Below are 140,889 nucleotides of genomic sequence, written 5' to 3' on the forward strand. Positions count from 1 at the left end.
GGCCTGAGAACCCAGAGACGCCGGATTGCCCAGAGAAGACGGAGAACCCGGAGAGCCCGGAGAAGCCGGAGAGCCCGGAGAAGCCGGAGAGCCCGGAGAGCCCAGAGAAGCCAAAGTGGCAGCTCTTAGATCTGGAGGAAAAGGAGTCGTCGGATCACGAGGGGCCTCAAACGCTACACGGGTCCTGCAGCTCGGCTCAGATCGCCCAGCTAACTTCGGAGCCCGGCAAGCAGCTGCTCCTGGTGCTGTGCCATGCATCGGCGCTGGGCACGCAGCTGCCGCGGTTACAGCTGCTCCTGCAGCAGGTGCGCGTCCAGGACCGTCGCCCGCCCGCCGCCATCGTCGGGATCCTGGTGCAGCCGCGGCCGGATGAGGAAGCAGAGGCGCGCCTCTGTCTGGAGAACCTGCTCTGCAGCGTCTTCGCTTCAGAGAACCCAGAGGTCGAGGTGCACACAGCAGTGTTCTGTCCCAGCCGACCCCAGGGTGCCCTGCAGGTCCATCGCGCTACCAGCCAAGGGCACATGGTCCCCCTAGTGGATCGCCAGACCCAGACGGATGGTGAGGGGCTCGAGGGTGGAGACTGGGACTATTGTTCCCCTGAGAAGTGGGCAAATCCCTGACCTCACTGCTCTGGGTTGACACCTCTAGAAGTTTGGGGTACAATTTGAATGGGTAATAAACCGGCGTCCTTTTCCCAAGATGTGCGGGCTGGAACAATTTGAAAGTGTTCAAGTTAACCCAGAGGGTAAACTCTTCTCCCCATCTTCCCTGCCCACATCTTTTATAACGTCCTGATGGGGTGTGTAGGACCTACAGGAGCCTACCCCTCCTCTCCAAATGCACTGACAGGTGCCCTTCTCAGGTTCTTTAGTGGACTATCTCCTATTACTCCTCCAGGGGATAAAAATGTCAATGAAAACAGCCTATTGTGAGCCAGTCACCATGTAAAGAAGGGCCTTCATCTGCAGGCTTCACAGCAGCCCTCTAAGGTTGGGACTTAAGGAAGAGTTAACTGGTTTAACACTGCAATTTTGCTCAAAGCCCCTAATGCCCTCCTTATGGCCCTGGGGACTAGTTTGTGGCCTAGGGTCCTTGACCAGTTGATTCTTTTATTTTTTTAAGATTATTTATTTATTTATTTATTATGTATACAACATTCTGCCTCCATATATATCTGCACACCAGAAGAGGGCACCAGATCTGATAACAGATGGTTGTGAGCCACCATGTGGTTGCTGGGAATTGAACTAGGGAAAGAGCATTCAGTGCTCTTAACCCCTGAGCTATCTCTCCAGCCCGACCAGTTGATTCTTAACATGAGCTTCCAGCACTTCCTGTTTCCAGAAGCCCCTTTCAGGGACAGCATAGAGATCAGTGTTCTGAGGCAGGAACCTCGATGCCCCATTACAGGGGCTCTGCCCACCCTTCAGCTAGTGACCAAGCTCCTCCTCTTTAGACCACTCTCCCACATGACATGCAAGGATGAAGGATTGCTCGATGCCAGGTTCAGCAAGAGAGGCTAGCTTCAGGATAATGACGAGATACTCCTTCTAATGTCCAGAGCGCACTGAAAGACCAGAGCCCCAGTGACAGTAGATGGGGCAGGGTAAGATCACTCTCAAGACCTTGCAACCTCACTGCCTATCCCCCAACTTTTTAAACTTGTTCTTTTCCTAAATAACCCCTAGCATGGCTGTGTTTCACATGGATTGTTTCACACAGTCAATTGTGACTCTCACAGGGGACTGCAGAAATCCTAGTCCATCTTTGGCACAGCCTCTTAATAGGGAAAGTTCCCCAACTCTGCCTAGAGCTGTTCTATTCCTTTCACTCTCTTTCAATTCAGACAGCTTGCATAAAACCTGCTGGCTTTCCTTGCCCAGATCTAGGGCGTGGGGAATGAAAACGTAAGACAAAGCTTGAACAAGGCAAGCCCACTATGACTGCCTTGTAGAGGAGTGGCTCTCCGCAGGGAACTCTGGTGAAGACTTCTCCCAGCTTCCAAACCACGTGTTTTCTTCTTAATGGTAGAAACACTCCTCAGTCTGGATCCTGTCATCTATCCCCCTGTGCCCTGTGCCCTCTCTTTGGGTGAAATGGGAGTAGCTATTTCGTGGCTATTAGGACATTCTACCCATACATGTCCCTGTCCCCACCTGACAGTTGTTTCAACCAGGAACACTGCTACCAACTCCTCAAAGCTCTGGGGATATTTAGTTACATCTAGAGATGCTTTTAGTTACCATGATGGGGTGCTGGCTAGTCAAGGCCAGAGAGGCTGCAGAGCTTCCTATGACACACAGCACAGCCTCCCCCAGGAGACATCATCTATCAGGGCTGATTGAGATACTGGCTTAAACCAGGTTAAGCTCCTCCATCAGTGTCTTTCAATGACTAAAAAGGCAATTTAGCCAAGATGAGCACTATTCAGACTTTCAGTCTCTCTGATTCGGATGGCATCCCTCAGTTGGTCCACTGTCTTTGCCCTCAGGAAACTACCAGTTTCTTGTAGGTTCACCTGCCGACTCAACCCCCTTAGTCCAAATAAACCAAACATGCCCCAGTGTCACTGATCCGAGCTTTAAACTTGCTCTTCTTCATACTTTTCTTCAATCTTCCCATGCAAGGAACTTTATTTTCTTTCAATTCATTAATTTCAAAGCCTGTATAATCTGATTCCCTACTTCCTGCTGGAGTCACAAAGAAAAAGAACTCTTAATTGGAATTTAGTCCTGAGTGTGCTGACAATCAGCTGGGGGTGAGGAGGTATTTATGTATGTAATTTAACTTCTCTGAACCTCAGTATCCTTTTCAGCAGAATAATAATTAGTAGTAGTAATATAATTGGTAGTCTTTGCTGACTCTAGAAGCCTGGAAATAGACCCTCTCTCTCATTTCACTGTTGACAATTGGTCTGGCCTTTGTGTGGGGCTGCTATGGGACATTTTTGGCTTGCTAGTTCTCTCCTGACTTTGCGTTGTGTCCTCCTTTTACCCAAACAGCTGTGGGACTTCGGGTAGGGCAAGTCACTTATCTACACAGCTTACCTAGATCATGGAGGAAGTTCTGTCTCTTGCTGGGAGCACTTTTTTCTGTTGCAGTGTGTGACATTTAGGCTGTATTTTCAAAATTCCTTTCACTCTTCCATCCTAAAATGAAAATCACATTGTTGATTTTTTAAGGAAGATTCATAGTCTATTTGACCCAACCAGTGTCTTGGGAGGTAGTAAGTCAGTTTCACCAATGTAATGAATTTGAGAAATTAGTCTGTTTCTGAGAGCTGGCTTAAGGTAGAATTGTTGGTCAAATTCAAGGGTTCATATAAAAGTTCAGACACACACAGGAACACGGTCCCCGCCCATGGGGGGGGGGCATTTCAGACGTAACAGAGGCAGTGGGCGTAGGAGGTAAAATGCTGAAAGAAGCCAAATCTTCAGGAAAGTTCCCTAAAACTTACTAAATATATGGCGACCATAGATGTTTGTGTTTGGGGATAGACATGTGGAAACCAGTAACAGAGCTGAGAGTCCCATCCAGGATATCTTCGAATAAAAGATAGCTCACACGGACCCAGGAACACGCAGTGGAAAGGTGCCTGAAACGGGTGCTCTGGTCACAGAATCAAGGGGATCCAGTTGTCACAGGCCCAGAGACTGGCTTAATCAGGCCCTGAAGGAATAGGGCAGCTGCTGCCCCCTGTCTGTTCCAGCAGGAAGCCCTGGAAGAGGAAAGATGCTCCAGCAAAGACGGTGCCAGAGCCCTAGCCATGGGATCCACCCTGGCTTTTGTGACCTCACAGGAGGTATGGATGACTCTTGTCTGTGGGACCTTGCTGTAGTCAAAGACCAGAGCCAAACCCCATAAGCGAGACCGCCTCCCTAGGGAGGGAGCCAGGAAATTCACAGCTCCATGTAGCTCCACGGTGTTAGTCAAGAAGGACCACCATGAAGAAGGTCAAAAAGAAAAAGTCTGATTCCAGGCGCCGCAGGGAGTCCATTTCGCCGCAGGCTAGTTCGGACTCCTCCCAGCGGCAAAGCTCAGAAACCCCATCATGTCCAGAGCCTATCTCGCCGCCGCAGCCACAGTCGTACCAGGAGTCCACCCCATCACAGCAAGTTAACCCTCAGGTTATACCGCAACATCATACAGCCCACGTTCTCCCAGTAGCGGATCATCGCGTCTCAACTCCATGCCTGGTGCTACCTTTAAAGCCTGACCACAAAGCATCCTCTCCATGCAGGAAACCAGGTGGGCAGGCTTCCTGGTTAAGCAGGACCCTTGTTGATAGGGTCCCAGAGCCACCAGAAGCGGGTTCTTGTATGATGATGGTGTACGATTAATGTGTTACCTGGAGCCTGGGTTTTGTCATTCCATACATCTCAGGTCTTATTGGAAACAGCCATGAATTCATAGTAACATTTAACTTGGCTGTATGGTGAGAATCTAGCATTAGGAGTCATTTAGCAACTGTTTAGAAATTAAAAGCAAATACGTTCTAGAAGAAGTGAGGCAGTCATATGCCTTATGACTATTTTTTTCTAATCTGGCTGTTCTCAAGAGAGGCCTGACCATTCCAAAGAAGATAGACCAGACCAGGGTGATGGGGGTGGGGGGTGGCTGTGTGACAGTTTTTGAGAGAACTGGGCCTTTCGGTTTGTCAGGTGGAAGATGGGAGGAGAGTTGTGTTTTTGTTTTTGTTTTTGTTTTTGTTTTTGTTTTTGTTTTTGTTTTTTTCCTCCATTTTGTCCCAAGAGGTCTGACCTTGGGCCCACAGAGATGATAGTCGAAATTCAGGATTCGCCGCTAAATTCTAACTTCAGATAAACTACAGAAAATGTTACAATTGTTAGTATATGTGCTCCAGATAAGCATCCTGTATTTCTGTTCTCTACGTTGTCAACCTTTCCCACAGAAGACACTAGAAAAGGATCTGCTCAATGCCTAAAACAAACAACAAAAATAACACCATGTAGCCATCAGCTCTGTCTAAAATTAAATAGCTGTCTGTCAAAAAGTGATCCCCATCTTCTTGGACAGCCAATGAGAGGTAAAACTTTGAACAATAATAATTTGGGAAATGGGATGCTTCAGACTGCTAAGGACAATGGAAATAGCCAACCAAACTGATCACTGGCCATTCTTTCGGTACCTAGCACTCAAGCTCAACCATCTAAGTTAATCTTCTTATCTGACAGTACTACAGGGGAGGTACTGTCCATTTTATTGATGAGGAAACCAGGGTTCGAACTAGCCAACACACCCCAGAGCAGCCATTGGTACTGTTGAAAGGGGGTCTTCGGTCTATTCTGATTCCTGAATCCTTGTCCTTAACCAAAGAAGACCTTCCAATTCCAAGAAGCCAACTAGTCTCTCAAGGAGGAGGACATCTTTCTCTGACCTTCCCTTGAGCCAAGACCAGGTGCTTTGTATGTGTCCTTGAGCAGTCCACACACTCAGCCACAGCAATCCTAGGACAGTCTGAGTAGAAAACAAAGGACACAACAAATGAGAGCTCTAAATCCAAGGAATTGCCAGGATACTGTTGCCTCTGTGACTAAGCACAAGCCTGTCCTTGACATGTGGTGGTTGTGTATAATGTGAATATCAACCATGGAGACCAACATTTCTGAATGATAGCCTCCAAACAAACTGGCCTGTACCAGATCTTTTAAGTCTTGATGTGGTTGCTTAGAAGACAGTGGGGCATTGAAGGGGCAAAGCAAGATATGTTCCTGGACCACTGTGTTTTTTAACTTTCTCACCACTGTGACCTAATGTCTTAATTAACTGAAAGAGGATGAATTATTCACACTGGCTCACAGTTTTAAGACTATCTATGCATCATGGCAAGAAGCAGCCAGGAAGTGGAGAAAGGGAATACAGGAAGGACAATTGTAGCCTGCAAAGACATAGCCCTAGTATGTCTTCCTGCTAGGCTCCATCTCCTACCTTTTACCAATGCTCAATAATGCCACATGGAGAATCCAGGAAAGGGATTAACCCATTCCTTAGATCAGAACTTCCACGGATCTAATTTTTCTTCAGAAACACCTTAATAGATGCAGCCAGAGATGTTCTTTACAGATTATCTTGGCATTTTCTAATCCAGTTGAGTTGAAATTCACCATCACCTTCATTGACATTATAGTGGACACCTCTTGTTGCTTCTCAAGGAATCTTCCCCATCTGAGGAAGAGCAGGAAGGAAAGTTGGAAATAGGGGCTGAAGACTCATAAATATATAATGTCGCTTTCTAAAACCAAGCCTTCTTAATGCAAAATATTATGGCTCAAATCAATACTAGTGAACATCCTAATAGCACTTCATAATAACTAAAAGCTGGAAACAACCTAATGTCCTCTAAATGAGGAATGGATAAGCTAAATGTGGTATAAATTAATCAGAATACAATGAAACACTACTTGTCAAGAAAAACGGCATCATTCATTGAGGATAGCTACAACACAGATGAACTTTAAAAATATTAGTCTGATTGAAGAAGCTAATCCCCTCAAGAGTTAACATAAATGATTTCATTTGAAAAATGCCCAGAATAGTCTATTGCCAGGGATAGGAAAGAGGGAAATGAGGGTGTCTGATGATGGGGTACAGTTTCTTCATCAGGAGATGAAAGTGTCCCAAAGCTATAGTTGTGATGGTCACACAACTTCACAAACATACTAAAGCTACCTAGCACACTAATAGTAAATGTTAGGACTTTGAGAATTATATCTCAATTTCAATTTTTTAAGCTGAAAAAAAAGTGCTGTTTGTGGAATCCTTGCTTCCCCTGTTCCAAAAAAAAAAAAAAAAAAAAAAAAAAAAAAAAAAATTCACGTGTTCTGTAGATAGTCTAAGCAGGAAGTGTACGGAGCATGCAAGTTGACAAACCAGCTTTCTGACACTTAGGACTGGAGCCCTTGTCAAACCCAGCCAGAATTATCAAAAAAAGGCTTGCCCAGAAACAAAGGATACCATCTCTTGGTTCTGCTAAGTCAGGTCCCAGAAGAACACAGAAATGATAGTATTAGGGAGCTGGTTCTGAGAACTGAAACTGGGATGTTTGTCTTTGGGATGAACTGGTACTCACTACATACATGGAACGTGGCAGCAGCCTCTCATGGGTATCGCCATCACCTACTTGCTTCACTTCCTACCAGTTCTGCAGGAAGGATTTCCACTGACTTAAAAAGTTAAAGCTCTTGCTGGGCAGTGTTGGTGCACACCTTTAATCCCAGCACTCTGGAGTCAAAGGCAGGATTTCTGAGGCCAGTTCTGTCTCTACAGAGCGAGTTCTGAGACAGTCATGACTACATAGAGAAACCCTGTCTTGAAAAAAAAAAAAAAAAGGTTAGGGATCTTGAGCTGAGGTCCACTTCTGTAATGTACTTGATATATTCTTGGAGCCTCGAATCCCTTGTCTGAAAAATGAAGCCAGCAGCATTCTGTGTCACAGGATTGCTGTCACAGTCAGATGTGGATAATGACAGGAAGCACTCTGCAAGTCACCTTTTCATTGCTGTAATTCTTCCCAAGTAACACCAGTCTAGAACCAACCTATCCTTCCAAGCAGCTAGTCCCTGCTTGTGTTCAAGAAGGGGTGGCGCCACAGGAAAGCTGCCTTCTTGTCTTTCACTCTTACATCTTTGACAGTGTCTTTAAAAAGCCTAAGGTTTCCTTTGCTAACACGGACGCTGCTGCGGGTTACTTCTAGAATTGTCCTCAAGACTGTGTCCCACCCCCAGGAGCCAGGTGCAGCCCTGATCTCTCTCGTTCTCTGTCCAGCAGTGCCTCTGACCTATGTGGCTCCAGGCTCCTGCTCCTGTGCGGCCTGCCCCGGCAGCTCCACTTGCTGGCGACGTCTAGGGCTGTGCCACAGCCGAATCTTCGATGTTCTTCTGCCTCGGGACTGGCAAGGCGCGCCAGGGAGAGGATTCCCAAACCTTCTCACCTTCTACAGGTTCCGCAGCAAGTGGGAGGGTTAAAGCCTTGAGGGTATAGTTTCCAGGGCCAGGCTCTGTCCTCAGACCTTGTTAGCAATTGTGTATAATAAATTTCTCCAAAACCCACAGGTCTTTCCAAAGGAAAGCCTTCCCTTCTAAATAACCAATTCTGTTTTGGAGGGCAGGCTCTTGTGGAACCTTTTCTCTTTTCCACCAAAGCCCTCAATTCTGGCAGCACCCTCTCCCCAGCCCATTATAAACTCCAGGCATCTGGAAGCTTTGTGATTAAACATTGGTTGTCCATTCACTTCCTTTTTTAAAAAATTCATGTCATGCACAGAGAGCATCTACTTACTAAACTATGTGAATTATCCCTGGAACTCACTGATAAGCCTGATCATAACTTATAGGCCCCTTCTGCTAATACTAGCAAAACCTGCCCCATTCAGAGTATCCCATTTGTTATCATGAGTATCTACAAGGGCCATATGTTCCATACTGGTCTGTTATTGGCAGCCCCCTTCTCCATTATAGCATCACCCAATCTTTGCCCTCCTGTTCCTCTTCCACAAAGACACCAGAAGAAATGTCATATAGCCACTGTCGCTCGTGCAACGCCCCTATCCATGTTAAGAACGGATTGAAGATGTCCTCGTACTTGCAGGGCTTCTGGGTTATATGTTGGGGCTAGGAGAGGGCCCTTTACAAATGAGCAGCCCCACTGTACTCAAAGACCTCACAAAAACCCATGGAAGAGGTCCTCCCACTTGGGGGTCTCATAGCCTACATCAGGAGGGTGGCCCACTATCCCATCCTTCTCCTCTCCTGATCCTTTCCAGCTCCCTCTCTTGCAAAGAGAATGAAACACACACACACACACACACACACACACACACACACACACACACACACACATGCACACACACATCAATGCACGCTCACACACGCGCGCGCGGGCACACACACGCACACAGATACAGGGCTGCTCTGGGGAACAGAACATGCCTGGAGTCAGAGATACCATCTAGTCAATCCCTTCCTGGAAGAGCCTGCCCACCACTCACCCACACAATGTGCTCATTCATCTGCTGCCAGGTGGTGCTGTTGGTTGCCATGGGTGAAAAATCAAAGCCTGCTCTGGTAGGATGCTAGGTACTGTGAGGGACCCTAAACAAGATCTTCACCTTCCAACATGTTCAGCCGGGGAAGCTAGCTAAGATGCATGCAGATAGAAACCTCTACACAAATCAGGTAGTGCTGGGTACAGGAGGGCTTCTGGAAGTTTCAGACTAAGGCAGCATGTCAGGGGCTACAGCATTGTGTGCCCAGTGTATGAGCCAACTCCAAAAGCATCCTAGGGTCCTCTGCAGCTTAAGATGAAGAGGAAGGGTGTTTTAAGCTGTTGGAAAAACCAAACCAAGGTTCAGACTTAGGAAAGCAAGGGAAAGAGAGGTATGGATCCCATGGCCAGGGCAAGATGCGTGGTTTTTACTAATTTTCCCATGGGAGCCCCTGCTTCCAAAATCTTTACCTTCTCAGAGGATTTAAAATAGACATTCATGTTGTACAAGAATCCCTACTTTAGTCAGCTTTCTATCAAACTGGATACTGTGTTTTCTGAATGCCTTCCTTGCATTTACTACTACACTCACTTGCTGCCCCAGTCTTTGTAGTGGCTGTAACTAATATGTAATTTTCTGATATCTAAAAATCTCTGAAATGCCTCAGAGAGCTGTTGTGAAGCTTAAGGAGGATATTGAGTGGGAGGTGTCTGGTACGTGGCCTGGCACATCATGGTCTGGACCACCCTGGTACCCTGGTAACCCTCTCGGCATTGGGCCTAGGCCAACCCACCCTCCCAGGGGTCTTGTTGGAAACTTTGTTGTAAAGGGTGGGGGCATCCATTAGGGTACCCTTTCCTTTCTGTAGGAGGAAGATCAGGAGAGGACCCCCCTGTAAGTACCACTGTCTCCTTCCAGTACACAGACACTAAACCTTTCTCCCCAAACCCCCCTCTCTGCTTTGCTTTGTAGAAAGCCTTCAAGGAAACACTGCACTCCCCGTAACTCACGTGCTTCAGGCTCTCGGAACTGTTGCTGTGGCTCTGGGGGCCCTGGGAGCTGCCTACTTCATCGCTGAATCCTTGTGAACTGGACCCCAGGCCCCGGTCCAGCAGGTAGGAGGCTCGCTTTGTCCCTCTCTAGATAGCGATATCTCAAGGCGAACAAGGCCTTCAGCCTGTCAGGGAAAGCTCATGATCCAGGCGACTCATTCCTGCCTCAAGATGGGCTGTCATGGCTCTCTCGGGCCTCTCTGGAGACCTTTTATCAGAAACATCATGACAAAGCCCCTTCCTCTTCACTTGCACCCCTGACTTGCTATGGCTTCCCTAGTCCCAGATGGGAAAAAGTAGGATGGGTGGGGTAGAGGTTGCTCACTTCTGAGAAAGCTGGGTGCCCTTCCCAGCATCTCCAGCACGACCTCTCCTTGGTGGCTTAGCTCCCCTGGTGTACCCCCAACTCCAGTGACTGTTTCCACTCACACCTGTGTCCTCCAGCCTGTTCCACTTGGTTCTTTGGAATGTGTGTGATCTCTCTCACTCCTCACTCATATTGAACCATCTCTGCATGAGGATGTCTTCAATCACCACTCCTGTTTCACCTGAGCCCCCCTGGGCCCCAGAAGCAGAGCCGGAAACAAGGACTGGGTGCACCCAATACCTCAAGGAAGTACCCTCAGGAGAAAGCAGGGGTGGGTGGGAAGGCAAGAACAAGACAGGAAGGTCTCCACCTGGATCTGTGGAGTCCCAGAATGTTATTTGTACAACAGAGGCACTCCCTCAAGAGACACGGGTTTCCCCCTCCGTGTCCCTGTGTCACTCAATCAATATGTGACTATATGGGTGTAGGGAGGAAATTTGGGTCTTGGTGGAGAAAGCAATTCCTTAGGCTGAGGGCCAGTCACTGGAGGAAGGGGTAGCTCTTGGTCATCATTAGCCAAAATCTACCATTCAAAGAGACAATGCACCAACTGAGACGGGAACTGAAGGGGGTGACAGCCAAGAGCACCCATAGTCATCCCAACAGCTAGGTCTCGTTCAGTGGATGCTTAAAAGGTGATGGATGAGATAGGGAGTGAGAGCCAGGAGACACTGCAGCTGCCCCGTAGCCCTCTGTCTTCCATGGGGGTGGACAGGTGATGACTATAGTCAAGCACAGGGCTGAGAATCAATGCTTAAAATATAGAACCATCCAAATCCTGCAAATGACTCCCGTAAGAGTGCAGCTTCTTTGCTGGAGCTCCTGATGTCTATTCAAGGATCATCCAAGGGATAGAATTAAACAACCCTGACCTCCAGGAAACACCGAAGCACACAGGAGCCTTGACTTCCCTCTTCTCAGACTTGCTGGGGGTGAGGAGGCATTTGTAGGAGCTAGCTGGTGGCCTTGGGTCTTGTTGTCATAGCAGCATGGTGCCTGAGAAGACTCTGGCTTTGGAATTAACTGACACTCTCTAGACTGTGTGCCACTTGGACTCGTTGTTAGAGGCATGTTCTTAACGTCTCTGTCAATGTCATCTCTAGTGGAAAGTAACAGCTCTCTCCGAAGGCAAGGGTCATGAGGATTCAAAGACATTCACAGGGCCACCACCCAGCGTGGGGTAGACAAGTGGCACTAGCCACATGAAGGGTGCAAGAATTTCATCTATGAGATTCCTACAGCATCGCCGACTACTTGGAAGTATGGATTCTACAAGCATGCAGGCTTAGAGTTAGATGTCCCTTTGGCATCCAGTGCCTGGAGCCTAAGGAAGCTTCTGACATCACGTTCTCTTCCCATTAAGTGGAGATAATGCCAGCAGAACTCTCTTGTTGGGAAGATTGAATTTTAAAAACTGCTGATGGAGAGATGTCTCAGTCAATGAAGCACTTGCCTAGCAAGCATGAGGACCTGAGTTCAGATCCCCAGCACCGATGTAAAAAGCCTGACCTAGCAGTGTAACCCCAATGCTGGAGAGGCAGAAGCGGGAGGATTCTTGGGGCTCTCTGGACAGCCAGGCTAGCCAAATGGTGATCTCCAGGTTCAGTGAGAGACTACACCTCATCTCAAAAGTAAGGTGGGGAGCAATTGAGGACGACACAACATATTGGCATCTGGCTTCCATACATATGTGTGTCAATCAGTATACACATGCAGAGACAGACAAGGGGTGTTGAGAGAGGGAGGGGGAAGGAGAGGGAAGAGAGGAATGAAAGAAAGAAGACAGAAAGAAAGGAGAGGAGGAGGAAGAGGGAAGAACAAAGAGGAGAATAAAGGGAATTTGAATTCTAAGATAATTTACCTTTTTACCAAAAGCATTTAGCTGTTGAACCCTCACAGGTAAGACTGTCAAAGTGGAAAGTTGTTGCGATAGGTGACAAGGGGTTGATTAAGCTAATAGTTCTGTCATTTACTTATTGTTTATTTTTCATTACAGATCCAGTTTCCATCGAAGGATCTCACTTGTCACCAAAATAGAGAGAGAAAAATACCTTCTCTTTTCTTCGTTTCATTTTATTTTATTATATTTGAGACAAGGACTTGCTATGTAACCCAGACTAACCTTAAACTCATAATCCTCCTACCAGAGCCTGCAGAATGCTAGGGTTTGCAGCTGAGTGAAGCCCCCACCCCAAAGAAATCTGTCTTCAGTGTGCTTTACTCAGAAATGTAAAAGTTGACCCCAGCACACAGTCAGGGAGGTAAAGTGCCTTTAGCATGTTTTTAGCTGGAGTAGGAACCTACCAATCCTGGTCTTGGCCTCTCCCCAGGTGGAGTCCCACTGGCACACAGTCAACAATGAAGCTTTCACTTGCCTGGCTCTAAAAGCAAGAATAGCAAGGCTCAATTCAATATCTAATTTAACTAGTCAGTCACAATTCAGGTCAGTTAGTAGGGGCAGGAGGCGTAAGCTAACAAAAAGCCTGTGTTCTGGGAGGCAAGGGCCCTGAACCCTGGGAGGAAATGGCCCCTCTTGGCATCACTTGTGATGGGGTCCTGACCTGCTTGCACCCCGTGGCTACTTGTGGCCAGTGCTGGGTGGACTTTTCCTTCCAACTCTTAAACATTTCGGTAGAATCTTAGCATTCTGTTATGATAAATCTTTCCGCCAAAAGCCGCCGGAGCCCTACCGCCACGTGGGCCGCTTTTCACCAGCCGTCTGAGTTCTGCCCAGCTAGTTAGGGCCCCAATTAATGCACAGAGATTTATATTAGGTACAAATGCTGCTTGGCCAATGACTAGGATTCTCATTTGTTGGCTCAGTCTTAATTATCATAAATCTATATATTTTATAAGACTCATCTTATCAGACGCCTTCCATTGGCGTCCTCGTCCCCGGATCACATGGTGACTCTGGAGGAAGAGAGGGCCCACTTCCTTCTTCCCTTGTTTATGTATGAGTCTCCCTGCTATGTTATTTTCTGCTTGGATCATCACTTCCCAGAATCCTCCTTGACTCCTAGTCACACCTAACTTGCTGCCTCACTGGCCAAACAGTACTTTATTCAACAATCAATAATATGAACATACACAGAAGTACATTCCCCATCACTTAGTCTACAGAAATCCCAGCAAAAACGCCCAGAAGAGGCAGGTATTACAAGGAAGGGAGATGAGCAACACTGGGTACAGTGGCCTCTGCAGGCAGCTGGAGCCAGACTCTGTTGGTACCACCATGAAGATGACAATACACACCAACCCAGTAATCCCACCCCAGAGAAAACTAAGTCACTGTTGTCTACCATTGGTGGAGGCCAACTGGGAGAGAGATGGCTGTACTTCTGTCCCCCTCCAGAGAAGGAAACCTGTAGACAGAGGAGAGCAGATGTCAGAGAAAGCTGTGCCCAAGTATTATCGGGCAGCTAAGGGTGGGCTAAGAACCTGCTGTTTTTCTAAGAGTTGGCCAAGGAGGAATCTAGCCAGTCTGCCCCTGATGAGGCAGAGGACTGATCTTTCTGTAGCAGTAGATGAGAATTGGGTGGGATAGGTCAGGCTAGTCAGTTACTAGGATCCCCAGAACCCTAGAATCTTTGAGGTGATTCCAGCAAACACCACTAGATGAGGGAAATGTTCAGGAAACAGAGGTGGTCAACAATGGGGTTCCTTCCCTGAGCCTATAAAGCCTTCTCTGAAATGTCGGGCAATTGAAGAATGCATAGCAAGGGACACAGGAGGGTCAGGTGTCTGCCCTGTGGTGCAGTTTGAGATGAAGAAGCCCACCGATACCAGAGATCCAGTGGCCACTGCTACTGCAAGGCCTGACTCCTATAACAGAAGATGAACTCCTTCCCCTGGTATAATAACTAGACTCTCTTTTGTTGTAAATAACAACCTGACAAAACTAGACCCTGGTTAAACACAGTCCTCTGCCCAGCACACAGGCTTATGCAGCCATACTTGGAGCCGCTCACCCACACAAGCCAGACACATTGCATTTGCTTTCTCGCTCTTTCGTCTTTTTGATCTCCCTCAATGTCTCATGTCTCCCAGGCTGGCCATATCTCCCAGGCTGGCCATATCTCCCAGGCTGGCCATATCTCCCAGGCTGCCCATATCTCCCAGGCTGCCCATATCTCCCAGGCTGCCCATATCTCCCAGGCTGCCCATATCTCCCAGGCTGCCCATATCTCCCAGGCTGCCCATATCTCCCAGGTTGGCCATGTCTCCCAGGCTGGCCATATCTCCCAGGCTGGTCATATCTCCCAGGTTGGCCATGTCTCCCAGGCTGGCCATATCTCCCAGGCTGGCCATGTCTCCCAGGCTGGCCATGTCTCCCAGGTTGGCCATGTATCCTAGGCTAGCCATGTATCCCAGGCTGGCCATGTAGCCAAGGCTGTCTCATGTATTCCAAATTCCCTATGTAGGAGGAGACTACATTCCCTGAGGAGTCCTTGGACCAATCCTCCTGCCTTCACCTCACCAGTGCTAGAATTACAGCCATACCCACCATGCACAGTTGATGCAATACTAGAGATCAAACATTCTAGACACTTACTTTAAATACCTGACCACAGACTCCAAGAGGGACTATGAGCCGCTAGGAACCAAGCCTATTGTCCCCAAACCTCCTCCACCTCCTTCCCCTGTCTCTAAGGCACTGCCCACAGCACCTCTCTAATAACTACCCATTACCCTGTCCCTGAGGCATTGACTGATGGGATGATTCGGACAGCATGCCTGTTTTAGGAACCAAAATAAATGGACTCAACCATCATGGGTTCTTTTGTCTGGCTCTTTTTATTCAACACAGTGTTTTGAATTTATATTTCAGTCCTATATGTAGCCATTGTTCTCTTTTTATTCCTAAGGGTGTCACAGTCTATTTCTCCATTCATCTGCTACTGACATAAGGTTATTTTTCAGGTTAGGGTTCATAAATAAAGTTAATATGTTTGTGTGATTTTTTAAATAAAAGTTTCTTTAAATACCTAGGAAAGAAATTGCTGGGTCCTAAGGTTGGGTGTATAACTCATTCAGTGAGAAATTTTCTAAAGTGTTTGTATCATCTGAGCCTCCTCCACCATAACTGTGAGCGTTTGGAGGCTCCACACTGCCTAGCCATTTAATGAACCAGTACATGGTGTTCCATTGGACAACAAAATATTTTTCTACTGACCCATTGTCTAGATCCTTTATTAAGAATAAGTAATTTGGGGCTGGAGATAATGGCTCAGGGGTTAAGAGCACTGACTGTTCTTCCAGAGGTTCTGAGTTCAATTCCTAGCAACCACATGGTGGCTCACAACCATCTTTAATGTGATCTGGTGCCCTCTTCTGGCATGCGCTGTATACATGATAAATAAATCTTTAAAAAAAAAAAATCTTATTTAAAAAAAAAAAAAAGAATAAGCAATTTATTTATTTAGGAGATTTATTATATTTATTAAGGATAAATCTCACAGTTAATAAATGTTTAGCTGTGGGAGTGGCTTTATAGTCAGGATTAACACACTCATATATATGGTATGGAGATGGTGGAAATTCAGAGGAAGTCGAAATGGGTTGATCGTTCTGGGAGCCAGGTGAATAGTGGGTCAAGTTTACTCAGGGGCTCATGGCATAACACCCCAAATATGCCACTCTGCATAAGGATTCTTTTAAGCTGAAAGCCATTGAGAAATAGCTCTTTGACCTCTCTGAAATACCTGAAAACAGCACACTTTCTGCTATTACAATGAGATGACCCCACCCCAGCAAGGGTAAACAGTCTTGTTCCTGGAGACCGCCTACAAGGAAACAAGCCCACACAAAGCTCCATCATCTGCTACTGGTGTCACCACATTTGTGCCCTTCCATAGTTGGCCACCATACATACTCAGGCCTTTTATAACTTCCCTACAAAATTCTCCCTGTTTGTGAAGATGCTCTGTAAGTCTGCCCTTTTATTTCTCTGTACACTCTCATGTGTGCGTGGACTGCCTCATTGATAACTTGTTTTTTTAGCCGGGCATTGGTGGCTCACACCTTTAATCCCAGCACTCAGAGGCAGAGGCAGGCGGATCTCTGTGAGTTCAAGGCCAGCCTGGTCTACAGAGTGAGTTCCAGGACAGGCTCCAAAGCAATACAGAAAAGTCTCAAAAAACCAAAAACAAACAAACAAAAAAAATAACTTGGTTTTTCTCTTGTTAATCTGCCTTTGGTCAGTCTAATTTGGAGAGCACTGCCAACAAACCTAACATGGGTAAATGAAAAAGGATGTTTTCCTGCATATTAGATGTGAATTTTTTTTCATCCCCACCCCCAAGATGTTATATTAAAACCTAAGCCAACTCCCAATATGTCAGTTTTAGAAGGTGGTTCCTTTGGAACAAGATTTGGTCATGAAGGTGGTGTCCTCATAAATGAGTTTAGTACCCTTATTAAAACTAAAGCAAAAGGTCTCAGGGCTGGGGATGTAGCTCAGTTGGTAGTGTTTGCCTAGCATGTGCAAAGCCCTGGATTCAACCATTAACACAACACAGGCCCGATGTTCTGGCACCTGCAATCCCAGCACTCTCTGGGTAGAGGCAGAAGGATTAAAGATTGGGCTGGAGAGATGACTCAGAGATTAAGACCACAGGCTGCTCTTCCAGAGGTTCTGAGTTCAATTCCTAGCAACCCATTTAATAATGAGATTTGGTGCTCTCTTCTGGCCTGCAAGAATACATGCAGACACAATACTGTATACATAATAAATAAATATTCAAGATCATCTAATAATGAGAGCTGGTGCTCTCTTCTGGCCTGCAGGAATACATGAAGACAGAACACTATATACATAAATATTCAAGATCATCTAATAATGAGAGCTGGTGCTCTCTTCTGGCCTGCAGGAATACATGAAGACAGAACACTATATACATAAATATTCAAGATCATCTAATAATGAGATCTGGTGCTCTTTTTTGGCCTGCAAGAATGCATGCAGACACAATACTGTATACATAATAAACAAATATTCAAGATTATCTAATGAGATCTGGTGCTCTCTTCTGGCCTGCAGGGATACATGCAGACAGAACGCTGTATACATAATAAATATTCAAGATCATCCTCCACTGCATAGTAAATTTAAGACCAGCCTGGGCTACAGGAGACCCTGTCTCAAGCCCAGTTATGTCTCCAAAGTTTCTCCTCTGCTCTTGGGCCTCACAACACTGAAGATTTCTAAAAAACCTCTGTGACCTCAGGAGAAAGGGAGACCTCTCCCCACCAGCAAGCAACACTGATGCTGTGATCAATACCTCTCCTCTGGGTCTTTCCAATGCAGTTCTGACACAACATGGAGATAGATCCTACAGGTTGAGGGCTCAGGTCTCAAGACAGCCCCCATCAAGCAGATTTTAGACCCAGCCGTGCTTCTGACCCAGTGGCATAAATCAGAGTTCCCCAATCTCTCTTCGGTTTTGGGTTTGCTAGAATGACTCTAAGGAACCAAGGAAACTTGTTTGTTAGCTTACAGAGATCTAGAGAGGGCAGGGTATGGGGGTGGAGCAAGGAACTCCCCTGTCCTCATGCACCATTCTCTGTGAACAGGTTCTCAACCTGTGGGTCGAGACGCCTTTGGGGGTTCCAATGACCCACAAGGGTCGCATATCAGATGTCCTAAATAGCAAATATTTACACTATGATTCACAACTAGCAAATTTACAGTTATGAAGTAGCAATGAAATAATTTTATGGTTGGGGTCACCACAATATGAGGAACTGTCTTCCACAGCATTAGGAAGGTTGAGAACCACTGGTTCTAGGGGTTAATATCTGATCCTAGAATAAAATCTTCTGCAGTGATGGTTCATGCATGCCAATAACTTTGAAATGCATTCTGGTGACGGGTCTGTCAAAACCGCATATGTGGACTCCCCAGCTCTGTGAGCCCCAAGTGCACACAGTGTACCTGCAACAAGAGCTAGGACACCGGTATGGGACCCTCTGACACTGTCATTGTCCTCCCCTGGGGTCCCTCCAACAGACTGACCACAAACTACAGAGGGATGACCTGTGTCCTGAGGAGAGGAGTCATGAAAAAGGAAAGATACGAGCTAAACACCTCTTCGTTTCTCACAGTGATCTCCAAGGACTGCTGCCTGCCCTGGCTCAAGGACCTACAACGGGCTGCTGTAGTGGGGCCAAAGCCTCAGGTGGATGCTTGAAGTCAGGTGTTAAATGTCTTCCTTCTCCAGGTTATTTCCTCCTCTTGAGAACAAAGATGAGCCGGGAATCAGTCCAAGGCAGCATTCACAAACCCCACAGGTGACTCTAACTAAGGCACAAGGGATGAAAAGGAAACCCTAATGAAGAGGGTGGTGAACGAGTTCAAACTGGAGCGGCGAGGCCGCACCCACCAAGGCGCTTAGCCCTCTGTACAAAGCCTATCCTTGAGCAAGAGGAGACTCAAAGCTGGGAAAAGAAGCCGCCTTGGGCCTTGGCTGCGAGTTTACCTCTCACAGCTTAGCTCCCTGGAAACCTCCAGGGAGAAGTGACTCACACACGCATCCCAGCATCCTCTGCTCTTGGCAAAGGCAGGGTCTGGCCTCCCAGGCCTGGAGCTGTTGGGGGATGCAGTGTGGATGCTTTCTCTTCTTGCCCCCACACTGTTCACAAACACAGAAAGACCTCATTCACAAGCCGGCTATTGAAAGCTTGCTGGAAATGCAAATTGCTCAGAAGTGTATTCTTCTTTCCAAACCCCAACGTTGCATATTCCTGAGGAGAGCTGCTAAGCAGGCCAGGCGTCCGAGGCAGGCGGGAGGCTCCTGAAGAACAAATGTCCGCATTTAAAGGAAGTAGAACTTAGGGCTGGCAGCCAAGCAGGAGGCTCGCCCGTTTAGGGACCTGCAGGTGTCGGGCCTCCTGCTTTTTTGTAGACAGTGCCCCATCCTGACCCCAGCCCTGCCTCTTTTGCTCATTCATTTGGGTACCACATTAAAGAGGCTAGGGACTCAACCCAACAGAGCTGTCGCTCATCCGCAGCTCAAATCTAGAGAACTGGATAGGCCACTAAATGAATGAGCTGATAGCTCCCCTCCACCCCAAGACCACGGCTCTGGCTACAGGCTCCCAGACACTGAAATGACTGACTAGAAGCATAAAGCTGGCTGGGCGTTGGTGGCACACGCCTTTAATCCCAACACTCGGGAGGCAGAGGCAGGAAGATCTCTGTGAGTTCGAGGCCAGCCTGGTCTCCAGAACGAGTGCCAGGATAGGCTCCAAAGCTACACAGAGAAATCCTGTCTCGAAAAACGAAAAAAAAAAAAAAAAAGGAGAAGAAGAAGAAGAAGAAAGCTGGATGACTGTGCTCCCTGCCCTCTTCTGATGCTCCTGACCCAGCCCCCACTCAGTATTCCAGGAAGAAAGCTGGATGACTGTGCTCCCTGCCCTCTTCTGGTGCTCCTGACCCAGCCCCCACTCAGTATTCCAGGATCCCTTCCTCCCCACAGGCTCTCCCCTAGGGTAAAGTTTTCTCTCCTCTCAGGCATCAGATAGGAGTCAATGGGACTGAGATAACTGAAGAGCACAGGCTCCTTCTCTCCTCTCCATATCTCCCCATCCCCCACAACCACTGGGTTAAAATGGGTGGTTTTCTTCTGGATTCTGTAGAATTTCATACCAAAGATTTCTAACCTGCTTTTTCCACTTTCCAAGAGAATCTTTTCACGAAATCTGTTTGTGGGGGAATTTTGGTCTTACTTTGTTTTGTTTTTTGACAAGGTCTCACCTTGTCTAGCCTGGAAGACATTGTGTAGATCAGGATGGCCTCAAACTCACAGTGATCCTCCTGCCTCTGCTTCCTGAGTTTTGGATGTGTACCAACACACCCAGCTTTCTTTGTTTGTATAAGATAAGGTCTTACTATGCAGCCCAGGCTAGCCTAGAACTCATGATCCTCCCGCCTCAGCACCTCCAGTAGTACTGGGATAACAGGTGAATGTCACCAAACCCAGCCAATTTCTCACAGCTGTGTGCTGTTCCAGCATATGCCTGGTTTATAATGGATCAAGTGTAAGCCAGCCAGGCATACATTAGTATCTGGCTCACCACACTACTCAATGAATTCTGTCTATAATGTCAGTTACAGTCACAAATAAAGGAGATGAAACCAGGTCCATCTGCCTTAGACAACAAGGGGAATCTAGTGGTTTGTGTAACTGTATAATCCATAAGTAGCAGGCTTTGAGGAAGGTTTTATCCACGGATTCCTCAGATTCTTGTTGGCCTCAGTGTAGCATCGGGCAATGGGGCAGAAGCATTTGGAATGATAGCTAGCCCTCAAGGGAGAAAGTTCCCTGACTTGTAGATTTTTATAGTTTAGGGAAAGAATCTTATTCCTATTATTCCACCTGGAGGAAGAATTCTGGTTTCTCTGACTCTTTGAGAGGGAGGGGCAAACAGGAATTCTGGTTTCTCTGACTCTTTGGGAGGGAGGGGCAAACAGGAGACCGGCAGAAAGTCAGACACTTGCCTGCTGAGCCTGTCCAACCATCTTTTATTTAGTTAAAGGAGCATACCAAAGCACCATTCTTTGGAGTATTGTTTTCTGAACTCCAACAGTACCTAAGGCTACAACACATCTTTGTCCCTATCCAGAGAGCATGCCAATGAACCTGTCAATCTCCTAGCATCCCAAGCAAAAGTCCTATGGTGCTTTCCTCTACTCTACACAGTCTAGCTGAGGTTCTCCATGCAACTTTTGATGAGTTGGGAAGAAACAAGAACCCAGGACATCTCTCAGCCTCGTGGTTTCTCTCGGCAATGTCTGCAATGGTCAGTCATCTGGTGTCTCTCTCTCTTTTTTTTTTTTTTTTTTTTTTTGGTTTTTGGTTTTTTGAGACAGGGTTTCTCTGTGGCTTTGGAGTGAACTAGCTCTGGTAGACCAGGCTGGTCTCAAACTCACAGAGATCTGCCTGCCTCTGCCTCCCGAGTGCTGGGACTAAAGGTGTGTGCCACTGCCACCCGGCTTTGTGTGTGTGTGTGTGTGTGTGTGTGTGTGTGTGTGTGTGTGTGTGTCTTTATGGGCAGCAGCTGAATTCCAATAGTTTCAACTGGACACACCCCATGGTTCAAATTGGCTTGCCTTATTTTGGCTTATGTCCTGTTGGCCTGAATCCACACAAAACTACATAAGAATTTTAATAACAAGAGGTGTGGCTCTCCCGAGGGCCACCAACTCAATTATCTATCACAATCTGCCTTCTGAATCTCTCCCTGACTCATATCTACTTGTATCCCTGGAACAAAACCTGACTTCCAGAGTATCTTAAAACAGGTTTGAGGTCTAAAGGATCACCATCAAAGTCAGATCGAGGATGAATCAGGTGAAATAGTTCAAGGCCATTACTGGTTGTAGAGATCCATGAACTACTGAGACCGATTGTCTCCCCTGAACACAAAGGAAAAATAGTGGTGGAACAGAGACAGGAAAACTACAGAATTCTCTCACTCAAAAAGGCTGAGTGGGGGGGCCAAGGGGGCTCACTGTAACCATTAGTCCATAGCTGTTTTTAAAAAATTCGAAGTATATTGCACAATTCTTATAAATTCTAGTAATCTCTAGATATCCTACCAAGATTGATCACAACTTAATATTTCTAAGATCGATTACTGACCTAATACTTCACATCATGTGTGTTTGTTGCTTTTTTGTTTTTTTAAGGTAAGAAGGGTTATTTTGGCTCACAGTTGAAGAGTACAGTCCTTCGTGGCAGCAAGAGCCTGAGGCAGCTGGTCATGTTGCATCTGCAATCAGAGAGCATACATACTTGAGTCGAAACAGACAGAACACAGGAAGAAGGTCTGTTTGAGCAATGCTCTTCCCAACTTTAGAGTAGTTGTGTGGGGGATTTCCCTCCCATAGTCTCCCCTTCGTAGTAAACACAGACCCCCCTAAAACCCATTGTCTACCTCTGGTCTTAGGGTAGACTCAACTGTCTCCATAGAGAATGGGCAATTCCCAGAGCTTCTAGCCCCAAACAACCCAGCAGCATCTGGGAAGAAAGAAAATTCCAGAGAGTAACTGAGTGTAAGAGCTGAAGAGAATGGAGACTATGGAAGGCAAGAGGCTGTGAATCGCTGCAGTTACAGTGGAGCTGCAAACATGAGTGAGTGACTGGAGAGTTCTAGAAAGCTGCTGAGTCATCTAGAGGAGCTAAGAGCCCAGAGCCCTAGCAGGCCAAGCTCAGAGATATAACACTCACTGCATGCTGAACACTGGCTTCCGAGCATGCAAGGCTCTAGGCAAACGTGCCCCTGCCTTTGAGAGTTTAAAGTGTAAATCACTGGCTTGTGTTTTGTTCTCCAGGGTTAGAGATGGAAGCCACTGGCTTTGAAAATCTAGTTCAACACATCTGCTGCTCAGGGGTGCAGGGCTACCAAGTTAGGGAGTTTCTTGTCCTGTTTGGGATTTCCATGAGAACACAGCAAGAGAATACAGCACATGAACCCTTGAGGGTTAGACAGCCAAACCATAGCGGGGGCCATCCAAATAAGGAAGGAACAATCCACAGAAGTTTGTAAAGACCATGGTTGCTTCCTGAGCACATTGGACCAGCACTATTTCCCCAGGAAGTTTGGACCATAGAGACCTAGGCTCAACCCCCTACTTGATCAGGCCAACTAGATTTCAAAACAGACCCAAATTGCTGGGCATGGTGATACACACCTTTAATCCCAACACAAAGGAAGCAGAGGTAGGTGGATCTTTGTGAGTTCAAGGCCAACCTGGACTACATAGTGAGTTCCAGGACAGACTGCCAGGGCTACACAGAGAAAGCCTGTTTCGAGAAAAAAAAAAAAAAAAAAAAAAACGAGAGAGACCCAAATCAAGTAGCTTTGAAACCACTATGATACTAATTAACAAATCAAATCAGCTGTACCCATTGCCAGACAGTCCGATAATGACAGATTCCCATGAAGTCACCTTGGGGATGTGGGCAGGACACCAGGGTGGCAAGTGTTGATACACTCTCTGCCATTGCATGCCGAGTGTCTCTCCACATAGGATTGTCCCCTCGAGCTCCCTCAGTCAGTGCAGGCACACATGAGGCCTGTTTGTGCTTCCTCCTGATACTGTTAAGCACTCCCGGACCCATCAAGAACACAGTAGGGGCTTCCTTGTGGCAGGCTCTGTCTCACAGCATTCTGTGTTTTGTTTTTCAAGTCTCAAGTTTTTGTTTTGTTTTATGTGTATAAATGTTTTGCCTGCGTGTATACACTATATGCATGTCTGGTACCTGCAGAGGCCAGAAGGAAGCATCAGATCCCCCTAGAACTGGAGTTATAGACAGTTGTGGGTTGCCATGTGAGACCTGGGAATGAGACCCAAGTCCTCTGAAGAGCAGCCAGTGCTCTTAACCGCAGAGCCGCCTCTCCAGCCCTCCTCCAGGGATTTTAACACACCTTCATCAAGTACAACTGAGATGATTACCTCCGTGAGAATGCCAGCTGGCATGGAGTTACCTTTCCTGTGCCAGACTGAAACCAACCCTTGCCAAGTAGATGAAGAAATGAACTCTTCCAATAGTGGTGCCCTGTCTGGCCATCCAGCAGCCAGAACACAGCCAAGGGCTAGACACTGAGTGTGCCCACAGTCCCTGTCAGAATGTTTTCTGCCTGTACTTTCTTCCTACTGCTCCGCATTCTTTTTCATTCCTGTGTCTTCTGATTTTCACTCCTTAAGAAGTCCCCGGTCTCTCACTCCCACCTACAAGGCCCATGAAACAATAGTCAGGCAAGAAGAGACAGCCCAGAGAGAGAGAGAGAGAGAGAGAGAGAGAGAGAGAGACAGACAGACAGACAGACAGACAGACAGAGAGACAGAAAATGGGTAGTGGAAAAGAAAAAAGCCATGAAAGTAAAAACAGGCAGAAAGAGAGGAAACAATGAAGAAGAAGGAGGCACCAAGCAAAGGGGTCAAAATTTCACTCTCTGGTTTCCAAACTAGCCCTTCCCTGTCACCCTTGATCCCCACTTAAATCCTGCTGAAGTAGACAGGAAGGGCAAATGGTTTCAGAAATCCCAATCTCCGATTACAGCCATTGAACACCAGAAAGAAGAGAGCTCCATTCGGTTTATATTGCTTCCTAGGGTGTGGATGACAAGGAAGAAGAAAGATTCTTGGCATTCTGCCTGGTTTTTGTTTTTAAGGTCTTTGTAATTTCCTGTTAATTTCATACCAGAACCTTTGCTGTGTAAATAGCACAGCTAAAGATAAACTCACTGGCCCTGGACTCCAACCTTTGTTTAACATTCCCTCCTCCATCTGGTCTACCTTGCATCCCACCTCTGGAAAGTTTGGGATTTGTTACCTGGAGATTGAAAGCCCAAGAGGAGAGGAGACAGTTCAGGAGATCCAGCCTTATCAGGAAATGCTCCATGACATATCCATACTCCCTAAAGAGGTGACCTAGAGGGATCAACTGCCTTTCTATTCACCTAACTCACCCTGGCCCGGCCATCCTCTTAGCTTGTGCCCACTTTTGAGGTGGCAGTGACCTTGAAAATCGAGCCCCTTCTGTGTGCACAACCTTGGCTACAGAGGAAGAGGGAGGATAGTAAGCATGCTAAGAAGCTAATATAAAAACAAGAGAAACACCCATATGGCCTCCACCGCAAGGCAAATAAATAAATAAATAAATAAATAAATAAATAAATAAGTAGGAAAGGGGGGTCAGGGTTGAGTTAACACCTTAGGCATGTGCTCTGGTGTCTGGTGGGAATCACTACCTACCTCTAGCCCCGCCCCTATGCATGGCACTGATAGAGCAGGGTACAAGCCAGGAAGGAGGTAAGAAGCCACAACAAAGAGGTCTGGCACTCTCTTCTTGCATGGATTAGGGATTCTAGCTGATGAAAAGAACAGGGACCAGGAGAGATATCCAAAAGGTTGTGCCTTGCTGGCATGACTCTGAAAAGTTTTGAAAAGTGATTTAATCCCTTGTGCTTGCTGTATATCCTAAGTAGGTGTCTATTGCTATGTAAACACCATGACCAAAAGCAACTTGGAAAGAAAATAAGTCATTTCATTTTGCAGATTGCACTCCATCCTCCAGGGGAAGTCAGGGAAGGAACGCAAAGCAGGGGCCTGGAGGCAGGAATTGAAGCAGAGGCCCTGGAGCAGTGCTGATTGCTGGCTGGCTCCTTGTGGCCTGCTCATCTTGCTTTCTTATACCAGTCGCATCTATGACAACGCCCACAGAAAGCTGGGCCCTTCCATATTAATCATTAATCAAGAAAATGCCCCCAGAGACTTGCCTAAAGGCCAATCTGATAGAAACATTTACTTAACTCAAGTTTCTTTTCCCAGATGACCCCAGAGTATGTCTGTTGACGAAAACCTAACCCACACACGCAATTACTTTTCTTGTTGCACTGACAAAAGCAACTGAAGATTAAAAGGTTTGTTTTGGCTCTCGGATTGAGAGCACCATCCACTGTGATAGGGAAAGTGTGGTAGCAAGAAAGGGAACAGCAGGAACGTGAGACAACTGGTCACATTGTCTCCATATTCCAAAAGCAGGAAGTGTGAAATCCAAAGGGAAGTTGTACAGCTGTTCTAATTGTATTCATTAGTTCATTAAGATGTGTAGACTTTGGGTCTGGTTCATTTCTGTGTGTGATTTTTTTGTTGTTGCAAGGTTTGATTTTTATATATATAATAAAGTTTACAAAAGAATTTTTCTTTGAAGGAGAGAGAGATGACGGCCAGCACTCAGCTCACTTTTACTTTTTACTTTTTCACTCTGTATAGGACCCCAGCCAATAGGATGGTGCCACTCAAATCCAGAGTGGGTCTTTTGTCTATTAAATCCCTTTGGAAACACCCTCATAGACATGCCAGTATGTGCCTCCCAGGTTGATTAGTTGACAGTGAATTAATCATTACAAGTCCATTCTTTGTCAATTTTATACCCAAACACATTGCTTTGTTAAATGTTTTTATTTCTTGTGTATGCGCACGCATGCATGTGCGCAAATGCGTGCTAGTGCACATGCACACACACACATCGAGTATAGGTGCAAGCATGTATTGCAGGGGCATACATGGCACCACATGCATTTGGAAGTCAGAAGATAGCTCTCAGGTATCTCCTGCCACCTCATGGGATCTAAAGATCAAACTCAGGTCATTGGGCAAGTAAGGCCTTTACCTACTGAACTACTTTTTCCAATCCAAACACACCATTTTAAAATAATAGCATCCTATCCCCCGGCTGTGTAGACACAATGGGCATCCAGTCCCATTTCAAAAGTCCCCATAGGCCGGGCATTGGTGGCACACGCCTTTAATCCCAGCAACTTGGGAGGCAGAGGCAGGCAGATCTCTGTGAGTTTGAGGCCAGCCTGGACTACAAACCCTGTTTCAAAAAAAAAAAAAAACAAAGAGCCGGGCGTTGGTGGTGCACGCCTTTAATCCCAGCACTTGGGAGGCAGAGGTAGGTGGATCTCTGTGAGTTCGAGACCAGCCTGGTCTACAAGAGCTAGTTCCAGTACAGCCTCCAAAGCCACAGAGAAACCCTGTCTTGAAAAAAAAAAGAAAGAAAGAAAGAAAGAAAGAAAGAAAGGAAAAAGTCCCCATAGTCTTGACAGTTCCAAATTATTCAAAAAATGTAAGCACAAAGCCTCTTCCAAGATTCATAAATCTTAACTATTAGCCCCTGTAAAATAAAAAATACAAATTATACAATTCTAATAATTTAGAACAACAACACAAAATGAACATTCCCACTCCAAAAAGAGAGAAACGGGAGCTTATAGTTGGAAGGTTTGTGTCCTTCCAACAGCTCTCAGTTAAACACACTGAGACTTAATATTACTTATAAATGCTCTGCCAATAGCTTAGGCTTATTACTAACTAGCTCTTACATTTTAAGTTAACCCACATTCCCTACTTATGCTCTGCCGTGTGGTGGTACCTCCTGCTCCCTCTGTATCTGCCAGCTACTCCTCTGACTCCACCCTTCCTCATCCCATCATTCTCAGTCTGGCTCTCCCGCATAACTGTATCCTGTTCAGCTACTGGCCAGTCAGCTTGTTTATTAAACCAATCACAGTGACATATATTTACACAGTGTGAAGGACTATCCTACAGCCTGGGCATAGCAAAGAAAAATCAAGCAACGCTTGAGGGACACCCACTAGGGAAAACAGCATGTTCTTCAGCTCCAGGTCCTGAATACGGGGCTCTTTATGATGTCATCTGGCACCACCTCTCCAGTTCTGCCAACTGCAGACACACAGTCTTTATTAGGCCTGTTCCACTCTATGCTTGAAGCTTTTCTTGGTGGACATCCCATAGTCGTGCATCTCTCCAAAATGGGTTTCCCTTTGCAACTAAGGCTTCACCTTCACAGTTTTATGAAATTTCTGGGTGATCTCTTTGCAGGGAATATGATGCTGCCACTCATTACCTGGTCTCCTATCTATCTGGAACTTTGGTATAAGCCTCTATTATGTAACTCATGCGTTTTTTACATGCCTATAAAACCAACACTATGTGGATGACTATGCCAAGGTCTTGAAGTCATAGTGAAAGGTGGTCTATCCCCGGTCTACCACAGCTCTAGTGCCCCGGGGCTCCTTAGCAACAAGTGGTAGCCAGCCACAGGAGGTTATCTCCAAGCATGGAATCCCTTTAGTTGCATTCTAAGTTCAGTCTCCCTCTTTTCAAATGAATTTGAATTTTCACAAGTTAGAATCTTTCTTTAAAAAGATTTGTTTAGGGGGCTGGAAAGATTGCCCAATGGTTAAGAGCTCTGGCTACTCTTTCAAAGCTCCTGAGTTCAATTCCCAGCAACCACATGGTGGCTCAAAACCATCTATAATGGGATCTGATGTTCTCTTCTGGCATGCAGGCATACATGCAGACAGAGCACCCATACAAAATAATAATAATAATAACAATAATAACAATAATATTTGTTTATGTATAGGGGTGTTTTATCTGCATATATGTCTGTAACCAGAAGAGAGCATTGGATCCCGGGGGACTATAGCTAGGATGTAAGTCACATGTGCATGCTGGGAATCGAACTCAAGACCTCTGGAAGAATCACCAGTGTTCTTAGCTACTGAGACATCTCTTCAGGCCACATTCAGCATCTTTGATAGGTGGGGTCAAGGTACCTTTCCTATCATGTCAGTGTGAACACCAAGGTTTCTTCTTAATCGTACTAAACTCTGACAATTATAGCTACTGCCCCTCCACCCTTCTCATCTGCAGCTTTTAATTCATTCATATTCCTTTCCTCAGTAAATGGCACAGCTTTCTTTTTTTAAAGATATGTATGTATGTATTGATAACTACATGCTAGTCTTCCACCACTGAGACATACCTCCAACCCCCTATTACCTTAATGGAGTGTTTGAGTTTTGTTCTTTTTCAGTACTACCATCAAGCTCTTCAGAGGGAGATGTGATGACTGGAGCTTTGGCTGCCATTTTGGTAGTATGATGAGAGAATAATCACTATTCTAAAAACTGATTCTCCAAAAACCTAACGGAAGAGAGATCTTCTCTATTAGCCACTTCCTGAATACCTCTGCAGTGGTTTGAAAGAAAAAGGCCCCCAAAGGGAGTGGTACTATTAGGAGGTGTGGCCTTGTTGGAGTAGGTGTGGTTTTGTTGGAGGAAGTGTGTCACTGTGGAAGTGGACTTTGAAGTCTCATATACGCTCAAGCCACAGCCAATAAGACAGACCACTTCCTGCCCCTGCAAGTCAAGATGCATTAACTTGCAGCCCCTGCTCCAGCACCATGTCTGCCTGCACGTTGCCATGTCCCACCATAATGACAATGGACTAAACCTCTGAACTGTAAGTGAGCCGCCCCAAATAAATGTTTTCCTTTATGAGAGTTGCCACAGTCATGGTGTCTCTTCACAATTACCAAAACCCTAAGACACCCTCCAAATATTTATAAGACAAGTAACATACTTTCATTGAGTGCATGTCACTGTTACAGTGTGGTATTTACACTGAGGTGAAACTTACTTTCTGTGCCCTAAGCCTTCTTTGTTTTAGACTTTACAGAGAGATAATTCTTGTTTCCAGTGAGTTCATGTTTCTCTGGATGTGAGCTGCTTAGGCTAGCAACAGTTGCACCTAAAAGAGACTAAAGAAGTGATCACCTTGTATCACTTCTGGGAGCTTACGGAATGGAGGCTCAGTTACTGCTGGCCTTATAATGTGGTCCTGGCCACACCCATGTCCACCCTCCTATATCTAGAGAAGTTTGCCTCAGTAATTTCTGAGCACCCTCTCTGGCCACTATTCTTCACACGAGCTGGGTCCTAACGTCCATGCAATAAATGGAGGGCACACAGGGTGTCATCATTGTGTGTTTCTAATCCCTTTCCTGGATAGCACAGCTTTGTTCTGTCTCCAGGTATCACAGTGGATGTAGAGCTAGGAACGGAGTGGGGTGGGCACCTGTGACATGTTCTCTGAACCTAACCCCCTTTATTGCACAGGGTAGAGGGCACGTGGGGTTTCTATTGTTTCTACATTAGTTTGCTGTGGTCCTTATTCACTTACCTCTTGCTCCTGGGGTATGGTTAGAGTTGTGCACTCAGAATGGAGCAGGACCACAGTCAATTTGTCAGCTATACATTATTTTCTTTCCACATCTGAAGCTGTCTGTTGTGTGTTTACTTGTTGATTTTCTCTGAACGCCACCCCCAGCCCTCACCACTTGCCATCTCTGTGGAGGTGAGCTTGTCCATCACAGCTGCTCCCCAGCACAGGGAGCAGCGAAAACTGGGCATGCCCAGTCTGTACAGATGAAATGACTGCATCACAGGCCTGGTGAAGGAATCCCACCTTGAATCCATCTCTAAACATGGGGACTTCCCACCCAGGTCCCAACCTCTGCATTGAACATCACAGCAGCCTTCCAGGAGAATTCAAGAGTCAGTCTGCAAAGGAAGAGTCCTATTAGTGTGAACCAGATTTAAAAAAAAAAAATGCTGCACACCTTTGATCCCAGCATGGGAAGCAAAGGCAGGTGGATCTCTTAATTCAAGGCTGGCCTGGTCTACAAATCGAGTTCCAGGACAGTCAGGGATACACAGAGAAACCCTGCCTTGAAAAACCAAGAAGAATGAGGTTGGGGGAGGAGAAAAAATATGTTGCCTTCCCAAATACTGGCTAAAACAACTATGAGACTTAGGAAAGGGCTGTATCTTGGACACTTTTGACTGCTTCATGCATACAGTAGGTACCTAAGAAAGATTCATTTTATGGACTTGCAAAACCCTTCATGATGCTGAAGCATGGTTATAAAGGGTAGGGAAGAAGGATTTCAAAGAGAGGATTGGGTTATATGGTGAATTAAAATTACATGGTTACTAAAATGTCTTGACACCAACAGCCTTTGGCCAATTACTAGGTAGTGGGTGGAAAGGGAAATAAAGAGGTTAGACACAAGCCACTGAGACTATTTAGACTGACATTAAATAGCATGTAAAAGTCATTTGCACTGGCTCCTCTCCTGTGTACAATAATAACCACATTGCCTGGGGGCGACCTCATTTGCATAGGGCAGGAAAAACATTTCACAGGATGTTCTTTTGGACAAAGCTGCCTGGTCCATGAGAACCATAGGAAATGTGTTCCTGCGTCTAACCTAGTTTTCAGACAGACACACAGAAACGCAGACATTGATACATACACACATACACACCTGCACATGCACCCCAACACCAGAGCATGCCAGCATCCCACATCTAACTCTAAATCAGTGGTTCTCAGCTTTCCCAATGCTGTGACCCTTTAATACAGTTCCTCATGTGGTGACCCCCAACCATAAAATTGTTTTCCTCGATACTTCATAACTGCCGTTTTGCTACTATGATGAATCATAATGTAAATATCTGTGTTTTCCAATGGACTTAGGTGACCCTTGTGAAAGGGTTGTTCAACCCCCAGTGGGGTCTCTACCCACAGATTGAGAACCACTGCTTTAGATTCTGGTCCATGGAGAGCAACAGCCCCACAGGCAGTACCCAGAAGTCAACAAGTACTTGTGGAAATAGTGACCTTTGTCCATTTGAAGGAAGTGTTAGAGGCTGAAAAGGAGAGCTGGGTAGAAGGTGTGATTCTAATTGTCAGTGCAATTTAGAATCACCTGGGAAGCCAGTCTCAATGTATGATTGTCTAGGTCAGGTTGACCTGTGAGCAAGTCTGGGGTTGACCAGGATCATCTTGACTGACTTGAATGATGTAGGGAAACTCAGCCTAAAAGTGGGTGACACCATTCCTTGGTGTGATTTACAAAAGTAGATTGTTCATTTCTCTCTGCTCTTGACTCTGGGTGTGATGGTGGCCAGGCCTCTGGAGCACCTGCCTCTGTCACTTCCCTGCAGCGACCGGCTATGATCAGGAGCTGTGAGCTAAAATAAGCCCTTTCTTTCCTTCCCTAAGTTGTTTGTGGTCAGGGTATTTTTATCACAGCAACAGAAATGAAAATTAGGACGCCATGCTTCGTTCCTCTCTTCTGGTCTCACTCACTCTTCTGCTCCATCTCGGTTGCAAAGCGCGCACCACTGGAAAAGCAGCCCCTAACCCCAAGCCCTGTAGGACTCCTCCAAAATAAACATCAGCTCCAGAAGCTAGGAATAGTGGCACAAGTGTATGATCCCAAACTGAGACTAAAGGAGCTCCAGAGTCTAGGCTAGGATGGTGAGATGGTGTCTCATGGGGGGGCCTCGGGAGCAGATCTGAGACCGGAGAGAGACTGGTTCAATGACCCACTGCATTTACTGCTTTTTCAGAGGACCTGGGTTGAGTTCCCAGCACACCTATGGCTGTTCATAACCATCCATAACTCCAGTTCCAGGGATCAGACGCTGGTACCAGTGCATATGCAAGCAAGCAAAACACTCATACACAATAAATAAATAAATAAATAAATAAATAAATAAATAAATAAATCTGCTCTGGCGTTCAAAACCATCTTCCCTTGAGCCAGTACATTTGTGAGTACACTAAGGTCCACTCACACTTAGCTCCCCAAGAGCCTGCTCAGTACTGGGTATGTACTGGTTATGTACATGTACTGGATATGGGTATATGAATGAATGAATGAATGAATGAATGAATGAATGAATGAATGAATGAATGAATGAATTTCAGTGCGCTGGGACCGGAGCGCGCAGGGCGCAGCCAGTGAGCCAGGGGGTCTGGGAGGCTCGGCCCTCGGGGGCGTGTCCGTAGAGGAGACTGCGGAGCTCTGGCCCCGCGCAGGAGCCGGGCTGCCAGCATGGAGAGCGAGCTGGAGGCGCTGGCCCAGCAACCGGCGAGCCCCGCCGAGCCGCCCTTCCAGGCGCTGGTGGAGGCTGCGGGCGGCCGCGGGCAGGTGCTGCTGGTGGGCGAGCTGTGGGAGCGGGAGCAGAGCCGCGCGCTGCTGCGGGACTTCTCTCGTGCGGTGTTCCCTCCGGAGCCGGAGCCGGAGCTGGAGCCGGGCAAGCAGGGCAAGCAGGGCAAGCAGGGCAAGCAGGGCGGCGCAAAGACCGAGAGCGGGTGCACCGCGGGGGCCACCGGGCTGCATCCGGCTCCGGGGACGAAGGCAGCGCGCGCCATCCGCTCCCCGCTTGTCTTCGTGCTGTGCCGATCCTCGTCGCTGGCCGCCCGGGAGCCGCGGCGCCGCCTGCGGGAGATGCTGCGGGATGTACGCGGCCGGCGGCGGGAGGGCGCCGCGCTGGTCGGGGTCCTGGTGACTGACGGGGGAGCGGAGGACGCGGTGGCGCCGGAACTGCAACTGCTGGAGACGCTGCTGCGCACGGTGTTCGGCCGCCAGGTGGGGGGCCCGGTGCAAGCTGCCGCCTTCCGTCCCGGCTCCCCGGCCTCCAGCCTGGCGGTCCAGGAGGCGGCCTGCAGGGCCCTGCAAGCTGCCGGGCCAGGTCGACCAGGTGAGGCTGGGTCGGGCTGGGTACGGTTGAAGGCGTCTGGGGAAGCCTTCAGTCCCTTTAGACCGCTTGACCCCAAACTCTGTTGTACACCGAGGTAAACTGAGGCCAGGAGCAGAGATGTCCCTAGTACAAGGCCTTTCAGCCTAAGGTGAGCTGGCTCTGGACAAGGAGTTGGGTCGATCAGGCCAGATCCCGACTGCACATGAGATGAGGGACAAGGAGCCGAGGGCACAACTGGTCAGTAAAAGATAGGGTCCGATTGCCCTGAACAAAAATGTAAGAGTTGGAGACTGGAGATAGGGGAAGAAGATGGAAACGTTTCAGGGTACAAAAGTTTGGGTGATGTGAGTGGGAGATGGTGAAGAACTGAGGGGGGTGACTGGAGTTTTAGGGCACGGTGCAGGCATTGTTGTCCCAGGAGTTTTGGGTAAGGGTGAGCAGCGCTGGGAGTCTCGGTGTGGAAGGGCGGAAGGAAGACACAGTTCCTGGCACAGACATGAAATAGACTGCCAGGGACCTGGTGTCGGGAGGGTGCGAGGGACCGCGACCATGGTGACCTCACTGATTCCTGGCTTCACGCCTACGCTTCATGGCCACTGATCTCTGGCTGCCTCTGTCAGGAGTGGTGGGGATCACCTTTTCCTTCCACACTCTCCTAAAGTGTAGAGAGGGGTGTGAGAAGTCACCCAGCTGGGGACTGTTCCATCACAGACGGGTCAGATGTCCCAGCGCAGCAGGTTTTGCAGGAACTCTGCAGTGTAGTGGGATTAAAACATGGACCGTCAGTGAAGCTGGGTCAGACACTGGGAGATCTTTGCACTGCTCAACTCCCTTCCAATTGACTATTTATCATAGGGAGCTTCTGAGTTCGTAAGTGGCTGTGTGGGGCGTTCCGGGCATCTGCTATTGGCCATTAGCCAACCACTTATCAGAGAGACACTATCTGCTTTTCCAAATGTCACACTTGCACCTGCCAGCCTGTCAAATGTAGTTCTCTCAGTGGAGGTTCCCCTAGCCTCCCACCAATTTCTCTTCTTTGGAGGCTGAACAACCTCCAGCATCCTGAAAAGTGAGGGAAATAAGTATCCCATATATTCCTGTTCTGATAATATCGGGACAGTCTATTCTTACCTGGCTTTGAGGGATAAAAAGGAATTCACACAACTTCTCCCCAGACTAATGAGCTAGCACCTAGAAAAGTCACAAAGCCTTCCTTCTCTTAGCTCTCCTTTCCCCGGGGAACGCCTAACTCTGGCCATGGTTTTGTGCACATGGCTGTGACCCAGCCGGGAAAGCCCCCTCTCCTCTTCTTTATGTAGCTCACCCCACCCTTCCATTCAGAGCTGGACCTCTTCCCTCAGGTAGCCCTCTGAAAAACCTGTACACTCACTCCTGTTTGCAAAGTCACTAGTGAAATTTCAGAACCTTTGATCTTTGGCTCTCAGCAATGACCACATGGTTTTGTCACTGTTCTCTTGTGAGTTTAACAACCCCAAGATTCCCATTTCCTAACTCCCTGCCTGGCACCCAAGATGGACAACCAAATCCTTGCTTTGAAATCAACATTGACACTCTGGAAATGGGACCTTAGCAGATGTATCATCCTCTGCCTTCTTTTATAACAAACACTTAGAAAAAAGAAACTTTCTCTAATGAGTCAACATCATGCATTAATTATAACTCCTTGTGTATCAATTTCCTTGCAGCTTTTGCAATAGTTTATGGAAGTCAGGCATACTTTAATCCTAGCACCTAGCAGGCAGAGGCAGACAGATCTCTGTGAGTTTGAGGCTAGCCTGGTCTGTGTAGTGAATTCCAGGCCAGCCAGGGCTGAGAAATGAGACCCTGTCTCAAAAACAAAACAAAACAAAACATTTAATCTATTGGTGTTCAGAAATAGTTTGGAGCAAGGCACAATGGGGCATATCTGTAATCGCAGCATTCAGGAGGTTGAGACAGGAGGATAGAAAGTTCATGGTCAACCTAGGCTACATAGTGAGATCCTGTCTCAAAAATAAATGATTGGGTGGATGCATGAACAAATGAAGACGTGAGGTAGGGAAATGAGGAAAGAAGGGAGAGTTTGGATTAAAACTGAAGGAGAAATGAGTGCTCTCTGGGTATTTACTTTAGTGGTATGCAATTGTGATTGATTTCATGTCATCTTGTTGGAAATGTTTCCCCAGAACGTGCAAATGTCACAGAAATGTATAAGGCTGGAGTGAGATAGCCAGACAGATGAAAGCAGGGCAGTAGAGAGTCAAAACTCCTGGGTTGCTGAAGAACGTCTCTTGGTTTTGAAGCAGGCACTAGCTGACCTCTGCCTTGGGGATTTGGACTCTTTCTAGCAGAAAGTGCCTGGGAGAGACCGGGCCTCCCTGGCCTACTGACTTGCTTTTCCTGGGGTCCTCGGAACCGGAACCAGAGGAAGAACCGAGAAGATGTCACCTCCTCCCAAGGCCCAGCTGGAGGTAAGTACATTGGCTGCCTGGATCCTGAGTGAAAACAGGGGCCTTGGGGACACACTTTCTCCATGCTAAGAATACCAGGAGCACTGGGTGCCTGTCCCTCCAAGTAGGGCTCAGGCTGGGTCAGGCAGAGTTCCTGACCTAAGACTTCTCCAACCTGTTGAAGACATGGAGAGAACTGTAGGACAGGAATTCCACATGCATAGTGGGGGTGGGGGGGTCAGGCCAGTGTCCCCTGAAGAGCCATGAGTATTAAGGAACTAGTGTTGTCTGAGTACTCTGAGCAAAGGTGGCCAGCAGATAACATGTTCAGAAAAGGAAGAGCCCTCAAAGGTCCTCTGGGCTGAGGTGCAGATGGCAATGGAAGTCCTTGAAGTGGAGAGCTGGGCCACGTGGGGGCCTGGATGCTCTTCAGGGACGCAGGGTCTTAGACACAAGCAGAAAGATGGCAGCCTGTGGAAACACAGAGAGAGATTAGAGGCAGATTTCAGCTGGAGGGGCCCACAGTAGCCCCTGGAGGGATATTGGGTGACCTGGACCCACAAAGGCTGTGAGACTAGACAAGAAGACAAACCACTTCGAGTGGTTTCCAGGGTGGAACCATCTTGCTGGTAAATGGAGGTAAGGAAAGAGTAGGAGCCACACAATGAGTGGCGGTGTAAAATAAGCTTTTATTGTGTCCCTTATTTAAAACTGACCATTCCCTGACCTAGGAGCCTTCTTTCACTGCCTAATAACTTGCTACCAACAGTAGCTTAAAAGAGCACACACTGCGCTAGCAGGATGGCTCAGTGGGTAAAGGTGCTTGCCACCTGTGTGTGTGTGTGTGTGTGTGTGTGTGTGTGTGTGTGTGTGTGTGTGTGTGTGTGTGTGATTTTATACAACATCTTTTATTTTAAACAAAACAAGACACCTTTTCGTGATTTTGGGAGATGAACCTACAACCTTACTCTGAGCTACATGCACAACATTTTTTTGCTGTTTTATTTGTCTTGTTTTAAGAATATTCCTTATGTATTCCTCGACAATTTTAGATATGTTGTTTTGTTTTGGAGACAGGGTTTCATATATTATAAGTTGGCTTTGAACTCACAGTGTTTCCAGGTATGATCTTGAACTTCTGATCTGTTTGCCTTCACCTCCCAAGTAATAGGATTCCAGGCAGGCACCGTCGGCAGATGTGGTGCTGGGGACTGAACCTAGGACTTATGTGAGCTAGTCAAGCACTCTACCAACTGAGCTACGTCCCCAGCCCCGTTCCTAATGCAGAGCCCCAGTATACATAGAAACCCTAGGTTGTTTGCCTTGTGCCTCCTCTGGATGCTGACTGAGGAGCAGTTGGTGGGGAAGCCAAGACTCAACCAACATAAGCTGGAAGGAAACTCATTATCTCTCATAAAAATGGTGGCGTTGGCTTTAGAGTTGGTCAGCATCGGCCCAGGAGCTCACAGACCCCATCAAGGACCTGGGGCTTTTCTTTCTCTCCGCTGGCCCTTCGTTTGATCCTTAGACTGGTAATAAGACAGAGGCAGGTGCACAGAGGTCACTCCTAAGTGTGTCCTTGCATAAACACCTAAAAGTGGGCTTGCTGGGTCAAACTAGTGTGCCTTTTTTTTTTTTAATGGCTTTAGACCTGTATTTTTCTTGACTTTTTACATTTCTGATATGTATGTGCCATGGTGTGCATGCAGAGGTCACAGGACAATTTGAGGGAGTTGGTTTCTACTTCCACCATGTGGGTCCTGGGACTCAAACTCAGGTTGTCAAGCTTGGCAGCAAAAACCTTTACCTGCTGAGCCATCCAACCAGCCCTTTGGGGGGGCTTTAAATATAGATCTTGGGCCAACTTCTTCCCTTAAAGTGCTTGGATATTGACTCATGAACTTGATCTTTTCATTCTCGAATGTTCCAGAACACCTCCAGGTCTCAGAGGAGGAGCTTGCACTGACAGCCATATTTCCCAATGGAGACTGTGAAGACCACGGGAGTGGATCTAGAGCCCAGGATGGAGTTGCCCACATGCCACCTGAGCCCTTAGAGGACACAAGATGAAGGCTGGACCCCTGGTCTGACTCTCACCTGCACACTGGGGTCTGGACCTTCTCAGTGAGTCTCTGTCAGTGTTGACCTCAGCAGACGGTGACTGACTGACTGTAAAGATCCCACTTGCTTGGGGGCTGCTGCTTTCACTGTTGCCAGCTAGGCAGCAAGGCCTGTGGGACCTGCTCCACACTTAGTGATTTTTTTCACTCTGTTATCAAGGTGTGGTGATCTTGTCTCTGTGTGCCTTCATTTCTCTGAGCCAAGGAGACATGTCACTCAGTGTCTGGGGCTTCTGTTTCCAAAATGATTGGGGGGGGGGCTACCAGCCCAGTTGCTTTCCATCCAGGGATAGGCTGCACCTCCAGGCAACACTGGAAACTTGTGTGGGGACAATTAGTCGGCATCTGGAAGTGTGTAGGATGGCCCAACCACAAATAATTGGTTTACTCAGAATACCAGTTGTGACTGTTTTGAGAAATGGAAGAGCCAATCCCTTCTCCCTGTGGTACTGTGAAGATATCCCCTTAGGTTTCCTAGGACCTTGGCTCCCAGAACAAGCCAAAATAAAGACCTGACTGTTACCATGAGGAGGCCTGCCAGGCCAGAGCCAAGATGTTTTGTGTGTTGTAGGGCCAGGACCAAAAGCGCCTTGCATTCTGTGAGAAAAAAAAAAAAAAAGGCCTCTGTCTTTCTCGTGTGGACATTGATTACTGTGCCAAATCCTTTGAGGAAAGGTTTGCTGGGAGCTGCCTACAGCACCAAAGAGAGGGAAAGCCAGGGTACTGGGGCGTTCAGCCACCTGACTTGTACTAGATCTCAGGTCCTAGCCCAAATATTCTGGAATCTTCCCTCAGAGTCTTTGAGTCACATAGGGTGGTGATGTTCTCTATGGAGCCTTCCAGGCCATCTATTCATGCAGAGGCAACTGGGAGTCGCCTCTAGTCCCTGCTTTTCCTGGAGAATTCAGTCTTTGGAAGGGGAAGGGCCCTACTGGCCTTCCCTGACATGAGAAGAGCACTCAGAGGGAAGTGGACAGACCCACACATTCATCTGTGATCCACTCTGCAGACACCCAACGATGCTGGGCTTTGCATAGCTCCCTGGGAGGAGCTACAACCCTTGGAGTCCTAACTTCAACTCTTTCTGTGACAGTACCGAGGAAGGGGAGCCTCCCTGCTCTGTGCCTTGATTTCTTGTAATCCACAGCCTGATCCTACTCCCTCTCAGTCTCATGGAGAGAATGTGGTGCAGAGGGATGGCGTCTTCCTGATGAGAGGTGGAAGCAGACATCATCTTAATAATACAAGGATGGGGTGGTGGCGTGAGCCTTTAATCCCAGCACTTGGGAGAATGAGGCAGGCGGATCTCAGTGGTTCAAGGCCAGCCTGGTCTACAAAGTGAGTTCCAGGAAAAACAGGACCCTTACACAAGGAAACCCTGTCTCAGTAAATAAATAAATAAAATAAAATAAAAATTAAAAAGTAATGCAAGGTTGTCCCAAGGGAAATGGTCCCAACTGGAATATTTTATTGAAGTATGAACTAGAGACTGGGTGTAGTTCAGTTAGTGGAGGGAATTATCATTTTGACTTGATTTTGTTTTTAAATGGGGAGAGTGGTATATTGAAGCTGCTATATTTCTGTTATGATGTTGACCTATGCAATCCTATGTAATATTTCAGTGTGAGTTTCATTATTCGATCAAGCAAAGGGATTTGAAATTTAAGTTGGGAATTTGTCTAAGATGGAAGTTACAGGGTTAAAAAATCTTTTGTATTTGCTACCCATGTTTGAAACTTAGGAAATAGCACATTTAAATCAGTAGAGTTTCCTGGCTGAGGGAGGATGTACCTTCCTCCCCTGCCCCCACTTGGAGCCCCATCTGTAGGCAAATGTATGGGACTTCACAAGGGTCCGAAGTAAAGGATATCAAAGATTTATTAGGGGACACTCACAAATGACAGCAAAGTAGAGAGCTGCCGAGTTCTTCCAGGGTGAATGGAAGCAGCAATCGGATCCAAACCACCACACAAGAGAGAGAAGCAGGTGTTAAATAGACTTATTTGTTTGTTTTTACTTTCTACTTATTAGGGAACTCATATATGCCACGGCACATGTATGGAAATCAGGACAACTTGTGGGAGTCAGTTTCTTCTTCCGCCAGGTGGACCTAGGGGATCAAACTTAGGTCATCTGGTTTGGCAGCAAAATACCTTTACCCACTAAGCTATTTTACAGTCTGACAAGTAAATGTGTAAAAGGAGATTCTCTTTTTAATTTAAAGATAGCATGTGCTTGATATACAACAGAGGGTGTGGACATGTATGCACATGTGTGTGTTTAACCAGGGCTAAACCAGGCCTTCACTGGCTTTCAGGCAAACCTTTGTAGGATTTGTGTCATAGCTTCTCTCCTGTTCAAGTGTTTGCCTCCAAAGAGTTCCTGGCTTGTCAAACCAAGTCTTCAGGAAAGCCTGCAAAGGAACCAAATGTGGAGGCCCTGGGCCTGCAATGTCAGTGAGCCCCTCTTTTTCTGCTAGAAGCAAGGACCAAACTTCAGCAGGATGGTAATTACCGCTGACCACTGTACTTTAAAATGCCAATGACAGCCCACCAGTGATGACGCACACCTTTAAGCACTTAGTAGGCAGAGGCAAGTGGATCTCTGAGTTCGAGGCCAAACTGTGAGTTTCAGGACAGCCAGGGCTGCACAGAGAAACCTTGACTCAAAAAAAAAAAAAAAAAAAAATCAAAAAAAAAAAAAAAAAAAAAGAGCCAGTGACAAGGCTTGCTTCACAGGGACAGGTAGCCTGGACTTTGTCCTGTTTGCATGGTAAACAGAGCCTGCCCTGTGTGTGAGTGTAGGAAGCTGGCTTTATTGAGAGCTGCATCAGTACTCTGACCTGTTTTCGTGAGTTAGTGGATCAAGCATTGGGACAGAGGTGGAATTTAGCCAGGATGGCCTGCTGCTTGCACAACCGTGGTCCTGGGGCTAGGGGAGGGTGGTGGTACTGGACCACCAGGAATCTATTGCATCCTCATCCGCCTTCAACCTTGAGCCAGAGTCTTCTGCTAGACTTACTCACAGGGCTGGCAACTGGGAGAAGAGCATGGCCTGTGGGACACCCTGATTCATAGTGTCACAGGAAGTGCACAGGGGTGAGAGTGCGAAGGGAGAACAGGGTGTTGGGGAGGGTCACATCCTGGGGGGTGTGGCTTTGGGAAGGATGAGAACCCTGTCTACTTTCTTCCCTGGACTCTCTAGCCATGACTCCTACCCAAAATGTTTAGCAGGGCATGGAGCACCCTGCTTAGTCCTTGTGACCAAGCCCTGGTTTTGATATCTAGCTGCAAGAACTGTGTCTGTCTCTGTCTTGGTTAAGGTTTTTATTGCTGTAAAGAAACACCATGACCATGGCCACTCTTATAAAGGAAAACATTTAATTGGGGTGCCTTGCTCACAGTTTCAGAGGTTCAGTCCATTATCATCATGACGGGGAGCATGGCGGCGTGCAGGCAGACGTGGTACTGGAGCTGAGAGTCCTACATCCTGCAGGCCACAGGAGCTGACATAGACACTGGGCCTTATCCTGAGCACAGGAAACCTCAAAGACGCTCCCACAGTGACACACTTCCTCCAACAGGGCCACAACCACTCCAGCAAAGCCACACCTCCTAATAGTGTCACTCCCCATGAGATTATGGGGGCCAATTACATTCAAACTACCAGTCTCATGGCCCCAGGTTCCCTCTCTTCATTACCAGTTAAGGGGGGTCTTCAAGTTGAGGGCAGCTTGCATCATTATTCTTATTGCAGGCTAACTTCACTCTGAACTACAATCCCTGTGGACTGGCTGCTCCAGAACCCTAGATGTGGGGACAGCTACTCTCAGCTCCTTGGTCCCCAACAAGAAGTTATCTCCCCTTCAGCCTACCCAGATCCAGACCACAGGGACAGCTCCAGAAAGTAGACAAGACCCTGAAGGACCATGAATTGGAGGGCTTAAGAGACATCTATGGCAAGCACATGTGAAACTTCCGGTTTTCTAGTAGCCACTTGTGGGAGGGGCAAAGAAGCAGGTAAGGTTAATTTTAATCACAGGCCTTCATTCTTTTTATTTTCATTTGTTTGTTTGGGTTTTTTTTGTTTTGTTTTGTTTTTTGAGAGAGTCTCACTGGGTAGCTCTTTCTGGCCTAGAACTTACTACATAGGCCAGGCTGACTTCAAACTCATGGTAGACCCACCTGCCTCTGCCTCCTAAGTACTGAGAATAAAGGCATGGGCCACCACATCCAGCTTAATATACTTTAAAAACACATTTATTAAAGTTCATGTGTATGTGTGTGCGTGTGTGCCTGAGATGCACAGTGTGTGTGCAGTAGCCCATGGAGGTCAGAAGAGATATTGTATCCCTAGGGACTGGCGTTACTGATGGTTGTAAGTTGCCGTGAGGGTGCTGGGAATTGAACCCAGGTCTCCTTCAAGAGCAGTAAGTGCTCTTAACTGCCAAACCATCTTTCCAGCCCTGCATTTTAAACACATCTCCTGTGTCCCAGGCTGTCTTTCAGTTTGTAGTTGAGGATGACCTTGAATGAACTTCTGATCCTCCAAACACTCTAGCGTTGGGATTACAATGTGTGCCGCCACACCTGCGCTCTCTCTCTCTCTCTCTCTCTCTCTCTCTCTCTCTCTCTCTCTCTCTCTCTCTCTCTACACACACACACACACACACACACACACACACACACACACACACAGGCCAGAGAAAGACATGGGTACACCCTTTCTTTATCATTTTCCATCTCATTCCCTTAAGACAGGGTCTTTCATGGAACCTGGGACTCACTAGTTTTCTCCTAGGCTGGTGGACAGCAAGTCCTAATGACTCTCCTATCTCCTTACCCCCTCCCAGGGCGAAGGTAACACATATGTGTGGCTGTGCTTGGATTTTTATGTGGGTACTAGAGATATGAACTCTGGTCATCGTGCTTGGACAGCAAGCTCTCCTACCCACTGAACCATGCCCCTAGCCCCACATGGGATTTCAGGCAATGCTGGGGATCAAACCTAGGGCTTTGCACATGCTAGGCACGCACGCTACTAACAGAACTACACCCCCACCCCATACATACTTTACTAAGACCAAAATTTATTTCAGTTGTAAATGACTAGTAAAGCATTTTTACATTTTTAAAAGCAAAGTCTCACTATTTAACACAAGTTAGCCTTGAACTCGACTGTGTAGCTCAGGCTGGCCTTGGGTTCGTGACGCTCCTGCCTCAGCCTTCCAAGTACTGGCATCACAAGTGTGAGCGGCTTCTTTGTCTCCACTGCATTTTCCATCCTGTTTTGCCAAATCACAGAAGCCGGTGAGAACTTTAGAGCTTAGTTCATGGCCAGCGAGATGGCTCAGCAAGTAAAAGTGACCACTGCCGAGCCTTAGGGCCTGAGGTGGATCCTGGCAATCTACATGGTAGAAAGAGAGAACCTGAGTCTAGAGAGATGACTGAGCAGTGAAGAGCACTTGCTGCCCTCATAGAAGACCCCAATCAGTTCCCAGCATCCACGTGAAGGTTCACAACCATCCATAACTCCAGTCCCAGGGAATCTGATGCCTTCATATGACCTCTTCCAGCACCAGACACATACATACATGCATCCAGGCAAAACACTCTATCTACACATTAAATAAGATAACTATTTAATGTGTGTATTTATTTTTGGAGAGAGAACTGACTCCTGCAAGTTAGCCTCTGGTTTCACATGCACACCACGGCACTGCAAATGCTTGATTTGTATTTAGAATCCATTAAATTTAGTCATAAGAATATTCACATCCTCAAATTGTTCCATCTGTGAAGCTTTTCAGTAACTGAATTGAGTATTTGTTCAATTGGGAAAAAATGCAATGAATCAAAATTAATTTGACATACCAGTTGATTACATTATATTACTTCAATATAAAATTTAATGTCAACTGATTGAAATTAAATGCAATTTACAGTTTAGTCCTGCCGTGGCGTTAGCTCATTTTGAGTGGTCAATGGACGTGTTGCTAATGATAGGTAAGTAGCTTAGAGACGAGCACTCGCCAAACATACACAAGATCCAGGGTTCAGTCTCGAAAACTCAAACAAAAATGCAATGCAGCTGCTTTTGCAGTTCATTATAAGACCCTAATGACTTGTAGAGGGGTTCAAGGTGATTCCTAACCCCTAATTCCTGGAAGGTGTCAGAGGGGCGTGGGCCAGAGAGTAGCTGCCCCACCTGGACATTTCCCTGGGGTGACTCAGTCTACCCATGCCAATTTCAGCCATGGACAGGCATTTGGCCTGAGATCAAGCATCCACACGGAGAGATTCGTGTCATCAGTTGCGGGTCCCATTTCTGCTCCCATCAATAAAAACGTTATCTCTAAAAACATGGCACTGGTTGTCAGTGAAGCCGCCCTAGCAGAGTGACCGAGTTGCCGGTCGCCATTCCGCAGTAGAGACCAGGAGCTGCGGGGTTCAGGTGACGCCCAGACACTGTACCACTCTACAGTGGAGGTGTGCCAGGTCTGCTGCGATTTCAACCTTCTGCCCTGGCTGGGGACCTGGGTCCTGCTCCCTCCCACTCGGAGTACGCTACCTACAAGAGGCATTAAGACCACCAGAGGGCACTGCAAGACCATCCAATACCCTGCCTACCTGCTGCCCAGGCTCGCCCTCCAAACCCTAGACCGGTGAAATGAACCTGGAGTGGGCTGAGATATTTTATGGACCACATAATTTTTTTCTGCAGATTTTTTATTTGAATTAGAAACAAGATTGTTTTACATGACAATCCCAGTTCCCTCTCTCTCCCCTCCTCCCCTACCACCCTTCCCCAACTAAAACCCTATCTATCTGCATATCCTTTCTGCTCCCCCTGGATGGTGAGGCCTTCCATAGGGTGTCATCAGTCTATGGTATCCTTTGGGATAGGGCCTAGGCCCACCCCCGTGTGTCTTGGCTCAGGGAGTATCCCTTTATGTGGAATAGGCTCCCAAAGACCACACCTATGATAGGGATAAGTACTGAACACAGGAGGTCCATGGACCTCATAATTTTCAATCGTTCTTTAAGAACAGAGTGCAGGGGGCTGGAGAGATGGCTCAGCGCTTAAGAGCACTAACTGTTCTTCCAGAGGTCCTGAGTTCAATTCCCGACAACCACATGGTGGCTCACAACCACCTTGAGTGAGATCTGGTGCCCTCTGCTGGCATGCAGGCAGAAGAGTGTATACATAGTAAAAAAAAAAAAAAAAAAAAAAAAAAAAAAAAAAAAAAAAAAAAAAAGAGTGCAACCTGTAGGAATTATTTCTGTCCTTTCACTATGTCCTCAAAAGTAGAGCTCATTTAAATCCTGGAAAGGGCAAGATAGTTCTAAAGCCATAGAGTAAAGCTCTAATTGTGGCAATGCTTCTCCCACAGAGAGCAAACTAGCCACCCAACTAGCCACCCTGCTGTTTTCAAACTCTGTGTGTGTGTGTGTGTGTGTGTGTGTGTGTGTGTGTGTGTGTGTGTGTGTCTGTCTGTCTGTCTGTCTGTCTGTCTGTCTGTCTGTGTTGGGATTGAAACCCAGAGCCTCACCTATGCCAAGCTAGTGCTCTTACCACTGAGCTACACCCTAAGCTCTGAAAAGAATTAGTTGTTAACATATGAAACTCAGGAGCTGGGGCTAGGATGTACAATTAGTTGTCAACATTGTGCTCATTTACTGTGTAAGGAACCATGGGTTCCCTTCCAACACTGCAAAAACAAATAACTAATTATATAAAGTAAGAACATGGCTGCACCAAGGTATGGTTGAAGGGATATGAGGGAGAGTACAGTCAGAGGCATCTGGAAGAGTCAGGAGCAAAGAGAGAAAGTAGTAGACTGAAGATGGCCATCGGGGGTGGGAGGAGTTAGAGAGAAGAGAAAGAGAGGACCCAGAGAAAGAGGCAAGAGAGGGGGTCAAGAGAGCGAATGGCCAAAAAGGCAGAGTTATACAGAAAGGAGAAGCTGGAGGAAAGGAAGCCCATGAGCTGGAGCAGTTTAGGGCAGGAGCCCGGATGAAAGGAGCTAAGAAGAGCCACACATATACAGAGGTAGAAATCAGCCTGGAAGCCAGTATTCACCTTGCTATGCTAATAGGCACCACAGTTAGCCATTTGTCCCGAGTTTCTTTTGGATCTAACACTGATTAAAACTAAATAACTTAAAAATGTTATGATAGCACATGAAATTCTCATTTCTGGCTTTTCTTGGAGAAAGCATCAGCTTCACAATATAAGCCTCATTCTTGCACGGCCTCGCTAGAAGCTCCATAGAAACTGCTCATCAGCATTGGGCCATGCAGCCTTCATTTATCATGGGTGTCTCTACTCCCTAACATAGTATTCTCGTCCCTCCCACTTTATCCTTTGTAGGACCTTGAGCATGCTAAGCAAGCACTTTGCCACAGAGCTGTACTCCTATCATCCAGGCTCTGATTTTCTCCGAAGTACTAGGGACTTAAGTTGGGGGCATCGTGCATGTTACCCAAGGGCTCTATTACTGAACCAGGTAACTGGCCCTTGAGCTAGCATTGTCTTAACAGAGCTTACTTCTGTTCATCTGAAAGATGGGAGGAGAAAGATCACTGACCCAAACCATCACGGCCAAATTAATTAAAGCAAACAATTAATTAAACAAGTTTTTTATTCATGTACACAGGCTGTCTCTCCCTAAGGCAGGGTTCAAGAGGACAGCCATGGATGTGAGGAAGACTCGGCTTTTATAGCTCAGGGGTAGGGGGTCTTCAAATGGAGGATTGGTGGGCAAAAATAGGTGGAGTTACAGGAGCAGAACATAAGCATAGCAAGTTAGTTCCTCCAAAGTAAAGACATGGCTGCAAGGTGGACATAGCAAGGTAGTCATAAGTGGTCATATAATCTTTTGAAACAAAGGTAGGGATGCAAGTTGGTTATAAACAACTTTTCGACACAAAGGCATGTTCGCCATTCCTGGAACAGGCAGTTCAGAACCATTTGTAGTTAAGGTTAGAGGTGGGATAGCCCAATCCTTGAGAAACAGAGGTTTAACCACAAACAGGAATGAACCTAGTTTGTCTTTACTGTAAGATGGCTTCCAATCCTAAAATGGAGGCAGGCTGGTTCTTCAGTTCACTTTTTTGTATTACCTGTTGAGAACACACAAGTGTCTTTATGTTGGGGTACCTCTGTAGAATTGTACCCCGAAGGCTCAATCTTGTTTATCTCTTTAAAAAAAAAAAAAAAAAGATTTTATTTATTTGTTATGTATACAGTCTTCTGCATGCACGCCAGCAGAGGGCACCAGATCTCACTCAAGGTAGCTGTGAGCAACCACGTGTTTACTGGGAATTGAACTCAGGACCTCTGGAAGAGCAGTGCTCTTAACCTCTGAGCCATCTCTCCAGCCCCTTGCTTACTCTTATGCATGCCTGTTTGGTCAGTCTTTTGATTTGAGTCACTGGCCCTTCCAAGGAGTTTGGTTTTAGCAAGCATGGCTTCGGGATACTAAATTATTAAAGAATCACACATACACTCAAGTATGTCACCAATCATTGCAATGCTAAACATTGACTTGTCTCACTGTATTAGGTTGTTTTGAGAAGGCCACAGAAATAGGCTTCAGTCACTGCTATCCAAAGAGCAACTTGGTGGTACAAAGCTAGCAGATTAAGCTAGCAGGGATAAGACCAAATGGTGAAGTGAATAAGACCATGGGTTTGGTCCCCAGCAACTCTCCCCACAGACACATCACTGTTTACTACTAACCTTTGTCAAGATTTTCTCAGCATTGACGATTGAAGTAAATCTGCCGTTGAACTGCTATATGAGAGTGAGTGACCGGCCTGAGAGACGGCTCAGTGGTTAAGAGCACTGTCTGCTCTCCAGAGGACCCAGGTTTGATTCCCAGCACCTACATGGCAGCTCACAACCATCGTTAACTCCAGTTCCAAGGGACCTGATGTTCAACTCTGGCCTCCAAGGGCAGTAGGCATGCATATGGTGCAGGGACACACATACACACACGAACACACACACACAGACACACAGACACAGACACACACACACACACCACACACACACACACACACACACACACACACACACACACACACGCGAAACACAAGAGATTAAGTGAACATCACAGCTGTCACTTCAAAATTCTGAAGATAGATTAGGAACTCATTGCTAGGAGGGGAAGGAACACTGGCTAGGAAGGAGGAAAGAATATATGACATTGTTTCTTCCTTGACATATTTTTCCTATATTATTGTGATATACTTTTGATTTTTTTTTTGAGGCAGGGTCTCTCAACCTAGCACTGGCTGTTCTGGAACTCACTATAGACCAGGCTAGGCTTGAACTTACAGAGGTCCCCCTGCCTCTGCCTTCTGAGTGCTGGAGTCAAAGGTGTGTACCACCACACCCAGCCACACCTCTGCTTTTTGAGACATGTACATGTACAGTATTGGCTGTTCCAAACATGCAATTTTTAAAGTCTTCATGGGGGTTATGGACGTAGCTCAATTGGTAAATGCTTACTTAGTATGTGTGAGGCCCTGGGTTCAAGCAGCAGTATAATCTCTGCATTCCCCAACTGGAGGCAGGAGGATCAGAAGATCAAGGTCATCCTCTGCTACATAATATGTTTGAGGACAGCCTGGGCTATTATATAAGAGCACCCCCCAAATTCTCATTGTTCATCTATAATAGACTGATTATTAATTATCACAATAAAATCTGATGGGTTTTAGTATTTTGAAAGCGAGCTTTTTATTAGAAAGTCTTTTTTTTTTTTTTTTTTTTTTTTTTGGTTTTTTCGAGACAGGGTTTCTCTGTGTAGCTTTGGAGCCTATCCTGGCACTCGCTCTGGAGACCAGGCTGGCCTCAAACTCACAGAGATTGGCCTGCCTCTGCCTCCCGAGTGCTGGGATTAAAGGCGTGTGCCACCAACGCCCGGCAAAGGTCTTTTTTTTAAAAAAAGATTATATTTTAAGGATCTAGTTGTGTGTGTGTGTGTGTGTGTGTGTGTGTGTGTGTGTGTGTGTGTGTGTGTGTACATGAGTGCAGGTACCTGTGGAGGCCAGAAGAGATCATCAAATCCCCTGGAGCTGGAGTTACAAGCAGTGGGTGCTGGGAATTTCATTTGGGTCCTCTGGAAGCTTAATCACTTAAGGAATCTCTCCAAACCACCACCAGCCCCACCCTTTTAAGACAAGGTCTCACTATGTAACCCCTACTTGACTGGAATGCACTATGTAGACTAAATTAGCCTGGAACTCACAAAGATCTGCCTGTCACCGCCTCCCAAGGCATGAGGCGCCGCGTTTGACACCCGGGAAGTCTATTTTTGTACGTGTGTTCAATTTGGGGTGGGGGGTGGGGGGATCCTCCGGAGGTGGCAACTGCACAAAGACACAGTCATGGAGGTAAATTTTCCCCAAGTACATGTTTATGTAGCTGGAGGTTGACATTGGGTGGCTTCCTCAATTGCTTTTCCTCCTTGCTTGCTTGCTTGCTTGTTTTGAGATAGAGTCTACTATGGAACTCTGGCTGTCCCGGAACTCACTATGTGGCCGAACTGGCCTCGAACCCCCAGGGACCCGCCTGCCTCTGCCTCCTGAGTGCTGGGATTAAAGGAGTGTGCCACCACACCAAGCCACTTTATTTCTTGAAACGGTCTCTTACTGAACCAACTGGCTGAACAGGCCGTCCAGCAAGCCTCCTCCAGCACTGGGACTACATCCGGCCCTGGGAATCCAAATTCAACCTCGGGCCCTCATGCTTCCACGGCAAGCACTTGGCCGACCAAGTCGTTTCTCCGGCGGTATCCCCCTTAGACTGCACTCTTTATATAGCCCAGGCTGGCCTGGAATTCAAGATCCTTCTACCTCAGTCATTTTTCTAAGAAAACACTTTGCTACAACCCCATTAAGTCTTGAGTTGGCGCGCATTACCGCGGTGAGACCTCCGTAGCCATAGGTGGCGCTGCGGGCGCTGCTTATACCTTCCCGAACACCCTTTCTCTTAGCAATGGCGGGTGATGAATGGGCCTCTTTTTTTTGGCAAGGGTGTCTATTTCAAAGCCTGATGGAAGGTGCAGATCAATGTTCCTTCCCAGCCTGTCAGAGGCCTTACCTCGCGGAGAGTTACAAAAAACATTGTTTTCTGCCCTGTCGCATGATCTCGAGAGGCGGCGGCTGCACAAAAGACACAGGCGTGCAGGCGAATTTGCGCCAAGCCTCAGGCGGAGAGGCGGGCAGCCCTAGGGCGGGCGGGGTCCTCGACTAGAAGCGAGCCGGCGGCCTGTGGAGGGGACTGACTGAGCAGCGCACCCGGGAACCTGGAGGCGCGGCGGAGCGAGCGGGCCCTGAGCTGACAGATCCGGGGCTTGGCCGGGACTGTGGACTAGCGGACGGGCGAGTGCAGGGAGCAGCCATGATCACTTCAGCCGGTGAGTGCGGCCGGGAGCAGGCGCCCAGGGAGGAGCCGCCACCGCGCCGGCGTTTAGCTGAGTCAGGGCGAGTGACTGGGCACCTCCGGGTGGAGCGCCGGCCTGCGCGGCCCCTCTGCCCGAGGCCCACCCCGGGAGCCAGGGCAGCGAGGCCGGCCGGGCCACTGCAGACCCCTTGGGTTCGTAGGGGTCGGGCCAGTGGCCACCTGGGCATCCCGCTCCAGCCACACCCCCGTGCCAGGACTGGACCCGGCTCCTCGGCGGTCGCTGGACCGCAGGGAGGTTTCCTTTCTTCTCTCTGCCCGCTCCTTGGCCAAGTGACCCCCTCCCCAAATCCTTCCCCTCGGTTATTCCGAATGGGGTGGGCCCCGGTGCCATCGTAAGCATCGTAAAGCAGCTCCCTGCCTGGCAGCCTAACTGCTCCACCAAGTGCTTCTGGCTCGGGCTGAGATCCCGTCCGAAATTAGGTTTGAGGTGGCTGGTTTCTGGGGCCACCGAATTCACTTAAGAACTTCATTGGGTAAAAGCAGCCTTGAATGGGAGAGCCGACTTCCCTGTGTGTGTTTAGATGCTCGGGACTCGGGGCTGCAGAGTCGATTTCAGTACACGTCAATAAAGTTTTATACGTAGAAACGTGTAGTGGCGATTGAAGTGAGAAGGTGTAGAGACTAACTTCTCAACGGAGATTTTCAAGTCCCTCACTACAGTTTGCATATAGCTGTCACCAGCCGTGGTGCTTTTCAGCCTTGGCTGCTTACATACCCTTGCTTGGTTGTCCTTTTTATTCTGTACTTGCTCTACAAGTATTTGATTGTGAACAAACAGGTTATCAGTAGCCAGCAGTCTGTATGGTGGGGAGCTTGAGACCGTCTTTATGAGGATTGGTTTCATTGGTAGAGGTGCTAAGAAACTGACGGTTCTCCTCTTCCTCCTCCCCACGCCCGCTAATTTGTTTGCTTGATTGTTTTTCAGACAGGGTCTCACTGTGTAGCCCTGGCTGTCCTGGAACTCACTGTAGACTAGGCTGGCTTCAAACTCACAGAGATGCCCCAGCCCCTGCCTCCCAATTGCTGGGATTAGAAGTATGCACCACTACCCCCTGTGATGGTCATTTGTAAACTCTGAAGAAGCGTTGCCTGTACTTGAAGTTAGATTTGTGTCCGGTGGATATAGATGATTACAGATGGATTTTAGTTCCCACTAAAGCAAGCATTTTCCCCCACTTAGCTCTAGAGGTGAACACTGGATTTCTTGCCAGCCGCTATCCCTGGTTGTCAGTAGATGTCTTCAGAGTGTGTTGGCTTTACTGATCTTAGTTCTCTGGGTGCTAGATTGAATACTGTTAGGGTGGGCCCAGAAATAGCCATCTCATTTGGAATGTGGTCCAGGCCACCTTCATCCCTTGCCTCCGTTATATACTAGCCTCAAAGACTTTTGTTTTTCTACCAATACTTTTTCTAAGTCCGTTCTTCTAGGTCCTGGAATTTGCTTTGGAAACCTTGTGTAACATCAGTGCTGGTTAGAATAAAACCCAGATCTGTAATGCCCTTGTCCTCTTTACACCATGGTCACACTAGGTTTTTGTTCAGTTTCTCTTCTCTTTAAGAGTTCTTGCACACTCGGTCCCACTCTAGCCTTTCCTTTCACAGAGTATCTTAGGTCTTCAGCCTTAAAAGTTCGTCTCAACCTTATCACTATTAAAATATTCTGCCTTCCCCTTGGCAGCCACCTCTCCATCACAATCCTGTAATGTCCTTGTTAACTTGCCTTAATACTATTAGACTGAACTCCATAGTAGAATTTTGGGCAGGAAATCTGTTTCCATGGTTCTTAGGACACTGCTAAGTGTGCACCAGTGTGCCTTGAGGTGCTGGAGAGATGGCTCAGAGGTTAAGAGCATTTGCTGCTTTGTAGAGACCCAAGTTCAGTTCCCAACACCCACATTGTAACTCCAGTTCCAGGAGATGTGGCACTCAAAACTCCTAGGCACCAGACATGCATTTGGTGCACACAAATGCAAGCATGCAAGCAAAACATTCATGCACGTAAAATAAGTGAATCTAAATAAAAATAAAAAGTATGTTTTGAGTGAAGAAATCAGTCCCAAGGATTTAAAACAGACTGAAAGAAAACTTGGTGGGAATATAAGGAAATTTTTAACTTCTTTGTGGTGTCAGGATTAAGGATTTGAGGTCCTACCCTGAAATACTGGGATGATACCATAGTATACATTTATAACCATCATTTAAGTTTATTGAATTGTCAGCTTCTGCTCCAATCTTTTGTCACTTTGTTTCCTGTCAGCTCAAGTTGGCTTAGGATCTATCCCGGGTGCTACACTGGCCAGAGTCGGGGTTCTAGTGTATCCATTTATTTATTCACTCGCTGGGTGTGTGTTAGTCACTAAAAACACTGGTGAATAAGAGACTAATGTATTCCGTTTTGGTTTGGGTTTTTTCCCCCCAAGAGATCTGACTATGAAAGAGACTGGGGATAAAGGGATTAGTACTTACTAGAAGGAAACATGAAATTGAGTGGATTGGATTAACATAAGCAAAGAGAGGAAGTAATGCTGACAAGCTTTGAAACAATAGTTTTCTACCCTCTGTCCTCTTCTGACCTCCAGAATCAACCTTATTCAACTTTCAAGTAATAATTCCAGGACATACCTCTATATTAATAAATAATATGAAAACATTTCTATTAATTGAGTCAATAATTTAAGACAGTTATGATATAAGCTTTATTTTTATTCAGATTTATTTATGTGTGTGAGTGTTTTACCTTTGTATACATTTGTACCACCCGTGTGCCTGGTACACATGGAGGTCTAAAGAGGGCATTGGATTCCCCAGAACTGGAGTTACAGATGGTTGTGAGCTGTCATGTGGGTGTTGGGACCTGAACCTTGGTCCTCTGCCATAGAAGAGGCTGGAGGACCTCTCTGCTCAGAGGACCTCTCTGAACATCTCTCCAGTTCCATACAAGCTTTTAAAAAGCACATTCCTAGGTTTTCACCTGAAAAGAGCACATTCTTGGTCTTTGCCTATCCAAAGTTGGATTCTATTTCGCCTTTAAGCAGGAAATACTGGTGTGGGAGTATACAGCATATTTGATGTAACTGAGCTCCGTCACTGAAGGCTGGCATTCTGTGCCAGGACAGCCATCGAAGAAATCAGTCACGGCTGAAGCCACAGGAGATCCAAAGATCTTCTGGTAAAAATAGCCAGCCTGATGCAGCATTGCTTGTGATAGACAACAAGTGTCTTTAGGATTAAGCGTTGTATCATCATTCTCCATGCCAACTGTTGTGGTCTGACATCTGTGTCATTGTTCCCCCATCCCTCACTCCATACACACACTAGTTCTTTTTTTTTTCTAACAATAAAAGTGTTACAGCGTCAATTAAGGCATTTAACAGTTAAAGTGATTTCAAGTTTATCTTTTCTCCTCTTCTGGGTGTGTCATGCCAACCCAGCATACCAAGGCTTCTGCCTTTAGAACATTGAGGTGCCCTATTTTCCTGCTAAACATTGTACCTTTTCCATTGTGGCTACCCAAAAACTGCTGGAGCTGTTTGCCAAATCTGTGGTACCATGTGGAAGCAGCTACATCTTTGAACTAAAATGACAGGGACACTTCTTTTTTGTTTGTTTGTTTGTTTGTTTTGTTTTTTCGAGACAGGGTTTCTCTGTGGCTTTGGAGGCCGTCCTGGAACTAGCTCTTGTAGACCAGGCTGATCTCGAACTCACAGAGATCCGCCTGTGTGCAGTGTGGCATGTGTGCTCACACACAATAAGTAGATAAATACAAAAATAAATGTTGTAATCTGTTATCTGTGATAGGAAGGGGTACTTTAATATGGACACACTGAAATAATTGAAACATTACTTTTTTTCTAAGTTATTTTATTTATTTTTTGAATCAGGATCAGCCTTAAATTTGGGATTCTCCAGCCTTTTCCACATGGTAGGATTGCAGCATGTATCACCACACTCAGCAGTTGTTGGTTTATTTTGTGTGAATAAATATTATTCTAAAGTTGTGTAGAAGTATTTCCTGGCTTGGTTAGTATATCAGATGAGTGTTGTCAAACTGTAGTGACCACACGAACCATAGAGAATCCTTATTCCTGGGTCTAGACTCCATAGTCTGGTATAGAGGTTCTGGGGCAAGACCAGGAGTTTACACTTGCAGTAAGTTTCCAAGTAACAGTAACACTGTTGGGCCAAGAACCATACTTTGAAAATGTTTGGACTAGGCAAAAGACGGCTCATAGGAGGTTGGTGAGATTTCATATATTGACACAGATAAATATAAAAGCTCCAAAATATAAACTTCTACAGTTGTTTTGAAAATATTTTTATTTATGGACCACTGAGATGGCTCAGTGGATAAAGCACTCGCCCCAAGCTAATGACTCGAGTTTGATACCCAGGACCCATGTGTTGAAAGGGCAAAACAACTTCCACCAGTTGCCCTCAGTGTACACTGTGGCACATACATGTGCCCTCTCCCCCCAGTATGCATGTGTATTTGTGTATGTGTGTATAAGAGAGAGAATATTAGAGAATGTATGTGATGTGTACACATGTGTTTGTGCTCCTGCACACATACAGAGGCTTGAGGAGAATGTTGGGTCTCCTGCTCACCTCTCTTGCTTGTGCTGTCTCTGTCTCTGTTTGCCATCTCCCTGCCCAACCCATATCTCTGTCTTGTTCTCCTGAGACAGGATCTCTCATTGAACCTGGGTCTAGGCTACAGGCCAGCAAACCTCAGCTATCTTCTTGTCTCTGCCCCACTCCACCAGGGATAGTTGGTACATGTGGCCTTGTGGAGATTTGAACTCAGGTCTTCATGCTTGCTAAGCAAGCACTCTTACCTGCTTGGCCATCTCCTTAACCCCATTAACTTCTACGATTTTAAAGAAAAAGAATTGTTTCCCTATTGAAGTTGTCACTAAGAATACTTTTTTCCTTGTCTTCTGTTTTGTGTATATATGCATTATATGTATGAGTGTGTTTTGAGTGTGCATGCACATATATGTGCCAGTGAATATAGAGGCCAAAGGTAAATGTTAGATGTTTTCCTCTATCACTCTACACTTTGGTTTTTGAAATGGGGTCCCACTGGGCCCAGAGATCACCAGTGGGCTAGACTAGCTGTCCAGCAAGCTCTGTGTGTCTTTGTGTCTGCGTGTCTGTGCTGGGATTATACCCAGCTTTTAAGCTGGTGCTAGGGCTTGAACTCCAGGGTTAACAGCAGCAGGCATCTTCTATGCCTGCCCACCTTTTTTGAGACAGGGCATCTGCTGGTTTCTGCCTTTCCCTCTGCAGCACTAAGATCATGCCCATCTTTTTAGATGGCTGCTGGGGTCCACCTGGGGTCCTCAGGCTTGTACAGCAAACACTTCACCAACTGAGCTGTCTCACCAGCCCCATTGTTAGGTTTTGACCAAGTGTTAGTATCTATCTTCATGTGCATGTTTCTTAATTGTGGTATGTCTTTTGTCTTATAGCTGGAATTATTTCCCTTCTGGATGAAGAAGAGCCACAGCTTAAGGTATGAGTTGAATAAAGTCACTCGGCTTACTGTGAATTCTGTGAAGTCTCTTTGGTTTTGATATCATTACATTTCCTATCATTTGAAGTAGTCATCCTATAGCCTGTAGCCAATCATTGAAATCTAGTTAGAGAAGACAATATTTTGATACTAAAAAATTAAGGGTAACAGATGATAAGATGGCACATGAATAACCCTCCAGTTTCATTATCAACAGTGAGCACAAAACTTTGCTTCTTCAGTGTCGCATCCTATTGTATTTTCACTTGACAACGTTTTGAAATATTGGGCAGGCAAGTCGGCTCAGCAGGTAAAGGCACTTGCTGCCTAGCCTGACAACCTGGGTTTGATCTCCAGAACCCAAATGGTAGAAGAGAAGTGACCTCCTCCACAAATTGTCCTTTTACCTCCACAAGCACAGTGTGGCACATGACACACACACACACACACACACACACACACACACACACACACACACACACACACAGCTAAAAAATGTAATAAAACAGTTGTTCTTAAAGTTCAAAAACTAGACTGTTCTACAAGTGGCTCTAGATACCTGTATTTGTGTAATATAAACTAGCAAGCTGGAGTCATATATTCAAAGAAGCAAGCAATCGTTATAAGAAGTAATAGTACATGCATAGTTTACTATTTTATGTTTGAGTACAACCAAAAAATGAGTAAATCTAAGAAAAAGTATTTTCTTAAATTTATGGATTTGTCAGACATGAGATTTTTAGATAAATATTACTGAAAAATTGGCAATAAGTTTGTGGTCACTTTTTTTGTTTTGTTTCTTGAGACAAGGTCTTTCTACATAGCTTTGACTATTCTGGATGAGACCAGGATGGCCTTGAACTTGTAGAGATCCACCTACCTCTACCTCCTTAGTGCTGAGATTAAAGGCATTCACCACCACACCCAGTCAATTGGAAAGCATGATGTCAAAAGGAAGCATGATGTTAAGTCTTTTAAAAATTCAATTTTGTTTTATTTTACAGGAATTTGCACTACACAAATTGAATGCAGTTGTCAATGACTTCTGGGCAGAAATTTCTGAGTCTGTAGACAAAATGTAAGAAAATACTTTATTTCTACAAGTTTGGATAAAGTAGAATTGCTTACTAACTCATTTAGGAATCTACTGCTGATTTGTTGTTTGGATATTTATATTTTGAGTTTTCAAGGGAGATGATAACTTAAGCAAGGCCCACCTGTCCTTATATCTTTCAGAGAAGTTTTATATGAAGATGAAGGTTTCCGGAGTCGGCAGTTTGCAGCCCTGGTGGCATCTAAAGTATTTTATCATCTGGGGGCTTTTGAGGAGTCTCTGAATTATGCTCTTGGAGCAGGCGACCTCTTCAATGTCAATGATAATTCTGAATATGTGGAGACTATTATAGGTAAGTATCTTCCATCTGATAAGGTTTTTATCTTGCAGATGTCTTTCTCGCTCTAGTGGATATAGCCTTTTTATTCACTTTACTCTGATGTTGCTAGATTTTGGTTTAATTGGAAGTTCACAATCATCTAATAGCATGAAACAGGCAACATTTTTACATCAGCTTCCTCTGAGTGTGGCTTTCCTCAGCAGCAATGGCCATTTCCAGTCCAATAAGCAGTTGGTGAAATGAAGACATCAGATTGTTATGAGTAACCAGTTAAATAGTACTGATTTTTATAATTGTCTGTCTTTTTGTTTGTTTGAGACAAGTTTTCAATATATAGCAGACTGATCCTGGACTCAGAATTCTCTTGCCTTGGGCTCCTGAGTGCTGGAATTACTGTAGGCGTCTGGGGGATATATGTTCCGTATCATACTAAGACAGTGTTTTATTCTGATTTGCTGCCGTTACTTGAAAAGTATTTGGCTTTCTTTGGAGTTGCTTTTTCAGCCTGTGGCACCATTATCCTAAATAGATAAATACTTATTTAAATATTTATAAAATAGATAAATATTTATTTTCAGATGTGAAGTATAATATATTCTTTGTGGTAATTACTGTTACAGACCTTTTTAAATATTGTGTAATGACAAGTATTTTTTTAAAAAATGAAGTAGCAACTATTTGTAGCCAACTCTTGAATTAATCAAATTGATTACTATAATTTTTGTCAAAATAATTAGTAATGTTTGGAATAATACAGTTTTGTTGGTGTTGATGTGTGGTCTTTTATCGTAACTATCATAAAAAATGACTTAATTGAAAGTGTTAAGTTCTAGCATTTTTAAATCATACTTATTACTTTGTACTTATTTGTAGTGTTCATGATCATAAATGTATACATTGTCCTTTTCTGGGAGTTAAACCAGTTTATAAAATAATTAGTTATTTTATTTTCTCTGTAGCAAAATGCATTGATCATTATACCAAACAGTGTGTAGAAAATGCAGATTTGCCTGAAGGAGAAAAAAAGCCAATTGACCAGAGATTGGAAGGCATTGTGAACAAAATGTTCCAGCGATGTCTCGATGATCACAAGTATAAGCAAGCGATTGGCATTGCTCTAGAGACCAGGAGACTAGATGTCTTTGAGAAGACTATACTGGAGTCTGTAAGTAGCTAATGTCACTTAAAGGTTGGGATTGATGGGAAATCAGCAGAACAAAGAGTTCAAACACAAACTCCTTTTTTGTTTTATTTTGTTTTGTTTTTTGAGACAGGGTTTCTCTGTGTAGACCTGGCTGTCACGGAACTGGCTCTGTAGGTCTGGCTGGCCTTGAACTCAGAGATCTGCCTGCCTCTGCCTCCTGAGTGCTGGCATTAAAAGGTGTGCACTGCCGCTGCCACCTGGCCATAATTATTTTTTAGAATATTTTTATTGATTTTCTATCAATCTCAAGAATGTATGCAGTGTATCTAGGTCATATCCTCTTCACACCCCTAGATATCCGCAGTATGTCCCTTTCCCACCCCATGACCTCCTTTCTTTTTTCATTGCACTTTATCTATTTGTGTGTCTGTCTATGTAGAGCACACGTGTGCCACAGTGCATACAGAGAAATCAGGAGACAATGAGACTTGGTTCTTTCCTTCCTCCATGTGGGTCTTGGGAATTGAACTTAGATCAGTCTTGGCAATGTGTCTTTACCTACTGTGTCACCAAACTGGCCTATCCTTTCTTTAATAAATTATGAAGTCTAATTAGTGCTTCCTGCATGTGCATAGTGCTCCCACTTTTAATCCCAGCACTTGGAATATGAAGACAGGAGGATTGACTGCATAGTGAGACACTCTGAAAAAGCCAAAGGCTGGAAAGGTACCTCGGTGGCAGAATGCTTTCCTGACTTTGATGCCTTCCATCACCAAAACTAACCTCCTCACTGGTTTTCTAGTTTTTTGTTTTTGTTTTTTTCTGTTGTTATTTTGGAGGGGGGTTGGTTTTTCAAGACAGGGTTTCTCAGTAACTATAGAGCCAGTCCTGGAACTCCTCCATAGACCAGGCTGGCCTTGAACTCAGAGGTCTGCCTGCCACTGCCTCCTGAGGACTGGGATTAAAGACGTGTGCCACCACCACCCAGCAGTTTTTTAATTTTCTATTAAGAGTTTAAAATCATTGACTGCTCTAAACACTAAATAAATTAATTAAACATTTTGGGTCTTGGCCAGGTGGAGATAGGGTACACCTTAATCCCAGACCTTGGGAGGCAGAGGCAGGCGGATCTATGTGGGTCTGAGGCCAGCCTGGTCTACAGAGTGAGTGCCAGGACAGGCTCCAAACTACACAGAGAAACCCTGTCTCAAGCAAAAAAAAAAAAAAAAAAAAAAAAAAAAGAAGAAGAAGAAGGGAAGGAAGGAAGGTAAGAAGGAAGGAAAAAAAACAAACCAGTTTGGGCCGGACATTGGTGGCGTATGCCTTTAATCTCAGCACTCGGGAGGCAGAGGCAGGCAGATCTCTGTGAGTTTGAGGCCAGCCTGGTCTCCAGAGCGAGTGCCAGGATAGGCTCCAAAGCAACACAGAGAAACCCTGTCTCGAAAAAACCAAAAAAAACCCACTTTGGTCTCTAAATGTACACAGTGCTTCAGTAACTAGAAAATGACATGATTTTAAATTGTGTTTTTCAGAATGATGTCCCAGGAATGCTAGCTTACAGCCTCAAGCTCTGCATGTCTTTAATGCAGAATAAGCAGTTTCGGAATAAAGTATTGAGAGTCCTGGTTAAAATCTACATGAACTTGGAGAAGCCCGATTTCATCAATGTTTGTCAGGTACTTCTCCATCACCTTACTCCATGCTACACCACTGCCCCACTGCATGTTACAGCATAGTCCTCAAGTTTTGTTATGCTGAGTTGCTATGATGGCTTTATACAGGTAACTCAGTTGATGGCTACCCATCCTGTGAGGATAAGATACATTATTGCTACAATATATTATTTGTATCTATATATATTCTTTATTCAGTTTGATATAATCTATGGTCTCATTACTCAAAACACAACTAAACATTGGGTATATTTTATTTCTTTTAATTTTTCTGTACCACTTAAAATTTTCAAGTAGTATAGAAAACATGAAATAAAGCCTGATTTTTTCCCTTCTCTTCTCTTAGGCCTTTCCCGAAAGATGATGGTACATGTTCTCCCCAATTTACTGCACATTTAGGTCTACTGTACTCTGCTCTGTGTCTCTGCAGCTTTCACTGACTGGAGATATGCATGGTTTGCTTTGAAGCAACTAATATACTTTATTTACTTTTATATACTGCTTAAGAGCATAGCATTTTATTTCATATTCAGTGTAGTGAATATGATTATATATGTGTAATTATATATGTGTGTGTTACATATACGGATGTCCCCCTTAAAAAATGATTCAGAATGTAATTTGAGATAGAAAGTACCTGAAAAAATGTCCACATTAAAATTGCTTCAAGTCAACACAGGGTACTAAGTTGGGTTTTTTTTTTCTTTTTTTTTTTATGTCACCTACAGTCAGTTTAGTATTTAACATTGTATTTCTTTTTACTTTTCTTTGCATGTTTTTGCAGTTCTGTTTCTAAATTATTATTTTTTAATGCTCATATATAATGGTTCTTTGCCCTTCTGTGTCAACTTTTTTCCTTATAGACAATAGTACTTTAGGTGTTTTACCTCCTTTAGTGACTTACTGTGGTTATTCAGTACATTAACCCTGCCTTACTTAAGCATTCCTTACTAGACACTTTGTTCCCATTATTTCCTGTTCCTAATTTATAATAATTTTGATTATATGTTCTTCTTGAAATTAAGTAATTTGCTACTTATGAGAGAATAATAACACTTAAGCTGAATTTTTTAAAAATTAAACTGGTTATTGAAAGGTTAGTTTTGTTTAAACATATGGAAGATTTTAACAGAAGTAAGGGAAATGCTTTAAAATGATCATTTTGATTCTTGTGTTCTAGCACAGCAAAGTACAATATGTGTTAAATCAATGATTGGTTCTTAACATTATATGGCAGTAGAGAAAATACAGGTTATAGAGTACTAGATATAAATTATAGACAGGGAGTGGTGCACACACCTCTGATCCCAGCACTCAGGAGGCAGAGGCAGGTAGATCTATTGATAGTCTGATCTACAGAGCTGACCTAGGACAGCCAGAGCTACCCAGAAAACTGAGTCCTAACAAGCCAAATAAATAAATACAAGAATAAATTGTGGGTGTGATTAAAGGAAGTGAAGATTGCTGGGTGTGGTGTGCACACATTTAATCACAGTCACTCAGAAGGCAGAGCCAAGCAAATATCTGTTTGAGCCTGAGATTAGCCTGGTTTACATATATAACAAGTTCCAAGCCAGTCAGATAGTTAGAGATACATAATGAGATCCTGTCCCAAAAAAAAAAAAAAAAAACAGAAAATTGATTCAGAAGCTAATATTGATTGCTACTAGCCACAAAGTACAACATTAGGACTGAGTGTGATTTTTAGGAAAAATTTCTTAATGTTGGATTCTGAAATGGAATGCTAGACTAGATAAGTCTTTTCTGGTTTGTATTGTGGACTATTTGTTGTATTCTAAGTTTTTTCATATGAAGTTTTCAGTTACTGTATGCTTGTTCTTTATCTCTATTTCAGTGCTTAATTTTCTTAGATGATCCTCAGGCCGTGAGTGATATCTTAGAAAAGCTGGTAAAGGAAGACAACCTGTTGATGGCCTATCAGATTTGTTTTGATTTGTATGAAAGTGCTAGCCAGCAGTTTTTGTCATCTGTAATCCAGAATCTTCGAACTGTTGGTACCCCCATTGCTTCTGTGCCTGGATCTACTAATACGGGTACTGTGCCAGGATCAGAGAAAGACAGGTATAAGTATCTTCTTCTATATCAACATTAGCTGCACAGTCGTTATTTCATTTGGGGACTACATAGAAAATTTATAGATAGTAAGAATAAATAAGTTTAACTATTAGCTTCTATAGATTGTCCTATAGTAGTCAAAGTAAGGATGGCCAAAGTAAACTTCTGTCAAGAAAGAAAGGATTGGATAGTTGGGTAAGTGTGTTAGATAGCATGTGGCTACTTTGTTGTATTAAAATAATGGGAATACTTGTCTCAGATATACCTGGGCTAACTAGTAAGAAATGTTCTGGGCTTTGCATTTCTATTCAAGCCAAATAAATAGTATGTTAGACTCATACAATATGCAGTTTGCCCCACATATCCTTCTACATTTAGACCAGTTACTTAAGATGTTATGTCTTGACTACTTCAGTATATTTTTCTCCCCAAATTGTCTGGTTAGCAGTAATAGTCCTTGTTTTGAAACCTCTTAAGATCTTACTTCCCTCTCAGCTGTTAATGTTTCATACATTTCAAACAATATTCTGTGTATATGAAGTATCTTCGAGGCTCTACAATTATATCCACAGGCTCTGCATTGGCTGGCCAGACTGGTTGGAGAGAGGGTCAGTCCCTAGACAATACAGTATAACCACTAATAATACATGGTGTGCTGATTAGGGTTTTTTCAAACATGACAACAGTTTTCTTAAATCCTCATATTCATAAGTATATTATAGTTTTTGATCCTATTATGTGGTATTTTAACATTTATTTCCATTTTTTTTTTGTTGTTGTTGTTGTTGGTACTATATGGAAATAATTTTTTTTTTCTCTTCCAAGACAGGGTTTCTGTGTATAACAAACAGCTCTGGCTATCCTGGGACTAGCTCTGTAGACCAGGCTGGCCTTGAACTCACAGAGATCCGCCTGCCTCTGCCTCCCGAGTGCTGGGATTAAAGGCGTGTGCCACCAACTCCTGGCCCTTCTTTTTATTTTTTTAAAGAAAGATTCTCACTATGTAACCCTGGCAAGGTACAACACATTGTGTAGACCAGGCTGGCCTTGAACTCACAGGGCTCTCTATCTGTCCCTACATCCTTAATGCTGGAATTAAAGGCATGTGCTACCATGCCTATAATGTCTCATATAATAATATTGGATAGGATTTTACTTTAGTCATTTTCTATGACTTATTTTTACTAAAACTAGCTTTCCTAAACTTTTACAGAGGTGGCTTGTTTAGGCCATTTTTCTAATTTCTGTGTTCCCTAAAACTCTCTTGTGTTGTGTTTCCTCTGCCCAGTATTTTCTCTAAACATTGTGCTTTGACCCAGAGGGCAGTGTGGGCTTTTTAGTTTTAAAGTTGTGGGGGTCCCAGATAGTACCTAAAACTCTTTTTTAGCTGCTGCTGGTTCATCTCCACTGGACTTTTTTGGGAGTGGACAGCATACTTTTTAGTCTCCCGTTTTTTATGTATTTATTATTCACAAAGTTTGCTAACTTAGATTTGTTTGTTTGTTTTAAAGAGTTTATTTGGGGGAAATTCAATATCTGTTTCCTCCATCTTAGAGATATAAGAATCTTCTTCCTTAATAATACCCACAAAGTAAATATTATTTCCTGTAGAATAATTTGGGTGTAATTGAAATCTACCCTATAACTAAATTGCTGATGCATTGAAATGTTGATGGTTGGCTTTCCTCATTTTAGTGACCCTATGGAGACGGAGGAGAAGACAGGCAACACACCGGTAGGAAAGACACCGGATGTGGTGAGTGACCTTTGGTTACTGTGCAAAGCAGCCTCAAAGGGGATTTTTCTTCTCTTTTTGGCGGGGTGGTGGGGAGGCAGGGGAGACTGTCACTGTGTAGCCCTGCTGGGATTCTGTAATAAGTGTTACACTACCATGACCAGCACATTGTTTTAAATACATGATATATATTTGAGTTTTTGAAATTTTTATGCCAGAGTCATTTTATAAAAATGGATTTTCTGAAAAAAGTAGTTTTGAAAATTCATCCAGAGAACCCAGGTTCAATTCCAGCACCTACATTGTGGTTCACAACTGTCTGTAACTCCAGTTTTAGGGGATCCTATGCCCACTTCTGGTCTCCATGGGCACCTGACATTCAAGTGGTTCACAGCCTTTCCGTGAAGGCAAATACCTATACACATAGAATAAAAATAAACAAGTCTTTGGTTTTTCAAGACAGGGTTTCTCTGTGTAACAGCTATAGCTCTCTTAGAACTCTAGACCAGGCTAGCCTTAAGCTCACAGAGATCCCCCTGCCCCTGAGTGCTGAGATTAAAGACATGCACTACCACTGCCCAGCTAAACACATCTTTAAAAATAAGTAAAAGAGTCGGGCAGTGGTGGTGCACACCTTTAATCCCAGCACTTGGGAGGTAGAGGCAGACAGAGCTCTGAATTTAAGACCAACCTGGTCTATATAGAGAGTTCTAGGACAGTCAGGGCTGCACAGAAAAACCATGTCTTGAAAAAGATGGATGGATGGATGGATACATGCATGCATGCATGCATACATGCTACCTTGGGGGCCTGGGAGGTAGCCTAACTGTTAGAAGTGTATGCTGCTCTTTCAGAGGACCTTAGTTTGGTTCCCAGCACCCATGTTGGGAGGCTTATTTCAGTGGAATGTGATAAAGAAAGGAAATTGTAGCCGGGAGGTGGTGGCCTTTAATCCCAGCACTCAGGAGGCAGAGGCAGGCGGATCTCTGTGAGTTCGAGACCAGCCTGGTCTACAAGAGCTAGTTCCAGGACAGCCTCCAAAGCTACAGAGAAACCCTGTCTCAAGAAAGAAAGAAAGAAAGAAAGAAAGAAAGAAAGAAAGAAAGAAAGAAAGAAAGAAAGAAAGAAAGAAAGAAAGAAAGGAAATTGAGTTTCTTCTTAGTTGAATTTTTTAGATCCTATCATTAAAATATGAGGGAAGAAGGGTGTGTGTGTAAGTGTGACTGCTTTCATTGGTTTAAGGCTGATGGAATAAAATTGGCTTAGTAAATTTCATTGATATTTGAATTTTCATTCTTTTTTGTTTGGCAGAGTCCAGAGCCCAAGGACCAGACATTGAAAATGATTAAAATTTTAAGTGGCGAAATGGCTATTGAATTACACCTACAATTCTTAATACGAAATAATAACACAGACCTCATGATTCTGAAAAACACAAAGGTAGAACATTTCCCATAATGGAGCATTGTTTTATATCTTGTTGAAGGCTTTGTTTTGTTTCCTGTAATTGAGGAAATGTTAACGTTTTTGTAAAAATAGCAATGAGTGTGGCTGAACTCAGTGCAAGAACGTCTCCTGAACATGTGTGAATGTGTCCTGGATTTACTCCCCAGCACTAAAATAGATCAGTGAGTGGGGAAAACTCATTTATTGGAAGGAAAGAAATTAACAAAGATTGAGTTCCTTTTTTTGTGCTAGTTTCTTGTTGAGAAATGTGGTGAATTTTTTTAAAAAATATATTTTTATCCTTTTGTATTCACTTAACAGTTGAACATGATAGCATAATCAAAACTTTGTTGTTACATTATTGAGATATTGATCCTAACAAATTTTAATTTTTGATTAGGCATGATTACTATTTAGTTTAGAAATTTTCTAAAGGGCTAGAGTGATAGGTAGCTTAGTTGGTAAATGCTTAGTTGTTTTTCAAACACAAAGACATGAGTTCAGTACCCAAAACCCACAAAAAAATGGTGAATGTGATGTAAATGTTTGGAACACTGGTGATGGGGAACACAGATGATTCCTTGGGGCTCACTAGCCAACCATCCTATCCTACTGAACTCCAAGTCAATGAGAAACCCAGTCTCCAAAAGCAAGGTGGTTAGCTCCTGAGGTGACAGGTGTGCTCCCGTATGAACACACATACATACATATATGTTATTTTCAAGGCAAGTAGCTCATCTATTATTGCTATGCCCACTGCTCTCTTTGCAGTATACTAAATAAACTTGTTTTTCTTAGAAGTAAAAAGTTTTCATGTAAAAAGATAAATAGCATTAAAAAATCTTTCCTTCTTCCTTATTCAGTATCCCTTCCCAGAAACATTTATTCTTTTCTTACAGCCATATACTGTTCAGTGACTAAACGGTGTTTGATTTAAACATGTATATAGTGCCTTTTGAAATCTTAAATTCATGTTTACAAATGGCAAAAAAGATACAGACTCATATAATTTGTAAATAAGTTAGGGCTTTGGAGGTAGTTCAGGAGTAGAGAGTGTGCCTGGAGTGTAAAAAGCCTTGTCTTATAACCCCAGCACTATAACTACATACCTACATTCATGGATTTATAATTCGGTGACTGAGAGATGTGCAGACCAGAAGAGTCCTAGCATTGCTACTAAAGTTACCCCAATACCTTGGAGCCCTTAAACAAGATGCTGAAGAGAAATAGAAATTTCTGAATAGTTAAACTATTCAGAAGAAGAGTAGGAAATCTGTAAATTCACACTTCAAATCTGTGATTGACCAGGTGTCATAATACAGACCTAGAGTCCATAGACTTAGGAGATGAAGACAGAAATGTCAGGAGTTCAAGCAAGTTCAGGCCTGTTTGGGCTGTGTGAATCCCTGTTCCAGAAAACAAAAATCTGATTGTGACCTTAGGTTACTAGTAATTGTACTGCAAATAATACTACTTGATTGTTTTGTTTTTGCAGACTAGCTATTTCATCTTTATATAAGGATTCATATTTTAAATCCCATTTCAGTTATTTTTTGATTTTGCTGCAAAATAGGATATGTGTGAGTATGTGCAAGTGTATGTATGTATAAATACTTTGCCAGTGATAAGAAGTCTGTGCTTGTTTTTGTAGGATGCAGTACGAAATTCTGTATGTCATACAGCAACTGTAATAGCAAACTCATTCATGCACTGTGGCACTACAAGTGACCAGTTTCTTAGGTAAATATGCCTGGAGAATTCCACTGTGGTGGATTTTTTTTTTTTTTTAATAAATTATCTGTATTCCTGTGTGTCTGTGGGTAGTGTATGTACAGTTGCATTTGGAGGCCAGAAGAGGGTGTCAGATCCCCTGGAGCTGAAGTTACAGGTGGTTGTGAGCCACTGACTTGGGTGCTGGGAACTGAACTTGGGTCCTCTTATAAAAATAGTACATGCTCTTAACCACTAAACTGTCACCCCAGCCCACCAAGTGGTTCTTAACCAAGGTTCCATTAATAGTATTTCTTATCATACTTCAGTAGTCTTGAATTTTAAGTTTGTTTTGCTTGTTGCATATACTTTTTGTTTTATATTTACTTATTTTAAAGTAAAATTAATTATTTTTATTAGTTGCCTTGGTAACTTGAAAGAAAAATTGATATGAATTAATATATAAATGTGTGATTTTTTCCTTATATTAAAAGTAGAATTATATATTATGCATTTTAAGAATCTTCAGAGCTGGGCATTGATGGCACACATCTTTAATCCCAGCACTGGGGAGGCGAAGGCAGGAGATCTCTGAGTTCCAGGACAGCCAAGGCTACACAGATAAGCCTATCTCAAAAAAACAAAAACTTGAGAATATTAACACATACATGTAATTACAGTGCTTGAGAAGCTGAGGCAGAAGGATCGCTGGTTGAAGACCAGTCTGGGCTATAGTGCTAGACTCTTTCGCCAAAAAGGGATCAGCTTACTTAGGAGGAAAGTTAGGATTAATAATGCTCAGGTTGCTTTTTTTTCTTATAGAGATAACTTGGAATGGTTGGCCAGAGCCACTAACTGGGCCAAATTTACTGCAACTGCCAGCTTGGGTGTAATACATAAGGTAATATATTTATTCATTGTGACTGACCATCAGAGAAGAAGCCCATTTTTCTGGGGCTAAGAAGTATAAGCTTATTCATTAACAGGTACATGTTGTCAGGTCAGATGAGTCCTTGGATACGGAAGGATAAAGAAGGCACTAAAAAAGTGTATTCTAATAGAAATCCTTTTCCTGTGATGACTAAGCCATTTGTAACAGTTTATCTTAGTTTGGGGTTTCTGTTGCTATGAAGAGACACCATAACCACTGCAACTCTTATAAAGAAAAACATTTAATGGGGTAGCTTACAGTTTCAGAGGTTTAGTCTATTATCATCATGGTAGGACATGGTAGACATGGTGTGGGGGAAGGAGCTGAGAGGAAGGAGCTTGATCTGCAGGCAACAGGAAGTAAACTGAACTAGCTGTAGCTTGAGCATAGGAAACCTCAAAGCCCGCCATCACAGTGGCATAGGCTTTGTATCCTTGGGAAACTCTCAGACAAGATTCACATATAGGGCAACAAGGGAAACAAACAACAGATATCTGCTAACCAAAAAATGGATTAGGGCTAGGTGCTAACACTCTGGAGCCAGGCCAGGCGTAGCCTGGAAATGCTGCCACAATTTTCTAACCAGGGTGTGCCTAGATCTCTTAAAGACTCATATTTGAGTGATGGAGTTGTTTGGATGAGAGCATGTTCTATTACCTGCATCAGCAAGTGGGCATTCTGTGAAGAAGATGGTACATTCCTCTACCTTTTTCTTACCTCTTGTGACAGGGTCATGAGAAGGAAGCCTTACAGTTAATGGCAACATACCTTCCCAAGGATACTTCTCCAGGATCAGCCTATCAGGAAGGTGGAGGTCTCTATGCATTGGGTCTCATTCATGCCAATCATGGTGGAGACATAATTGACTATCTCCTTAATCAGCTCAAGAATGCCAGCAATGATGTAAGTATTAGGATGAAAAACCAAATTTCCATTATTTGAGAGTCTAGGACAGTGGTTCTCAGCCTGTGGGTTACATGGGGATCAAATGGCCCATTCACATATCAGATATCCTGCATATCAGATATTTACATTGCAGTTCATAATGGTAGCAAAATTACAGTTATGAAGTAGTAATAATTTTACGGTTGGGGGTTTCCATAACATGAGGAATTGTATTAATGGGAAGGTATTAAATAGGAAGGTTGAGAACTGCTGATCAAGGAGGTTATATTATTTGCTCAGTATTTCAGTGGATAGATTTCTAAGGATTTGGGAATACCAAAAACAATACTTTCCATAGTAATTTAGGGCTTTATATTGATACTGTATTTCCTTGAGTTTTGGTTTTCTTGAGATAGGGTCTTGCTATTTAACCCAGGCTACTTTCCAACTCAGACGTTCTCCTACCTCAGCCTCCTGAGTGCCAAAATTATAGAAGTGAGTCATCACATTTTCCTTTTTTTCTTCTTTGTTTTTTAGAGGTAACTTTCTTTTTTTCTCTGCAAGTTAAAATTGTGCTTTTTAGTCATTTAAAACCAGGTGAAATAAGCAAGACATAGTTCCAAGTGTCCCTAAAACATACAGTAGTCTCATTTAACAATCTTGGAACGTTCTTACTGTAATGATCTTACTTCTCACATGGTTTAACTGTATCATTTTAAAGGAAATTCAGGATGTCCAAAATAGCATATACTCTGAGAAATCAGAATTATTGCTTATTTTAATCATTGATAAGTTGTTTTAATGTTATTCTTTTGAAAAAAAAAAAGTATTTAAGCAGTCCTGTTATTTTAAATGAACCTGAAATAGGATTTAGACTTTTAGCTTTCAGGTTCAAATGAGTTTTTAGAAAGTTGCCAGGATAGTAGTTAAATGAACCAGAACAACTTAGTCTCAAACTTGAGTGAAACAAATTGAGCCAAGAAGAAGGTCTGTCTTCTCTAACAAGCTCCTCACCCACAAGTTATCCATGTGTGTACACACACCTTTACCTCATTTCCTCTCAGGTGGGTTATGCACACACTACACAAACAACAAAACACTAGTAATAGAAGCCTTTTCTGTTTGAAGCAAAGATTCATAATCAGAAGTATCTTATATAACTAATGAGGATGTTGATGAACCAGGTTTTTACTAAAAGCAAAGCAACTCTGGGTGATGCATTACATATACGCAAGAGCTGATGCAGTATGTCTTCAGTAACCTATTGTCAGGATGACCAAACTTGAAATATTTTTGTTCTGGGATTTCTCTAATTGAAAACATTAAAATTCTAGGGGTGGAGTGTCCTATTTCCCTGGTTTCAGTTAGGGGAGGATGGGATCCACCAAGTTCAGCCAGTGGGAAAGGAATGTTCTCAGAGCAGTGCTGGGGTGCTGTCATCAGTGAGAGCGAACTGTACATTGAAATAGACAATCTCCAAAGCCTCCTTTTTCAGATGAAGACCAGCTTTGTGCTCTGACCCCATCACTCCTACTTGACAGCCATATTTAGTAGGTGCTTTCTTCTGAGCCCACAAACATTGCAGATTTCACCTGCCTGCCTCCTAATCATTTACTGGTATTTGCCTCTTAGTGCTGTTCAGTTTTTCTCCTGCAAATTTATGGAGGTGCACACTGTCTATTTTCTTTTCTCTGACATACTTCTCCAGTCACTGTTTGCACCAGCAGGCATCATAACTAAAATTGCTGGGGTTACTATGCAGCTCCTGATTATCTGATCTTTCTTAATGAGCCACCCTCTATATTTCCTGTCAAAATATTTTGACAGTTGTGAAGAAGGATCCACAGTTTAAGATCATCCTCAGCTCCGTAGTGAGTTTGAAACCAGCCTAGGAGAGATATGTGTGTGTGTGTGTGTGTGTGTGGGTGGGGGAGAGAGAGAGAGAGAGAGAGAGAGAGAGAGAGAGAGAGAGAGAGAGAGAGAGAGAGAGAGAGAGAGAGAGAGAGAGAATTGATAAGTACTGTGTTCTAGATTATTAGAACCAATTTTTTTGCCCTAGATTGTTAGACATGGAGGCAGCCTGGGCCTTGGTTTGGCTGCAATGGGAACTGCACGTCAGGATGTATATGATCTGCTGAAAACAAACCTTTATCAGGATGATGCTGTGACAGGTAAGCATTTGTCACTGAAAACAACAACCTTTGTGATTAATGTAATTGTGAATTTTTTTTTATTGCCTTTTTATAGTCTCCTTAAAAAACTCAGGTTGAAGGGCTGGAGAGAGGTTAAGAGCACTGGCTGCTCTTCCAGAGGACCCAGGTTCAATTCTCAGCACCCACATGGTGGCTCACAACTGTCTATAGCTCTAGTTATAGGGGACCTGATACCCTCACACAGACATACTTGCAGGCAAAACACCAATGCACATAAAATAAAAATAAATAATAAAAAAACAGTATAAGAAAATTCTGCCTAGTTTTGCAGTTGGCATTGCATTAGGCAGGATGGAGAAGGCTAGTGTTGTCCTAAAATTTCAGTGGGTTTCTCTTGTTGAAGAGGAAGTGAATTTTCTGCATTAGTTGGTCTTGTTACTTTTTTTTTTTTTCCTTAATGTAGGCTTTCTTAAGGGGCATATCCAGAGTGTTCTAACAGAAATAATGTGTATAAACAGAAAGGTTTTGTTTGTTTGTTTGGTTTGGTTTTGGGGGCGAGGGGTGGTTTGAGACATTTGAGACAGGGTTTTTCTGTGTAGCTTTGTATACCAGACTCACAGAGATCTGCCTGCCTCTGACCCCCAGTGCTGGGATTAAAGGCATGTGCCACCACCACCCAGTGCAAAAGGAAGTTTTTAAAGAGAGCTGTTGTGTCCTAAGCATATTATATGGTGTTTGGCGATAATGTTTTTAAAACAAACAGATGGAAGTTGCCATAATGTGTCTTGACTTTATTACAAGTTTTGATGGTGCATACTGTCAAGATTTAAAAGGAAAATAGCTATAAAAGATGTCTCTCTTTTTTTAGAATTGCTGTTGGAGAGAGAGATGGCTCAGCAGTTAAGAGCCCATATTGATCTTACAGAGGTCCTGAGTTCCAATTCCTAGCACCCACATCAGGCAGCTCACAACTATCTGTAATACCAGCTCTGGGGTATCCAACATCCCTCTGACCTTCTTGGACTCATGCACATGTACAATCAGGCACACACATGTACAAGTAAATACTAATAAAAAGTATTTTTTAAAAGGTGGCAAGGGCTGGGGACATAGCTCAGTAGTTAAAAATACTTGCCACTCTTACAGAAGACCTGGATTTGATTCCCAGAATACATATGGTGTCTTAGAACTACTCGTAACTCTGGTTCTAGGGAATTTAACATCCTCTTTTGGCCTCTGCAGGCACCAAGCACATATGTGGTTATATATACATACATGCAGGCAAAATACACATAAAATAAGCCTAAAATTGAGTTCCTATCCATAGGCTAGGCTAATGGATGTTTTGATAATTGATGCCAATAGGTGCTACTTTTAATTAGATGTGTTTTATTGACTCTATAAACATAACTGGTGCTCATTTTACTTCTTACTCCAGGGGAGGCAGCTGGCCTGGCCTTAGGTTTGGTTATGTTAGGTTCTAAAAACGCCCAGGCTATTGAGGATATGGTTGGCTATGCACAAGAAACTCAGCATGAGAAGATTCTGCGCGGTCTAGCAGTTGGCATCGCATTAGTAATGTACGGGAGGATGGAAGAGGCTGATGCTCTCATTGAATCTCTCTGTCGTGATAAGGTGAGACCCTATTTGTTTTCTCCCCTCTTTTCTCTCCTATTCTGTAATGTTTTTGAATGCTTTAATAGTCCTCCCCCAACCCCAAGACAGGGTTTTTTGTTTTGTTTTTCAAGATAGGGTTTCTCTGTGTAACAGCCATGGCTGGCCTGGAATTCACTTTGTAGACCAGAATGGCCTGGAACTTAGAGACCCATCTGTCTCTTTCCAGTTTAATAGTCCTTTAATAAGGTTGAATGTTTATTATTTTTTTCATCAGAAAACTGGCATTCTCTATACTTCCTTGAATGAAGGTTTTCTGATACCTCTTATTTATGTGATGGTATTGTATGCAGCAGGTGGCCAGAGTTACACTCTTCTCTGCGATGTGATCAATACATTAGAAATTATTGGCTGGATTACTAATTAATTTGTTCAGCTATCATACTCCACATTTCTTCCATTCAGTGTTCATGCCCAAGAATTAGATAAGGAAGAAGCAAATTAGAATATGATGATGGCACACATCTCTGTAAGTTCAAAGCTGGCCTGGTCTACAGAGTAGAACTTACAGAGTAAGTTCCAAGATAGCCCGAGTTGCACAGAGAAACCCTGTCTTGAAAAAACAAAAAAGGAGGGGGCAGTATTTTCCCGTTCACTTTGAAAACTACTAATCACAAATGTATTGTTTTAAAGTTCATGGTTCATACATTAAACAAGCCTGCCTCGTGCCTGTGCTACTATAGCTGAGATGTTTGTTTTCAGAGGGGGTTTCACTGCATTGCCCAGGTTGTCCCCCAACAGCTGGACTCAAACCTCCCACCTGAGCCTCTTGGGACCACAGGCTTGCTTCACAATGTCCAGTAACACTCACTTTCGGAAGTAAGTTTAGGATTAATTGGAATTGTTTTTTTCTCAGGACCCAATTCTTCGAAGATCTGGAATGTATACTGTAGCCATGGCTTATTGTGGCTCTGGTAACAACAAAGCTATCCGACGCCTGCTACATGTTGCTGTAAGTGCTCTGCTCTTCTTCAGGGGTAAAGTGGAAGGGAAAGTTTGCAGGTGGACAATAAGAGGTGGAGGTTATCTATACCATATGTCATATATATGATCATCATCAGTGCTCTCAACTTTTGATTGATTCTCATTCATTGGAACAGTAATCCATAATTCAACAGTAGATTGTCAGAATCAAATAGAACGGTACTATGTCAACATGAATAGTTTTCAAAACAGTCAAGTGTATTTTCTGAGACTACCCCAAGGAGCATTCTCATTTGTAAGAGACAAGGTCGTGAGAATATGTGGTTATCCCTAAGATAGGCAAATCTAAAGACTGTCAAGAAACCACTTTTTCTAGTCAGTGAAGTTTGCTTTAGGTACCACTGACAGGAATGTGTTCTATTTCAAGAGCTCTCCTGCACAGTAAGTCTGATGCCCATGCTTTCCACAGGCTTCTCCAGTCTTCTCGATTTATATGTAGTTTATTAAGAATAATGATCCTCTCAAATAGTTTTCACTCCACATATAACTCAGTGAATTTCTATCATCTAGACAATGGGAAAAGGGAAAACAAACATCATTTCCAGTGCAAAAAGGTTTAAAATGGTTCCTTATCTCTTAAGACTCTTTTCCCACTTTATTAGCGTTTGTGCTTGATCAGTGTCTTTTTTTGGTTATTTGTGGTTTTTTGTTTTGTTTTGTTTTTGTTTGTTTGTTTTTGTTTTTTTTGTCCTGGAACTCACTCTGTAGACCAGGCTGGCCTCAAACTCAGAGACCCACCTGTGTCTTTCTCCTCAGTGCTGGGATTAAAGGCTTGCACCACCACCACCTGGCAGATCCTTGTCTTAGGGTTTTATTGCTGTGAAGAGACCATGACCATAGCAACTCTTATAAAGGAAAACATTTAGGGTTGGCTTAGTTTCAGAGGTTTTGTCCATTGTCATCATGGCAGTGTGCAGACAGACATAATTCTGGAGAAGTAGTTGAGAATCCTGTTCTGCAGGCAGCAGGAAGAGAGGGTGACACTGAGCCTGGCCTGGGCTTCTGAAACCCCCAAGCCCACCTCTAGTGACATACTTCTTCCAACAAGGCCTATAGTGCCACTCCCTATAAGCCCTATGGGGCCATTTTCAGTCAACATAGCATGAATTATATTGTAAACATTTGCATTTTGCTTGATCTTGGGGCATATTGTTTGGAGACAATATTGAAGGAGTGCTTAAGTGTTCCTTATACCCACAAAAGCTATAATGCAGCTGAATTAGTCTTAAACCTCACCAAGCCACAAAGGCATCTAAGAAACTTCAAAGTGGGATTTATTTTTTCTAAATTAAGAAAAGAGGGTTTTTTTTTTCTCTTTTTTATTCTAATTTTTGAGACAGGGTCTCACTGTGTAGCACTGGCTAGCCTTGAACTTCATATGTAAATAATATTGATCTCAAGTTCACAGAGATACACACCTCTCTCTGCTTTCCTGGTGCTGGGATTAAAGGTAAATCATGAAAGACTTTTTAAAAACTACATGTGTTATTATTTCTTAAATTTACTGTATACATTTAAGGTATATAATACATTTGATATACCTAGTAAGGAGAAAAACTTAATGAAGAAATATTAAGGCCTAATTTACATTTGACTAATGGGGCATTTATATCAGTTTATTAATGGAATGTGTGTTATAATGTGTGTTACAATCACCTTAATTTTCCCTCTAGGTAAGTGATGTTAATGATGATGTCAGGAGAGCAGCAGTAGAATCACTTGGCTTCATTTTATTCAGGTAATAATTTTTAGCTTCAGATTCTGTTTGTATTCCGTTTCTTAAGTAGACTCTTAAATACCTGAACATATTGAACTTAACAGAGACCAGTAAGGTTGGTACTGTGTGTTTGAAAAAGAACAATGTTGTGAGTTTGAGAAGTAAAATAACTTTCTCTGTTTAGTTTCCTTTAATGTCTGCTTATTTTATTTTTTTGCTCTTGATTTCCTGTGACTCATATGTGCTAAATACCAGTTTCAGCAGCAGGTGTCACCTGTGAGCCATCCTTTGTTAGTACATTCTTTTCATACTGTGATTGTCAGGTGGCGCTAGTGAGTCAAATGAATTACATGCTTGCACTGTGTTACCCAGGCTGGTCCTGAACTCAGACTCAAGAGATTTTCCAGCCTCCACTTCCTAAGTAGTAGAGGGTTCCAGTATGTACCCTGTGTGTGGCTTATTTAAGCACCTTGGTGAGTTGCTTCCTAGAATACCTTCTTGAAAGGTAGGATTAGAAGTATTGAGAGACTCTGGCTTAAACCATTTTTATAGAAGAAGAATATTAAATGTGGTCAATTAGTTTAGGGGACTAGAGTGAAAGAGCAAGTTCTTTAAATTTTACTTTAGTGCATATTCTCCAAATATCAATCTTTAAAGGCAAAAGGAACTTAGAAGTCAGTAAGTATTCTTTTAAATGTTTTATTACATTTATTTACTTGTATATGTATGCCTGTGGGCATGTGTGTACCACTATGCAAGTGTGGAAGTGAGAAAAAAACTTAGGAGTCAAATTCTGTCTTTGTACCATGTGGGTCCCAGAGATCAAAACTCAAGTCATCAGGCTTGGCAGCAAAGTGCCTTTACCTACTAAGCCATCTGATTGGTCCATATTAAATACATATTTTTAAGCTAAGGCTATTAAGTTTCACAGTTTGTATTCTTGTAAAGCTAAATGATGGGCGTTAGATTCCAAACAGTCTCATGATAAATCTAGCTTTCTCTCCCCTGTTTTTGTCAGAGCGCTATCTTCCTTGTTCTCAAATTTCCTTGTTGTGTTTAATGTTTGAGAAGTGTCTGTCCTGTTGTCTAAAATTCTTACATGTTTCCTCATGTGACATTATTTACTTTCAAGTATGTGCTCCAGGTTTTTTAATTTTTTTTATTTTATGTGTACAAATACTTTATCTACATGTATGTATGTATGCATGTATATATGTATGTATGTATATGCATCGCATGTGTATGGTGCCCACAATGGCCAGAAACCAATGTCAGATCTCCTGGAACTGTACTTAAAGGTGGTTGTGAGCCACTGACCTGGGGTCTGGGAGTGGAACCTAAGTCCTTCCTCTGCAGAAGCATCACATGTTCCTAACTGCTGAACCATCTCCCGAGAGCCCTCCGTTTTTGTCTCTTTCCCTTTCCTCTGGTAGAGTCAGGGTTTGGGTTTTAAACCAGGTTCTTGCTCCAGGCCAGCTTCTAATTCAGTATGACTGTGTAGCCCAGGCTGACTTCTAACTCATGATCATTCTTCCTCAGCCTCCCAAGTGTTAGGATTGCATGCATGTATCATCTCTGGCCTCTTAAAATCTTAAAATGACCCTACAGTCATTTAGCTTATACCACTTCTAAAGAATTTATTTCATCTTGATTTAAAAAAAAAAAAAAAACTTTTTAGATAATGCTTGTTGGAAATAAATATCAAAAACATTTGCTCATTCTTTCTTAAATGAAATTATCTTTGTGTAAAATTCTCATTTGTATTATTCTCTTTATTCACAAGATAGACCATGCAGTTGTACTATTTTCAGTCTTTCTCGAGATTTGGAGACTATTATTATTTTATAATGATTATCATCAGTGATAAAAATAGGACTGGGGATGTGGCCCAGTGGTAGGACAATTTTCTGTTATCTGCAAAACTCTGGCTTTGATCCTCTTCACTATGTCAGAGGACAAACCAAAACCAAACAAATGAAACGTACTTTTTTTTTTTTTTTTTTTTTTTTTCTGGTTTTTCGAGACAGGGTTTCTCTGAGCTTATCCTGGCACTCACTCTGGAGACTAGGCTGGCCTCAAACTTACAGAGATCCACCTGCCTCTGCCTCCCGCGTGCTGGGATTAAAGGCGTGCGCCACCAACGCCCGGCTGAAATGTACATTTTAAAAAATTGGTATGCATGCCTCTAATTCTACCCTCAGAAAGATCATAACTTTAAACCTAACCTTGGCTACATATACTAAGACCTGCCTTTTCTTTTCTTTTAATATACATGGGTCTTTTGCCTGCGTGTATATCTGTGGGTCACTTTCATACCACCATCAGATTCCTTGGAACTGGAGTTAGAGTTGTGAGCCACCATGTGAGTGCTGGGAATCAAACCTGGAGGAGCAGCCAGTGCTCTTAACCACTGAGGACTCTTTCTAGCCCCATCAAATAACAGATTTCTTTTGTATCCATAAAATAGAAATTACAATTAAATACCAGTGGTAAAAATTTGAAACTATGTTATTCCTTTTTACAAATAGTTGATATTAATGTTATATTTCAATCAGTAAACTGTCTGGAAATGCTAGAATGATCTCACTAGCTATAGACAAGGTCAAAGATTCTTTAAAGTGACATCTGAATCTAGTTTATAGATTCTGTTATTGTTTTTGTAGGTAAGCAGTAACGGAAATCAGCAAACAATATAGAGAATGTTGGGTAACGCTTTGATAGTATTACTGGTAACTGTGTTTAGAATTCCTGAAACACCTGTGTGTGCTTCCACCTGCATAAAGTAAAGTATAGAACTTAGAATATTATCAGTGTGATGTCTGACAGCAGCCACCTTAGGGTTGAGGGAGTGGCTTGGCAATATGACACTTGTATTGGCATTCATGAGGCCCTGAGTTTAATCTATAGCATCAGGAAGGGGAAGAAAATAATCTGTTTGCTATGACAAGAATGTAAATCTTAACTTATGGCAGACTCATCAGATTATAACCTCAAACCAAATGGTTTTTGTCTGTCTGGCTTTTGTTTTAATCTATTTTTGGGATGGGGAAGCATAAATTATTGATTTTTTAAGTGAACTAACACATCTGAATGCTGTTGAAAGTATTAAGACCACTAGGGAAAAATGCCTACTGCTTTAATGATGAGGTAATTTAAATTTGAGATATACGCCGGGCGGTGGTGGTGCACGCCTTTAGTCCCAGCACTCAGGAGGGCAGAGTCAGGCGGATCTCTGTGAGTTCGAGACCAGCTTGGTCTACAAGAGGAGTTCCAAGATAGCCTCCAAAACCACAGAGAAATCGTGTCTTGAAAAAACAAAAGCAAACAAACAAAAAAAAACCAAAAATTTGAGATATACTTTGCCTGCCATATGATCCAACATATATGTACATGTTGGGGTCTGTGCATTCGATCCGTGTTCTAGGAAAAAATTCTTCCATTAGAGGAATATATGTCTGGTTTGCTTACATTGAGATTCTCCATCCGGTACATTTCCTTAGATGATAGTTATCGTAAACTCAGTTGCCTAGAAAGTCTCAGTGATAAACCAGGAGGTCAAAGCATAAGTTCAGCTCAGCTTTAGACAGCAAAGCTAAGATATGGTCTTGTCTTCATTGCCACCTCCTCCAGCCTAAATTTGTTTACCATTTGTGTTAGTATCATTGAATGAATACACCAACAGTCAGTAGAATTGACTGCCTTGTACTTATCCCTGTTAAGAATGGCACAAAATTGCCAGCCATTAGTGGAGCATGCCTTTAATCCCAGCACTCGGGAGGCAGAGGCAGGTGGATCTCTGAGTTCAGCCTGGTCTTCAGAACAAGTGCCAGGACAAGCTCCAAAGCCTCAGAGAAACCCTGTTTCAAAAACAAAAAAATTAAAAAGAAAAATTAAAAGAATGGCACAAAATGTAGATGCAAAAACTGAGGTGCAGTTAAACTGAATATCATTTACAAATTCAGTTAGCTATCCAGTACAGATTGTACTCATTCGCAGCTCTAACAGCACAAGGTGAAATAAACAGTAAATGAAGTTCAGCCACATGATTGGGTAAATACAAGCAGATGTAACCCTGGTCTATGAGACCACTCACTTAACTACAGAGGTCTCTGGATTGGGTTTCCATAGTTCCTGTTTCATCGTGTTGATTCATACCTTTAAGGAGCATGATGTGGGTCAAGCACCCAAGGGCAACTTCATTTGCTTTCTCCTCCTCCTCTTCCAGTGAACCTGCCTCTGCTGACTAAACGCCTGTTAACAGTTCTGCTGCTGAGGTCGGTTACATTGCCTGTGTCCTCTCCATCCCTTCTTTCTCTCAAGATAGTTTCCTGATTGAGGAAAATGACTGCATTTAACTATATCACCACTAAAGCCACTCTTGGCTTCCAAATATGATCAGAAGGGGTTTTTGTTGTTGTTGTTTGTTTGTTTTGGTTTTAGGGTTTTGCGTGTATATTTTGGGGGGAGGAGGATCCAGTATGTATTAGACTTTTGTGGGATTTTTAGAGGGTGGGGAGTCCCACTGGATGTGGAGTTCACTGAACAAGAGTAGCTGGTCAACAAACTCAGGGATCCTCCTGTCTCTGCCTCCCCAGCAATAGGATTGCAGACAGGCAATACCCAGCATTTTGTGTGGGTGCAGGGACCCAAACTCAAGTCCTCATTCTTGCATGGTGAGCACTGAACCATCATCCCACTAGCTCTGTAATCATTGTATTATTCATCTATTTTTGTCTTTTGGTCCTATCACTATTGTTTATGTATTATGCTTTTAAAAACTTAAGAGATTTAACATTTTTCTTCCATTTTATTTCATTCTTACACAACTTTACATACAATTAGGAATAATTTATAACATTGTGTTTTTTTTAAGACTGAAGTTTGTTGATTTATATAATTTTATTTCATTTGAAAACCAGAGTAGGGATTGCTTTTGTTTATAGCCATACAGAACTACTTTATCCATGTTTTGACTTTGTTTAGATATTCTGTGCTTTTTTTTTTTTTTTTTTTGGTGCACTTACATCATACTCATCACCTTACTCATGTTAGATGAAGACATCCTGTTCTACACATAGCTGACTTGCTCTTCAGTTTTGTCAACATTATTTTCGGTGAGGAGAAGTGTATCTAGGAGAATGATTGATGAAGACTGAATGGTTGAACTTCGGAGTCTCATTGGGCTCTGGTACATGGCAGGATTGATCCCATTTCGAATTCTGTGTTTTGTGAAAAATTTAGAGTTTTCTACCATTGAATTCCCAAAGTAGATTGTACTGGAACATTTTCTAAGTGCTTTTACTGACTTCGTGGCTCGGTAATTGCAGGTGATGTACCTGCAAAATGCTTCCCGAAATGTCTTATTGAAGAGGGTATAGATCAGAGGATTCACCCCTGAGGAAATGTAGCCTATCCACTCAAATATCTCCAGGAGCATTTTGAGAGTAGCCTGGTTGCAGGAATCACACAAAGCTAGAGTTATATTTGTAATAAAAAAGGGGCACCACATAAGCAGAAAAAGGAAAAATACAATTCCAAGGACTTTTGAGGCTCTCTGTTCATTAGAAATGGTTTGGGATGATTTTTTTCCAACTGAGGACAGTCTTCGCATAAGAGTTTCATCACTTGAGTTAGGTAGAGTTTTATCCTTGTGAGAACCATCCAGCATTGCAACCTTTTCAGGTGATGAAAAAGATGATTCTTCTCTTTGGAAAACTGTGGACACAGTACACCATGTTAGGCGTTGAGGTGGCTTGTTTTTGACCAGGTAAGCTTTCTTTCGTAAAGCATGAATAGTGAGAAAGTAGGTGACTATCATGATTGTAAGAGGTGCAAAGAAAGCAGCCAGTGAGCCAAAGAGCATGAAATTGCCAAAACGTTCCTTCTTCAGCTCGCAGGTGATGTTGTCTGGGTTAGCCACATCATTCTCTATCCCTTTAATAGGGACTGGGATGGCAATGCCTGAGGAAGATGAAGCAAGAGAAATGGAGTCACTTTCATGACCTGTTGTTCTTAAATTAGTTATTTTGAGATTAACTGTAGAAACTGTGCTGATGAGTGCATTGTAACTCCTAAGAAGTCAGCTTCAAGTCTGTCAGGATACAGCTGAGCAAATCTGTTTTACCTGGTTGGAAAAGAGCTCAGAAGGAAGGTAATATCCAGAATAGTTAATTTAGAGAGAATTTAGAGATTTGGTGTCTTAATTTTCAAATGGTATCTATTTATCTACCATCTTTGAGGTTATACAGTTTCACCTAACAGTTTTATCTTTTGGTATTTGTGAATGTCTTTTAACCCTAAATTTTTAGAGAAAATAAAATAGGTCTTTCTTTAAAAATTGCTGCTTACTAAACAAGCATGTACAAGTTATGAAACTTGTTTTCGAGGCTGAGAGTTCCTCTAATTGTTGAAAATGTGTGTACCTCGTGCTGTTTTTTAAATACTGTAAGTACTATAAAGTAGGTATGTAAATGAGAAATAGGGAAATAGTTATTAGAAAAGGGAATAACACAAGAATCACACCTTCAAAACGGCAGGTATTTTTAAATATGTGAGCTGATTGAGCTTTTATTTTGTAAGTCCAAAAGCACTCTGTTTTCTTCACAACCTATTTATAATACCCAGCTGTAGGGGACACCTGTAACTAGCCCCTGGGCAGGCGTGGTTAGGGCGTCCTCTACACCCAGCAGCTCTTAACAAAGCAGTTTCCTCAAACCCTTTACAATGGCAGCCTCTACCCTTTCCACCTGTTTCATATTTACTGCTAGAAAGAAGGGTTTGTGTGCTTTGCACCAGGGTGTCAGCATCTACAGCTAGGAGTACACTGCCTAACATTCTGTTTCTGTAAGTTTTACTAGAACACAGCCATACTCATTACTTGTGTATTAACTATGGCTTCTTTCAGCGAGAACAACTTGGATTTGATAGCCAGAGAGGTAAAAGAGTGTGTGCGCATGTGTCCATGCAGCCTGCAACCTACTTACCGAATATAACTGCTGAGCCCTTTCTTTTTTGTCAGTGTGTTCTCTTACAAGCTTGCACGTTATACTTAGTAAAAATTTGTTGTTAGTAAAGTCATATTATCCAGCCTTAATTTAGATAACTTATAACCAACAAACTATCATCATTTTCCTGTCCATAGTAGAAAAGGCCTGCTGACCCCAGCCTGCCTTCTTAGTTCTGCTATTCTCATTCTGGTTGTCTGCTGTTTGATTTAAAAAAAAAAAAAAAAAAATCTAACACCTCTCTGTTTTCAGCAGACATTTAAAAAAAAAAAAAAAAAAACTCTTCTTTCTTTACATGCCAGGCTAGTAGCATGCCTTGACTTTTACTCCCAGGCATTTCAAAGCCATTATTTCAGGAATGTGAAGATAATCTCAATGTCTTTCTTGCTTTATTAATAAACACATTTCTTAACACTGGTTAGAGAGAAGTAAGCAGTATGTTTTTGTTTTTTTATTCCCCAACTCTTCAGAATTCATAATTATTTTCCTGTTCAAAAAAAATTCTTTCTACTGCAAAGCAATCATTTGTTACAACTCTGCAAACTTGTTTTTCTGGCACTAATTTAAGAGAGTTCTGAATGGACGATGTACTTCATTGAGGTCCTCTAATAGCAGCTATCTTTGAGCCGTAAAGATGACAGCAGACTGGAGAAGTAGCTCACAGCCAGCTGAAACTCCAGTTCCAAGAGGTGCAGTGCTCTCATCTAGCCCCTCAGGCACCAGGCACACACAAAACACACATACATACGTGCAGGCAAAGCACTCATACAGAAAATAAAAATTAATAAATCTTTAAAAAATTAAAAAGATTAGTGCAGAAGCATAGAACAGTTTAAAGGAAATTGATTTTTCTGTAAACCATTTCTAAACATTGGCTTAACATCTATCTATCTTCGATTTTTTTGACAGTTAAGGCACTAAAGTAGATACTTCAGTCTGCACACATTGGAATGCCGACCTCCTGGGTGAATTTATGATCTTTAGTACTTGCTTACAAAGTTTGGCTTGGTTGGCTTTCTCTCCTTTCTTGTTTATGCTATTAGATGTGATTTAAGATGCATTTCATTTTTTGCTACTTTACTTTGGTGGCTAGATTCCCTGTGCTAGTTAGACCTTAATGATTTGTTGGCAAATATCAACACTTTGGGACACAAGCTAACTAAACATCAAAATCGAAGTGTGATGGTATCTCAGCAAACACTGGCTACTTCTGAAGACATGGACTGACTGCTGACATAGGTTTTACTGACAATGGCTTAGAAGCTGCCCAGTGAATGTGATGTGCAAGTTCTTGGATATCAATGGGTTGCCTTGACCTCTGAGTTTCCCTAGATACCAGACCTGGCATTCTGGCCATTTGGAAATAAAAACTGGACACTGCACCAATACCTTTGGCATTCCCCACATACCTATTGAAATTAACCATACCACTGTAATCTTGATGAATGTAGTAGCCCGGGAGTTGCACTGATTGGCCTGGATTGGCTTTTTGATGGCTATGTATCGATCCACTGAAATAGCACAGAGATGCATGATGGAGGCAGTTGAAAAGAGAACATCAAGGAATAACCAGGCAGGACACAGGACCAGTGGGAGGGGCCATATAGCCTCTGAAAGAAAAAGAATTTTTTGTTTATAGAATGGCAATCTTCAGTTTAATCTTTTTCTTAAGCCAGTGCATATTTTTAAGCCTCTTAAAATGACTCTGAAGATGTCATTGATGTTGCAAATGAGTCAATTCAGATGTAATTAAGTCTTTGAATATGAGTTTATGGAGGAGGGTATTTATTTATCAAAATTAAAATATTAATTGAAAATGCTCTTTAGAACATTGTGTACTCTGATTACAAATAATGAATAGAGATGGATATCACCTGGGACATTGACTGGGAAAGCAGGCTTTTAGGTTCCATCTGACACATTGTATGAGGATGCAGTGAACCAAATCCCGACATGCTCTGTATGGAAATTAAAGATTAAACATCTATTCTATGGGAAGACTTTATAGGAAAGGCTATTTTAGTCTTAAAAGCTGTACCTAGGTTTATCGGTGTAAGATAGGCACTCAGAGTACCTCCTAGAAAGGAACATCTGGGAGCTGGGGAGACTTGGTTGGTAAAGTGCTTCCCTGCAAGCATGAGTACCTGAGTTCATATGCCCGAAACCCATGTACAAGCCAGCTCTGATGGTCTGCACTTGTCATCTCAGTACTGGAGTAACCCCCAATGCAAGGAGACAGAGCCCAAATGGTCCCTTTGACTTGCTGGACAGCCAGCCTAGTAAATCAGTGAGTTCTGACTTCAGTTGAGAGAGCCTGTCTCAAAAACTAAGATGGAAAGTGATTGAGGAAGACACCTGACATCAGCCTCTGACACCCATACACATGTAAGCACACCGGACCTCATAGAGCCTCGCAGAATAAACTAAAGCAAAGACCTGCAGACAGAACCTAAGCAATTCAGTTTTCTTAACTGTAGCGTTCCACTTTGCTAGCATCAGTGGAAAATGACCTAAGACAAAAATGGCAATGCATTCTTTAACCACCTAATATTAAAGGCAAACAGTGTAAGAAGGAAAAGAATCGATGATTGAGAGAGTTTCACAGTGGAAACTAAAGGGAAGCTGTACTCTATATTCTGGGCCAGGAGTAGGGAAACAAAAAAATACTCGAATCTCAACTATATGATCGTGTGGTCACTATAGTCCCAGCTACTGTGGAGGCTGACAGGAAAGGGTCACTTTATCCCAGGCCTTAATCCAACCTGGCAACATAAAAAGACCCTGCATCAAAAATAAAAACACTCAAGAGCATGTGTGTTGCTAGTGATAGAATCCAGGACCTGAAGTATGGTAGGCAGGTTTTCTACCACTGAAATTACTGTGATTCTGTTGTTATTCTTGCTTTGTTTTGTTTTTTTGGCTTGGGAATTTCTTGGCTTTTTGTTGTTGTTTCCTTTTGTTTGAGATAGCACCATGTGATTCAAGCTGACCTAAAATAAGCAGCCCTTCTCTCTCACCTGGCTACAGTGTTCTATCCTCAAGTGCACACAGTCTCTGTAGAACTTTTAAAAATAAAATACTTTGCTACTAATTTAAACTTGCCTTCTTGGCTATTCTCAATTATGTATTCTACATTTGAAAATTAAGGTCTGGAAAATTCTAGTCATAAATCTTGTAGCCATGAGCAGGAAGCCGCAGGGAACACATAAAAATTACATGCCTTTGGAATTTGACTCTTTGACCCGCAGTATTTCTTCTTATAGGCTAAAAAGGCAAGCTTTCCAGTGCTGACTTAATTAGGCCTGTAAAGCCTGTTAGCCTGATTTTCCACCAGAGTTAATATATTTATGAACACCAATTTTGGAGAAGTAGGAATTAAAATCAGTGCATATCACTAGAACGTTCTTATTTTAGTAAGAAATGTGTGACAGTAGTATAAAATTTTAAAAAAGAACAGGAGTATTTAAGATTAAGAGAGATCTTTAAGATTCCACCTTTCACGAAATACTAATGGATACTTTTATGAAAGCAATATAATGACACTAAATTAACAGAAACCTTTTATTAAAAGCAAGAAAGGGCCTAGAGAGATAGTTCATTGGTTAAGAGCTTGGCTGTTCTTGCAGATTACCTGTGTTTGATTCCTAGCCCCCACATGGCATCTCACAACCATCGGTAGCCGTAGTTCTAGGGGATCTGACACCGTATTCTCGCCTCTGAAAGCACCAGGCACACCCATGGTGCACATACATACATGCAGGCAAAATACACACATAAAATAAGATTTAGCAAAATAAGATTTAGCCAGGCGGTGGTAGCACACCCCTTTAATCCCAGCACTCAGGAGACAGAGGCAGGCGGATCTCTGAGTTCGAAACCAGCCTGGTCTACAAGAGCTAGTTCCAGGACAGCCTCCAAAGCTACAGAGAAACCCTGTCTTGAAAAAACCAAAACACACACACACACACACACACACACACACACACACACACACACACAGAAAGAAAAATAAGATCTAAATGGAGTGGAGGAGAAAGCAAGAATGGAACTATGGACTTGGTGACACCTGCTGTGACCCTAGCACGTAAAGGCTGAGGGAAGAAAATGAAAACTTTGGGGCTAGCCATAGTAAGTTGAAAGCCATCCTTGACAACACATTGAGAGCCTGTCTCCAAAACAAAATGCAACAATTTAGAAAAGCACAAAGGGAACTAGGAATGTAATCTTGCGGTGGGCATCCATGTAGCTTGTAATAAGTGAAACAGGAAAGATTGAAGTTAAAGAAAAGAAAAAATATCTGTGAGACGTTAATTAGGCCCATAGACTAATTAATAACTGCTTTTCTTGGACTCACATAAAATTTTCCTGAAAAACAAATTCTACTCACCCTGGACCCTTTCCTTCAAACCCTGTCACCACCACCATCCCTGAGTTGAACCAGAGCCTCAAGACGAAGCAAGCACTTTGCCATTAAGCTATACTCCAACACATAAATCCTATTTTCAACTTTCTTCCTTTCCCTAGAGAAAAATATTTGAATATGGCATTTCTATGGGTACCCAACATAATTGTAGGTTAAACGTCATAGAGTAATATTTAAGAGGCAAAATAAGTCTTGGGTTCGTAGGTGGCTTATTCAGCTGTTAGGAAGACAGCTTGTTCACTGTGAAACTGCATTCCGTAACGACTATGTACATGTAGTCACTCTCAGGTGCTGCCCCAGTTTCTGTTTGCCTCTCAGCAAGGTTCAGCAACTTCATAAGAATTGCCTGTTTCTAGTCCCTTCCTCAGAAAATAGATCAGTCAGTCACCTCAAGGATTTGTACAAGTACTAGCTAAGACCTAAGTATCCTATCACATAATGTGAAATATATTTTTAATTGAAAGATATTGGGTTCTGCCTCATCATCCCCAAAATTCCATAGGCTTTCTTGTTAGTCACATATGCTGAATACCGTTCTTCAGATTGGCGGGATCAACATTTGTCTTTGAGAAAGCAGAGTAGAGCAGTGACGCCGGAAGATGACTCGGTCCTCCTGGGTTCACATATTACTGCCACTTATTTTATCATTTCGGACGATTTAGCTAGCCTGTTGTAAATCTGTCTGTGAGGGCACTAGTATTACATGTTTTATAAGCTTGCTACAGTATTGTATTATTGGTTTGAAATACAGTAAAGTAATATGTATGAAATATTCAGAACAGTGTGTTCAGAGAAAGCACTTAAAATGACAGTTTTTGTTATTACTGTTTTGAACAGTGACTAGTCAATCAAACTAGCAGTGGAGTCACACTTGTTCAGAAACAAGCATGTGTAAAAACCATGTCTTTATTGTCCAAGCGGAACAAGAGTGCTGTACACTGCTTGAACGTGAGCCTGTTTTGGGGGAGACAGAGGATACAGCAGGAACATACCTTACTGCTGCACTAAAATTTATCATGAGAGTCTGACTAAAGTTAAATTTTACTGCTATTTGTCATTACACTGAAACATTAATAGCCTATGTATATTGTAATTGGGCTGTGCCCATGCTTTTGCTTGGAGAAGGATTGTGTTGTTACTTGCTTTTTCTCTTTATTAATTGTAAAAATTTAATTTTTTTTTTTAAACAGAAGCCTCATGTTTTGATGAGATAGATCCACTGCATGTGAAATCTCCTTGCCCACTAGGCAAGTTTTTAGTTTGGAAAGCTTAAGTTGCATCATTTTTTAAAAGAATATTTAGCATCAGTCTATAAATCTGTTACAAAATATCTCCCTTATTTTAAGAATTTTAAAGGCATTCTGAAAAGATTATGCTTATAGGGTTCACAAAAGCACACAGTTTAGAAACTTAATTGTTACAGGATAGCCCTAAATAACTTTTGTTTAAACAAAAGCATTACGCTTTTTTTATATTTCAAAAAGCAATATATGGTTCAGTGCTTAGATTCTACAAGGCTTCTAGGTTGGTTACTTGGTTGGTATTGTTTGGTTTTTGTTTGGGGGATTTGGTATGGCATGTGTGTCTGTGACTGTGTGTGTTTTCCTCTCATCTGAACATATGGCATCTCCTGGGATTAGCTAATATGATAGTGTTTTCACTATTTAGTACATAGTAGAAAATTTCCTTGGCTTTTTAAATTTCTGAAAAGTGTTTCATTGCCTTGTTCTCCCATTTCAGAAATAATCTTTCCAGTCCATCTTCCACCCACTTTAATACACTTTGTTTCTCCTCCTCCATGGGTAATGAATGCTTCACACTATGGCTCATGGAACTTGGATTAAAATTTGTTGCAATGGAGCCCAGTGTGATCATGCACACCTTTAATCCTAGTACCCGAGAGGCAGAGTCAGGCCAGCCTGTTCTACACAGAGAAACCTTGTCTTGAAAAACAGAAACACAAAACATAACCCCCCCCCAAAAAAAAAAAACACACACACACAAATGGATAACCAAACGTCGTATATATTTGCCTTCACATTTTCAGCAATGTATTTGATAAGGAAAAAAATTAGAGATACTCTGTTTCTTACTCATATATTCTTTTGTCTTTCCCTCTCTTCCTTTATTCCTTTTCTTCTTTTTTTGTCTTTTTTGTTGTCACTTTATTTTGTTTTGTTAATTTTTTATTTCAGTGTGTGAGTGAGTGTGTGTGTGTGTGTGTGTGTGTGTGTGTGTGTGTGTGTGTGTGTGTGTGTGTGTGCCATTGCATGGGCCTTGGCACGTGTGTGAAGGACAGGACAACTACTGGAATGAGTCAGTTCTCTCCTTTTACCATGTGAATCTTGGGGATGAACTCAGGTCGCCCACCAAGCACCTTCCCACTTTTACCATGGACCACCTCGCTGGTGGCTCATGGTTTGGAGGTGTTCATTATTGCGACAGGGTCCTGCTGTGTAACCTTCAGGCTGACATCCAGTTTGAGTCTTCCTACATCAGGCATCTCTACCCAAGTATTTCTAATGTATATATTTTTTAGGGTTTGTGTTTAAAGCTATTGTATTGTGATCATGGATTTTAAGAATAATAGATAAAACAGTAAAAATAAATACATAAATAAATAAACAAACAAACCTGTAAAGGTGGCATCCAGTGCTCCCAAAGAAGATTTGGCAGAAAAGTTAAATATGGTTTATGTCAAGGGTGTCATAGTCTTGGTAAAGCAGAAATTCAGACAGTATGAAATTAAATATTACAAATAAATGTTTGAATAAAATATCCCTCAGTTAAGAACACCAGGGGCACTTTGTTATTTCTAGCTCATTCCTTTTAAAGTTTGCCTTTATTAGAATATTTAACTGCTATAAAGGTTTTTAGTTGCTTTCATTGAACTTGCTGTAATAGCTAGGATTGTTCATAATGATAATTAGTCTTATGATTATATAACCAAGAACACTTTGGTTTATAGACTTCAGAAATTCTGAAGATTGCCCATGTAATTAGAGAAAATCATACATCAAGTACTGATGCTTTTAAAAATTATCAGAAATTCATGCAAGTGTGTTAGCTTAGAAATTCTTAGTGTTTATCAAGCTGGGAAAGGCTATTCAAAGATCCTACTATTTGAAGTCAGGTGCTCATAGCTTCCAGTTTATGAACATTGATTTGATGTTTTCCAAGGGTAGCATGTATCCATATGCCCTGTGGTCACAGACTGTGGCTTACATAATGAACTCATTTTAAATGATGATTATGTTCCCAGGCTAATTAGGGTTGATTCCCCACCCCCAAATCTGATAACTTCTTTCTACAGCATAGTTACTAGTAGCAAAGTGGTTGGGACTATGAGACATTTTATGTTGTTTTATAAGTATTTAAGGAATAAAATACTATTAAAATGGGTTATAATTTAAGACATGTAGGTGTTCTGTATATTTTATGTTAAAATGTTTAGTTTTTTGCTGGTTTTTTTATTATTAAGAATATCTTAAGCAATAATCTTCTATATAAGCAATTTCCTCAGCTCATGAGATGCCTACCATTTGAAACCTTATGGACTTTTTGTCAGCTAATGTGAACACTGAAGCCTTTTCTCTGTTAAGAGTCCTTATTCTAAGCCAAAGATTTAAGTGCCTAGCTCAGAATTTTGCATATAGCAGATATTTGGTATTTACGGACTAAGCTTTCAAGTTCAAATTCACTTCTGTAACATTCCTTCAATTCTTTATTCAATGTTTTTAATTTCATGTTGGTAAAACAAAGACAATGCATTTTGATATTTTCTGTATGCCTAGCAAAGCACCAAAGAGTGAGTTTTTTAAGCTATTGTTATGAGCGTGGAGTTGAGAATTGGGATCTTATGCCTGTGAGGTCTTCCCACATACATCCCTGCATCATCCCTCCTTCCTTTGTCTGAGCTTCACATTGTACTAGAGTGTCATTTCTTAGTCTTTGTGGCTAACACATACCGTCAGGCCATTCAGGAGATTACAGAATCACCAAAGGAAAGGGAAGGAAGAGAAAACAATACTACTGATGAATCGACTAAGGCAGTAGATTCTTGTTTGTCGTTTAAAGCCGGGCAAGTGTTGCTTAGCAATAGGAAGTTTTAACTCCTCATCATTTTACATGTAAAGACACAAGTTCTTTATTTTATATGTCTCCCTGTTGTTTCTTATGAAAATAATTGGAATGATGGTTTTTCTTTACTTATTAATTTAATAAACGAGTGTGTTCTAGGTTAGTAAATTTTAGTTCTATAACTTGTGTGTTTATTCTCCACATATAAGTACAATTTTTGGAAGCTTGAGCATCTATAATTTTCTTAAGTGGTTTATTAGTGGAATATCAGTGTATCCCAAGTATTGACTAATTAAATGTTCTTTGAACGCCAACTTTGAAACTAGGAGCCCTCATAATTCCTCAGCAGAATTGTTTGTGTTTACTCACATACTTTGGGACAATGTACACACAGCGGAAACTCCTTATGCCTACTTTGATATGTTGTCTTTTTTTTTTATAACAAAGATCTGAAAGTCAAGCTATATTTTTTATTATCACAGTAACTCAGGATCCGTTCCACTTATTTTATTGACTCACAGGTTTATTGGGAACACAGATGGTCATAAAAAAATTAAACAGATGGGTCTTCTCTTGAGGTACTCTGAGCCAGACCATTTCCTTTTATAAATAAACATCTTGTCTTAAAGGTTCAAGGCAAGAGCTGTAATAGGAATAGGACTTGGTGATACAGTGATTCTATTATTAAAGTTGTAGACTTGTCAAAGTTATTGATTACTTTGTTAAAGGGAATATGAAAAGTGTGGGTTTGGTTTTTTTTTTTTTTTTACTTAATATAATTTTTAGGTAATGCATGCAGAATCTGTGAATATTGCCAAATTAATGGTTTTATGAGATGGCTGAGGGAATAAAATTGTTCCTAGAAATTATTTTTCTGTCCTTTCACATTTATTACAAATCATAGGAAAAATGAGGGAATGTTCCCATCTGAGTCTTTAATCCAGGCCCATGTTTGGTTTCAAAGAAAATAAAGATCAAATGAATGTCAGGTTCTTTAGTAGTTGGGGTTTCAATGGCAGGAACAAGGGGAAATACTTACCAAACATGATTGTCAAGAGAGCAGTCGGCATCACAAACAATCCAACCAGCAAATCAGCCACCGCCAAGGACATTAGAAAGTAGTTGGTAGCATACTGCAGCCTTTTCTCCAGTGACACAGCCAGAATAACAAGGGTGTTCCCACCAATGGTAGGTATTATCACCATGAGTATCAGCAGAGCTGCCCAGTGCACTCTGCTCCCCTGTTCCTCGGCAGTCAGCTTCATTTCCTTTGCTACTGATTCTGTCTTTAATCCAGAGCGGTTAGACAAGATCAAGTGATCACATATATTCTGTAAAATGTGCTCAGGAGTTGTGCTTTGTTCAGACATTCTGTAAGAGCAAGGCGTTCAATGTTCTGTGATTCAGTCCAGATCCAGACAGTGGTCAGCATGGTCAGTAGCTAAGCCAGTCATCTGCTTTTGGAAGGCATGTATCCATGCCAGACATTCAAAGCCAAGGTTGCCTTATATTCCTTTTTAAAGATTTAGGTTCTCCAAGATGAGAATGTATACACATCTGTCCACGTTTGCCAGTAAGACATCCACATTCTAGTCTTTTCTAGAGGCTTAGATTTCAGAAGACTCAATGAAAGACACCAATAGATGTGGAAGAAGAAAAAAAAAGTTAGTTTTTCATCTTTTTTTTTCTATTCTATAATTTTAAGAGATGAATTTGAACTTAAATATCAGAGAGTTCCCTCTACTTACAGAGAGGTTGTGTCATTTTCAGAAAGCAGTAAAAAACACAAAGTACCCCCCTCCTGTTTTATAGGTTGGTATGCTTGTGTCACAGTTCAGCCAGTGCCCACAAAAATACTGTGTTTTTGATTTGCCACAGAGGTAATACAAGACGAGACAGGTGTATGCTATCTGACCCTTGAATACTTTCCCCTTAGCTTTAGATAACATATAAAATAGAGAATCAAAGCTCTAAGTAGTTGCAAGTAACAGATTAGCAAGTACTGACTGCCTACCCAGTAAGATTCAAGTCCACCTGAGATCTGGGTTTACCAGCTGAGAATCTGAGTCTGTATAACCATTTGTCTGATGGATGTTGATTTAAATGCTTTTTAATGACTCATTTTATAATTCCTTCAGTTAGAGAGAAAGTAGTCCAAAGTATTACTAGCCAAGTAATACAGTAGTATTTTAGTAGTAACTACATCTTTCTACAAGGTTTTAAATGTAATCACCTAAGTCTGCCACATTTGAACCATTTTTTAAGTGCTTATATTTTCCTTACTCTTCCCAATTCCCTTAAGAAGCACCATAAGAGGAAGATGAAGTTAGTTGTTCATTATACTCACAAACCCCATTAAAATTGCCCATTGTGTTTATAAATTTTAATCCACTGAACAGATATAAAAGTCCTGGAAGCAGAGCTCCTGAAGATTAAGATGAAAACAACAAAAACCTTAGTTCCATATGTATTTGCTAACTACTTACCTCTCATCTGTGTGTGTTTCCTAAGCATGCCGTCTGTGTCTGTTCACTTGGACTCCTTCTCCTGACATCCTCCTCCCATTGACTTACTCAGAGCCTCCAGCACTGGCAGTTGTAAGCAGTGAAACAAATGTGTTGTGCAGCTGTACGCCTGCCAGAGAGGTTATTTCCTCTTTGATACTGTCATTATTAGACCATAGCTGTATTCATTGTAATTCATAAAACCACTCATTAATTGTGTCCAACCAGTTCATGACCCTTATTCAAGTTACGTTCTTACCCGTTATCTTTGATTTGGGGTGAACTGTAGTAAATTCTTACTTTAGTGTAAGATGATTTTATTTGGAATTAAACCTCGGCTGTTTTTCCCTTTTGAGGAAAAAAGAAATATAATCTAGAGGTTTTGGAACTAGTAATTTCTAGCAATGAAACAAGATTCTCATCCAGCCTTTGCTGTGGAACACAATTAATTTGCTCACATCACAGCCTTATATAGAAGAGTACAGAAAGATCTGCATGGTACTTGTATACATAGATTTTGGCAGAAACTTTGTCACTGCTCATTGCTAAACAGCCTCTGAATTTGGGAGCTGGTTCACTGGCAACTTCTTAATAAGACTGGCTTAGTATTAAAATTTTAGTATTCTCAGTATTTCTTCTTTTAAGGGTCTTCATAGGTCCTCTGTAATTTAGTTACTTCTTTGCTTCTAGATTACTGATGGGATTTGTGTTTTGTTTGTTTGGTTTTTGGTTTTTCAAGACAGGGTTTCTCTGTAACAGCCCTGGCTGTCCTGGAATGTAGACCAGGCTGGCCTTGAACTCACAATTATTTGCCTGCCTCTGCCTCCCAAGTGCTAGGATTAAAGGCATGCACCGCTGCTGCCACCACCACCTGGCAGGATTTCTGCATTTTTTTATTATGATATTTTCATACATGTTCATAAAATATTTCACATCCTCTTACTCTCCCTTATCTGTGGGAGGCCAGAGTGACTCCATTCTAGCTTGTCTTAAGGTCAGAGAGTTCAAGCTTGTTCATGCTCCTCGAGTCCAAATAGCAGGATGTTTGGCCAAAGGCAAAACTAGATGTTTTGAGAATTAAGGAGGTGATTACACTTATTTGTTCCTTGAACCATGGAAGTCTCTTGCCTCCTCTTTTGCTTTGGGTATAAAAGGGCTGTGTGAGATGGCTGACAGCTCTCCCGACTCTATCTTCTGTCTTCTGTCTCCTTCTTTCTCAATCCTCCCTCCCCCATTCCCATTCATCACTTTCCTCTTCCCAGCTAGCCTGCTTCTACTTTCATGTGCGCCTGTATTCCAGCAAGTTGTTTCCTTGGGCTATTTACAGAGCATGGGCATCTTACCAATGGCTGTAACACTGAAGAAAATGGTTTCCCCTCCCCATCAGCAGTTAGCTTCAGATAATCCTCGAGATCTATTTCTTTCCTTTCTTTTTCTCTCTCTCCCTTCTTTTAGGTCATTCCTATTTGTTTCTCATAATCCTTTTTGTTCATTGCATCTCTCTGTGTTGTAATTTAATGTATTATTTTGTTCTCTGTACTTCCTAAAATTCTTCTTAAACTTTTGTTACATTTTGTTTCTTAGTTTGTACACGGTGTGGGGGAGGAGTGTGCGTGCCAAGCACATGTGTCAGAGGACAGCTTGCATTGAATTCTCCTTCAGTCATGTGGGTCTCAGAGGTCAAACTCAGGTAGTCAGGTTTGACAGCAGGTGCCTTACCAGCCAAGCCATCTCACTGACCCCTGTTTCCTATACATTGACTGTTGGTTTTAGAAGCTTGATAACATTCAGGTTCCTTTTCTCTCTCCCCATTTATTTGTCTGTTTCCTAATTGAGAGCTAAGACCGATGATTTACATAAAGTCTAATTGTTTTCATGATATAGTCAGTCATGGATAGTCATGTTGAGATCTCTTGATTCTTTATAAAGTGCAAAATGATTATGCAATTTTATCATGACTTCATTTACTGGTACTTGAAATCATTATATACATGTGTGTGTGCAAAGATAACTTTGTACAAATTTTGCTTTTGATGTGTTTTTGCATTTCAGTTACTGCTTAGAAACTACTTTGTCCGTTAGAGCTGTCTGCCGAAACCCTGACAAGCCTATGAAGAGCTTATGGCTTTATTGTGCTCTTCAAAAGAGATTAAGTGCCTAAGCTAGTTTATTAAAGGCTGCCTTTCCTTGTCTAAACACTTCAGTTTTCTAAAGAATGTGTCAGGTCTGGAATGTTATTAGACTAAAACTGACAGGGCGAGGGTTTTTTTGTTTTGTTTTTACTTTTTCTTTCTTTCTTTTTTTTTCTCTCTTTTAAGCCTTTGAGTTTCTAGCCCTCACTACCAGTTTAAGTCCCAACTGCAGTCAGCTAGCTAGTAAAATCGTATAACATCTCCTAGTATTTGCACTCCCAGGGAGAATTTTTTTTTCCTAAATCTCACAAAATAATAATGCCATTTGAGAAACAAAACACTAAGTCCCAGTTGTATCCTCTTTCAGGTGGTTTTCTATTAAAGGTGATGGAGGGGTGTGTGAGGTCAGAGTACATTATACATATGCATGAAAATAGAGTGAAACCTAGAGCTTTCTACAGTGAATAGGAAGGAAGGAAGGAAGGAAGGAAGGGAGGGAGGGAGGGAGGGAGGGAGGGAGGAAGGGAGGAAGGAAGGAAGGAAGGAAAACTGAATATGGGGGTGTGTTCCTACTACTTTCAGATGGAGATTATAAAATAGGTCAAGTTTTAAGATAGATTTTTAGGTGAACTCTTTTTTTATAAGTCAGTTTCCCCTGGAATATCCTGCCCTTGCTGCAACCAAATGGCAAATTGTTAAATACTGTGGGTCACTAGTTCCCTAAAAAGTTGCTGAGGAACTCTGAAAGTGAGAAGCTTAAGTATAGCTAGTTATCTAGGAAATCCAGCTTGTTTGATACTGTTTTGAAAGAACCTTTGACTATAAGTTACACTGTCTTTCTACAGATCCAACTACAGCATGTTAGTACACAAATGCCTGATCTGACCAAAGCCAATTTCTGGTTTTGCATTTAGATTTCAATGGTGACAACATAGAGACATGTCTGCTCTCTCCAGCATGCACAAAGAGGAACAGATAATACTTTGTGAATGAGACAATTAAGGCTCAGTAAGAGTCAGAGCTTGTCTCCCTGGTGATAAATAACCACCCTAGGATTGGAACCCCGCTCTTTCTGATTTCTAAGCCTATGTTCCCTCTATGTCAGTGAACTAAACACAAATAAATAAGATAAAACTAAGTTGACAGAAACAAGGCCAATGAAAGCAGAAATAAGAGTTAAGGGTTTCACTTGATTTACTAGCATATTAGTTGGGGAATCTGAGGGAATGAATAGAACGGAATTATATAGATGAATGGTCATTATGAGAGAAGTGGTTGGGGTGGAGGGTGATATTTAGTCCTTTCTGTATTTTGACTGAGGCATCAGTGATGTCTTTGGTTAAAGACATCCAACTGGCCCTTACATTCTATTTAAGGTGGTGCTTGGATTGTAGGGAGTCCAAGGCCTTACAGGGCTAATATATCTTAGTTCCTGTGTATTGTGCTAAGCCTCTGACATCATGGCAAAAAAATATGAGATTTTATACTCTAGCAAAAAAATATGAGATTTTATACCTCCAAAACTTCCTTTGTGATGACCCTGCCAAGAACAGTGTTTCTGCCTGTGTACATATATTACTAGTTTTTCCTCTGTTGGTGGCGAGAGCTAGAGAGTGGACGAGAAAGACTCCATATTCTGAAAGCATCTTGATTTATTAGCATGATGTAATGTTGTAGTTGTAGAAAATACTCAGTAGAGAAATAGTAGATAGAAGCCAGAGTGTTGAAACAAAGAAATTCATATGTGCAATTTATGGTTAGATGACGTCAGTGATTTGTGTGCATTCCTGTCTTCAGTTCTTCCCCTTGGAAGGTTTGTACAAATAGTAACATTGGCAAGATGACTATTTGCTATAATCAAAGAATTTTTCATTGAAATACAATATCTGAATTCTGTTACTTATTTCAGTGTATCATACCCAACCCTACTCCCCATGTAGCTCTGGCTGACCTGGAACTCACAATGTAGACCAGGTTGGCCTCAAACTCACAGGTATCCTCTGCTTCCAGAGTGCTGGAATTGGAGTATTTATACCTTTTATGCTGCCCTGGAAACATCTTAAAGACTCTGTAAATGCCTTGTCTGAGGTAACAAAATGTATAGTGCCCAGAAAGTAAGAAAGTGGGTGCAGAGGAATGTGCTCCGTGTGCCTGACCATTCTCCACTTCGAAAGGTGCTGCTAGAAAATAACCAGCATGCAGAGAGCTTGCTTGAGAAGTTCCTGACACAATCCTCTTTGCCTGTTTTCTGAATATAGAAGATATATTTCTACTGTCAGTAGAATTCTGTGGGAGTTTTTTTTTTTTTTTCCCAGTTATTTTTAATAGTCTTACCACTTTGTATCCCTTGATGCCTTTGAATTTCCTGTGTAATACAGACTGTACTCAAGTGGTGATCTTCCTGCTCTATTTCACTAGTGCTGGGATTGTAGGTCTGAGCCAACACCTCCTGCTCTGTGGAAGATTTGTAATCCTATAACCTATTTGTTAATAAGACAATATAAACGTGTTTAAAGTTCTTCCATCTTGGTTCATAACATGTTGTCTATAACACTGTCTTCTTTGTTTCCTATTAGGACCCCTGAACAGTGTCCAAGTGTTGTTTCTTTGTTGTCAGAGAGTTACAACCCTCATGTTCGATATGGGGCTGCAATGGCCCTGGGGATCTGCTGTGCTGGTACAGGAAACAAGGTAAGGCCCAAAACCAGTAGGGTCAATTCTTTCTTGGCACCAGGCTTTTCCGCTACAGAAAATATGAAACAGCTGTGAAAATAACAGATGCAGTGTGATCTCTAAGACTGAGCTCGGCACACAGAGCTTCACAGTGCTCCCCACTCTACTGTGTTGCAGTGCCTGAGGCCTCCTAAGAACAAACAATGATACTTGTGGATAACCATTAAGAACTGCTCTGTCATGTTACATGGTTATTCTCTCTGTTTAACCATTACTGTGGAAATTAAGATTGGTGTCTGAAGCCACCCAAAATTAACTCATTCTGTGTTATTTTTAATTACATGCATGGAATGCATGCTGTGTGGGGGTATGTGTACATGAGTGTGGGTGCTATGGAGGCCAGAAGCATCGGATTTCCAGATGGCTGTAACATAAAATCTTGATCCAGAGCCTTGAATAGCACACATGCATACCTCTTAGGCGCGTTGGGTGGACCTTTCTTTCAACTCGATACTTTTTTTTATATGTTTTGCCTGCTTGTATATCTACATACCCTCCATGTAGTGCTTGTGGAGGCCAGAAGAAGGCATTGGGCCCACTGGAACTGGAGTTACAATTTTGAGCTGTGCGTGGATCCTGGAATTGAACCCAGGTCCTCTGTAAGAGCATCTCCTGCTCTTAACCACTGAACCATCTCTCAGGCCCAACTTGTTTGACTTTTTCCTCTAATAAAGAGTGTTTGTATTAGCTATAACCCCCTCCCCCCAGTGCATCCATCACACATCATTGATACTGTGTACACACAAACATTATTTAATGCAAAAAAAAAAGTTCTAAATTTCCTTTAGGCTGGCAAGATAGCTCAACAGGTAAAGGTACTTGCCACCAAACCTGGCAGCCTGAGTTCAGCCTCTAGGACTTATGAGGTAGAAAAAGATGGACAGTTCCCACAGGTTATGTTCCATTTGCACAGTATGGCATTCATGCCCATACAAGCTCAGGCACACACACACATACACATATCCGCACACCAAACCCTGGTTCAGTTCCCAGCACCCACATGGTAGCTTACAACTGTCTGTAACTCCTGTGTGTGGGATCCAATATCATCACACAATCATATGTGCAGGCAAAATACCAATGCACATAAAAGTAAAATAGATTATTTTTCTAAAAAACAAGTTTTAGAGCTATTTCATTCTCTCCTGGTGTTTTATCCTATTCTAGTTGTCCTGCTCTCTCTCTCTCTCTCTCTCTCTCTCTCTCTCTCTCTCTCTCTCTCTCTCTCTCCCCCCTCCCTCCTTCCCTCTTTCCCTCTTTAGGCAGAGTCCTGCCCTGTTGCTTGGGCTGGCCTCGAACCCTGAATTTTCCCTCCTTTGCTTCTCAAATGCTACAATTACAGGACTACATCACCATAGCCAGCTTCCTGAGATATAGATATAGATATAGATATAGATATAGATATAGATATAGATGCACTTCTACTGAAATAGAAGATTTCTATGAGCAAAATGTTCACTGCTAGACTGGCAATCGTGTTTGGCACTGGATTTATTAGGGAGGGAATTTCTCATGTAAACATCTGTGAATACAGGCATGGTAGCACATTTCTCTAGTCCCAGCACTTTGGAGGCAGAGGTAGGTAGATCTTGATGAATTCAAGGCCAAGTTCCAGGCCAGCTAGGGCTATATAGTGAGACCCTGTCTCAAAAAACAAAGAAGCGTATCTCAGAGGCTTGAAAGATGACTCCATGGTTAAGATCACAGACTAGTTCTGCAGCAGATCGTAATTTGGTTCCCAGCACCCACATCAAGAAGCTCACAGCCACCTTTTAACTCCAGCTCTGGGAGATCCCATATCTTCCTCTGGCTATCAAAGGTACCTGAATCGTGTGCACATACCCACTCCCACCTTTACACATGCATACACATAATTAAAATAAAATATTGTGGCGCATGCCTTTAATTCCAGCACTCAGGAGGCAGAGGCAGTTGGATCTCTTGAGTTCAAGGCCAGCCTGGTCTATAGAGTGAGTTCCAGGTCAGCCAGGGCCACACAAAGGAACCCTGTCTCGAAAAAGAGGTGTGTGTGTGTGTGTGTGTGTGTGTGTGTGTGTGTGTGTGTGTGTGTGTGTCTCTTCATTTTTATTAGAGAGATCATTAAATATAAGAATTTTTTCTTTGTTATAGAAGGGAGAAAATTCATGCATGCCACCCACATACATCAAGGTCAGGGGATAGCTTGCAGAAGTCGGGTTTTCTCTTTCTGTATGTGGGTCCTGCGAATCAAACTCAGGTTTTCAGGCTTAACAGTGGGCTCCTTAGCTGCTGAGCTGTCTCACTAGCTGCCTCTTTTTCTTGTATACCTATGTTCTATAAACAAAGGAAGGATACAGTTGGATATTTTGCTAAGCATTTTTCCTCTTAGGCTTTTCATTTACATTTATGTCAGCTCTCATAAGTTAAATACAAATTGGATCTTTTTCTTTCCATATTATTCTAAACTTAATATGATATCTAGGAGCAAATGTTCTTTGAAACATGGCATCTGACAAGTTAATACATTGAAAAATTTTTATTGCTCATACTAAACAAGTCTGCTTTATTTCTAGATAATTTGTGTGACCTTAGTATCTGTACCTAGCCGAAAGAGATTTGGCATGTGATTACTTTTATTTAAGAAATTTAGCCAGGCAGTGGTGGCGTACACCTTCAGTCCTGGTACTCAGGAGTCAGATCCTCTATAAGTTGGAGGCCAGCCTGGTTTATAGAGCGAGTTCCAGGACAGCCAGGGCTACACAGAGAAACCCTGTCTCAAAAAAAAAAAGAAAAAGGAACCTTAAACATTGCCTTAACCTAAGATACCTTTTAAAGTGACTGCTTTGAAAATACAGCCATCTCAACTTCATTTAAAGTTTTGTTTGTTTTTGTTTGTAACAATTGCAGGAAGCAATTAATTTACTAGAGCCAATGACAAATGACCCTGTGAACTACGTGAGGCAAGGGGCCCTGATAGCCTCAGCTCTCATCATGATCCAGCAGACCGAAATCACTTGTCCAAAGGTGAGCAGAGAAACTGTAGAAGGGAGGGAGTTGGGGCTTTTCTTTAGTAATTTATCTTAGTCACTGAAAGTAAGAAATTATAACTCATGGAGTAAAATAATCAGCTTTTTGTTTGTTTTGGTATTTTGTTTTTGCCTCTCCATGTGCTTTTAAATAGATGCGAGAGGGCTGACTGGGTATCCAGTTAGAGAATGCAAATTCAAACAGTCTGACGTTTCTGCTTCTGCCTTCTGAGGCAGTGAGACACCCTACCTTCACTTTATGTATATATCCAACCTCGGTCTTAAAAGGGTGCATCTACATTCTTACCCTCCTAGGCAATCCTGGGCAGAGTGTCAGTGGCTCAGGAAGTTTTTTAAAGTAGTCTTGGTGTTAGTGCCTCAGCTATTGACTAATGCCTGTCACTTTTAAATGTGAAATTCAGTGCATAATCACCTCTGACCATGAGTTCTCCAAGTGGTCCCTCTGAATCCTCTTTCTCTGGATCTTTGCTGAGGGAGAAAGATAGGCTGCACCTGCTCTGGATTAAGCATAGCCAAATTTGAGGTACTTATTTAATACTTCCCTCATGACAGTCGCTTTTAACTCATATTAGTCTTTGCTTTGCAGTACTTCTGGACACAGCCAAAACACTTCATTCTGTTGAGAACAGAAAGTGTGTGTGTATTATTTGTATATTCTGAAATTATCTTGCTTGATGTATTCAGTAGAAATGTAAGCCACTGGCCCTGTGCAAAGTGGTACCTACCTGTAATCTTAGCTTCTCAGGAGGGCCTCAAGTTCTAGCACTGCCTTAGCTACAGGGGGTTTCAAGGCCAGCCTAGACAATTTAGTAAAGACACTAACTCAGTATTAAAACAGATGGGGGAGGGGTCTCAGTAGTAAAGTTATATGTGTTGGTTTTAATCTCCAGTACAGAAAAGAAGAAAGAAAAATACTTAGCCTGTCTCCATAATATTGTATTTAGAGTTTTAGAGCATTTAGCAGCCTTGAACTGATTGTGTATATATTTGAAAAGCAATAAAAAACAAAGCATTACTAACAGAAAAAAAAAAAATGTTCATGCCAGGTGTGTTAGCAGCTGCAAGTTGTTGCAGTACCTAAGAGGCTAAGGCAGGGGTGTCACAAATTCAAGGCTGACCTGGACAACATAGTGAGGACATTGTCTTATAAAAACAAAAACAGAAGAGGAAAGGAATGAGGAGGCCATTGGCCTCTCTTCAGCCTCAGCAGCAGGCACAGAGACCTTTATTTTAAGCAGAGGAGGAGAGAGGAGAAAGAGGGACACACTTGCCAGACTCTCCAGTGTCCTTCTGCCTCCACAGAGCTTGGTCTGACAAGCCTTTAGTTTCTAAGCAGCCACTGTCATCTTGTCTCATTACCCAGTGCTTCTCTCAAAATCATTTCAGGGTTTCTGAAAATTGTATTATTACACATAAACTCTTGACTTCACATCCTGTTTTTCCCAAGAATTGCTTAGTATACTATGTCTTCTAGAACATAAACATCTTTGCTAACACAGACTACATTTCTTCATGCTTTAAATATAGCAGCTATCGTATGAGTAGCTTTTATTTCTGCTTTTGATGTTGCACTGAGCCTTTGGCGGTTATCCAGCTGAGCAATGTCATTAAAGAATGCACCTCCTCAAATAGTCACATATAAATATTTATCCACTTGGACCTCACATATTGCTTTCACATTGCTTCTGTTGTCAGCTAGACAAAAGTTTAGCCATCTTCATATTCTAGCTATAGAATTTGATTAAACCAGATATGGGAGCTGAAGAGATAGCTCATCATGGAAGAATGTTTGCTATGTAACAATGGAAGATCTGAGTACCCCAGCACCATGTACAAGTCACACATGGCCACTAATGCCCCTGTGACTCCAGTGCTGTGAGAAACAGAAACAGGAGGGTCTCTGGGGATTTCAACTTCCAGCCAAGCTCCGGGTTCAGTGAGAAAGAGACCTGTCTGAAGGGAGTCAGACAGAGTAAGAGTGGCATACCTGGTACTCTTCTCTGGCCTCCATTCACACACAATAAATAAATTACTTAATTAAAATGAAATTGGTATGAAGGTGCCTGGTTGTAATCCCAGGAGCTCAAGGCACCCTCCATTAGTAAGGCTGAGCCTGTCCCAAGCTACATGAGATCCTATCTCAGAGACAGACAGAGACAAGGCTTCAGAGCCAAGCATGATGGCGCATGCCTTTGATCCTAGTACTTGGGAGGCAGAGCTAAGCAGATCTCTGGTTTCAAGGCCAGCCTGGTCTACAGAGCAAGTTCCAGGAGAGCGGGGTTACACAGAAAAACCTATCTCAAAAAAAAAAAGAAGAAGAAGAAGAAGAAGAAGAAGAAGAAGAAGAAGAAGAAGAAGAAGAAGAAGAAGAAGAAGAAGAAATGAAAGAAATAATTTCAGTGTTTTTTAGTAGTCATAACCTCACACTAATAGTAGCAGAACTCTTGAAGTAGAATAGGGTAAACTACAGGTTTTTTTGATTTTCATTTTTAAATTGACTCTAAGAAATGTCACATTTAGAAAAGCAGACAAGGTACAGCAGTTTAAGCAATTGATTTTTTTTTTTGAATAATTGCAAGTTATGATCTTGAATGAAGTCTCAACTGGTATGAACAAAGGTTGTATCAGAATAATGAATACTAATTAAGAAAGTTTAAGTAGTACTGGCAAGGTGGCTCAGTGGGTAAAGATGCCTGCCAGCAAGCCTGAGGTCTCTCCCTGCGTCCCACATAGTGGGGGCGGCGGGTGACTCCTACTAGTTGTCCTGTGACTCCCACGTGTACACTGTGGCACTCAGGCACCCACACACACACAGACACACAAAACAAATACTATGTACTAACAGTAAATGCTAAACATAAAAATTTAAATGTACCTATAGCTGCTAGCTCTGCATTTAATATATATTGGCTGGTCAAATGTAGATGTTTATATCCTGACTACAAAAGTAAAACTATGTCTGAAAATGTCTGTATTTTTAGAGAGAACAAAATTCTCAAATCCCCAGAGTTCTACATTTTCACATCAGTACTCAAACACAAATATGAGGGAATTAAGAATTATATCCTGGGGCTAGAGAGATGAGTCTGCAGTTAAGAGTACTGGTTGCTCTTCCAAAGGACTCAGGTTAAATTTCCAGCACCCACACACTCAACAACCACTCCAGTCCCAGTGGATCTAATACCCTCTTCAGGCTTCCTTGGGCACCAGACACAAACATTGTGTAGAGATTTATATGTAGGCAAAACATCCATATACACAAAAATGATTAAAAAGAGAATAATTTTACTACTTCCTCAAAGAAATGCAAAGGAAAATGAACTTGAATATTGTGTAAGATTCATAATGGAAATCTGAAGTGTTTGTGTAATATTACGTCATAGTTCTAACACTTAGCCTGCACATTGTGCTCTTGGTTTAAATAATACCAGTATATCTTTGACTTGTTTATATCAGTTTCTCATTTGTTCACACCCAGAAACATAAACCCAGGATCATAGACACACTTCTGTATTATTATAGACAGAATTTAGAAGGTTTTAAGTGCACACGTTATTGGAGCTATTTTCTCTTAAAAACCTAACTCCCTTCTTCATGAATCATCTGTTGTTTGTCTTGTTAAATGAAATCCACCATTAGCAGTTTATTTGAACATTTACATGGTAATATAGTGTATAAAAAGATGAAAAAATTACAATATAAAAATAAGCTCTCAGGGATGAGCAGGTGATGAATCCTTCCTTAAAAGTTCTTGCTGCTCTAGTAGAGGATCCAAGTTCAATTCCCAGCATCCACATCAGGCAGCTCACTAACTGTCGCATATCCAATGCTCTGTTCTGGCCTCTAAGGATACATACTCACATACATATAGATAAAGTCCATTTAGAACTAATAATAATGAAACCCAGTGCTCTTCTTAATCTTGACAACATTTATTCTGTGATCTGGTACAAAGAATCTTCTCTGACCACTGGCAAGTACGTGTTGTCCCACCATTGACAAGTACCTGTTGAGAAGCAGGATCGTGTTTAGCCAAGCTTGTTAAACTCCTTGCTTCTAAAATGAAGTTGCAGTTTGGTTAGATTAGACTTTTGTTGACTATCATGATTCATCAGAAATGAATCCAAAGAATTGTAATCCTTTTTCCTTGATCAAAAAATAGCATTTCCACTTCCAGAAGTATAAGGTTAGCATTTAGAATTTGATAAATGTTTTAATTTTATGCCAGAGAGATGGCTCAACAGGTACAGGTATTTGCCACCAAACTTAATGACCTGAGTTCAATGCCTGAAACTACACTCCCAAAAATTGTTCTCTAACCTCTATACACACACACACACACACACACACACACACACACACACACACTGTTCTTTTTTAATGTAAGAACTTTTTTTTAAAATGTTTAAGGAAGTTAGGTTTTTAAATACTCATCTCTGTAGAAAAATGTTTATAAAAATGAAATTTTATAAAATATTTAAGATATAATATACTATTAGAGTGGAGTCCCAGCACGCAGAAGGAAGAGGTGGGCAAACACCTGTTGAAGAGTTTGAGGCCATCCTAGTCTACAGGGTGAGTTCTAGGATGGCAAGGGCTACACAGAAAAGCCCTGTCTCAAAAAAAACAAAAAGAAAAGAAAAAAAGACACTATTGTATAGTTAAAATTAATAAAATTCAGATGAAAACTGAAAATATGTATGATTGTGATAAGTTTTATTAGTCATTTTTGCATGACTGTGAACAAAATACCTCCTGGAAATCATCTGGGTTTGTGGTTTCAAGGAATTTTAATTCATCATAGAAAGAAGACATGGCAGAATGACTCTTTCCATGTCAGCAAGAGTATGGAGGGGCTGGGAGGGCTGTTTGCATAGCAATGGATCAGGTAGCAGACAGACCAGAACCAGGGCTATGCTATAACCCAGTGGTTCTCAACCTATGGGTTTCAACATCCTACATATTAAATATTTACATTATGATTCATAACAGTAGAAAATTATAGTTATGAGGTAGCATCAAAATATTATGATTGGGGGTCACCACAACATGAGGGACTATATTAAAGGATAGCAGCATTAGGAAGTTTGAGAACCACTACTATAACCTTCAAAGTGACCTTCTAGTGACCTACTTTAACCAGTTAGGACTGGCCTTAAAGGTTCCACCACCTAAAATACCACCACCAAGGAACCAAGGAACTGAGACATCTCAGTTTAAATCATTGCACAATGAAATCATGAAGTTATCAGTAAGAATATCTTGACAGACATCTCAAGTTTAAACCATTACATGGTGAAATCATGTTGCTATCAGTAAGAGTATCTTACAAGTTTGCTTTTAAGGACCCAGGTGAGCGGGGTGGGGGTGGCACATGCCTTTAATCCCAGCACTTGGGAGGCAGAGGCAGGTGGATCTCTGTGAGTTTGAGGCCAGCCTGGACTACAAGAGCTAGTTCCAGGACAGCCTCCAAAGCCACAGAGAAACCCTGTCTTGAAAAACAAAACAAAAGGACCCAGTTGACTGTAAAATCTGACCTAGTAATGAGTCATTTGTTGCCTTTATCCTGCTTATGGTATATAACTGTATGTTTGCTACTTCAAAAGTACTAATTTGATTATGGAATATTATTCCACACCCTACCAGAAATACAAGGTGTGTATGTCATATTGGCTTTTTTTTTTTTTATATATGTGTATGGGTGTTTTGCCTACATATGTGTCTGTATGCCACATGGGTGCAATGTCTGATACTTGCAGAGGCCAGGAAGAAGGTCAGATCCCCTGGAACTGGAATTACAGAATGGCCCTGTGAGGGTTGGGAATTGAACCCAGGTCCTCTGAAAGAGGAGCTACTGCTCTTTACCACTGAGCCATCTTTCCAGTCCTCATGTTAGGTTTTTAAATCTAAATTCCAAATACATTTGGCCTCAAGGATCTCATGGAAGGAATTACAGTTGTATAGTTGAAGTTCTAAACACAGATGTCAAAGAAAAATTAAAACTTCCAAACCAGTTCCTGATATGTCAAGATAATTTCTTCAGCCAGAAAGAAGAAGAAAGAAAGGAGGGAAGGGAATGTGCTCTGCAGAACAAATAGCTCCAGAGAATTTTGTTCCTTTCTGGTTTTTCTAGTAGTATAAGATATCAAATGCAGAGCATGATGAATATTTAAAATGCATGATTTTAGAAAGGGTAGATTTTAGAAATTTGTACATAGTAGAACACATGGATCACAGAATAACCTAATTTTAAGTTAATAGTTTCCACAAGTTCTAGGTTTTTTTTGGGGGGGGGGGTATTGCCATTCCTTTTGTTTTACTGTTTTTTGAGATAGATGACTCCCTGTGTAGTTTGGGCCATCTTCCACTCTCAAGTGACGGACAGGGTTGTAATGTACACCTCTGTGTTTGGCCATGGCACCGTCATATTCTAAACCATGAAGCTAGTTAGAAAACTATGATATGATAAGATTGTATTTAAATTCTCCCTTGTAATGTACATGCAGTATTTTGGTATTTATTTTTATAAGTTCATGAGATATTTTTAAACCTTTAACACATAAAATTTCCATCCTATGTAAGGTAATGTAAGCATCATCTAAAACAAGTTTGGAATCAAAGGAATTTGACCTGTTGAGCCAGAGTAAAAACATCAAACATTAAGTTATTTAAAATTAGTTGTGAACTCAGTATGGTGGATATTATAGTTTTTAAAGAGGTATGGCCAGATGTGTATGACTTAGTAGTGAATAAAACTGAGAGCCATCTTTAAGAATGTTGTTTTGTTAGCAGTGTTTAGGTGGCAGAGCTGATAGTCCAGAGGGTAGTAAGATTCTGCCTCCATAAGACATCCGTGCTCACTTAAGTATGAAATGCCTCATATTTATGTGACCACGTATTGCTTCCGGTAGTCTTTAGAACATAGATGAGAGAGATGTTATAAACCTCCACAAGAGGGAAAAACTGGAGTGCAGAAAAGCTGGTAAGTGGTTAGATACAGTTAGATACCTGTGGTCCCAGCCACTAAGGAGGCTTCAGCAAAAGAATCATTTGTGCTCAGGAGACCTGGGACACTTTACAAGAAACCCCATATGAAAAGAAAAGGGACACAGGACAGACAGACAGACTAGTAAAGGCTTCCAAGAGCAGAGAGTCATATGCCAGGGCTGTCTGAATCTGTTACTCAGCCACAGGACCGCACTGTAGCCATCAGACCAATATAAACAGAAGAGATTCTGAAAGAATGTGTGCTAAACTCATTATGTTAGGAAACTCAAATCTGGTGTTTTCTGCTTTTGGCAGATTTGGGGAGCTCCATGATCATGTGCTTCTTGAACAAGCAGACTTCTTCCTGAGTGCCTACCATTTGAAAGCACTGTCGGGAAAACAAGGAAGTGTAAGACATGGAAGAAGCATAAGATAGTGCCCCACCTCCACCCAAACAGTTAAAGAAATCACTTTATTTATTAAGAATATTTTATAAGCCTTTTTATATGAAAGCAATATATATTTAATTTCAGAAAATACTAATGCATACAAAAATTACTGGTAATCTCACCCTAAGTTGAATCATAAAGAGTACTGATTCTGGGTCGGGCGTTGGTGGTATACGCCTTTAATCCCAGCACTCGGGAGGCAGAGGCAGGCTGATCTCTGTGAGTTTGAGGCCAGCCTGGTCTCCAGAAGGAGTGCCAGGATAGGCTCCAAAGCTACACAGAGAAACCCTGTCTCAAAAAAAAAAAAAAAAAAAAAAAAAAAAAAAAAAAGAGTACTGATTCTGACCAGGTCTTCAAAAATTGTTGTGTGTTCAGAATGCACATTCTTAATGTTTGTAAATACACTCACAGTCTGAGGGAAGGGTCATTTACATAAGGTAGAACCGAACGGCTGTGCCTGTTAGAAGATCTGCTCGGTTGACAGTAAGCAGCATAACTGTAATTCAAAGTGCAACAAAAGCCTTAGTGTTTGCTTGGACTGTTTGGGCCTGCTGACTGCCTGGTGCAGAATGAAATCTTATTCAGCATTCCCTTGAGTCTGAATCATCCACTGTGGAATGAGGACTGAAAACAGCCCATGCTCCCACACTAAGAAGTCGGAACACTGATTTCAAGCACAGAATTGTTCTGCCTTCACATCTGGTCCATCTCCATCTTCTAAATGTCTTGAAATTGAGAGATCAGTCTCAATATCGTAAGCAGCTTATTGGGTGCTTTTTAATGTCACAAATGGACAGAGTTAGACCATAATTTTTCTTCTTGCTTTTTCAGGTGAATCAGTTCAGGCAGCTGTATTCCAAAGTCATCAATGACAAGCATGATGATGTCATGGCCAAATTTGGCGCTATTCTGGCCCAAGGCATACTGGATGCAGGTAAATGTTCTTAGGTCTTCCAGATGTATGTAAATCTAATGAAATAGCTAATCTAATGATCTGTATGACATCATGGAAATTGAGTCTGAAGCAAATTATTTCAGGGTAGAACTTGAGGAGTGTATAGTTTCCAGAGATAATTTTCAGTTATTCAAGCACAAACATATATGTCACACACACACTCACTATTCCCTCTTGCCTCCCTGCTGAAGACTGAACCCAGGACATCACACATGGAATGTAATTATACCACTGAGTATTACCCATTTTTATGTTTTATTATGAGGCAGGGTCTATTAGTTGCCCTGGTTGGTCTTGAACTTGCTATCCTCTTACCTCAACCTCTTACAAGTAGCTGACAAGTGCTTAGCAAGTCCTAATCCTTGTATACAACAGCTGTATAAGCTCAAATTATTTTCTCTCTTTGTTCTCTTTCTTGCTTTGTAAGGTCTACCTCATAGTGTTGGGAGTGTTAGAAATATTGGAGAGAAGTTAGAACAGTTCTAGTTACTTAGTAAAGTGTTCGGTGACTTTCATCTGGGGTTTCTTTTGTGGGAGGAGTAGCAGGGTTCACTCTGTAGTCCAAGGTTACTGGGATCATAGATAGTCATATACCACTACATCCTGCAAAAATCCAGCTCTTTAACTAATAGCTTGGCTCTCCACTCTTAATTCGCTGGCTTTCAAGCTGTGTTTCTCTATACTCCCCAAAAGGGTAATCTAAAGGATGTGGCAAGAGACAGAACAGGTTGAGGTTCAATCCATTCACCTTCTCACAGTACAAACTCCTGATCATAATCAGCTGATTTCATTATTTATTGTATTCTTCCTTGGGAAACGTTTGGAACCCAAAATTAATTGTTAGAATTTTCCTTTTGTGGGGCTAGAGATACGGCTTAATGGTTAAAGAGTACTTTCTGCTCTTAGAGAAGACCCAAGTTCAGTTCCCAGAACCTACATCAGGTGGGTCACAGCCTCCTGTAGCTAAGTTTCAAGGATTCAACACCCTTTTCTGCCCCTGTGGACATCAGACACCCACATAGTACATATACATATATGTAAGCAAAACACTCATACACATAAAATAAATTACTGGATGCAATGGTACATACCTTTAATCCCAGCACTCAGGAGGTGGAGGCAGTCTGATTTCTGTGAGTTCAAGGCTGACCTGGTCTACATAGTGAGCTCCAGGACTGAGAGTCTGTCTCAAAGAAAAACAAAAAAACTAAATCACTAGCTGCTTCCCTAGTGAGTACCTAGAAATAACTTTTCATCTTGATGGGTTGCTCTGCTCATGGTCTTTGTCTTTTTCTGCAGGTGGTCACAATGTCACAATCTCCTTACAGTCCAGGACTGGGCACACTCATATGCCTTCTGTGGTTGGCGTCCTTGTTTTTACCCAGTTCTGGTTCTGGTTTCCCCTTTCGCACTTCCTGTCATTGGCTTATACCCCTACCTGTGTCATTGGCCTTAATAAGGACTTAAAGGTATGTCTGTGAGTCCTAAGCTTTGTGGGATATCTGTGAAACTTGAAAGGTGACTGTTTCAGGTAGCATCTTTTCGTTCAATCTGAGTTAGCACTTAGTCCTTACGGAGTAGAGTGTGTCTGTGGCAGTTTTGAAAGGAAACATTTGCTAACTGTGTAACACTGGACACCTCTTTTGAGAGGGAATGATGGGGTACTTAATACAAAACTATGAAGAGATTTTATAAGCCATTCTGTGTATTTTGGGTGGTTTGGTTTGTTTTTTGTTTTGCAATAGGGTCTCACTCCTGACTGGCCTGGAATTAACTATGTAGACCAGGCAGGCCTTCAATTTACAGAGACCTATCTGTCTTTGCCTCCAGAATACTTGAATTGAAGGCATGTGCCACTATGCCTGGCTAGTATTTTTGGTTTGGGGGATAGATAGAGTCATTCTGTGTAGCTCAGTGATCTCTGAACTCAGTCAGCATCCCTTTGCCTTAACCTCCAGAGCACTGGAATTCTAGGCCTGGGCCACCATGCTCGGCCACTTTAATTCAAAGGTAGCAGAAGGTTCAGCACAGTTCAGTAGCCAGTGTTGGTTCAAACTTTGAGAGTCTGACCCTGAGTGGTTTATTTTAGGCATATTTAAGCATAGCACAGTTTGGAGAAAAATTTCCCGACAATAATTAACGCAGTCTCTTATGTACAACAAAGCTGTGACTACCTTATAAAGTACCTATGTTCCATAAAGATGGGTTCTATAGATTGACTGAGAAAAACAAGCTCATGATAAGGGTCTGGGGAGGACCCTGGGTTGTGTCCAGCCACACAGATAGCACAGAGGTCATCAGGCTGTTAACCACATCCGCTCTCAGCCTCTGGGTGGAAAACAGATTAGACATCTCTCTCTTTAAAGAGACAGCCCTGCATGTTTAACATTACTGGTTCCCCCAGTGCTTCTTCTCTGTGAGCACAAAGACCTCCTTGCCTGCTTAACAAAGGATTACTAGTGTAAGGGAAAGAAATGCAGGCGATAGTGGTAGAAACAAGACCAGCAGTGAGGAATCAGGGAGTCTGACAGAACAAAATTGATTGCAAAGGTTAAAAGTTTTACGTGCTACGTGCCCTGTCCTCACAGTTTTTAATCACATTTTTAATGGGGTTTGTGATTAGGTTTTTCCCAGTCCTGTGACCTGATGATTCATCTTGTTCTTCCTTAAAGGCTTTTGGGCTTTTAAATACCTCCTATATCCTGCCATCACTGTTTTTTTTTTTTTTTTTTTTTAAGATATTTTGTTAAATTTTCAGAATGATTTTTTTTAAGCTCAAATTTGTCTTAAGTAATTCCTTATACTAATATTTCATTATAGCTGTACAACTATTCTTCAGTAAATATTTCAATGTTAAAACTACTCACCGCATCTTTATTTCTCAAAACAACAGTATTTTGTTTTCCTAATCCTTGATATTTAACGTTGTCATTAAACCCCCTATGTAATCTTTGGAGGCTTGCAGTCTGCCAATTTTATACTGTTTCATTCTAAACAATGAAAGTGAGATAGACAAGATAAGTTCCTGTCTTGGCAAATGTGGTGCTTATTTCCATTTTTCATTAATGCAAAGTAGGTAAGTAAAGAAAGATGCAGGCTAGAGAGCAGGTTTGTTCCATAAGCAATATGAAGCTAGTTTTCCATTAGGCCTGTGTTAGAAGCACAATTGTGTGGTAAGGAAACTGTATGCAGACTAATAAGTTGTCAGTGTGGTACAAGGAATGGTCGTGAGTATTTATTAAGCAGAAGGAATCTGTAGCTCTTTACTCAGTAGGTAACAATTATTCCCATGTTCACAGCATGAATAGCATTTAGCCCACTAACACTGGGTGGTTTGGAGAAAGCACGAGAGAAAATGATGCTTGTTCTGTGGCAAAGCTTTAGGATCTGTAGGAAACTGAGTACCAAAATTAGTTCACATTGCTTTTCGTTGAGCACTAACATGGAACCAGCTTTGTTGTTGAACATTTAACTTGCATGGAAACTTTCCATCTCCCTTTGCGTCTGTATGCTTGTTAAGAACTGAATACATGCCTTGATATTATTTCCATGGAGAAAACAAAAGAATGTTTTATTTCTTCAGATGCCAAAAGTTCAATATAAATCAAATTGTAAACCATCCACATTCGCATATCCTGCCCCTCTGGAAGTACCAAAAGAAAAAGAAAAGGAAAAGGTACGTTATCTGAGTCTTTGAGTAACATTTTTCCTTGTTAGAGAAGCTACTAACTGTTTAAGTGATACAGTCTTTAAATCTGGTGGGTCAGTTGGTTTGAGTAGGGTCTGACTATGGGGTCCTGGCTAACCTGTAACTTGATAGTATATCAGACTGACCTCAAACTCACAGCACTCCGGATATAAAGATGAAGGGCATGCACCATCATGCTGCACAGCTTTAATTATCTGTATGTGGAGGATATTCATCTGATGTGGTACCCACAGAAACTAGAGACATGAGATGTGTCTTGGAGCTGGAGTCACGGGCAGTTGAGAGCTGCTTGATGTGAGTGCTGGGAACCAGACTCTGGTTTTTGGAAGAATAGTATAGTATAGTATAGTATAGTTTAGTATAGTATAGTATAGTATAGTATAGTATGTGCTCTTAATGGTTGGGCTATGTCTACAGCCTGTTCTCTCTCTCTCTCTCTCTCTCTCTCTCTCTCTCTCTCTCTCTCTCTCTCTCTCTCTCTCTCTCTCTCTTCTCTCTCTCTCTCTGTCTGTCTCTGTCTGTGTGTGTGTGTGTGTGTGTGTGTGTGTGTGTGTGTGTGTGTGTGTGTGTGTGCGCGTGCGCGTGTGCACATTTGAGCACTAGGGCCCTTAAAGACTAGAAACCAGCATCAATCCCTTCTGGAGTTGGAGTTACAGTAAGTTGTCAGCCGATCTGCCTGGCATGGATGCTGGGACCCAAGCTCAAGTCCTCTGGAAGAGTAGCATGTGCTCTTAGCTGCTGAGCCATCTCTCCAACCCTAGCCTTGTTGGGTTTTTTAAAAGCAAACTTGAGGTGATGGCTAACATTAGACTTAAATATAAAGGAAAGAGCCTTTTCCTTTCTTGGTATCCCAGCCCATGGCACAAGAGTTACAATGTGCAAGAGTTTGCTCTGTTCTCTTTGTCAGTACCTCTTAAACCAAAACACCAGCATTTTCTAAGTGCTGATCCTTTTATCTGGTGTACATTTAAGGACTTTTTTTATTTGATATACTGCAGATGAGGCTACAATAAAAGTGTTTATATACATATTTGTGTTCTTGTGTAGTTTTATCTGTCACTTAGAATAGTAGGTGTGGAATTGTGTGGTCAAAAGTAACTCATATTGTCAGACATCGGTGGCACCTGCCTTTAATCCCAGCATACAGGAGGCAGAGACAGGCAGATCTCTGTGAGTTTGAGTTCAGCCTGCTCTACAAAGCAAGTTCCAGGATGCCAAGGCTGTTACACAGAAACCCTGTCTCGGGGAGAAAAAAAAAATGTAACTCATATTATTTATTTTCATGTGTATTACCAAAAACAAGCAAGCTTTTCATGATGCTTATGTGGGGAAAATTGCTCCTTACGTTAAGATAATGTTTCATATTAAGTATTTGTTGATTTTGCTTTACGTTTTCTGTATAAGTAGAGTTAATTTTACAACTGACCACATTCAAGATAGCAACCAATGAATATCCTTTCACAATGCATTTATTACTCCATTTTCAAAGTTTTATTTCCCCCTTAATTTCAAGTGAGATTCATCAAGAAAGACCACTCATAGCTATTGTGTATTACCATTAAGGTTTCTAGTTGTAAGAACATCTCTATGACCCAGAATTTTCCAGTGCTTTCCCCATAAAGCCAACAAGTCTGTGCCTCAGAAGTAGATGAAGGCAAATTGACACCCAAGGCAGATCACAAGACAGTGGTTGTTTAGGACACAGCTCCAGTAGCTAAAGATGATAGTAGCAGCAATGGTGTATCTTACTTAATGTCCTGCTTGCTTTCCCATTACTCTCCAGTAGTTTTGTTGTTTACAGAGCTGCACTGGCTATGGTGTTATAATCAATACAAAAAGCAACCCTTTCATGATGCTTGTGTGGGGAAAACAGGGACACACTGCAGGACTGTTTCCTTGGGCTTGTTTCTTAGTATGTAGGGAAGAGATTATAACAGTTGCCATTTTGACTGATTCTAGGTCTCCACTGCTGTGTTGTCTATTACTGCCAAAGCTAAAAAAAAGGAAAAAGAAAAAGAAAAAAAGGAAGAAGAGAAGATGGAAGTGGTGGGTATAGATCTCTTGTTAATACCTGTTGTGGTCCAGATTTCTTTAACACTGTTGTACTTTGTGCTGAGCTTTTTCAATTAATTATCCAGCTTCCAGCATACAGAATCACATCATTATGTTAGAAAGAAACTCTAGAAAACCATGTTTGTATTAGCTTTTCTTGTTGCTGTAACAACTTCAGAGAGAAGAAGGTTTGGGCTCATGGTTTTAAGGGGTGAGGGATGGTGGCTGGGGCGTCATCTTTGACAGTGGGAGTGTGCAACATGGCTTGTTCATGTTTTGATCAGGAAGCAGAGAGTTCAAGCTGGCAGCAGAGCAGAGCAGAGCCACTCCACACCCTGTAGGCCCACCCCTTCAGCAGTGAGGCCCCATATTCAGAAAGCTCCCAGATGTTCACATACATGAGCTTACAGAGGATATTTCACATTCCCACCAAAACAGTGTCCTTTTGTGGGAAGGTAGACCAATACAGAACAGGAATGAGTTCAGAGAGAAAGTTACAGCTAAAGTAGGCTTTGTAGAACAAAGTTCTGAGTAGACAGTGACTCGGAAAAAAAAAGCGAGACTTTCAGGAAGATGGACGATGATCTGTTTAAATAGACTCACTTTTCTGATCTCTGTTGGTAGAATGCCCTTGTCATCTTTAAAACAATTCATACCACCCTGAGTAGAGTCTGGTATCATCTTAGCTGTACTTTGTACCTGTCACTGCCTTTTGTACCCGACAGTGGCCTACAGACTTAGCAGATGTGGGACAAAAGTGACCCTTTATTGATGGCTTTCCTCTCATCCTAGGATGAAGCAGAAAAGAAGGAAGAGAAAGAGAAGAAAAAAGAACCTGAACCAAACTTCCAGCTGTTGGATAATCCAGCACGAGTTATGCCTGCCCAGCTAAAGGTCTTAACCATGACAGAGACCTGCAGATACCAGCCTTTCAAACCAGTAAGTTACCAATGACTCTTAGCTGTATTTGCTGGTGGGGTGTTAATCTGGAGGACTAGGTAAGACTGGCAGAAGAGGAGAAATCCCCAAAGTATTTCAGAGCAAGGTAACTAATACCTTAAAAAAAAGAAAAGCACATGCTCCTGGAAAAACAAAAAACATTCCCTCAGCCTCATAGATATTTTTGGAGAGCTTTTCTTTTCTCTAGTAAATTTTGGGGGGAGGGGGGAGAGGAGGTAGGGTTCAAGGCAGGGCTTCTCTATATAATAGCCCTGGCTGTCCTGGAACTCACTTTATAGAACAGGCTGGCTTCAAACTCACAGAGCTCCCCAACCCTGCCGCCCAAGTGCTGTAATTAAAGGTGTACACTGCCACCACCTGCTATCGTAATTCCTAAGAACTATATTCTCTCTTCTGTCACAAATTGAGGCACATAACTACAAAGCCAGATACTGGGTTGAGTTTAATCTTCCTTCCTAGGCTTTGTGACCTTGGTCCAAGTGCTAAATGTTTCTTTCTGTTTCTTCCATTTGTAAAATAGAATTATCTCAACTAATAGGCACAGATCAAAGACATTAATATGTAGCCCAGTGTGCTGGCACACACATTTGATCCCATCACTTGAGAGGCAAAGGCCAGCCTAGTCTTCAGCAGAATATATTACCTTCTCCTTAGCAAATGAACTTTTTTGCCAGCATGGGAAGCATTAACCTAAAATGAGATACGGCTATAAGCAGCTCTTTAGATGTGTGGATTGTGTTGCAGAGTGAGAGTGAGATCATTTAGCTCTGATGAGCATATAGTAGAAGTTAGAACCCATAGTTACAGGTTTCCAGAAACTTGGAGATCTCTTCTGAGTGGATATTTTATTCTGCTTGGAGGTTCATCTCCATTTACTCCATTAGGAATTCACATAAACTTTTAGGCCATGGAAAATGAGGGCAGTGGTCATATTCTCTGTTGTTCTTGGGCTATTGGTAGTTAAGGCAGAATCCATTCATAGAATGCATTCTTTGCAAGAAAAGCAACTTCTTAAGGGAGAGAGCTGTAGATTCTTTGCTGTGCGTAGTCTAGAAATTCTTGAAGGCACACCAGTTTTACAGCATGGCAGGGCAGAGTCTTGATGAGTAAAATCAGATTAGGTTCAGCTGCAGAGATACTGACCCACGTGAGTCCTTTGACTGATGTCTTATGCTTCTTCCCTTCCCTGTAACGTGCTTTGTAGAAGTGTGCTTTTTCCAGATGTGCCTTGCCACTGTTGACTGATTCGATTACAGAGAGCAGTTTTCCATTTCCTTTGACACAGACAAGCAAATAGAATAAGATTAGCATACCAGAAATGGTTGACTAGTTTGGCGTTTGAATCAGTTAATAGGCTGAGAGAGGGCTTAATAGAATTGCTACTACTTTCCTTTGTCTTTCCATCTGGTTTCTCATTACTTACATCACAGTGGTTTCTAGTTTACAGTGAAAACACTCAGATATATGTTGCATTTATTATTTTCTCTGGCATTCTGGAATTGCTGGAAGAAAAAACAACCTTTTATTTGTAAATTTTCTTGAATCACACAAATAGACTAGAATGCTTCAAAACTGTAATACTGGGCTGGGGAGATAGTTCAGCCATTTATGTGTGTGTGAGAGCACAACAAAAAACTATAATATACATTCACATCAAAGATCTAGGGGTACTTGTTACTCTTGTAGAGAATTCTGTTCTGTTCCCCAAACTCACATGGCAGCTCACAGTGCCACCGGTAACTCCAGTTTCAGAGAATTCCGTGCCCTCTTCTAGCCTCCTCAGCTATTACACACACCTGGTGCACAGCCATTCATGCAGACAAAACACCTATACACATAAATAAAAGCAAAAAATCTTTTTAAAAGTTTCCAGGAGGTGGTCTTCAGGTTGGGGCTAGCTTTCCCATGTTTTAAACAAGCTCTCAAGTGGTAATAAAGTTGCTGATCCAAGACCACTGTCTTGAGTAGGGTAGGAAGGTAGCCGAGTGCTATGTAGGGACAGTAAACATTCTACCCATAGTCAGATCTAGGCTAATAATCATTTCTTTGTCTGGGAAGCACTTCTTGAGTTGGGATGCAACATCCACCGTGCACTGGGTTAAGTTGGCAGTCCTCCCTGGATAGGAGGCTTTTTTGTTTTTGTTTTTGTTTTTTAAGATTTTATTTATTATGTATACAACATTCTGTTTCCATGTATATCTGCACACCAGAAGAGGGCACCAGATCTCATAGCGGATGGTTGTGAGCTACCATGTGGTTGCTGGGAATTGAACTCAGGACCTCTGGAAGAGCAGTTGGTGCTCTTAACCTCTGAGCCATCTCTCCAGCCCCTGGATAGGAGTTTTTTACACTAATGTAATTCTCCCTCAGCCTTTACCTGGCGCAGCAAGTGTTTGAGGGCCCATTTAACAAGGACCCACTCTAGATGGCAGAGCATTGTGAAATGTGAGTGGCACTTACTGTTTTCCTCTGCCCGTGTGTGTGTACAGCTCTCCATTGGAGGCATCATAATTCTGAAAGACACCAGTGAAGACATTGAAGAACTTGTTGAACCTGTGGCAGCACACGGCCCGAAAATTGAAGAGGAGGAACAAGAGCCAGAGCCCCCAGAGCCATTTGAGTATATTGATGATTAAGGACCAAGGGTAAGTATTCGTCAGTCTCCTGTTTGTTCCTTTTTTACCCAAATAGCTTTAAAGCTTCTCAACCCATGCACATGGACTACATGTGCATTTTTCTGTAACGCTCTGCCGGCTCCTCAACGCCAGTAGTCTGCAGACTGTTCTTAAGCCTGAAGGAGATAGGGAGCTGGCCCCAGAAGAAAATCTTCTGGGGGGAAGGGGGTTTGAGACAGGGTTTCTCTGTGGCTTTGGAGGCTGTCCTGGAACTAGCTCTTGTAGACCAGGCTGGCCTCAAACTCACAGAGATCCACCTGCCTTTGCCTCCCGAGTGCTGGCATTAAAGGCGTGTGCCACCACCGCTTGGCGAAAGTCTTCTTAAAAATAGCTAAACAAAGCTAGGCATGGTGGCATATACCCATAAACCAACACAGGAATTTCAAGGCCAGAATTGGCTATATAACAAGGTGCTTCTTGTTCCCCAGCAGAACAGCTGGGATGTTCTTGGTGATAAAGGGACTAGAATCGATGTGTACTCTTGTAAGCTTCTTGGGGAGAGCAGTCATAATTAGTCATTCATAGGCCATGCCCTGTTCTTTTCAGACAGGTTCTCTGTAGCCCTGGCAGTCCTGGATCTCACTATAGATCATGCTGGCCTCGAACTCACAGAGATCCAACTGTCCTGAGCACTGGGATTACAGCCGTGTATAGGCATAGGCTTTCTACTAATGCCCCTTTCACGTATTTGGTGGAGCTTTAAGACATCTGATGTCCTTAGAAACGGTACCCTATAAAGACCCTGGGGTCACCAGTTGGTGGTGGTGCACACCATTAATCCCAGCACTGTGACGGGAGAGGCAGGTGAATCTCTGTGAGTTTGAGGCTAGCCAGGCCTACAGGCCAGGCCAGGCTCCAAAGCTACACAGAGAAAGCCTACCTGGAAAAACCAAAAAAAAAAAAAAAAGAACCTGGGGTCAAACCATACCACAGACACTTCTCTGGTTGTTAAAAAATGATTATGCTAGTTGTTTAAAACTAAGGTGGAGAGGGGAGGGGTGGCTGGAGAAATGGCTCCGTAGTTAAGAGCACTGCCTACTTCTGCAGAGAACATAAAGTTCAATTTTCAGCACCCACATGACAGCTCCCAACTGCCTGTAGCTCCAGTTCCAAGGGACCTGACATCTTCACACGGACATACATGCCAGCAAAACAACAATGCACATGAAATAAAAAAATTAAATTATTCTTTTAAAAAAATAAGGGGATCCTTAGCTTGTGAAACTTGAAATAATTGTAATTACAGAAACTCACTATTTTAATTCCCTCATTTTTTATAATCATCACATATCTGAAAACACATAAAAGATATGTAATGATTTCTTTAGTTTCACTAACGTAACAGACATTTTCAGAAAAATATGAATTTGTTTTACTCTAAAGAAAGTAGGAGGTCAGGGAGATGCTCAGAGCTAAATGTGCTTGCCACCAAGCCTGACAGCCTGAGTTCAATCCCTGAGGCCCACGAGGTGGGAGGAGAGGAGGGACTTCCAAATGTAGTCCGATGACCTCCACAGGCATGTTGTGCACACATAATATAGACCCACACAAAACAAATAACTTCTGTAAAGAAAGAAAATAGGAGCTATCATTTGCTACAGTAGTATAAGAAATACATTAAGGGCTGGGGATATAGCTCAGTGATAGAGATTTGTTTTGGCGCCACACAAGGTCCTGAGTCAGCAACATACACAGAACAGACAAGTTACAAATCTAGCACCAGGGCATACAGAGATTAGCAATTGAAGACAGAAACCCTGCCATTATAAAATAAAACCCTGCCTCAGAGACCGAATCGTAGAGTGGAAGGTTTGTATTAGGTCTCTCTCTCTCCCTCTCTCTCTCCCCCTTCCTCTCCCTCTCCCCCTCCCTCTCCCTCTCCCTCTCTCCCTCTTTCTCCTCTCCTTCTCTCCTCTCCCTCTCTCTCTCTCTCTCCCTCTCTCTCCTCTCTCCCTCTCCCTCTCCCTCTCCCTCTCCCTCTCCCTCTCCCTCTCCCTCTCCCTCTCCCTCTCCCTCTCCCCTCCTCTCTCCCCCCATCTCTCTTTCCCCTTTACCTGCCCAGCATGCTCATGCTGTAATGTCTTGCTGAGACCAGCCAGGTTGTATAATTCAGGACACAGCTAGACATTGACCTCTTAGGAGTTTTTTTAAAGGGTGGAATACTCATTAGGAATCTGGCATAACAGGGCTGCAGATGCTGAGTGGAGCTGGGTTTAGATTTCAACTAGTAATTTTTTTTAAAGTTTGGGAATAATGAACAATATCAACTTCTGCCACTTTCTCTTTCCCAGGATTTCACATTCTCAGCTGAAGATGTCTATCCTGGCACATACTGCGATGTCTGTGAGGGAACCCACACTAGACCTACTCGATGCACACATCATTGCTATGCTGACCTACAGAACCTGTGTCCCGAGTCTTTGGTTGAGAAGAAGATAACATGACTGTTTAGTGTGCTCTTTCACAGAATTTGGTTTTCAAATAAATATGTTAAAATCTCCAGATCAACAAGACTTTAATTGATTGGCTTTTCTTTCTTCTTTCTCTCTTTTTGTTATTTTTGTTTTGTTTTGTATTTTTGAGACAGCGTCTCACTGTATGTAGCCCTGGCTGTCCTGGAACTCACTATGGAGACCAGGCTGGCCTCAAACTCAACAGAGATCTACCTGTCTGCCTCCTAAGTACACTTGATTTATTTTTTCAACCTGTTTTTTTGTTTTGTTTTTAATGGATCTGATGCCACCACCATAAGCTAATAAGCTTGGTGGCACCTGCTAATAACCCCAGCTTTTAGGAAGGGAGGGCTTTGATTCTTTGACTTAAACTTAGGAGACGATCTTTGAAGAACTCTGTTGCAGTGCTGGAAATTGAGCCCAGGGTTTTCTGCAGCTATACAAGTGTTCTACCACTGAGCTATGAACTATATCTCCAGCCCAGATATGGAGGTAAATGAATATATAAACCTCTAGAGAGGTCAGCCCTAATGCACTCATCTATCCAGTCCTGTTAGGTCCAGGTCTAAAGGTTACTGATTCTCAAGGATCGTTCCACATAGTTAATTTCATTGTGTCCCCTCCTTTGTAAATTCCCTGTTTCCTCAGTATCAGCTGATTCTATAAAAGAAATTATCTAATTTCCTAGCTTCTCATTAGCTATGCCCTTCCTGTTCGAGTTCCAATGTTGCTTGCATTTCAGACAGTTATCTCTTACATTTCCCTTAATACATGAAATGACCGAGAAAAGAAGTGTCTTGAGGATACCATCATCCAAAAGAGTGATTTGGGAAGAGGCAGTATATTCGCTAGCCTGCTTAAGGAAGAAGTCAGCACAGATTCTCATTAGGTAGTACCTTGGAGTATTGAACTGATGGTGGCTTTAATGTGCAGGTTGCAAAGTGCAATGGTCACTTGGACAAGTATCATGTGACTATTTCCTGGTGGATTTGCTTTTTCCCTAGATTTCCTGGGAAATATATACTGCTGGAAGCTGACAGCAGAATAAAGTCACGGGGATCAGATACAAGCTAGAAGTTGGGGGCCTCTGTAGAAGCAATGGAAAGGGAAAGGTGAAACTATTCCCACCTAGATGTTCCTGGGTCTCACCTTTCTACGATGAAAGGCTAGTTGGACTATGTAACAAGGTGGTTTGGTTTCAGAGACTGGACCAGATCTAGAATCCAGTCCCTCTTCACATATGTAGATAAAGGATCCCTGTCTTTTACAACTCCTTTTTGTGAACCAGGTCCTTTTATCCCAGTAGGAGACTGAAGCTGGGCACTGGAAACTTTAAGCTTAGCTTCAGCTACACGGCAAGACCCCGTCCAGAAAGCAGACAGAGGTCCTCGCCATCCCTCCTGTGGCATGCTCTAATTTTCCTCCTGACTTGGACCTCTCCTTCGTTTTGGACAAGTGTTGGTCTTAAGTTTGGGCTGCCTCAATGAACACAGCATATCTAAGCATACTTGGTACCCAGCCTTCTCTCCTGCTTTGAGCTAATGTTCACACCTCCACCTAGCTGTCCACACCAGAGACTCAGCTTTCAGCCGTGGTTCCACTTTGGATCTCTACAATGACTATAACTCCACTCTCCTTTCTCACTGCTCACTGCCCCAAGGTGAGTCTACCTCCTGTAGGGGATGTTGTAGCCACGCCTGCTTAGGGGCTGGCTACTGGTGTGCCTGACCATGCCTTCAAGGGCGTGGTCAGGGTGACGTAGGGAAAGTTTAAGAGTGAGGGATACTTAGTTTTCATCATGCTTTAGTTTTCATCTTCGGCTTGCTATACTTACTGCTGCCCCGCCGGCTGGCTAGGTCGCTCTGTAAGTAAGGCTTTTCCATATTAAATTCCCTTGTATTTCACCTGACTCCATATTGGTAATTTCCCACATTAACCTCCAGACTCAGCCCACTCTAATCCTTTCTCAAACTAATCTTTGTAAATCATGTTCATCTCACCTGGTGGTGATGGTGCATGCCTTTAATCCCAGCACTTGGGAGGCAGAAGCAAGTGGATCTCTGTGAGTTCAAGGCCAACCTGGTCTATAGAGTGAGTTCCAAGACAGCCAGGACTGTTACACAGAGAAACCCTGTCTCGAAAAACAATTAATTACTTAAGCAAACAAAAGAATAGTAATTGGGAACCCACTGAGCACTGACAGAACTATTTGGACAGAGTCCCATGAGCACAGAGAATGAGAATTCATCTGCCCAAAAGCCACTTCCCCAGGAGTTTCAACCTTCAATGTTTCTTCTTCCTGCAGTGAATGAATGTCCAGGGGAGGATTGGCTTTCATTTGATTTTGCTCTTGTAGAACACTGGCTTTCCCCTGTCTACACAGATGGTGTCTTTGGAATCTCCAACACTGACAGATGACAGGAAGACATGAATTTGAACAAAGATACTTCTGTAGCTTTGTCCCAGACACTTCTCCAACCTTACATTCATCATCAAGGAGACACTCCTACATTCGCTTAGCAACTGTTTTTCTCTTGTTAGGACTTAACTTTACAGTGAGGGCTGCTGGGTCCTTCTAAGCCAAACCACCTATGCCAAACCATACAGTAAGAACATCATGGACTTTGGTTCTGCCCCCTAGTGGCTTCCTCTGTTGTACAAAGCCAGTAGCTTTCATTTCAAGGTTGTTTTAGAAATCAAAGAATGACTAATTACTACAGGCTTACTGTGTGCCAGACACTGGCCGTGCACCCCCCCTGTATCACTGCTTATGCCTCACAAATGCCCTAGGAGACAGGTTCTACACCGTCTAGAGATTGTTAGCCATTTTAGTTGAAGCCTATCTTCTCATTTCACAGGATACTCATACTGAATGACTTGTTCAGTATCAAAAGTCATTTTTACAGTTGTGCGCCCAGCTCATTTCTGTTAAGCTGTTTTCTGACCTCTGGATTTTTAGGGGGTGTTTGATCCAGTAAGCCAACAAACCTGACAGGAGCCATTTCTCTTGCCCATCCTATATTCTCCTAATGTTTGCCTTCCTCCACATTCCTAAGTCAGAATCCTATTGATTGTAATTTCAAAAAAGTGGCACAAGAGAAAGATGCCATTCGATGGAGTTCAAGTGGAGGGGTTTTTATTAGGGGAAAGGGATCGTAAAAGGGGGGAAGGGGATGCTGGAGACTGGCCTCTGGGGAGAGAAAGACAGGAAGATGGGAGGTGGGCAGGGCCCTTTTAAAAGGGAACATAGTGAATGTGCACAGGTGGCACTCTTAGTGGCTGCAGCTGAGGGCGTATCCTGTCACCTCCAAGTCCGGGCCAGTACAAATGCCTAAATACTAACACTATTTATTGAAAAAAGCATTATTATTTCCAAATACTCTCAGCCTGTCCCATGCAGCCTGTTCATGGTGGTACATCCCATCTGTTTGCTGGGATCTGTGTAGTTCTTTTGGTGCATGGAAATCATGTTTTCCTAGTAAGCAAATTGTTAGTAATTTGTAACACATTGCATCCAGGAGATAAATAGATGTGGTAAGGAACTGGTGGAGATAAAGGGTTTCCCTTCGAAGTTCATTCCCATGACCTGGTGTGGACAGCCCTGATTCATGTCCCAAAGATTCAAGATAAACTTAAATTGGCCAAGACTCTTTGCTTATGGTGGGGATATGGGCTAGCATCCCCCAAATAAGGACCCAATGACAGGAGAAAATCTCTCCTGTTTTGGATTAGAAGCCCTGAGGGGAAGGGGTTCCTTCGTGTCTCTTTTGCCCTCAGTAATCAGTGCTGAGCAGCTGTCAGGCCTGTATGTGCCAACTGCAAAGTTGTCCTCCAGTGACTTCCTGCAGGTTTATATGGGAAGAGTCCTAGCCAGTCTACAAATCAGTTTTTTCAGCAAGTCCAAAATCTTAGTTGGCAGAGTGCCTGTCTAGCATGTACAAAGCCCTAGGTTCAATCCCCAATGCTATATAAGTCAGGTGTGGTGCCACAGGCCTGTAATCCCAGCATTTGGAAGATGGAGGCAGGAGGATAAAAAATTCAAAGTCATCCTTGGCTACACAGTAGTTCAAGGCTGTCCTGAATTACAAAAGACTGTCTCAATAAATAATAAATAAATAGAATGATGCCATTTGGTTTCATATTAAATCATTGTCCTACTCTTAGGAGTTGGCTTAATGCCTTTTGACTCTGGCTACTGTTAGACCCCCGAAAACTCAAGTATCCGGGGTCCCAGGCCACGTTCTCGGTCACCCCAATCACCAGGCGGATTCGAGAGCTTGCTGCAAACTGCACGAGGCTTTATTGTAATTTAACGAGCTAACCCCATGTTAGCTGGGGTCTTTGACCCATCCACCATGGCAAATGGCTAGCAAAGACGGCTCCTAGGGGCTCCCGAAAGATCTTATAGGGCAGCGTAAGGGGAGTGTCTAGGGGTACGCACAGGCTCACGATTGGTGTGCCTCCAGGCTTGGAGGGCTTGCCCTGTGTTGATTGGTCAACTGGTTGCTTTGGCCCATAGGCCCTCCCAGGGTGGTTGCTATGCTCTCTACGTCATTGCTGTGCGCTTGTCCGTAAAGCACATCCAGGGTCGTAAAGCATAGCACCACCAGCTAACTTCTGATTGGTTCCTTGTCACAAGGCAGGCATCTGACTTTCTAGTGACTCACTTCTGATTGTTTCCTTGTCACGAGGTAGGCATCTGATTTCTAAGTGACCAAGGCAGGTTTATGGCAAGCACGTGTTCGGCTGTTATGGCTGCCAAAAGGGAAGCCGGTTCCTTCAACTACCTTTTCTTTTTTTTTTTTCTTTCTTTCTTTCTTTTTTTTTTTTTTGATGCAAACTGCACGAGGCCTTGTTGTTGTTTAATGAGCTAACCCCATGTTAGCTCCGGTCTTTCATCCGTCCATCATGGCGGATGGCTAGGAAAGACGGCTCGAAGAGTCTGGGTAGAGATCTTATAGGGCAGCATAAGGGGAGTGTCTAGGGGTACGCACAGGCTCAGGATTGGTGTGCCTCCAGTCTTGGAGGGTTTGCCCTGTGTTGATTTGTCAACTGGTTGTTATGGCCCATAGGCCCTCCCAGGGTGGTTGCTATGCTCCGAGAGTCATTGCTGTGCACTTGTCCGTAAAGCACACCCAGAACTGTAAAGTATAGCACCACCAGCTAACTTCTGATTGGTTCCTTGCCACGAGGCAGGCATCTGACCTCCTAGTGACTAAGGCAAGGTCAGACAAGCTCGTGTTCAGCTGTTATGGCTGTCTGGTTACCTTTTCTTCACGGTACACCCAACCACCTTATTGTTTATTTCTGTTCCCCCTGATTAGCATATGAGCTGAATGAGGACAAGGAGCTGTTTTGTTGTTGTTGTTTTGGGGTTTTTGTGTTTTGTTTTGTTATCAAGATGGGGTTTCTCTGTGTAGCTTTAAAGCCCTCTCCTGGAACTTGCTCTGTAGACCAGGCTGGCCTAGAACTCATGGAGATATGCCTGCCTCTGCCTCCCAAGTGCTAGGATTAAAGGCGTGGGCCACCACTGCTTGGCTAAGGAGCCTATTTTTAAAGATTGCCCTGTTACTGGGTAGTTCTTGTCTTCTCAAAGGAAGGAATTCAGCCAGAGACAGACAATAAAAGCAGAAGTTTTCACTGAACAAAACATAAAGTTTACCCTCTGGATTGAAGGTATACACCACCCCTGCCTGCCTGAACTTGAATTCTCAATCCTTCTACCTCAGTTTCCCAGGTAATTGAGATTGCAAGTATACCCCATCATACCCTGAGAGACTCAAGAGGTTTTGAATGTCTTCCCAGATTCACATGGTCATATGTAATCTAGATCAACTGTCAGGAGGCAACTCTTCCAGAGAACACAAAAACAGGAACAGTGTAGCCATGAGCCTTACTGGTGTGGGCTTTTTGTGCACAAAAGCCATATCCTGGTTGACTCACTTCAGAATAGTTAGCAATAAACAGAGCTACAGAAGCCAAAAAGCAAGGTGTACTAGCCACAGTTCTCTGGAGGACCAGAACTGATAGAAGGAAGATAGATAGATAGATAGATAGATAGATAGATAGATAGAGGATTTATTAGAATGGCTACTGGCTGCGGTTCCTGCTTGCCCATCAATGACTGTCTACCAACGGAAGATCCAAGAATCCAGTAGCTGTTCAGTCCTCGAAGCTGTATGTCTCAGCTAGACCTCAGTATACATCTGCATCCCGGAGAAGGAGGGGCTAATGCAGTGGGCCTCAACCTCCACAGGCTTGAATATCAGTTATTTACATGATGATTCATAACAGTAGCAAAGTTACTGCTACGAAGTAGCAACGAAATAATTTTATGGTGGGGGAGGGTCGCTACAACATGAGGAAGTTGGAGAATCACGACTCTAAAGCCAGAGAAGGAAGAGCAAGAGCAAGCAGGCAAGGAGCAAAAGCTTCCTTCTGCCGTGTCCTTTGTGTCGGCTCCCAGCAGAAGGTGTGGTCCAGGTTAAAGACGGATCTTTCCACCCCAAAAGATGTGGAGCGGGCTGGAGAGGTGGCTCAGAGGTTAAGAGCACCGACTGCTCTTCCAGAGGTCTTGAGTTCGATTCCCAGCAACCACATGGTGGCTCGCAACCATCCATTATGAGATCTGGTGCCCTCTTCTGGTGTGCAGATACACATGGAAGCAGAATGCTGTATACATAATAAATAAATTAAAAAAAAAGATGTGGATCAAAAGTGGCACTTCAAAAGATTTAATTAAGAAAAAAAAATCCCAGCTAGGAGGTGGTGGAGCATGTCCCAGCACTCAGGAGGCAGAGGCGGGCAGATCTCTGAGTTTGAGGCCAATCTGGTCTACAGAATGAGTTTCAGGACAACCAGAGGTACAGAGAAACCCTGTTTGGGGGGGGGGCAAGGAAGGAAGGATGGAAGGAAAGAGAAAATTTCCTTCACAAATGTACAAATGTACCCAGCCACTCAGGTTTTAGTTAACTTCAGATGTAGTCAACTTGACATTCAAGAATAGCCATCACACAAAGTTAGTACATGTAGAGACTTTCCCAGACTGTGATAGATTAGGTCTTTGTTCTTATTTTAGCAGATGTTGAGGGTCTATGTGCTGGGCTGTTAGGTCAAAATCATATCATGGTGCTTCTATCATGGCATCAGCTGTGCTAAGATCTGAGGGCCTGTTATATAATATTTTCATGCCTCGGTCTCAAAGCAAAGTCATGTTTTATCTCTGAGCCCGAGACCAAGACCAAAGAGCATGAAAGTGTAGCTACTCAGAAGGCAAAGCCAACCAAACAATTGACCAAGTGAACCCGGGACAGCTGGTCCACACAAGATGGAGTTTAGCTCTCTCTGCTGTACCATATGAGAGAAGATCCAAGAGTCCTGTTTACTCATTCTCATGTGTGTATGTGTGTGTGCATGTGCACATGCGTGCACACATGCTTGACACAGTGTCTATGGAGGTTAAGGACTTTTAGGCATTAGTTTTGATTCTTTCCTTCACCCTGTGAGTCATGGGGTTCAAACCCAGGTCTTCAGGTTTGACAGTAAGTACCCTTACAAGCCAAGCCATCCCAGCCCTCTCTAAATGAACTTTTATGTTCTTGCCAGCCCCTGATTTTTAAGCAGTGGGTGGGGGCTGGAGACGAGCACTGACTGCTTTTCCAGAGGACCTAGCTGCAATTCCTAGCACCTACATGGCAGCTCATAACTATCTGTAACTCTAGTTCTAGGATATCTTACACCTTCTTCTTGCCTCTGTAGGCACCATGGCACATGTCTCGACACTTGCTGGGGTGCCCAGGTACCTCTCTAGCCTGTTCTTCCAGCAGGCCTGGCCTCTCTGCAAAATTCCCAGCCTCTACCCTATAAGGTCATGTAAGGACTGAACAGGCAGAGAAAGTGAATGGGTTCCTTTAGCTGGCAGGGCTTACAGCTTTCTGAAGGAGAGAGGGTGGGTGGAGGGCTGGGACTGAGAGACCCCCTTCCAGAGATTAGCCTCTGCTGCACCCCATTTTGAGAAATTACCAGCTGGAAGCAGACTTTCGGTTTGATGCCAGACAAAACAGACTTTCAAAATAAGTAAGGAAAACTGTCCACCATAAGTCTATTACTTGCCTCCAAATAGGTGCATATACATTCCTACAGACAGATGGGTCTAGAAAAATGTGTCAGGGCATTAGAACACTGGGAGCCCTTAGCCCCAGAACAAGGGTTAGAGAGGGTCCCTTATCTGGGCTTTTTCCCCAGACCTGAGTTCTGAGTTTGACAAGGACCCTGTCAGTGGTGAAAAGCCTTGGTCAAAGACACAACTGTTCAAAGGTCTAGATAGCTTAAATAGACTGTCTGTGATACTCAGCTGCCATCTTCTCGCTAGGCTGCCATCATGTACCACTCTTCTCAGGGTCCTTGAATGCAGCAGTGGGTTTGTCGACGCCCTCGTCTCCCCAGTATGCTGGTGTCTCTTCCTTACCCTAACTCAGCTCCAGCCTTCCACAGTTGTTCTTGGAGCTCAACATGTTTATTTCCTAACCTTCTCTCAGGGCGGGACCATCGTGACCAGGCAGAAGGGAAATGTAGGCACAGGACAGGGTGGTGCCTCATCCAGGTCATCCTGTTTCACACACTGCTCTGTGCAGAAATCTGGGTCCCGACTGCATCAAAACAGAAGGGCTGTTTTCTTTGTCCCCTGGTGCCCACGCCGCCCCCCACCCCCCACCACCAGGAGAATGCTGTCCTGAGCCAGGCCCTGTAGCTACCAGAAAAGTAGGATCTGCGGGTCTCTGCTGGACTGCCTCGGGACCATCTGCCTTGATCTAGGGCCAGTTCCTCCTCGAAGTAAAGCAATGAATGAGGGCACCCTTAACCACCCAGGCACAGGGATTTAAGAAAGTCAAGGGCAGATGCAGTTATCCTCAGGATCCCCAGCCACCATGAGACCTGGAAGGTCCTGGGGGATTCTTTGGTTGCCTTGCACTCATGGGTTACACAAAGAGGACTTTTCCTCAGTCTCAATCCATAGAGAGAAATAGCAGAGAGGACAGAAGGCCCGGACTCGCCCTGCCTGGGTGGGATCAGCTTAAGTCTATCTGAAATGTCCTGTGCCTATCCAAAGACACCTGATCTCCTATGAGCTGAGGCTGGGAAGGAAGGTGACTTTCAGGGCTAGAGAGGACCTGCCACAGGGATGGAAGGTGGGCTTGGCTGCAGGGTGGAGGTGCCCGAGGTCGTCAGAGCTGGCAAGGGGTAGGGATAGGAGGAAAACACAGCCCAGGCGGCCAGTTTGATTTTCTGGGAACGCCTCAGCCTCCAGACAGCCAGGCTAGCGAGCTCGAGCCGGGGTTCCTGGAAGTGAGCTCCGGAGGAAAGCGGGGTGGGATGAGATGGTTGCTTCCCAAAACTTTGCCAAGACCTCCGGGTGACCCCATCCTTCCCAGTCCCAAGGTCAGCGACATCTCAAGTGTCAGGCCATAGGGCAAATCTCTGGCTTGGTACGATCTCGGTGGGTGTCGGCGGGAGAATTTTATCCAAGCAGGCGGCAGACGCTCACAGCACCGCCTGCCGGTCGGTCTGCAACTGCGCTGGACATGTCCGCATCACCAAGACCATGGTCCCTAGCCTAGGGGTCCCGCTCACTCCAGCGACAGAGAGTTTGCATGGCCAATCAGCAAATTCTAAGTTCTCTCTAGGGCTAGCTGCACATGGAGAACCACCCCAGGGCCAGTTCTTCTGAATTTTTCCTCACTGGGCCCATAGTTTGTCTTCTGGATTCAGGGGCCTGTGCACATCAAATGTTCAGAGTGGCTCCTGAGTCAGCCATTATAGCTAGAGAGAGTGGCACTTAATGTCACTCTCTATTATCCTGTTTATTGTTAGACTAATGAACCATTAGGTCAGTCAGTTGACACTTCTTACATTTGAGATCATCTGTGAGTCTCACTCTGGAAGCAACCATCATAATGTAAGTAGGTGTAGGGCAAGGAAGACTGGTGTTTGGGTTAAGACTACAAGAGTGTGTGCCTGGCTTGCAGAAAGCCCACTGGAGTGTCCCTTCCAAGAGAGACAAAGTCAGAGTCACTGAATATGGTTTCCAGGTTTCCATGAAGCACAGCTTGCTGGGATTTTTGTTGTTGTTGTTTTTATTTTTTCTTTCTTTTGGTTTTTTAAGATGTTTTCTCTGCATACCTCTGGCTGTTCTGGAACTCACTCTATAGACCAGGCTGGCCTCAAACTCAGAGATCTGCCTGCTTCTGCCTCCTGAGTGCTGAGATTAAAGGCGTGCACCACTTTGACCCAAAACCTGCTGGTTTTCAAGGTGTGCTGACTGCAAGAAAATCATCCTAAAGTGGACACTTTAGCATTCTCTCTTCCATCCAGTGTGACTCCTTCTGGGCTCAAAATACCCACCCTGCAATGCTCAGTGCCACCCCCTTCCTTTTCTTTCATTCTTTTCCTTCCTTCTCTCTCTTTATCCATTTTCTCTTATTTTTTTAAAAAATAGTTTTAAACTTGCTTACAAATGGATAATAGGTCCCTAGCATTGTGTCTGGGACTAAAAACACCCCCGAAGAATGGAGTATGCTGGCTTTGAAACTATGCTGGAAGCCATGTTTGCCTTTCCACAGATCTCTTTAAAGGCCTGAGTCTTTGTGCTAACCTCATCCTGGCCACCATAGGGTTAGTGTTGCGATGATTCAACCCCAGAGGTACAACACAGACATTACTCCACAGCCCAATTGGCTCCCCCGCTATTCCTGTGTTCAGACACACTGTCCCCATCGGCTTCCAAGACAACACTCTTAGGGTAGCCATATTCCTAGCTGGAGCTTCCCTTCATTCTCATCTTTGTAATCCAAGCAGTTTTGAGAAGCTATGAGGGAGAACAGTGGTTCTCAACCTTCCCAATGCTGTAACCCTTTAATACAGTTCCTCATGGTGTGGTGACCACACCAACCATGAAATTATTTCCGTTGCTACTTCATAACTATAATGAATGGTAATGTAAATATCTGTGTTGTCTGATGGTCTTAGGTGACCCCTGTGAAAGGGTCATTTGACCTCAAAGGGATTTGCAACCCCCAGGTTGAGAACTTCTGCCACTCATATGAATCTGAATTTTGGTCATACACTCAAGTTGTTTTGTGGTGAGGTGGGTAGGAGAGGTTGTTTTTGAATGTTGGGGAGGAGGAGGTGTATTGAAACAGTCTCTCTGTAGGTAGCCCAGGCTGGTCTCAAATTCAACATTTTCCTGCCTCAGAGTACTACCCTCATGCCCAACCACATCACGAGATTTGCCCTGTGACCTGGATCCAAGTTTCCTGGAAAGATCCATTTTAGTCTAAGCAAGGTCTTATTGTAACTCATCTCAGGATTTATGCCTGGGATTTCAGTGAGGTCTTCTCAACTCACAGTTTGGATTCAGGCCCTGAGCTTGCCCACAAATGCTATTTGGGTCTGGTCTTGCCTACAGGAGCTCACAGACAACTAAAACCACAGGTAGTTAAGCTTATTAAACTTAATCTAGGTGGCTTTAACTTTTCATCCAATCCAAAGGGATGACAATTACCAGTCCTCTCTTTGCTTGTGGTCTCGACTTTTTTGTTTGTTTGTTTGTTTTGTTTTTTGAGACAGGGTTTCTCTGTGTAGCTTTGGAGGCTGCTTTGGCACTCGCTCTAGAGACCAGGCTGGCCTCAAACTCGAAGACATCTGCCTGTCTCTGCCTCCTGAGTGCTGAGATTAAAGGCATGCACCACCAACGCCAGGCTGTGGTCTCGACTCTTGCCCTCCAATAGAGACTGAGCCAGGCAATTGCTTGCTACAGCTGCAAAGATGAGTTTATGGAGCCAATGAGCATCTGCCTCCAAGCCTGATGTTGTGAGCTCAATCCTGGGGACCCACATGGTGGCAAGAACCGATTCTCCCAACCATGTACACTTACACACACATACAAAGTAGATAACTAAACTGTAATCTAAGAGTTTGTTTTGTTTTTCAAAACAGGCTTTCTCTGTGTAGCCCTGGCTGTCTTGGAACCCACTCTGTAGACCAGGCTGGCCTGGAACTCACAGAGATCCATCTGCCTCTGCCTCCCGAATGCTGGCATTAAAGGCATGAATCACTACCACCCAGCAAGGTGTTTTGGTTGTGAGCCTAGCCTTCAATGGCTGAACCATCTCTCCAGCCCAAGCAGCAAGGTGTTTTTTAGAAAGTTGAGTTCTGGGGCTGGAGAGATTGTTCAGAGGTTAAGATTACCATCTGCTATTCCAAAGGAGCTTGGTCAATTCCCAGCACCCACTCTGTGGCTTATAACCATCTATAACTCCAGTCCCAGGAGATCTTAGTGGCCTCTTCCTCTTCTGACCTCCAAAGGCACCAGGCATGCGTGTGGTGCATAAGCAAACATGCAGGCAGCACTCATAAGATAGTAAATACATGAATCTTTAAAAATAACAATTTTTAAAAGAGAGATGGCTCTCTAGTCTTCCCAGAGATTGGGGTTCAGTTCTCAGCATCCACACTGGTGGTTCACAGCTGCCGATAGGATCTGGTGCCCTTTCTATGGCCTTCACAGGCACCGCACATATGTGGCATATGCTCACACAGACACATAGACATAAATAAAATAGAGCTTTTAAAAAAGAGATGAAGCTATTCTTGAAGTAGGGGCATGCCACGGGGACCCATTCCCTCACTCTCACCCCTGTGCACCCCTCTAAAGTACTCAAGGATGAGGCCATAGAGGGCTGGAGACTCTGGTGATTTCCCACTGCCTGAATGTAGAGCTTGGCCAATGCCTTTGATGTCCATATGCTGCTTAAGTGTCAGCTGAAGTGTTCTGCATATTCTAAGAATTTACTCTAAGGTCGAGTTTTTCCCAGCAGCAATGTCTTGATAATCCCTGAATCTGAGTGATGGGTTTATGGGGATTCATTAAAGTAGTCATTACTTTTCCATTTATTTGAAGTTTTCATAATTAATATTTTGAATTTTTTTCTTGGGCCCACTGTTAGGATTTGTCCTGCTTTGAGAAAGCTGGAGAGATCAGGAAGAAACCTGTAAAGCAAATGAGTGCTTTGGCAAGTTCTAAGAGCCTGGAAGTTGAGCCATTTGGCTTGGTATATTGCTTTGAACCCATGGGACAGTGAGGGCAGAGGCACTCTGGTGGGAGCAGAGGAAGCTGCAAATCTAAGTGTTAGGGGCTAGAGAAATGGCTCAAGGGTTATGAGCACTTACTGCTCTCGCAGAGGACCTGGATTCGGTTCCTAACACTCACATCTGGAGACTCAGAGTCTCCAGCTGTAACTCCCATTCAGGGGACCCAACACCCTCTTCTAGTCCCTTCTGGCTCTTGTGTATACATGGTGTGCATAAACTCAACACAGCCCCCACACACACACACATATAAAATAATAAACAGAACCAGCAAGATGGCTCTGCAGATAAAGATGCTTGCTCCCAAGTCTTCTTAGTCTGACAACCTGAGTTTGATCCACATGTGGTAGGAAAGAACAAACTCATGCAAGCTGTTCTCTTGTTCTCTCTCTCTCTCTCTCTCTCTCTCTCTCTCATTTAACTGTAATAAATTTAAAATAATAATTAGTAAACAAATAATCTTTAAGTCTTCTATTAAGCATCACTTAGTTGTCCTAAAATTCAAAAGAAGTTTTTATTTATTTATTTATTTATTTTTGTCAGAACAGGGTTTCTCTGTGTAACTGTCCTGACTGCCCGGAACTCTTTTTGTAGACCAGGCTGGCTTTGAACTCACAGAGATCCACCTGCCTCTGCCTCTCATGTGCTGGGATTAAAGGCGTGTGCCACCACCGCCTGGCTCAAAAGAAGTTTTAAGAGGAGACATAACTGAGAGAGTATGTCAGTTTGTTAATTTGTACCAGGTGGTATGGACTTGTACCAGGATTGCTCACTTGAGTCACTATGACAAACCACTTTAGGATGGAAAGCTCTGTTTTGTCTCATAGTTTCAGAGGGCCTCAGTCCAGCATGGCAGGGAAGCCATGGGGACATCCATGGTGGCAGAAACAGGGAGCACCAGACTGGAAACAGAGGTCGGTGAGACCTTCAGGGGCCCAGCACAAATGGCCTACCCCCACCACCTAAACCACACCTCCTAACCCTGTCAAAGCCCCTCTAAGATTGTGCCACCGGTGAGGCATTGGCCATTCAAATGGGAGTCTCTAGTGGGGCTGTGTTTCTAATTCAAAACACCACCCACCCTCACAAAGACTGTTGGGTTCAGAAGCTGACCCAGATCCGGGAGAATAAAGATGATGCCAAGAAGCCTCCTCTGGACATCCTATAAGGAAACAGGGACTAGATGGATGGCCCAGGGCTTACCAGTGCTTGCTGCTGTTCCAGAGGACCCAAGTTTGGGTCCCAGCATCCTGGTCAGGGGCCTCACTACTACCTGTAACTCCAGATCTTGAGAATCAACCAACCTCTTCTGGCCTCCGTGGGCTCCTGAATACATGTGACAAGTATTCACATAGACACACAAATAAATAGGAATCAAAATAAATCTTTTTTTTTCTTTTTTGGTTTTCCGAGACAGGGTTTCTCTGTGGCTTTGGAGGCTGTCCTGGAACTAGCTCTTGTAGACCAGGCTGGTCTCCAACTCACAGAGATCCACCTGCCTCTGCCTCCCAAGTTCTGGGATTAAAGGAGTGCTCCACCACCACCCAGCAGAATCAAAATAAATCTTAAAAATAAAAAAAAAAATGAGGGGCTAGAGAGATGGCTCAGAGGTTAAGAACACTGACTGCTCTTCTAGAGGAGTGGAGTTCAATTCCCAGTATGCACATGGTGGCTCACAACCATCTGTAATGAGATCTGGTGCCCTCCTCTGGTGTGCAGGGATACATGCAGCCAGAAAATTATACATAATAAATAGAAAATAATGTAAAAAATAAATAAGAAATGAACTCTTCATTGCAGAAGCCCCATTGAGCTCACATGATTTGGTTCAGACATACACCCTCCCCTCCTTCCTGACCCAGATCTCTTAATCCCTTGGACTTTCCTGGGCGATAGGAGTGTCTATGTTCCAGTAAAGCAACCCTCTGCAGGCTCCTGGCTAGGGACTGGACACCAGAAAGAAAAAGCCATGATTAGAGGACAATAGGTTAAGGCAGTCACCATCAAAATCCCTGAATTCCACTTCTGACTGCCAAACCATGCAGGGACTTAAGGGGCTCTCAAGGACCCCATCTTTACCTTACCCCGAGTTCCACTTCATAATCTATCTATTTGTGTATATCCTTTACAGTATTCTTTATAATGAACCAGTAAACATGTTTCCATGGATTTCAGAAGCCATCCTAGCAGATTCATAGAACCCAAGGAGGGGCACCAGAGAACCTTGATTTAGAGTCATTTGGTCAGAGCACATTTGGTTAGAATAGGATAGTCCTGTGATTGGCATCTGAACTATGGAGGCGTTCTTGTAGACTGAGCCCTTACCCTAAGTGATCTGACTGCAGCTCCAGGTTTCAACTATCAGGCCTGAATTAGTGCACACCCAGTTTGTGTCTGCAGATCACTCGATGTATAGGGGGAAGCCCCCACACATGTAGTGTCGGAAGTGAAGTAATGGGTTTCGTGTATACAAAGCAAAGCTAGTCTCTTTCCCCATTTGAAAGACACATGTAGAAATTATGCCTCTACTAGCTAGGCCTCTTTTGTTGCCATAGAAACCCAACTTGAACCCATTTAAGGAGGAAACGACAATGGACCAGAGGAGGCTGGATAAAGAAAGGGTGAAGGAGCTGCAAGAATGAGGCCAGCTTCAGGGACCCCAGAACCTGGGATCAAGGACCCATTAATCCCAAAGATGGTAGAGACCATCCACCCAAATCATAATGACCAAATTAATCAAAGGAGGCAATTAATTAAAGCAATCTTTTTAAAAAATCCATGTACATGGCTGCCTCCCCATAAGGTGGAGTTTGAGAGGTCAGCATTAGATGTGAGGAAGACAAGGCTTTTATGACTTAGGGGTAGAGGGTTTCCAAGTGTGGTTATAAGAGCACTACATAAGCATATCAGGTTAGTTCCTACTGAAACAAAGACACGGTTGCAAGGTGGGCATAAAGTAGTCATAGCAACAGATAGTCATAACAAGGTAAGTCATAGGTGGTCATATAGTCTTTTGAAACAAAGATGGGATTGCAAGATGGTTATAAACAAAACAACTTTTTAAACAAAAACATTATTGCCATTCCTGGAACAGGCAGTAAAGAACCATTTGCAATTAAGGTTGGAGGTGGGGCATAGTCCAATCCTTGAGAAACCGAAGTTTAATCACAAACAGGAATGAACCTGGAGTGTCTTTACTATAAGATGGCTTTTAAGCCTAAGATGGAGGCAGGCTGGTTCTTAATACCCCAGCACTTTCTCTGGGTGATGGTTTAATTTTCTCAGGCTTTTCCACATGGTGAAGTAGGCTTCACTGGGTGCCATTTTACAGTGACATGACTACACTTGGGTAAAAAAAATCCCTGGAGAGGATAGTTTACTGGCCTGGTTTTGGACTTGCTCAAACAGGTCACATGATCATTATGAACCAATCTGTGGCCAGAGGGAGAGTAAATTTAGTCTGGACCATCTGCTTATCCCTGAGGTCAGGGAGGGGATGAGTTAGGTGTGTTATTGTTCTCAAACAACTCAGGTCCACAGTTTGAGAGTTGGCCCAAGATGCCATGTGGCAGGAGTATGAGGCAGACTGATCCAAGGCTGTACAGACTTCAACTTCCTGGAAATTTACCAACAGAAACACAACTTGCAGATAGATCTCTACGATTTGGGTCAACCGACCTTTACAACTTGGTGTTTTCTACAGCAGTCATGACAAAAGTGATTTCATTCAAGCTGGAATGAACCTGGTTTTTCTCAGACTAATATCAAAGGGTCAGACATATTCCTGGCACTAGGGTCCAGTATCCCAGTCCTACATACCGCTCTCATGGATTTGGCTATTTATGGTATGCTGAGAAACTATTTGTGGGAAACCGACCAGGATTACTCAAGGGTGATCTCGACAGCTATAACTCAACATGGTTGTTGTCAGATTATACTGAGTCCATAGTTACAAACGGGAGAGACGTACTTGACTCAGGGAGCACAATCCCAGCAGTCAAGCAAATGCATCTAGAATTGAAAAAACTCTGGAGGGCTCCATGTATGTGTTTCTGCTTGTGTATTTGTGTGCTCTATGTGCATGTGTGTGAAGGTCTCTGCATGTGTTTTCAAGTGAATGAGGATGCCAAAGGTGAACATAAAAATACCTCCTTGGGGGGGGGGGGAGCTAGAGAGATGGCTCAGAGATTAAGAGCACTGGCTGTTCAATTCCCAGCAGCCACATGGTGGTTTACAACCATTTGTAATGAGATCTGGTGCCCTCTTCTGGTGTGTAAGTATACATGCAGATGGAATGTGTATACCTAATAAATAAATAGAATCTTTAAACCGGGCGTTGGTGGTGCACGCCTTTAATATCAACACTCCAGAAGCAGGAAGATCTCTGTGAGTTTGAGGCCAGCCTGATCTACAGAGCGAGTGCCAGGATAGACTCCAAAGCTACACTGAGAAACCCTGTCTCGAAAAGACAAAAACAAACAAACAAAAAACTTTCTTTGATCATTCTTCTTTCTTTCTTTCTTTCATTCTTTTTTTTTTTTTTTTGGTTTTTCAAGACAGGGTTTCTCTGTGTCTCTGTGTAGCTTTGGAGCCTATCTTGGCACTCGCTCTGGAGACCAGGATGGCCTCGAACTCTCAGAGATCTGCCTGCCTCTGCCTCCCGAGTGCTGGGATTAAAGGTGTGCGCCACCAATGCCCGGCGATCATTCTTCATTTTATTTGTTTGTTTGTTTGTTTGTTTATTGAGACAGGGTCTCTCACTGAACCTGGAACTCATCACTTAGGGTAGGCTGGTTGGCCAGTGAACTTCAGGGTCCCACTGTCTCTGCTGCCCATGACTCCAGCACTGCTGTTACAATGGCATACCAGCAGACCTAGCTCTTATGAGGGTGCTGGGAAGCTGACCTCGGACCTTCATGCTTGCACAGCAGGCAGTTTCCTGACTGAGCCATCTTTCTACTCCCTGGAAGGGTTTTTATTGTTGGTCAGAGCTCTGAGGCACAAATGCCTGCATTATGTTTGCTCCCCCCAGTTCTGTGAACTCTGAGGAATCAATCCCCCCCCACACCTCTTAAGACATAACTTTTTAATTTAAAATGTATTTATTTATATTTTTATTCATTTATTTTTATGTGTGTCTCCTTGTTTGTGCACTGCATATGTGCAGGGCCTGTAGAGTCCAGAAAAAAGCATCAGATAACTGGAATTACAGATGGTTGTGAGCCACCATGTGGGTATGAGAATTGAACTTGGGTCTTCCGGAAGCTTTTAATGGCTGATCCATCTCTCTGACCCTAAATTTTATTTTTTCACATGTATGTTTATTTGGCTTGTATGTATGTTTATGTACCGTGTACATGCAGTGCCCTCAGAGGCCAGAATAGGGTATTAGAGACTCTGGAACTATAGTTACAAGTGGTTATAAACTGCCATGTAGGTGCTGGGAATCAAACCTGTCCTCTGGAAGAGCAAACAGCCAGTGCTTGTAACTGCCAAGGCCCTTAGGGCTCTACCTCATGTAATTCATTTTATCAAAGACAAACCCGGACAGTTAAGAAGATGGATTTTATTCAGGTAATTGCAATAGGGAGAGTAGGGTTCCATCTAACACTTACATGATATATGATTAGGGTGGTTTATGGTTAGATCTATGGCTAACCCTTAGCAGAAAACCCAAAAATGTTTTTTTCTGAACAGTTTCAGTGAGTAAGTTTCTTTTTCTTTCTTCTTTTCTTTTTTTTTTTTTTTTTTTTTTTTTTTTTTTTTTTTTTGAGACAGGGTTTCTCTGTGTAGCTTTGGGTCCTGTCCTGGAACTCACTCTGTAGACCAGGCTGGCCTTGAACTCACAGAGAGCCACCTGTCTCTGCCTACCAAGTGCTGGCATTAAAGGCGTGCGCCACCACCGCCCAGTGAGTGGCGAGTAAGTAGTTTCTAAATTCTAACTAGGAGACCATGGGAAGCTGAAAGGCCAGTGGTTGCCGATGCCATGGGTAAACAAGGGGATCAGTCAACTGCAAGTTGTTTGGGATCTGAGTTGCATGGGATTCTTGAGGAAGAGCAGACAATTTTATCTGGGTCCTTCTCAGAACACCAAGGATGGGGGATTTTGAAAACCAAGAGGGTGGGGAATGTGTTAACTGTGGCTGTTTTGCA

The 140,889-nt window shown here is 43.0% G+C and overlaps 4 protein-coding genes across 5 annotated transcripts; 3 read left to right on the forward strand and 1 right to left on the reverse strand.

The window, feature by feature from the left end:
• The first annotated feature begins 3,944 nt into the window (after nt 1-3,944).
• On the forward strand, nt 3,945-10,082 carry Spata3 (spermatogenesis associated 3). Its single transcript, XM_035438853.1, has 3 exons — nt 3,945-4,248; nt 7,786-7,960; nt 9,977-10,082. Exons 1-3 carry the CDS (start codon nt 3,945-3,947, stop codon nt 10,080-10,082), a joined length of 585 nt encoding a protein of 194 aa, XP_035294744.1.
• A 22,633-nt stretch (nt 10,083-32,715) lies between these two features.
• On the forward strand, nt 32,716-37,884 carry LOC113831815 (uncharacterized protein C2orf72 homolog). Of its 2 annotated transcripts, none has more exons than XM_027397441.2 (3): nt 32,716-33,364; nt 35,713-35,835; nt 37,745-37,884. In XM_027397441.2, exons 1-3 carry the CDS (start codon nt 32,716-32,718, stop codon nt 37,882-37,884), a joined length of 912 nt encoding a protein of 303 aa, XP_027253242.1. The 2 variants fall into 2 exon arrangements, with proteins under 2 accessions (XP_027253242.1, XP_027253243.1); XM_027397442.2 differs by having other exon boundaries at nt 35,716-35,835.
• A 12,316-nt stretch (nt 37,885-50,200) lies between these two features.
• On the forward strand, nt 50,201-121,645 carry LOC100760261 (26S proteasome non-ATPase regulatory subunit 1). The gene is made up of 25 exons (XM_027397443.2): nt 50,201-50,364; nt 55,883-55,926; nt 56,931-57,004; nt 57,163-57,332; nt 58,280-58,485; nt 59,997-60,140; nt 61,993-62,219; nt 63,909-63,969; nt 65,260-65,388; nt 67,046-67,134; nt 67,927-68,005; nt 68,765-68,938; nt 70,980-71,091; nt 72,512-72,708; nt 73,604-73,699; nt 75,405-75,469; nt 98,168-98,282; nt 101,211-101,327; nt 109,618-109,720; nt 111,041-111,210; nt 113,325-113,417; nt 115,410-115,496; nt 116,295-116,441; nt 118,952-119,107; nt 121,429-121,645. Exons 1-24 carry the CDS (start codon nt 50,349-50,351, stop codon nt 119,096-119,098), a joined length of 2,862 nt encoding a protein of 953 aa, XP_027253244.1. The 5' UTR covers nt 50,201-50,348; the 3' UTR covers nt 119,099-119,107; nt 121,429-121,645.
• On the reverse strand, nt 80,469-92,235 carry Htr2b (5-hydroxytryptamine receptor 2B). The gene is made up of 3 exons (XM_027397444.2): nt 91,995-92,235; nt 83,862-84,062; nt 80,469-81,409 (listed from the first exon to the last, which is right to left on the reverse strand). The coding sequence occupies exons 1-3, from the start codon at nt 92,218-92,220 to the stop codon at nt 80,517-80,519; spliced, it is 1,320 nt and encodes a 439-aa protein (XP_027253245.2). The 5' UTR covers nt 92,221-92,235; the 3' UTR covers nt 80,469-80,516.
• Nucleotides 121,646-140,889: the final 19,244 nt, after the last annotated feature.

The sequence above is a fragment of the Cricetulus griseus genome, chromosome 2 (assembly GCF_003668045.3).
Source record: "Cricetulus griseus strain 17A/GY chromosome 2, alternate assembly CriGri-PICRH-1.0, whole genome shotgun sequence".
NCBI classification, from domain to species: domain Eukaryota; kingdom Metazoa; phylum Chordata; class Mammalia; order Rodentia; family Cricetidae; genus Cricetulus; species Cricetulus griseus.

Excerpts from the sequence above, each read along its gene's own strand:
- Htr2b (XM_027397444.2), bottom strand. The coding sequence starts at position 92,220 with ATGAAGCTGACTGCCGAGGAACAGGGGAGCAGAGTGCACTGGGCAGCT. Across the intron at positions 84,063-91,994 it reads TCTCTTGACAATCATGTTTG|AGGCTATATGGCCCCTCCCA; the intron begins GTAAGTATTTCC and ends TTTTTCTTTCAG. Across the intron at positions 81,410-83,861 it reads GGTATGGTTAATTTCAATAG|GCATTGCCATCCCAGTCCCT; the intron begins GTATGTGGGGAA and ends CATCTTCCTCAG.
- LOC100760261 (XM_027397443.2), top strand. Across the intron at positions 57,333-58,279 it reads ATATGTGGAGACTATTATAG|CAAAATGCATTGATCATTAT; the intron begins GTAAGTATCTTC and ends TTTTCTCTGTAG. Across the intron at positions 73,700-75,404 it reads GACGCCTGCTACATGTTGCT|GTAAGTGATGTTAATGATGA; the intron begins GTAAGTGCTCTG and ends TTTTCCCTCTAG.
- LOC113831815 (XM_027397441.2), top strand. The coding sequence starts at position 32,716 with ATGGAGAGCGAGCTGGAGGCGCTGGCCCAGCAACCGGCGAGCCCCGCC. Across the intron at positions 33,365-35,712 it reads TGCCGGGCCAGGTCGACCAG|CAGAAAGTGCCTGGGAGAGA; the intron begins GTGAGGCTGGGT and ends GACTCTTTCTAG. Across the intron at positions 35,836-37,744 it reads CTCCCAAGGCCCAGCTGGAG|AACACCTCCAGGTCTCAGAG; the intron begins GTAAGTACATTG and ends CGAATGTTCCAG.
- Spata3 (XM_035438853.1), top strand. The coding sequence starts at position 3,945 with ATGAAGAAGGTCAAAAAGAAAAAGTCTGATTCCAGGCGCCGCAGGGAG. Across the intron at positions 4,249-7,785 it reads CTCTCCATGCAGGAAACCAG|CAGTGCCTCTGACCTATGTG; the intron begins GTGGGCAGGCTT and ends TTCTCTGTCCAG. Across the intron at positions 7,961-9,976 it reads AACCTTCTCACCTTCTACAG|AAAGCCTTCAAGGAAACACT; the intron begins GTTCCGCAGCAA and ends TTTGCTTTGTAG.